The 144,179-nt window shown below is 45.7% G+C and overlaps 1 protein-coding gene across 2 annotated transcripts; it reads right to left on the reverse strand.

Moving 5' to 3' along the window:
* Positions 1 to 52,484: 52,484 nt before the first annotated feature.
* Positions 52,485 to 111,240, reverse strand: CD81 (CD81 molecule). Of its 2 annotated transcripts, none has more exons than XM_073658740.1 (8): positions 111,072 to 111,240; positions 63,618 to 63,732; positions 60,924 to 61,021; positions 59,587 to 59,661; positions 57,446 to 57,556; positions 56,591 to 56,659; positions 56,403 to 56,486; positions 52,485 to 53,147 (listed from the first exon to the last, which is right to left on the reverse strand). In XM_073658740.1, exons 1-8 carry the CDS (start codon positions 111,135 to 111,137, stop codon positions 53,085 to 53,087), a joined length of 681 nt encoding a protein of 226 aa, XP_073514841.1. In that variant the 5' UTR covers positions 111,138 to 111,240; the 3' UTR covers positions 52,485 to 53,084. The 2 variants fall into 2 exon arrangements, with proteins under 2 accessions (XP_073514841.1, XP_073514842.1); XM_073658741.1 differs by lacking the exon at positions 111,072 to 111,240 and adding an exon at positions 98,874 to 98,943.
* Between the last annotated feature and the right edge of the window lie 32,939 nt (positions 111,241 to 144,179).

The following is a 144,179-nucleotide window of genomic DNA, read 5'->3' on the forward strand; positions in this document are numbered from 1 at the left end:
GTCTAAAGTAACATTTTTGTGAAAAAAGTTAACTGTTCATTTTTTTCTTCCCCATTCCAAAAAATTCTGGGGGGAAACGTGAAGGGTTAATAAGCTTCTTGAATGTGGTTTTGAGCACCTTGAGGGGTGCAGTTTCTTAGAATGGTGTCACTTTTGGGTATTTTCTGTCATAAAGGCCCCTCAAAGTCACTTCAAATGTGATGTGGTCCTTAAAAAAATGGTTTTGTAAATTTTGTTGGAAAAATGAGAAATCGCTGATATAGAAGAAATGTTACCACTATCATGAAGTACAATATGTCACAAAAAACACTCTCAGAATCAGTGGGGTCCGTTGAAGCGTTTCAGAGTAATTACCTCATAAAGTGACAGTGGTCAGAATTGTAAAAATTGGCCTGGTCATAAACGTGCAAACCACCCTGGGGGTAAAGGGGTTAAAGAAAAATAAATAAAAATAAACCAAAAAAGAGTATTGGATGTTGTTAGAAATTTTTAATAAGTTAGAGTAGGGCTCGGCCAGAAGAGTCTCCATATCGTGGTGGCGGCTATAAAAATCTTTTGGCCAAAACAAAAGCTGCTGGCTATGTATGTGATCTTGTCTCTCAATGTTAAAATTAACCTACCCTTAAAATTATAGACTGTTCATGTCTGTCAGTGGGCAAACTTACAAAAACAGCAAGGGATCAAATACTTATTTCCCGCACTGTACATACCAGGATGAGGGATATTAGTATAGAATTGGGGTACATTTCCCCTATAACAGTGTCAGCAGCAGACCCCCCCCCCCTTCATAGCAGTACATCATAATCACATTTTGTGCATAAATTTTTATTTTCCTATTTTCCTCCTCTATAACCTAGGTGCATCTTATAGTCTGAAATATACGATAACTATCATGATTTACACATTAGAGTGAAATTGTCGTTTCAGGAGAACTTGCAGTAGAATGTTTGTCTCCGCCTCTAACTCCACCCTCCTCCCTTCATAGAACTTAATGAGCACCAACTGTCATCTTCTATCTCAGTAATGGGAAAATCTGCATTCACTGAAGATTTTACCCAAGAATTAAGGACTTTGAGAATGAATGATCAGTCCAGGAGGAGAAAAAAGCAGATCTCTTTAAAAAAATATATTATAAAGTTTCTTATTTTCACGTGTACTATTGGTTTATGAAATAAATTAATACATTTTACTTTAATACATTTTATGCTAGAGTTACATGGAGGCATGTGTCAGGTGACGTTTACATTGTGCGCCTCATTGCAAAATAGAATCTAACAATTTCTTATGCTGTCACATTGCGATTTTAACCTGCTATGATTACGACACATAAATACAAATGTCTAAAATGTGCTAAATTTTCTTGATTACAGGAAAATAAAGGAGGCAAGACAAAGTTATATTCATAATCTTCTGTATTTTATTACTTCCTTATTCTTTAAACTTATAAATTTGAGGTTCTTAGTGCACATTTTGATCAAATTGTGCAAGCCCATCTGCCAGCGACAAGGCGGCCTCATCAGATGGGGCCCTACACTAACAAACTAACCTATTTATTGTATTTATCTTATTCTTATTATTATCCTCACAATCTATTGATTATTATTACAATATTATTATACTTATTATTGCTATTATTATTCTAGTACTATGAGATCCCTAGAATTAAAGCTGTTGATCCAGAAGAAGGCAAAAACCGCTGGACACATTAAGCCAATTAGTGTCAAGGGGAAAAATTCCTTCTCGACCCCGGGAAAAAGCGATCAGTCCTAGAACCCTGGATCAAACCTGCTGATGCCTAATAATATCCTATGCTATTATTATACTATTTCTAATAATGCTATACTATTATAACTTATATTGTTATTTTATTACTACCTCTATTTTTTTTTTTTTTTATTTCTATTTTTTTACTTACTATTAATATTATAATTATTGTTACTAATATTTCTATTATTTCTCTAGTTACTATTAATTAGATCCTACTCCTAATGTTATTGATCCAGAAGAAGGCAAAAAAAACCTGGACACATTCGGCCAATTTATGTCACAGGGGAAAAATTCCTTCTTGACACCGAGAAAAGGCGATCAGTCCTAGAACTCTGGATCAAAACCCTAATATATATTAGTTATTTACTAAATATTATAATCATTACCTTAGATATTATTTTTTGTATTTCTATTCTTTGTGTTATTTTACTTTCCTGCTATTTTACTGATATTATTACTATTATATTACTAATATTCTACTCTTAATATTTTATTCTAGATATTTTTGTATTATTGCTATTTTATTCTTACCATTATTTCTAACATTTGTATTGATATTTTACTAAAACTAAAAATTGGATCCTAATTCCTAAAGATGTTGATCCAGAAGAAGGCAAAAAACCCCGGACACGTTCGGCCATTTTGTGTCATGGTGGAAAATTTCCTTCTTGACCCCGGGAAAAGGCGATCAGTCCTAGAACCCTGGATCAAATCTCCCAATACTTATTCAAATTGTAATAATTATTATTAATATTTTGTTTTTAATATTATAGTATAATTTTATTATTACTTTACTAGTGACATCATTCCTGTTTTATGGTCACTAATATTACACTTTATACTATATTATATTACTACTCCACTAGTGCTAATTCTACTATAATCTTACTAATTCCTAGGTCATTATTCCTTAAGCTGTTGATCCAGAAGAAGGCAAAAAACCCTGGACACATTCAGCCAATTGGTGTCTCGGGGGAAATTCCTTCTTGACCCCGGGAAAAGGCGATCAGTCCTAGAACCCTGGATCAAACCTGCTGATGTTATTTTTATGTCTCTACCATTATTACACAATTATTATTATATTACTGCTATTATTACTGCTCCTAATATTATTAAAGTCTTTATTATGATTTTACTACATTTTTAAGCTTTCTTAATCTAATAATAACTATTTTATGTCTATTATTTTTATTATTTTTAGATTTGAAGCTGTCGATGTTACTACAGCTGGAATGTGGATGACATAGAGTCCATCAGCGTCTCATTGATTTGAGGAGGATGGTCCAGATGATGTTCCTCCTTCCTCTGAGGTTGGTATTGACGTATTTAAGGATGGACTGCTGGCGGATCTTGTGTCTTCCTGCCGGCTGGTTCTCAACTCTTCTGGCCCAGGTATTGTTCTTTTCTTCTTTTGCTTCTGATTTTTTAGCATCTTCTTCTCTTTTCCCCTTGGTATCTTCTACTTTATCTTCTTCTTTTCTCCCCTTGGTATCTTCTGCCTTATCTTCTTCTTTTTTCCCCTTGGTATCTTCTGCCTTATCTTGTTTTTTCCCCTTGGTATCTTCTGCCTTATCTTCTTCTTTCGCCTTGGTGTCTTCGGTCTCATCTACTTCCATTTCTTCTACCTCCCAATACTTCATTGCCTCCTTCATCTCCTCTTCTTTCGGCTCTTCTGGCATCATTGATGTTGGCTCAGGTTTTTCTTCATCCAAAGGAAAAGGTAGATATTTCTTCTGGGCTTCTCTGTTGGTCGGCATGAAGCGCTAAGAAAGGAAGAGATTTTTGGACAGAACATGGATGGCATAATCTGCGGTATGATCAGAGACCTCCATGTTGAAGATTGGAGACGGCAGGAATCTGATGCAGTATAGCAGAAGTTGCTGATCTCTTTCTTCTTTTGTTCTTGGACAAGCTAGAAAGAAAAAACAAGCAGATAATGGGATAAATCATACAAAGCCCAGAGGTATCAAATCTTTAAATTACAGGTAAATTTATTTAACCCAACATCCAGTTTCGGCCCACCAGTAACCAACTGCAGGACCCCACTTTTCAACTAACGTAACATTATCCTCAATCACAAATCTATATAACAATGAACTGGGTAGATTGTTAAGTGAATAAGATGCTGCCTTTGTCTGTACATAGAGATTCAAGTATAGTGTGCCGAGCACTGCTCATATAAGAGGGTGGTGGCCCGCCGGAGGATTCTCCTCTTCATCTGTTGGCCAGTCCAAGCCTGCGAACATCAAGGTGACCTGCTGAATGCGGAATGATTCCCAGCATAGAAAGCATACAATCTACTATTGGAAACTGTCTTCTAACGGACTTTCTGCTCAATCTACATTGTGTTTCAATTCAGTATTGAACTAATAGATGGTCTGCATTATCAAATGCTGGATTAAAGGAATGGCACAATATTTTCAGATTAATGGAATTTTTTTTTATTTAAAAAAATAATCTTACATGAGAAGAGTCCAGGTCCGAAGACACATTCCTGTTGGAGGTAGACGTCCTAAGGAAAACAGAATCCAATGAGTGTCCACTTATCATTCACCAGGGATGAAGAATAGGACAAGGGGTCCGGTTATAATAAAGCTGCTGACCCCCCAAGATCTGCGGCTCGCGGCCATCCTGTAGCTATCCTCTTCTGCAGTAGTCATAGGAAAAGCTGTGAATCCAAAAAAGACTTAGTCACAGATCTGATAAAGACACAAACCATGCAGCTTTCCACACATATTCATAGTGAACATCCCCCCGGTATCGGACCCTCATTACACTCCTATATGTAGTCAATATGACCACATGGAGCATTGCCTTTACTGGGTGTAAATAAAGATATATGGCATTCATGTATTTCTATGTTCTTCGTACCCATAAGTACAGGTAACTCCCTAAAAATAACTGCCAAAGTGACTTCATTAACAGCAGATAAAGCCTAACCCCCATTATCAGTGCCAGCACACTCATCCCATTGACAATAGTGGCATAAACTCCCTCAATAAATACTACTGGCAGCAAAGTGTTCTGTGTGACCTAATGATACAATTCTGCTTTCCTGCAGCCACTAGGGGGAGCACAGTGCACCAGTAAATATATATTGTACTGATAGCTCCCCCTAGTGGCAGGTGACAGCAGCCGTTCTCTCCTATTTTGAATTTTGGTGGAATCGGTGACATCAGATGATGGGATGGGAGCAATCACCGACATCCATCTTCACCGCTCACTGTCCTGTAACAGACTGAGGATGAATGACCGTTTGCTTTTTTTCAAATTCAAATCCAGCGATCCTATTGGCTGCTGACCAGTGTTATGTAACACACTGAATTTAAAGGGACAGAACGCTCTTATTTCTCTGCAGTGTATTTCATATGTGCGTGTTGTAATTCTGCTTATACTATGAAGCTGTGGAGATAATCTGAGGGCACGGCTTTAATTTACATACAGAGGGACTGAAATTTCATTAAATATCATATCAGGACATTCATTAAAGGGAATGTGCCCTCAAAATTTTTTCAACAATTGAAAAAATCTAAACTGTTACTTTTAATTTTTTTTTTAAATTTTAACATTTGTTTTTAACCCCTTGTGATTTTCCATTTTGCACTTTTTGCTCCCCTTCTTCCTAGAGCCATAACTTTTGTATCCTTCCATCAATATGGCCGTACGAGGGCTAGTTTTTTGTGGGACGAGTAGCACTTTTGAACGACGCCATTGATTTTACCGTATTGTATACTGGAAAACGGGGAAAAAAATCCAAAGGCTGTGAAATTGCAAAAAAAAGTGCAATTCAACCAGTGGTTCTTTTTTTAATCATCTTCACTAAATGCTAAAACTGACCTGCCATTATGATTCTCCAGGTCATTACGAGTTGGCAGATGCTATGTATGTATAGGTTCTTTTTTATTTAAGTGGTGGAAAAAAATCTGAAATTGATAAGGAAAAAAAAGTACTTATGTTGCCGTTTTCAGAGACCTATAGCTTCTCTATTTCTCGGGATCTGGGGCCGGCTGAGGGCTTATTTTTGGCGCACCGAGCTGACGTTTTTATTGAGACCATTTTGAGGTAGATCCGAAGTTTTGATCGCTCGTAACTGCATTTTATTGCAATATTGCGGCGACCAAAAAACGTAATTCTTGTGTTTCGATTTTTTTCTCTTTATGCCATTTACCGATCAGATTAATTTACTTCATATTTTGATAGATCGGGCGATTCTAAAAGCAGCGATATTAATTATGTTTATTTATTTATTTTTTTAATTGTGTTATTTTCAATGGGGCAAAAGGGGGTTGATTTGAACGTTTGTGTTTTTTTTATTTTTTAAATATTTTTCTAAACTTTTTTTTTACTTGCTTCAATAGTCTTCATAGGGGACTTGAAGCTGCGATCATCTGATCGCTTGTGCTTCACATAGCAAGGCTTCAGCTCTGCTATTTGTAGCAAAACTCGCGATCTCCAATGAATGCCGGCCACGCGCCACATTCATAGGAGATTCACAGTGACAGGAGCGCCGAAGGGCGGGACATGTGATGCTCTTCCGGCTGGCGCTAGTGTAAAATGCCGCTGTCAGTGATTGACAGCAGCATTTATCTGGTTAACAACAGCGGTGTATTTCGGATCTGTTAGCCGTTAGAGGCACATAATCAGCTGTCATGTGTGGGGTAAGATGCGCGACCTTGGACGTACCTATACGTCAAAGGTCATGAAGGGGTTAATAGAGTAAAGTATGAAAAGTAATTTAAAAAGTTTCCATATTTTCCACTTGAGAGCACTGATATAAGGTGTGACCACGCTGCATCCACTTCTATGGGTGCAGTGGTGTAATGTGTGACACCGCTCCGTCCACTTAAATGAGAACAGTGGTGTAATGTGTGACACCGCTCCGTCCACTTAAATGAGAACAGTGGTGTAATGTGTGACACTGCTCCGTCCACTTAAATGAGAACAGTGGTGTAATGTGTGACACCGCTGCGTCCACTTCTATGAGAACAGTGGTGTAATGTGTGACACCGCTCCGTCCACTTAAATGAGAACAGTGGTGTAATGTGTGACACCGCTGCGTCCACTTAAATGAGAACAGTGGTGTAATGTGTGACACTGCTCTGTCCACTTAAATGAGAACAGTGGTGTAATGTGTGACACCGCTCCGTCCACTTCTATGAGAACAGTGGTGTAATGTGTGACACCGCTCCGTCCACTTCTATGAGAACAGTGGTGTAATGTGTGACACTGCTCCATCCACTTCTATGAGAACAGTGGTGTAATGTGTGACACCGCTCCGTTCACTTCTATGAGAACAGTGGTGTAATGTGTGACACCGCTCCATCCACTTCTATGAGAACAGTGGTGTAATGTGTGACACTGCTCCACCCACTTCTATGAGAACAGTGGTGTAATGTGTGACACCGCTCCGTTCACTTCTATGAGAACAGTGGTGTAATGTGTGACACCGCTCCATCCACTTCTATGAGAACAGTGGTGTAATGTGTGACACTGCTCCATCCACTTCTATGAGAACAGTGGTGTAATGTGTGACACCGCTCCGTTCACTTCTATGAGAACAGTGGTGTAATGTGTGACACCGCTCCATCCACTTCTATGAGAACAGTGGTGTAATGTGTGACACCGCTCCATCCACTTCTATGAGAACAGTGGTGTAATGTGTGACACCGCTCCGTCCACTTCAATGAGAACAGTGGTGTAATGTGTGACACCGCTCCGTCCACTTCTATGAGAACAGTGGTGTAATGTGTGACACCGCTCCGTTCACTTCTATGAGAACAGTGGTGTAATGTGTGACACCGCTCCATCCACTTCTATGAGAACAGTGGTGTAATGTGTGACACTGCTCCACCCACTTCTATGAGAACAGTGGTGTAATGTGTGACACCGCTCCGTTCACTTCTATGAGAACAGTGGTGTAATGTGTGACACCGCTCCATCCACTTCTATGAGAACAGTGGTGTAATGTGTGACACTGCTCCATCCACTTCTATGAGAACAGTGGTGTAATGTGTGACACCGCTCCGTTCACTTCTATGAGAACAGTGGTGTAATGTGTGACACCGCTCCATCCACTTCTATGAGAACAGTGGTGTAATGTGTGACACCGCTCCATCCACTTCTATGAGAACAGTGGTGTAATGTGTGACACCGCTCCGTCCACTTCAATGAGAACAGTGGTGTAATGTGTGACACCGCTCCGTCCACTTCTATGAGAACAGTGGTGTAATGTGTGACACCGCTCCGTTCACTTCTATGAGAACAGTGGTGTAATGTGTGACACCGCTCCATCCACTTCTATGAGAACAGTGGTGTAATGTGTGACACTGCTCCATCCACTTCTATGAGAACAGTGGTGTAATGTGTGACACCGCTCCGTTCACTTCTATGAGAACAGTGGTGTAATGTGTGACACCGCTCCGTCCACTTCAATGAGAACAGTGGTGTAATGTGTGACACTGCTTCGTCCACTTCTATGAGAACAGTGGTGTAATGTGTGACACCGCTCCATTCACTTCTATGAGAACAGTGGTGTAATGTGTGACACCACTCTGTCCACTTCTATGAGAACAGTGGTGTAATGTGTGACACCGCTCCGTCCACTTCTATGAGAACAGTGGTGAAGTGTGGGACACCGCTCCGTTCACTTCTCTGGGAACAGTGGTGTAATGTGTGACACCGCTCCATCCACTAATATAGGGGCAGTGGTGTAATGTGTGACACCACTCCATCCACTAATATAGGGGCAGTGGTGTAATGGGCGTTAGATACACGGCTCTAGATTGTATCAGCGTGATGATTACTTTGCTGTGCTCTGAACACTGGTGCAAAGAAATGCAAGAGCGCAATAGGGTCTTACCCACGCTGAAAGACTTGGTATTTATTAGCAGAACCCCTCACCTTGTGTGGTTGTGTGAGACACAACACTTATACAGCAGCTTCCAAAAACAGTAGATTTTAATAGCAGGATAGGAAGTATTTCTGCGCTCTCTGGAATACGACACAAATGTTGGTAATAGAATTGTAGGTTTATCGTCAACGCGTTTCAGAGTCCACTGACTCCTTCCTCAGTAAAACCATACATAAATAGCTACAGGCATATATGGTTTAAATGCAGAAGAAATTCAAAAAATGGCGGCAAGTGCAGAGGGAGGGGTACAAATGGGTACGGAAAGTATTCAGACCCACTATCACATGGTCATAAGTATTCAGGCCCTTTGATCAGTATTGAGTAGAAGCACCCTTTTGAGCTAGTACAGCCATGAGTCTTCTTGGAAATGATGCAAAAAGTTTTTCACACCTGGATTTGGGGATCTGCGACACCCCAGGGGTCTGGTTGCCGCAGTAATAGAGATATTATGTCTGAGAGCAAGTGGGAGGTTTCTCTGGTCAGGATCCCTAAGCATGCAACACGGTCCGCCCAGACCTGGGAGGGGAGGAATCTGCCCTTTTAAACTGGGTCTGGGGCGGGATTAGAGGAGATAGAGTCAGAGCCTGGAGAGGGAAAGGAAGAACTAGGAGCTCTGTAGGAGCAGTAGCAGAAGTCCAGGGGCTGGAGCTGAGCAGAGCTCGCCCTGGACAAGGACACTAAAGCCGGACACAGGAGTCCGAGGCTGTGGGGACTGATCTACACCCAGCAGCAGAAACCAGCCGGCAGGGGATTCCAGGTCCTCTGGCCATAGAAGCCCGGAGGCTCAGTCACAGAGAAGGGACCAGCGCCGCCATCCAGGAGCGGAGGCTAACAGAAGGCCCCAAGTCACCAGCCATACGGGTGAGCACCACACGGTATACTCAGGGACGTGGGCTACTTGTAACCGCTGACAGCAAGGTAGCCAGGAAGAGTGCAGATTAACGGGGAGGCTTACAACTCCACCTGGCCAGGGGAACTCCTGCTTGCTCGCAGACTGACCAGGCCCCTTATACTAGCCAGTACTCCCGGGAGGGTCTGCCTTGTACCATCAGTAAAGACCCTGAACTGCACCTCACTTCTCTGTGATTCCTTGCCGCTTCAGCACGATTAGCACTGGGACCCTCACACCATCACTCCCATCATCTTCCACATTAGCTGCCCTGAGGCAATACTTCTCCCGTGGGGAGTCATCCCATACTCAGCTGCGCAAACAACATCAGCCTCAGCGGTCTGCAGCGCAGCGGCGGTCCCCACTGACCGCAATCCACGGGTGGCGTAGTCGGACACTTATTACCATACAAATAGACTGCCACTGGTTTGACCACCCTGGGCACGGACCGGGTCACCGCCACGGAGAACTACAACCCCCAGCGATCCGGCTCCGGGTATTCCCCCTGCACAGCAGCAGCACAGGCCCAGGGGGCGCGTCAACTTTGGCGTAGTCGGCAGGATTTCGTGCCCGCAACCACCGGGTACTGCGTGCCTGAAAAAGAGACTTTTATACTTACCTGTGGTGAAGTTTCCCGCCATCCGGAGCCGATTCCCGCCATCAGACGCCATCTTGGACCGTTTCCCGCCGTCTTCTGCCTTCTTCCCGCCATCCGCAGCTGCTTCCCGCCTTCGGACTCCATCTTCGGGACGCCGCACGGGAAGAAGAGGGGCGTGGACGTCGAAAGCGCGCGAGATCCGAAGCTCCGCCCCACGCTCCGCCCCACGCTCTGACGCTGCGCAAGGTCCTGGAAGGGAGGAAGAGCGACGCTGACGTCATCGGAGCGCGACGCCAGGTCCTCAACCCCGACGATCGACTGCGGAGCCGCGGCCTACGGAAGAAGAGCATCACAAGGTAGGCCACGGTCCACTAGGGGGGAGGAGGATGCCGGATACCGAGGGGAGCTCCACTGCCACAGCCAGCGCAACCGCTGCAACAGTCATGCCATTCACCATGCCCTATATCCCGGGGGCAGCCTGGCTACCCCAGTACTCAGGGGAGTCACATACCCTAAATGACTTTAGAGAAAGACTGGATAGCCTCTTCCAGGTGTACCCCCTCACAGAAGAGCAAAAAGTGAGCATCCTGGTGGCCCAATTAATCGGGGCAGCCCAAAGGGAGGTAAAGTCCTGGCCATCTGGGAGGAAGAGGACTGTCAGAGACATACTAACCCGGCTGAAAGACACATTTGACACCCGCACCTCAGCCGAAATAAAGCTCAGATTTTACGGGTGCAAACAGCGAGCACATGAGAGTATAAGAGACTATGCTTTAAACTTACAAGAGGCCCTGAGAGCCATTAAGCAGGCAGACCCTGACAGCGTGGGAAATGAAGATAAGCTGTTGACTGAACAATTTATTGAGGGTCTACTGTGCAATGCCCACCGAACCCAGTTGCGGGCAATGGCCTTACAGGACCCTGACCTGGACTTTGCACAGTTCAAGGACAGAGCCATCCGGGTGCTCCGAGAACCAGCACCAGGTGGCGCTGTGACCCACAGGCGCCCTGCTATCACTTACCACCAGGAGACGGCGCCCTTGTCTGCAGGGCGTGTGGGAGCTGATGCGCAGGCTTTAAACAGTGACCCGGCTACAGACCTGTACCATCAGGTCCAAGAGCTGACTAAGAGTGTTGCCGCGCTAACCAGAACTGTGCAGTCTTTACAGGTCTCTTCTCCAGGAAAGATCCAGCTGGCATCCGGACCGGAGGACGTCCCGTGGCGCCGACTGAGGAGGACCCCACCGGCCAGAGGAAGACCCAGCGACAGATACAACGAGGACGGACGACCCATCTGCCGCCGCTGCAATCAACCCGGACATGTAGCAAGGTACTGTCATTTAAACGGGCACAACCTGGGGTAGAGGGCCAACCCCCAGGCATAAGACCATCAGGCCCATCAAACTGGCATGATAAATACGTAGGGGGACGTCCAATCTTGCCTGTGGTACTGGATGGCATTCCTATGAGTGCCCTACTAGACACCGGGTCACAGGTCACCACCATCCCGTACGTGCTCTTCAAGCAGTACTGGAATGACTCGGACATAACCCGCTACCCAGATGACGACCTGAGTATCATCGCCAGCAATGGTCAGCCCGTGCCGCAGGTGGGATTCAAAGAGGTGACCATTAAGATCGGTAAAGTCGAACTGGCGGCACAAGGACTGATAATAGTGGACATAGACCGTCATGAGAGTCACCCTAGAATAACCTTGGGAACTAATGTGATTGAAAATTGTCTTGCAGAGGTGATTCTCATTTTACAGCAGGTTGCCAAGAACGCCAGTTCCGGCCAGCAGCGTGTGCTCCAAAAAGAGATCCGGGCACTGATGAAGCGGCAACAGGTGGAACTATCTGGTGGTGAGATAGGTAGCGTGAGAATGTGTGACCCGTTCCCTATTGCCATGCCCCCAAAAAGTGAGATGATGATTTGGTGCCGGGCAGCTATTGGTCTAAGAGGTAGAGACTACTAAGCAATGGTAGAACCCGTCTACTCAGACAGTAGGCCCACCATTTTGACAGCACGGGGGGTGGTCGATGTACGCCATGGAAGGGTGCCCGTTCGCATCATAAATATCGGGGAGAGAGAAGTACACCTGCCCCGGTATGCCACGCTAGCCAAATTGTTCACCATAAACCAGAATTCTGTACAGGCCGTGGAACCCTTGCCTCCATCTCAACCAGAGGAAGGTAACGGCTCTAAGAAACCAATGGAGGACTGGTGTCAGCAACTGCATTTGGGTACTGACTCCACTCCCTCACACCAGAAACAGGGAGTCTATCGGGTGGTTCGAGAGTACGAGAGAGTGTTTAGTAAACACCCGCTAGACTTCGGGCGAGTAAAGGGGGTAGAACACCACATCCCCACGGGAGACCATCCTCCCATAAAGGAGAGATACCGACCCGTACCCCCGGCACACTACCAACACGCCAAGGGGATGCTTAGAGACATGAAGGAGGCTGGGGTAATCAGGGACAGCTGTAGCCCCTGGGCAGCTCCACTAGTCTTAGTGAAAAAGAAAGACAACACCATGAGAATGTGTGTAGACTACAGGAAGGTCAACCGTATCACACACAAAGATGCGTACCCGTTACCAAGGATAGAAGAGTCCTTAGCTGCATTAAAATCTGCTAACTTCTTCTCTACTTTGGATCTCACTAGCGGGTACTGGCAGGTTCCTGTAGCAGAGGCGGACCGGGAGAAGACCGCATTCACCACCCCGATGGGTCTCAGTGAATTTAACTGCATGCCGTTCGGGCTCTGCAACGCACCAGGAACCTTCCAACGGTTGATGGAATGCTGTCTGGGACACCGGAACTTCGAGACGGTCCTGTTATACCTGGACGATGTCATCGTCTATTCCAAGACCTATGAGGACCACCTGAAACACCTGGCAGAAGTGTTTGAAGCTCTGGCAAACTACGGCCTAAAGGTGAAACCCTCCAAGTGTCACCTCCTGAAACCAAAGGTGCAGTACCTGGGACACGTGGTGAGTGCTGACGGAGTGGCTCCCGACCCTGATAAGATCACCGTAATTAAGGACTGGCCAAGACCCTCCAGCATAAAGGAAGTGCGGCAGTTCCTCGGGTTGGTAGGCTACTACTGAAGATTCATTCCCGGTTTCACCAAAATGGCAGCCCCTATGCAGGACCTCCTGATAGGTCAATCTCGGAAAGCCAAAAACCAGAAGCCGCCCTTCAGGTGGGAAAAGCTGGAAGAGGAGTCCTTTTGCCAGCTGAAGATGGCCCTCACGGGGGATGAAATCCTGGCATATCCAGACTACAGCCAGCCCTTTATCCTCCACACGGACGCAAGCAACATCGGGCTAGGAGCCGTACTGTCCCAGATCCAGCAAGGGAAAGAACGGGTAATCGCTTACGCCAGCCGAAAGCTACGGCCCACGGAGAGGAACCCTGAGAATTATAGCTCATTCAAGCTGGAGTTCCTGGCAGTAGTGTGGGCAGTGACCGAACGTTTCAAGCATTACCTTGCCTCCTCCAAATTCACCGTGTACACGGATAACAACCCGTTGACACACCTGGACACTGCAAGGCTCGGTGCCCTGGAACAGAGATGGATGGCCCGCCTGTCCAACTTTGAATTCACCATCAAATACCGGGCAGGACGCTCAAATGCCAACGCGGATGCCCTGTCTAGAATGCCGAACTTACCAGACGTAGGGGAAGATCCAGAAGGTCTGGAAGAAGTTGAGCTCCCTGCGTTCCACCGTCATGGGATTACCCTGTATTCCCACCGTGTGAAGGACAGGCGCTCCGTGACGTTCAATCCCTTACCCCACTACAACTGGGCGGAGACGCAAGACAGTGATCCCGCAGTCCATTTGGTGAAGGAAATGCTGACCCAGGCCGATGCCCGTCTTGACCCAGATGCTCCGGAGGAGACCAAGCAACTGTGGAAGGAGAAAAGTAAGCTGTTCCTCTACAGGGAGAAGCTGTGCCGGAGAATGGTTAACTCTCGAACACATGAGTTGACCTGGCAGGTAGTGGTCCCAAGACGAGACGCGGCTATGGTTCTGGAGGCATACCACAACGGAGCAGGACACTTCGGATGGAAGAAGCTGGAGTTCTTGTTGCGTGAACGGTTCTACTGGGTAGGCATGAGAGGAGCCATCGAGAGGTGGTGCAGAGACTGTGGCCTGTGCCGCCTGAGAAGAAAAGACCGTGCCAGCCAGAAGACTCCCCTGCAGCCCATCATCACCAGACAGCCACTGGAACTGGTAGCCCTGGACCATGTGAAACTGGCTCCAAGCAGATCTGGGTATGTCTACGCCCTCACAATCGTAGATCATTACTCCCGGTTCCTGGTGGTGGTCCCGGTCAAGGACTTAACGGCTCAAACAGCAGCTAGAGCCTTCCAGCAGCACTTCTGCCGTCCACACGGGTACCCGGACCAAGTGCTGACAGACCAAGGACCAGCCTTCGAAGCGGAGGTCTTCCAGGAGTTCTGCAACCTGTATGGCTGCAAGAAGATAAGAACAACGCCCTATCACCCTCAAACCAATGGACTCTGCGAGAAGATGAACCAGGTGGTGATAGATCTGCTAAAAACATTGCCCCTGGAAGAACGCAGTCTGTGGCCTGAGAAACTGCCCGATCTGGTGGACCTGTATAACCACATCCCCGTTGGTTCCACCAACTGTACCCCGGCTTACCTAATGAGAGCAAGACCTGGTAAGCTGCCTATTGACCTGGATATGGGAGTCCTGACGCCTGAGGACACCTCGCCAGAGGCAGACTGGGATACAGAACGGCAGCAGCAGTATCGGAAAGTACAGGAGAGCGTCGAGCGAAGTCTGTCTCAAGCTAGAGAAAGGCAAGAGAAGGCTTATAACCAGTATGCTCCCGCTGTTCCCCTGGTACCTGGAGAGCAGGTCTTGAAGAGGAAGAGGCGGCTCCACAAGTTGGACGACCAGTGGGAGAAGGACCCGTACACCGTACTGCCATCAAGCCATGAGAACCCAAAAATCTGCGTAATCAGTAAGGATGGAGTAGAAACCACAGCCATTGTCTCCAGAGACCACCTGAAGAAGTGTCCCGAGCAGCTGCAAAGCCCTGAAGAAGATCAAGAAAACCCTCAACCCGCAGAGGAAAGGGAAGAAATGATCAGTACCATACTCGGAGACTTCCCCCGGTCTTGGACACAAGTAAACGGCGCTGTCGTGGTACCCGTCCTCACCTTTCTCCAGCCAGCCCCGCAAGTGCCTACAGAGGAACCGGTAGAGCTGGAAGAGCAGCCGGCCCAAGAGGCAGAAGAGTCCACACCAGCAGTACAGGAGGATCAACCCTCTGCTAGTAGTGAGCCTGCTGTGCCCCTAGTGAGCCAAAGAGTGCGCAGAAAGCTGCCCAGCTTGCCCATAACACCTCCTACACCCTGTAGTGCAGAACCAGTTAGTGAGCTCCCTAGGTCCACTAGAGTCACTAGAGGTCAGATGCCCGCTCGCTGGAGAATCTAAACCAATGCACTGTAAAGTTGACTGTTTATTGAAAAATGTTTATGGTTTATGTTTGTTGCCTGTTACTAATTATGTTTTTCAGTTACCCTGCAGATTTATTTGGACTAACAGGTTATGGACACTGGATAACCGGAACAGTTTTGTAGATAGTTGCACCTTGGTGCCTCTTGCGAAGACGGCCGCGGAAGATAAAACCTGTCTGGCGTGGCCTACTTGCGGCCCAAAGTAGCTAGCTCTAGCCTTGCAGCCACGCCCAAGGACAACGCAAGGCGTTTGCTTTGGACAGGTCCCCTATTCTGTGCCAAGACTTCGCCTTGTCGGGTGACATGGACACCCTCTTTGTTTCATAAACTTCACCTTGGGTGATATGGACACCCGGTCACGGAAACGCCGTGACCTCTCCAGACTAAAGCTTCTTGTAAATATGTTGTCTTGTTATTGTTATACCTTGTATTTATGTTTCTTTAAAAATGTGTTTAGTCCCAGAGTACTAAAATTTACTAGGGGGGAATGCGACACCCCAGGGGTCTGGTTGCCGCAGTAATAGAGATATTATGTCTGAGAGCAAGTGGGAGGTTTCTCTGGTCAGGATCCCTAAGCATGCAACACGGTCCGCCCAGACCTGGGAGGGGAGGAATCTGCCCTTTTAAACTGGGTCTGGGGCGGGATTAGAGGAGACAGAGTCAGAGCCTGGAGAGGGAAAGGAAGAACTAGGAGCTCTGTAGGAGCAGTAGCAGAAGTCCAGGGGCTGGAGTTGAGCAGAGCTCGCCCTGGACAAGGACACTAAAACCGGACACAGGAGTCCGAGGCTGTGGGGACTGATCTACACCCAGCAGCAGAAACCAGCCGGCAGGGGATTCCAGGTCCTCTGGCCATAGAAGCCCGGAGGCTCAGTCACAGAGAAGGGACCAGCGCCGCCATCCAGGAGCGGAGGCTAACAGAAGGCCCCAAGTCACCAGCCATACGGGTGAGCACCACACGGTATACTCAGGGACGTGGGCTACTTGTAACCGCTGACAGCAAGGTAGCCAGGAAGAGTGCAGATTAACGGGGAGGCCTACAACTCCACCTGGCCAGGGGAACTCCTGCTTGCTCGCAGACTGACCAGGCCCCTTATACTAGCCAGTACTCCCGGGAGGGTCTGCCTTGTACCATCAGTAAAGACCCTGAACTGCACCTCACGTCTCTGTGATTCCTTGCCGCTCCAGCACGGTTAGCACTGGGACCCTCACACCATCACTCCCATCATCTTCCACATTAGCTGCCCTGAGGCAATACTTCTCCTGTGGGGAGTCATCCCATACTCAGCTGCGCAAACAACATCAGCCTCAGCGGTCTGCAGCGCAGCGGCGGTCCCCACTGACCGCAATCCACGGGTGGCGTAGTCGGACACTTATTACCATACAAATAGACTGCCACTGGTTTGACCACCCTGGGCACGGACCGGGTCACCGCCACGGAGAACTACAACCCCCAGCGATCCGGCTCCGGGTATTCCCCCTGCACAGCAGCAGCAGCACAGGCCCAGGGGGCGCGTCAGATCCTCTGCCATTCTTCCTTGCAGATCCTCTCCAGTTCCGTCAGGTTGGATGGTGAACGTTGGTGGACAGCCATTTTTAGGTCTCTCCAGAGATGCTCAATTGGGTTTAGGTCAGGGCTCTAGCTGGGCCAGTCAAGAATGGTCACAGAGTTGTTCTGAAGCCACTCCTTTGTTATTTTAGCTGTGTGCTTAGGGTAATTGTCTTGTTGGAAGGTGAACCTTCGGCCAAGTCTGAGGTCCAGAGCACTCTGGAAGAGGTTTTCATCCAGGATATCTCTGTACTTGGCCGCATTCATGTTTCCTTCAATTGCAACCAGTCGTCCTGTCCCTGCAGCTGAAAAACACCCCCATAGCATGATGCTGCCACCACCATGTTTCACTGATGGGATTGTATTGGGCAGGTGATGAGCAGTACCTGGGTTTTCTCCACACATATCGCTTAGAATTATCACCAAAAAGTTCTATCTTCATCTCATCAGACCAGGAGTCTGGGAGTCCTTCATGTGTTTTTGAGCAAACTCTGAGGGTTTTCATATGTCTTGCACTGAGGAGAGGCTTCCGTTGGGCCACTCTGCCATAAAGGCCCGACTGGTGGAGGGCTGCAGTAATAGTTGACTTTGTGGAACTTTCTCCCATCTCCCTACTGCATCTCTGGAGCTCAGCCACAGTGATCTTGGGGTTCTTCTTTACCTCTCTCACCAAGGCTCTTCTCCCACGATTGCTCAGTTTGGCTGGACAGCCAGGTCTAGGAAGACTTCTGGTGGTCCCAAACTTCGTCCATTTAAGGATTATGGAGGCCAATGTGCTCTTCGGAACCTTGAGTAATGCAGAAATTCTTTTGTAACCTTGGCCAGATCTTTGCCTTGCCACAATTCTGATTCTGTCTCTGAGCTCCTTGGGCAGTTCCTTTGAGCTCCTGATTCTCATTTGGTCTGACATGCACTGTGAGCTGTGAGGTCTTATATAGACAGGTGTGTGCCTTTCCAAATCAAGTCCTATCAGTTTAATTAAACACAGCTCGACTCCAATGAAGGAGTAGAACCATCTCAAGGAGGATCACAAGGATATGGACAGCATGTGACTTAAATATGAGTGTCTGAACAAAGGGTCTGAATACTTATGACCATGTGATATTTCAGTTTTTCTTTTGTAATAAATTTGCAAAAATTTCTACATTTCTTTTTTTCAGTCAAGATGGGGTGCAGAGTGTACTTTAATGAGAAAAAAATGAACTATTTAGAATTTACCAAATGGCTGCAATGAAACAAAGAGTGAAAAATGTAAAGGGGTCTGAATACTTTCCGTACCCACTGTACCCCTCCCTCTGCACTTGGCACCATTTTTTGAATTTCTTCTCCATTTAACCTATTATATGCCTGTAACTGTTTATGTATGAACCAAATGTACCAAACCTTTCACGTGGGTAAGACCCTATTGCACTGTTGCATTTCTTTACCCCAGTGTTCAGAGCACAGCAGAGTAATCATCACACTGACTCAGCCGTGTATCTAATGCCCATCATGTGATACAACCTAGAGCCGTGTATCTAACGCCAATCATGTGATACAACCCAGAGCCGTGTATCTAACGCCCATTACACCACTGCTCCCATAGAAGTGGATGGAGAGGGGGGTCACACATTACACCACTGTTCTCATAGAAGTGGATGGATATGAGTGACTGAGCAAGGTGTCTGAATACTTATGACCATGCGATATTTCAGTGTTTGTTTGTTTTTTTATAAATTTGCAAAAATTTCTACATTTCTGTTTCTTTTCAGTCGAGATGGGGTGCAGAGTGAACTTTAATGAGAAAAAAATGAACTATTTAGAATTTACCAAATGGCTGCAATGAAACAAAGAGTGAACAATTTAAAGGGGTCTGAATACTTTCCGTACTCACTGTATGTACAGTCACATGTCTAAATACCGTGTATAAAGTTATATGATTGAATTTTTTTTCTAGAAAATAACAAGAAGAAATACTTATATTTAATTCTAATTCAAAATAAAGTGATTAAAAAATTGTAAATACTCTAGGAGATATGATGCTAGTAATGGCGGAAAAGAGAAAAATGGTAGAATAGCTTTCTACACGGTATTTAGACATGTGACTGTACTTACCCCTCCCTCTGCACTTGGCGCCATTTTTTTTATTTTTTCTGCATTTAAACCATGTATGCCTGTAACTGGTTATGTATGGTTGTCATGAGGAAGGAGTCAGTGAACTCTGAAACGCGTTGACAATAAACCTACAATTCTATTACCAACATTTGTGTCGTATTCCGGAGAGCGCAGAAATACTTCCTATCCTGCTATATGTCTACTGAACACTGCGGTGACAGTGGCTGAGAGCGGTGATCAGCAGTATTGTTCTGCTAATGTCAGGCTGCAGAACACTGCTCACCACCGCCGATACTCATCTCATCCTGGACCTCCGCTCAGCGTTCACCGCATCCCTGTGCCTCCTGTCACTGCTCGCACTGAGCAGTGCGAATGGTGACAGGGGGAAAGTGTAGATCACTGTACAGCTGTGGGCTTCAAAAAACATAGTGCTGATCTCCTCCCACAGTTGTGACCTGGACAGCCCAGGAGGCGTGCCTAGGTCACAGCAGGAGGCAGCCACAATGCAGGAGGTGCAGTAGGACACAGTACGCAGTCTCCTATGTACAGGGGCTGCCATATTTGAAGTGTGTAAGTGTCGTGCTCAGACATTTACACACCAGCAAACTAATATGGCTGACCACTGTGGCTGTAGATAAAGTTAATAAATTAAAAAATATTAAACCAGTGCATTTAATTTTGTATTAAAAATAATTGATTATATAATTAATAATTATATTAATACCTAAATAAAATCATGGCACCTTCCATTTAAGATGGACATTGTACACTCCAGTCTTAATGAAGGAGTATTTTATAGTTAGATGCATCAAATTTATTAATGAATTAATCACATCTTCTCAGTGGTGTCGCCTCTGTGTATTCTGCTGGAAATGTTACTCCAGTTTCTAATCTTTCTGGTGTGAGTGACGCAACTAAAGTGATGTAACTTTTCATGAATAGGACAGGCGGTCGCGTCCACACCCTGTCTTGCCCATGCTCTGCTCACTTTTTCGGAATTGGCTGGGTCTGTAGTGAAAAGTGTTCTATACATTATTAGACTATCAAAGTGCCATTGAAGAGTGAATTAAATTACATTACTTTCAATAACCTCTTCTAGGACATTATATTTTGTGTCTCTTACATGCTGGTGGTTTGGAGGGTATGGGGGACCTGTCAGGTTCCCATAATGACACTTATTGTTGCCAATTATTTAATTTTTCAGTCTGCCTTTAAATTACTGAATATAGGTTGTTTTTTTTCTCTTGTAATGTAATATATGTTATACTTTGTTGTGTTGCTTGCAATGTATTACTGTGACCTCTAAATGGCTTTCGTGCAGCAATGATATATAGCACATTATTGACAAAGAGTATTGAGCGGTGTGTGTTGTGAGCCACATGGAGTGTCGGGGAAACCTGTTACCTGCTACCACAAAGCTGAAGGACCTGGAATATATAATTGTGATCAGTAAGAGAAGAGGCCAGCAACAGAGTAAACTGAGAAAAAGAAGCTGCAAGTCCTGCAGTAATCATCGGCAATGCCGCCATCAGGGCATTACTGCCCTTACTACAGTATGGGGCCCGGTGAACAGAAGCAAAAAGGTGACCCCCCTCTCTTTGCTTCTAGTCACCGGCTTCAGGGAGTCAGGATCAACAGTTCAGAGCATAATGCACCCGGCGGCCGGAAATGAGCACTATACCTTTAATCCGCGGCCGGGTGCATCATGGTCCTGACGCCGGTCACGTGATACGCTGCGCGCTCATTTTTATTCCGGAGCAGAGCAGTAGCGTGCCACACGTCTATTGGGACCCGAGACAGGCAGGCTTAGGCGGAGGCAGGCAGTGTGTGTTACAGTGAGGAGGAGGAGGCGGCAGTAGCGGGCAGTGTATGAGGACTGGGGGAGGCTGCTGAGGGGTTTCTGGCGAGGGGAGGAGAGGCTGCTGAGGAGATTCGGGTGGTGAAGGGAGGCTGCTGAGGACATTTTGGCGGTGAGGGGAGGCAGCTGAGGACATTTTGGCGGTGAGGGGAGGCAGCTGAGGAGATTTTGGCAGTGAGGGGAGGCTGCTGAAGAGATTTTGACAATGAGGGGAGCCTGCTGAGGAGATTTTGTCAGTGAGGGGAGGCTGCTGAGGAGATTCTGGTGAGGAGGTGGTAAGGATGACAAAGGCTAGTCGACGAGGATTTCGTTCAAGAGAGTGCCAACCAGAAGGTAGGAACAAGAGTAGTTGACAAATAGGGTGATCCCACCCTTTTTATTCTTGGCTACTTGATAATTTTTTTATATCATAATTTTTTTGAGTTGTTTTGAGGTGTATTTGTATTTATATTCTAGAATTTATAGGTTTTTAGTGAATACTTTGTGAAAGAGTCACTGGTGTGATATATGAGGGGAGGTATGTGTTACTCAGGTTGCTATCCTGTGTGATCTGAGACCTAATGAATTTCCCCTAGCATGTTATATGCTGGGGGTTAACTCTTTTATGTGAATGACATAGAGACGGGAGGGACGTCATTCACCATACCTCCCCTCAGGGTATGGCTGAGCATGGTTTTAATGTTCAGTCCTGTTTTTTTTCATTGTTGTTAGTTAGTCTTGGGAGACAAGTCTCCAAGCTGTGTAACTTCAGCTCAGAGAGGAGTTGAAGGTGCTGCAAACTGGTGCAGGGCAACCCGCACAAATATGGACTGTGTTTCCATTTGTCTTTTGTTTCACCTTTATGCCAGGAAGGCTGAGTTTATTTTTGCTGAAGTCTTCAGTGCTTTATCCTGACATAATAAACCTGCAGATGTAACCGTACCTGTGTCTACTTCCGAATGAGTCATCTTGCCACAACATATAAAGATATTTTTAGTAGTGTATATTCGGCGAATATATATGCAATAAAATACACTGGTTACATTTATTAATTCGATGATCACAGGCTGAGGCGACGGCGGTGGGCAGGCTGAGGTGGTTGCGTAGGCTGAGGCGGTAGGCAGGCTGAGGTGGTGGGTAGGCTGAGGAGGTTGACAGGTGGTAGCGGGGGGCAGTCTGAGGTGGCCATTAGATTCTGCTTGACTGGGCAGTGGGCGCGGTGGCGACACAGGCTATGTGACTAGCTAACTTAAGTCCATGTATTCATTTGTCCATCATCTCAGTACGTGATTGTAGGATGCAATCATTCTCTCCCCTCCCCCTTTCATCCCTGAACCAAAATGTATAAGCTATTGGATGATCCTGACGCTGCTGCAAAACCCAATGCCCAATTACAACATCAGTGAGCAGCGCTCAGGATTCTCCAGTAGCTTATAAATTTTGGTTGGAGGTTTGAAGGGGGGAGGGAGTGATTGATGTAGGTGGGTATAAATGATTGGAAAACATCTTTATTAGATGCGCTCGGCCTTCAGGGTGTGGACTGGGCACCAGTCTCATGACCCGCATCCTCATACATGCTGTGAGGCTGCTGAGCTCAGGTCAGGAGACCTGTGGCCTGACCAAATGCAGACTGATATTCACCGACGGCTGAATGAGCCTTAAAGGTGCTGTCCAGTTTAAATCCTCAAGTCTGCAGTTTCTCTGCATCACTCTGACTGCAGACTTGTGAATCATCACATTGTTTGCACTGTGAGGATTTGCCAGTATCAGAGCCGGTAATGGTGATCACATGGCTGCAGACTCACTCAATACACTTGCATTAAGTGAGGCTGCGCTCCTCAAGTTGGATTCTGGCCGGGAGTCTGCATTTCACATCCTTGATCACGTGACCGCCATTCCCGGCTCTGATACTGGCAAATTCTCACAGTGCATAAAAAGTGAAGATTCATAAGTCTGCAGTCAGTGACTCAGAGGAAGGTTGAGGGGTGGAGATTTGGCTGGGGTGGAGCCTGGGTGGAGTCTCAAGGGGATCCGAAAATGTTGCCAGTATGGGGCTCTGAAATTCCTGGTGGCAGCCCTGATCATCGGCATACCTGTAGTAGAAGGCAATGAACCATCAGGAGAACTCTTGCAGGATGTGCCAGAGATGAGGAGAGATTGCCATCTGCTGGCCAGATGAAATCAAGCGGAACCAAGTTGTGCTAGAAGAGTTGAAGGGGAAGCAAATTCAGATGTCAGACCCGATCAGGTGACCACCAGGAAGGACTTCCTGGATATAAAAGTCCAGTGCACCAAGCCACAAGCAGATTTGGCGCCAGGTTGCAGAGTGGAGCAGACGTGCTCCAGAGGTACCTCAGAGCCCAGCGTGACAGGCCTCAGCCGGAGGCCTGCGTTGCACAAGAGCCGGACACCGCCTGATAAGCTCCGGACTCCTCACAGAAGTGCTCCGTGTTCTGTGCAGGTTGATTAGAGTCAGGACCTGCACCCCACACTAAGTTCCCGGAACCCGACGTCACCTGTCAAGAGCCGAGGTCTGGATCCCCTTACCCGAAGCCTGAGAGACTACCGTCGACGGTCAAGCCGAGAAGAGTTGAGAAAGGACTGCGACAGCAGAGACATGAAGTTACTGGCATTAAAAAGTAACTTCAAATCCCAGAGAGACAGAAAAATTTGAGAATACAAACTCATGACAACCTTTGACACACTCAGAAATGAATGTGTCACATGGATTTTTGTCATTGTACATCAGCTAAGGAATGTGCTTCTCAGACCTGTGGGATCATCATAACCATGGACCAGACTTCTGTTATGATCTGCAACATAAACTAAGGAAAGAATGGGGAAGGCTGTCCCTACCGTAAGACTAAGCTGAATCCCTACGATGTAGCGGGCAGCCTGTTCCTTGTGAACAGACCCGCCTTCGTCCTCGGCTAGTCTGAACGGAGACCTATAGAATGAAGGGAGGGGTCCCTAAAAGAACTAAGGACTGGGACAAAAATGGGACACCTCCTAACAGAAGTTGTTGCAGAGCAAAAAACTAACAGACAAAAAGTACTAGAGGTCCCAGAGGACCAAGCGAACTAGACAGAGATAGGCACCGAAGCACCTGGCTAGATTGACAGGCAAAAAACACTGAAGTCCAGCAAAGCCGGAAGGGCGGAGCTGGAATATATAGGCAGCTGGTCACGTGACCGCAAAACACAAGATAGCAAAAACTAACAGGAGGGTTCTAACAGTACCCCCTCTTCTATGAGGATCCTCCGGATCCTCCAGGCCCAGGCCTATCAGGAAACCTCCTGTGGAAAGCTTTAACAAGCCTAGGAGCAGAGACATCATTCGTCCTTACCCAGGAGTTGTCTTCGGGACTGAAACCCTTCCAGGAGACAAGATACTGTAATTTCCCTCTATGCCATCTTGAATTCAAAATACGAGCAATTTCATATTCACCGTCTTCCACCACAGGAGGAACTGTGACAGTGGCGTCCCTATTAGAAACGTCAGCCTTTTTCAACAAGGAAACATGAAACACAGGATTAATCTTCCAGGAAGTAGGGACATCCAACCTGACAGCAGATGGGTTAACAACCTGAAGCACTTTAAATGGACCCACAAACTTAGGACCCAGTTTTTTAGAGGGAATCCTCAACCGCAGGTTCTTCGAGGACAACCAAGCCATGTCACCCACAGTAAACAAAACCTCTTTACGTTTCCTGTCAAAATACTTCTTGGACTTCTTGTTAGCCTCTTGCAGGTTACAAAGTACATTAGTCCAAACTCTCTCCAAATCACCGGAAAAATTCTCCTCCTCCGGCACCGATTACCCCAATTTGGAGAACGAACCAAAAGACGGATGTCTCCCAGTACAACAAAAAAAAGGAGAACACCCAGCAGAGGAGGATGTATGATTGTTAAGAGCAAATTCTGCGAGAGGCAGAAACTCAGACCTCACCTCTAGATTGTCTGCCACAAAGCAACGCAAAAACTGTTCAACATCCTGTTCTTTCCTTCAGTTTGTCCATTAGACTCAGGATGATAACCAGATGAAAATGACAAATGGACTCCCAACCTGTCACAAAAAGCACGCCAAAAGCGAGCCACAAACTGAGGTCCTCTATCAGAAACAATATCCGTGGGGACACCATGGAGCTTGACAACCGCCTTAACAAACGCCTTAGCGAGTGTCTTGGTGCAGGGCAACTTAATGAATGGAACCAAATGACACATCTTACTAAAATGGTCCACGACCACCCAGATGACAGTAAAACCCTCAGACACAGGAAGATCAGTAATAAAATCCATAGTGAGATGCGTCCAAGGCGCACTAGGAACCTCCAGAGGGCAAAGCAACCCCGTAGCAGGAGTATGTGAAGCCTTTGACCTAGCACACACAGTACACTGACGCACCCACTTGATGACTTCCTTCTGCCAACCAGGCCACCAAAAACTGCGACTGATAAGTCTCTTAGTCTCCGAAACTCCTGGATGACTTGCCAACCGAGACTTCTGACACCCCACAAACAAATCTCTCCTAAAGGCACGAACAACCTCCCATGGGAGTGTTAGATGGAGCATCATCTTGAGCATTCAGAATCCCATTCTCCAAATCAGAGTCCAATGCAGCCACCACAACTCCTTTCTGCAAAATGCTCTCCTCCTCCTCGGCACCGACTGTAGGAGAGAAGCTGCGAGATAAAGTATCGGCTTTAACATTCTTAGTACCAGGAATATAGGTAACAGAAAAATGAAACCGAGAAAAAAAAAGTGCCCGCCTAGCTTGACGGGCATTTAAGCGCTTGGCAGCATCCAGATAGATCAAATTCTTATGATCTGTGAAAACCTGAATAGGAAATCTAGCACCTTCCAAAAAATGACGCCAGTGTTCAAACGCGAGTTTAATAGCCAACAACTCCCGATTTCCAACATCATAATTCAGTTCGGTTTCCGAAAAATTTTTTGAAAAGAAGGCACAAGGATGTACTCCACCCTCGTTCTCTTGAAACAAAACTGCTCCGACCCCCACCGATGAAGCATCGACCTCGACCAAAAAAGGCTTGGTCTCATCAGGCTGCATAAGGATAGGGGCAGAACTGAACCTCTCTTTGAGATACTCAAACGCTTCAATGGCCTCAGTAGTCCACTGGGCCGTATTCGCACCTTTCCTGGTGAGATCGGTTAGAGGTTTAACAATTACAGAAAAATTCTTAATGAATTTCCTGTAATAATTGGCAAAACCCAAAAATCTCTGTATAGATTTCAAACCAACAGGCCTAGGCCATTCCTGCACAGCCTGAACCTTCACAGGGTCCATCTGAAAGCCCTCGCTGGAGACAATGTAGCCCAAAAAACTAATTTTCTGCACAGCGAACTCACATTTCTCCAGCTTAGCAAAGAGTGAATTATCACTCAATAACTGAAAAACTTCACGTACACTCTGCCAATGGGACTCTAGATCTGGTGAATAAATCAAAATGTCATCCAAATACACAACCACATTCTTACCAATCAAAGATCTCAGGATGTCATTAATAAGGTTCTGAAAAAATGCAGGTGCATTGGTAAGACCGAAAGGCATCACCAGATTCTCAAAATGACCTACCAGAGTGTTAAAAGCAGTTTTCCATTCATCACCCTCCTTCACACGTAACAAATTGTATGCCCCTCGGAGATCAATTTTTGAGAACCACTTGGATCCCACTAACTGGTTAAACAAGTCAGGAATTAACGGCAATGGGTAGGAATTGCGTACAGTAATCTTATTAATTTCACGAAAATCCAGACATGGACGTAAACCGCCGTCCTTTTTTTTAACAAAGAAGAATTAGACTGCCACAGGCGACTTAGAAGGTCTAATGTGACCAGCAGCCAGGCTACTCTCTATGTACTCCTCCAAGGCCTTTCTTTCAGGGATCGTCAGATTAAACAAGTGACTTTTGGGAAGAGTAGCACCCGGAACAAACTCAATGGCGCAATCATAATCCCTATGAGGAAGTAAAACGTGCGACTCCTCCTCCGAAAAAACCCCCCAAAAATCTTGAATAGGTACTGGTAATTCCCTTTTTTCCACAGCCGCAATGCGACCATTGCAACATTTATCATAGCACTTCGGACTCCGAGACTTAATCATATTAGTAGACCAGTCCAGCAAAGGATTGTGTAGTTTTAACCAAGGCAAGCCTAGAACAACTGGAGAGGGCAATTATCCAAAACAACCAAGTCCAAAATTTCTTGGTGAACACCATTGATAGTGAGAGGAAATGCAGCAGTCTTGTGAGTAACACATTTCAAAGGAGTGTTATCAATTGCAACCACAGAAATAGGAGTTGACAAAGGTTTGGATTTCAATTTAAGTGTTTCCAAAAACCCTTTATCAATCACATTAAGTGTTGAAGCACAATCCACAAATACCTGAAATTCAATCAAATCTCCCTGCAGAGCAGTACTCCCAGAAAGGAACACTCCTTCAGAGCGTAAACAAGCTATATGGGCGTAACTGACCTTTTTTTTTTCTTTACTTAAATGACGCTCACAATACTTAATCAAATGATCACCTTTACCACAATAATGACACAAACCTTAGGCGAATCTCCGATCTCTTTCTTGGTTCTCCGCTGTCAGAGCAGATTTTCTGGAAACTAGGACCTGAAGTTACAGAAGTTTTTACATCATTGACCCTGGACCTTATTCTCCTGTTCACATGAACAGCTAACTGCATAGCTTCCTGCAGAGTCTCAGGTGCAGGGAATGCAATTAGCAAATCCTTAACCCTTTCACTCAGACCAGCAAGAAATAAACATTTCAACGCTGAATCATTCCATTTAACTTCCATCTCCTGAAGTGTGTGCAATAAATTTCAACATCATCTGACCCCTGATTCAAACGTCTAAGTTCTGATTCAGCAGATGAGATTCGATCAGGATCGTCATATAATAGCCCCATAGCAGAAAAAAATTCTTCAACAGAACTTAAACACGGATCATTAGGTTGGAGAGAAAGGCCCACCCCTGTGGTTCATTGCGCAAAAGTGACATAATAAAACCAATGCGCTGTGATTCATTCCCAGAGGACCTTGGTCTCAAACGAAAATATAACTAACAAGCATTTTTAAAGGAAAAAAAATCTTGCTGTTCACCATAAAAAACATCAGGCAGTCCTACCTTTGGTTCAACAAAATGCGCTCCAGGACAGCTACTCACGCATTGCTGAAGCTCGGCCACCTCCAAAGACAATCCCTGCAGGCGTTGAGTCAAATCCTGGACGGAAACCATACTGATCCCCGAATTTCTTTCCTTTTAGTTTTTTTTTGGGCTGGACTTACTGTTATGATCTGCAACATAAGCTAAGGAAAGAAAGGGGAAGGCTGTCCCTACCGTAAGACTAAGCTGAATCCCTACAATGTAGCGGGCAGCCTGCTCCTTGTGAACAGACCCGCCTTCGTCCTCGGCTAGTCTGAACGGAGACCTATAGAATAAAGGGAGGGGTCCCTAAAAGAACTAAGGACTGAGACAAAAATGGGACACCTCCTAACAGAAGTTGTTGCAGAGCAAAAGACAAATAGACAAAAAGTACTAGAGGTCCCAGAGGACCAAGCGAACTAGACAGAGATAGGCACCGAAGCACCTGGCTAGAGAGACAGGCAAAACACACTGAAGTCCAGCAAAGCCAGAAGAGCGGAGCTGGAATATATAGGCAGCTGGTCACGTGAACGCAAAACACAAGATAGCAAAAACTAACAGGAGGGTTCTAACAACTTCAATCACAGGACAATTTAACTATCACACTCCTTATCTATGAACTGCTCCAATATTTAAGGCCACGACTCTTTCTCGCCCCTCCCATACTCATAGTTCTGCTGTACGTCACTTGTCTCATCTATTGCATATTCTTGTGCCCTGCTGTGTATAAATATGTGATTCTTCAGATTTTGTGTTATTCTATGCCTGATGAAGAGGTATAAGTAGTCTCAAAGCTTGCAATTTGTTACCATCTTTTCAGTTAGCCATTAAAAGGTATCAACCACTGAGGACTCTCAAATCTTAATATTCTTCTTTATATAGGCACATTGTACTGGTACATAGAGATACAGCTCTATATACCCATATACCTCTATGTACAAACTAGTTAAAGAGGTGGTCCACTGCAATATATAATTTGCCTATCGATGTAAACCTTGTAAAGAAGTATTTTTGAAAATACCTTCTGCTGCCATAGGTGACTATGAGCTGCGGTATCACTGACTGCTCAGTCCGCATCACTTGACCCCAGCTGCAGCCGCCGCTGACATCTGCTGATGCCACATCAACTTCCAGATTTCCTTGATTCACCCAGGTGTGATCCAGTTGCACGCATCCCTCCTGATTGACTGGGCTGTGGGCGGTGTTTCACTGAACATCACAGCCCAGTATCCAATATATTAGTTAAAATAATACATGAGCCCCCATACTGTACGAGGGCCCCACTCATTAGCTCCCACACCATATGATGACCCCCACATTAATTCCCATACTGTATGAGGGCCACCATGTTAGTTCACACACCATATGATAGCCTCCACATTAACCCCCAAACTACATGAAGGCCTCAACATTAGTTCCCACACCATATGGTGGACCCCACATAAGTGCCTATATTGTATGAGGGCCCCTACCATATAATTGTCCCCACATTAACCCCCATACTGTATGAGGGCCCCAATCATTAATTCCCACACCATATGGTGGCCACCACATTAGCCCCCAAACTTTGAGGGCCCCCACATTAGCTCACACGCTGTACAATGGCCTCCAAACTTTGTGCTCCCCCCCACATTAGCCCCAAAAATGTAAGAGCCTCCCTCCCACACCAAAAGTATGAAGTAAAATAAAAAACATCATACTCTCACCTAATCCAAGATATCAATCAGTTCACTAGGTGGACCAACGCGATGATGACCCTGCACTACCACTCACCCTGCCTGTCACAGCAGGATGATTGCAGTGGCCGAGTACCCGATGCAGGCACAGGACATCAGAGTACTGACTCGGTGATAAAACGTGACCAGGACTTTGACATCCTGTGCGTGTGCCGGCGCCACAACATAATCCTGCCGTGGCTGAGAGGCTGAGCAGTAGTGCTGGGAGACCGTGCCTCACTGCTCTGCCGCAGACCCTAATTATAAATCGTCGGCCTGCTCATGACTGTACAGTTAAGGGTATCTGTAGCTCTAGATAAGCCTCTCTGACCGTGGGGCCTGGGGCAACCGCCCGCCTCTACTACCCCGGTAGCTACACTACTGGCATAGAAATAATCACAATTCTGCTACATACACAGCACATGTGTGTATTTACGCACAGCTGTACTTATACACTCACAGCTCTGCTACATGCGCTCGCACACACACGGCAATGGTACACACACAGCTTTGCTACAAACACACACAACTCTTCTACATCAACACACACAACTCGGCTACATCATCGAAACACATATAGCTCAGCTACACTTTTCTCAGCTTAGCTACATCATCAAAACATAAACAGCTCCACTACAACATACTCAGCTCAGCTATATCATTGAAACACACATTTAAGCTACAACATACTCAGTTGAGCGACATCATCAAAACACACTCATAGCTGAACTACACCACAATCAGCTCATCTATATCCTCAAAACACACAGTTCAGCTACAACACACACACTGTATACATTACAGTATATTAAAATTCCCTCCCGGTATGGGAGCAGGGGAGTACATAGAAATTAATTTCCCTCCTGCTGAAGTCCTAGATTCCTCTTTCATTGATCCCATAAAGTATGATGCCAATAAAAGTGCCCCCCAAACAGAGTATGATAATCCCCATGGTGAATTCCTGCACATGCACAGTATATTTACCCTACTGTACCCCACCTCAACTCCCAAAGAAAAGTATGGTGACCCCAACACAGTATGAGCCCCCACACAGCCCTCCATATAGTATAATGGCCCCACATTGTATACTGGCCCGCACACCTTCCCACACTGTATAGTAACCCACACTAGCCCTCCAAACAGTATAATGGCCCCCACACAGCCCTCCACACAGTATAATGGCCCTACATTATATAATGACCCACTCTAGCCCTCCAAATAGTATAATGGCCCCAACACAGCCCTCTACACAGTATGATGGACCCCAATCAAACCTTCACACTGTATAATTGCTTGCATACAGTATAATGGCCCCACATAGCCTTCCATATAGTATAATGCGCACCTTATAATTCTCCATAAAGTATAATGCACTCCCCATGGTGCTCCATAGAATATAATGCATTCGTCATGGTCCTCCATATAGCATAATGCACACCCCATTGTCCTTCATACAATAAAATGCACCTCCCATGATCCTCCATACAGTATAATGCACTTCCCATAATCCTCTATACAGTATAATGCACTCCCCATGATCCTCTATACAGTATAATGCACCCCCATGGTTCTCTATACAGTAAAATGCACCTCCATCGTCCTCTATACAACATAATGCAACACCTATAGTCTTCTATACAATAAAATGATCTCCCGTTGGTCCTCCATACAATATAATGCACCCCCCATGGTCCTCCATACAGTATAATGCACCCTCCATACAATATAATACACCCCCCATGGTCCTCCATACAATATAATGCACTTTCCATGGTCCTCCATGCAATATAATGCACTCATATGGTCCTCCATACAGTGTAATGCACCCCATGGTCCTCCATACAATATAATGTACCTCCCATAGTCCTCCATATAATATGATGCAACCCCTATGGTCCTCCATACAATTAAATGCACCCCCCATGGTCCTCCATACAGTATAATGGCCCCACCTTGTATAATAGCCCGCACTTCGTCCCACACTGTATAATGACCCGCATTAGCCCTCCAAACAGTATAATGGCCCCCAAACAGCTCCCCACACAGTATAATGGCCTCTCATAATCCCCCATTTAGTACTATGCACTCCGCATGGTGCTCCATAGAATATAATGCACTCGCCATGGTCCTCCATATAGTATAATGCACCCTCCATGGTCCTCTGTACAATAAAATGCACCCCCCATGTCCTCCATACAGTATAATGCACTCCCCATAGTCCTCTATACAGTATAATGCACTACCCATAATCCTCTATACAGTATAATGCACCCCCATGGTTTTCTATACAGTATAATGCACCTCCATGGTCCTCCATACAATATAATGCACCCCAAGATCCTCCATACAGTATAATGTACCCCCTATGGTCCTCCATACAATATAATGCAACCCCTATGGTCCTCCATACAATATAATGCACCTCCATGGTCTTCCATACAGTATACTGCACCTCCAATGGTCTTCCATGCGATATAATGCACCCCCATGCTCTTCCATACAAGATAATGCCCCCCCTATGGTCTTCCATACAATATAATGCATCCCCCATGATCCTCCATACAATGTAATGCACTCCTCATGGTCCTCCATACAATATAATGCAACCCTTGTGGTCCTCCATACAACATAATGCACCCCCCATGGTCTTCCCTACAATATAATGTACCCCCATGGTATTCCATACAATATAATACACCCCCCTTGGTCCTCCATACTCTTTTGTCACTGATTTAAAAAAATAAATGCAGTACTCAACTCGCTTCGTTCCACATGATGCTCTGATCTGCTGAGCCTTTGGTGTGAAGCGTCGCACATCTCAGAGCAGCGGGCCCCATAATGACGTCATCGGTGCCGCTGCTCTGACACGTCAGATGCCGAGGAAGAATGAAGGGAGTGGAAGCATCTGCTGACACTCACTTCTCCATCATCATCATCATTGCTCGCTTTGACGGCTGGAGTCCCCCTCTGGTCGTCAGCACAAGCAATGATAATGAAGGAGTAGGCATCAGCAGACGCTTCCACCCCATCATTCTGTGCTGGCAGTGCGGGCGCGGATGTTATCGCGGTGTCAGTGCCGGTTCACGGGCCCATAGTAGTGGCGTGGCCTGCCACTATTGGCAGTACGCCACTGTATGTGAGTGATCACATGATCTGAAAGATCTTCAGTTAATTAGAACCTGCGGCATTTGTGCAGCTTTAATGATGAGCAGATCCCAGTAACCTTTCTCTCCTGCAGTGCACTAATCAACTAGATCAGTGTAGGGCAGGAGGAGAGAGATCAGTTTTCTCAGTGATCAGGAAGGATACTCTGTCAGTGTTCTTCTCCATTACAGAAAGCTACCATCTGGACTAAAAGACACAGACACTTTATAGCAAGATTTTTTATTAGTAAAAATGTGTCTTATAGTCCAAAAAATATGGTAATCTTCACACAGCACATAAATGCAATGCTGGAAGTTATTGCACAACTGAGATCAGTGGGTGAGGATATAAAAGATAGACGCATTGCAGCCATAATGTTATGCTGTTTACATGGAGCATATACTGTTGATTGATGCCCTAGAGACAAGACCTGAGACAGACCTGATGCTAGAATTTGTAAAGACCAAGCTACTAGTGAAGGGCACTCGAACTTGAATTTTTCTGTAATTCAGCAGCCCGCATACTAATAGGTCACCAAGTATACAGCACTCTATACATGCAAGAGCCATGAGATAAGGATTATTGGCCATGTTTCCTCTTTCTATCTAGCATTTTCATTCTTGCTATGTTAGAAAAATTGTTCCCGAAGGGCATGTTGACATCAAGTTTTTTGAGGAAAAATTGCTCAAAAAACGCTTAAAAGACTCTTCCTATCCAGTCTTTTAAGCATATTTTTAAATTTCAGGATTAAAAAAAAAACACAATGCGGGCAAATAATGAAAAAGTGTATATCACTTCTTTCAAAACTAGACACCATCCAATGAAAAGGTTGCAAAAAATCGCTCCAGGAAAAAATCTCTTCCAAAAATGAAAAAAAAATCTTCCAAAAACTTCCAAAACAAGGATGATTTCCTGCTGCGGTTTCCAGTAGAAATGTCATCACTTCCCCGCACGTTTACCACCAGGAGCTTGGCACAGCTACAACCGAGCTCCTGTGGTAACAGTCAGGGACAATGGCCGCACTGCCCCAGGCTGATTAACTGTCTTGTGTTGCAGCCAAGAATTTCACATTTTGACTCATCGGTTAAGAGCACCTGCTGCCATTTTTCTGCACCCGTCACTATGCTTTCATGCATAGTTAAGTCTCTTGACTTTGTTTCCGTGTCTAATGTATTCATTTTTGCCTGCAATTCGTCCATGAGAATCAGTTCTGACCAGACTTATCCGAACAGTCCATGGGGTTAGCTGAGTCCCACTGGTTGCTGCCAGTTCTGAGTTGATGGCACTGCTGAACATCTGATTTCAAGTGGAAGTAAGCATAATGTGTCTTTCATATGCTGCACTAAGTTTCCATGGCCGACCACTGCGTCTATGATCTCCAACGTTGCCCATTTCTTGGAGTCCTCAATGATGAGGAATATAGGTAAATACTTATCCATGAGGAAGAACAAGAAGTCCTGGAAGTGATGATATGGACCCACAGAACCCTGATCTTACATCACCCAGTCTGTCTGGGATTACATGAAGAGACAGAAGCATTTGCACAAGCGACATCCACAGAAGATCTGTGGTTACTTCTCCAAGATGTTTGGAACAACCTCCTGCCGAGTTCTGTAAAAAACTATATACCATTGTAGTTAGAAGAATTGATGCTTTGAAGCTCTTATTGAAGGCAAGAGGCAGTCAAACCAAATGTTGATGTGATTTAGATTTCTCTTTTGCTCATTAACTTTGCATTTGTTTGCTAAAAATAAATGATTTCCTCTTCTATTTTTTAAAACATTCTTACTTTGCAGCATTTTTTCAACACCTGTCAAAAATTCTACAGTAATATATATAAAGAAATCTCTGTGTGTCCCAATATCTCACCCATGTTCCCCATTCTTCTACTTACTTTTCTGTGTGTTGATGTGAGACAAGTGTCTGCAGCAGGAGCCTCCCCCCTCTGCCCTGTTTGTAGTAGGACAAAACATCATACCATCTCCTTGTCCAAGGGTCAGGGCTTCAGCAGCCAAAGATGGAACTGATTGACAAGAGATTGATCCTTGCGTTCTCTGCAGGATTTCTACAAGACAGTTTCATGATCAGGCCGGAAATGCTGCAGACTGACAAGCAGAGAGGACAACAATTTTCTTATTTAGGACTTCACCTAGAGATGTCACCGGTGAGTCAATTTATTACATGTACACTGACACTATACACTGTATACTATATATAGAGCTCCCATGTATAATGTCACTGCTGATCACTGTATTACCAGTACACTGACACTATATACAGAGCTCCTGTGTATAATGTCACTGGTGATCACTGTATTACCTGTACATTGACACTATATACCGAGCTCCTGTGTATAATGTCACCGGTGATCACTATATTACCTGTACACTTACCGTATTTTTCGGACCATAAGACGCACTTTTTTCCCCAAAATTTGGAAAGAAAGTGGGGGTGCGTCTTATAGTCCGAACGGTACTTTACCGATGGTGGTGGAGCGGGGATCGCAGGGTCCTCCGGCGGCAGCAGAGGTGAGATGCGGCTGGAGCCGGGGCCTGTACCTCTGCTGGTGTCCGGCGGTGAGGCAGAGGAGCCGAGTGGCATCCGGCGGTGAGGCAGAGGAGCCGGAGCCTCTGCCGGGCTGTGAGCGGTGTCCGGCGGTACGGCAGAGCAGCCTGTGCGGCTTCCGGTGGCCGCGGCCATCATCTCGAGGCCGTAATCCACGGGAAAATGGAGATCACAGCCTCAGGACCCCGGAAAACCGCACACGCTGCTCTGCCGCATCACCGGAAACCACTCACAGCCCGGCAGAGGCCCCGGCTCCTCTGCCTCACCGCCGGACGCCGCTCACAGCCCAGCAGAGGCCTCGGCTCCTCTGCCTCACCGCCGGACACCAGCAGAGGTACTGGCCCCAGTCCACAGGCCAGGCCCCAGTCCACAGGCCCCAGTCCACAGGCCAGGCCCCAGTCCACAGGCCACAGGCCAGGCCCCAGTCCACAGGCCACAAGCCCCAGGCCCGTCCACAAGCCCCAGTCCAGGCCAGGCCCCAGTCCACAGGCCCCAACCAGACACCGGCATCTCGCCTCTTCTGCTGCCGCCGGGTTCCTGAGACAGGGAACGGAGGGACCTGCGATCCTGCTCCACCACCCCCCAGGTAAGATACCTAATCAGACTATAAGACGGACTCCATCTTCTAAAAATTATTTTTTTTCCTATTTTACACCCCAAAATTTGGGGTGCGTCTTATGGTCCAGTGCGTCTTATAGTCCGAAAAATACGGTTCATTATACACTGCATACCATGTACAGACCTCCCGTTTATAATGGCATTTAAGTAATGTTAGTATTGTGTTTTTTTTTATTAATGATCAGTATTGTAGTATTCGGTCACTATGTGGTGGTAATATTTGGTCTGGTCATGGTGTGGCGGTATTTGTCCCTTGTATGTGGTATTATTCGGTCACTATGTGGTGGTAATATGTGGTCTGGTCATCGTGAGACGTTTTTTGTCCCTTGGATGTGGTATTATTCGGTCACTATGTGGTGGTAATATGTGGTCTGGTCATGGTGTGTTGGTATTTGATCCTTGTATGTGGTATTATTGGTCATTTTAAAAAATGTATGACACATTCATTTAAAGAAAAATAAATAAAAATATACCTAAAAAGAGTGTGATGAAAGCCGGCCGGTGGGTGCAGCTCTCTGGCGCCCCCTTACCTCTCAGGTCAGTCAAGGTACTGCACCTAGAGAAAGTAGTGCCAGGTAGCTGCAACCAGCGCAGGGAACACGGTAGAGTGTTATCCCTTCAACGTCACTAAACCGTAACGTCACTACACAGCACCACTCGCTAGCGCCCTCTTAGCCTCAGGTCAGTCAAGGAACTGCACCTAGGATAAGCGGTCGCCAGAGAGACTGTCCTGTAACCTACTGGGTATCGGGGCCCTCTGTAGTGAGGGCGGTATATATATCTTCCTTGACCGCGCCAGGAATATATATATCTGAACCTCCGACCGTCACTACCAGCCTTCCCCAATCCCCAGTTGGTATGCTGCCACCAGTCCCTATTTTAGATATACGCCCAGTCCGTGAATGGGCCTATATCGGGTCAGGAACCAACCCTGGGTAGCGTTTTTGGCTTGAGCCGAGCTCACACGGACGTGCGTTTGTTATGCAGAATAAAAGGCAGGCCCACAATTACTTGAGGTAATTGATTATAATAATACACTAGATACACGATATACAACTAAATATACACAGGTATAAGGTCAGGCTAAACTATACAACAATGGAATACAACACACAGAATCACCACAGCATATCAGTTACCGGTTTCTTGATTTTCTTGTGACGCAGGGAGAGGATTCTGCGGTCGCAGGCACGGTTCTTTGTTACAGGCTGAGGCCTACCACCGCATGGTCAAACTGCTCCTCCCCTTGGTGGCCTCAGCTGGTGCTCAGATGTTCAGCACCCCACTCTTGGGTCAAGACTGAGGGATCTCTTGTCTGTCCTGCTATCTTACCTGCCCCGTCCCGCCCACTGCTGGTGAGGTCAGCTGGCTCAGTCTCCACCCTCAGGTCTAACTTCGATCAGAAGCCCAAATTCTAAGGAACCCAATAACTTCTTCTGGGATGGTCTCATGATACCCCCAGGGGTTCCCATGGATTCGGGCCGCCGTAACCGACCTTTTGATATCAATTATGATACCATACGGTCCTCCGGAATGGCTCAGCGCTATATCTTGGCTTACAGAGCACGTACAAACGTCTACCGCAGAGGCTTGTGTGCGCAATGGCTCCGGGACGGCGTGATATTTTTTATTGGCCCATCCCACGCAACATGCGTGTACTATTCATGTTTCTATATCTTATGCCGCCATGCTTGTGACAGACAAGGAAACTAGTCCTATGGGACAAATGGTCAGAGTTACAGATGGACGAAGCACCCCCCCTGCTAGCTGTGTTTCCTCTCGAAGTCTTTGAAGCTCCTAGCATTCAAGTGTTAAGTAGGCCCTGGGGGCTTCTTATCTTACAGGAGCCTGGATGGGGGGAAACTATCTAGTTGACGTTTTAACAGAAGGTCCCAAGGTTGGGGGCTGCTGAAGTGTGGCCATCCCTGGATATGATTTATCATTACCAAGATGGCGGCTACGGGTTCATCACACCTCCCCCTATACGAGGGCGCGAGGGGGTAGCACATTCCTGTGTTCCCCCGTGCGTCCTTCTGCACCCTCCCCTTGCCGGGATAACCCGTCAGCGTTACCGTGGTCACGGCCTCTTCTGTGGCGAATGGAGAAGTGGTACTGCTGGAGAGCGAGGCTCCAGCGTAGCAACCTGCCATTCGACCCAGAGACCGTGTGTAACCAGCTGAGGGGGTTGTGGTCCGTCTCCACGGTGAAATGGCTCCCGTACAAGTAGGGCTGCAGACGCTGCAGGGCCCATACAATTGCCAGGCATTCTTTTTCCACCGTGGAGTAAGCCACCTCCCGGGGCATTAGCTTCCTGCTGAGGTACAAGACAGGATGTTCCTGGCCTGTCGTGTTGACCTGACTTAGCACAGCACCGAGGCCAAAGTCACTGGCGTCGGTCTGTACCACAAACGGCCGGTCGAAGTCGGCAGCTTGCAGTACAGGGGAGCTACTTGGAGCGGCCTTGAGTGCCCCGAAAGCTGTCTCGCAGGAGACTGTCCAGTCGACTGCGACGGGCAGCTTCTTCTTGGTGAGGTCCGTCAGGGGCTTGGCCAGGGTGCTATAGTGTGGGACGAACCTCCTATAGTACCCGGCGGTCCCCAAGAAGGACATCACCTGCTTTTTGGTCCTAGGAGTGGGCCAGGATGCGATGGCATCCCCTTTCCCAGGTTCTGGCTTCAGAACCCCCCCGCCTACCCGGTGACCCAGGTAGAGGACCTCACTCATGCCCAGCTGGCACTTTTCCGGCTTGATGGTCAAGCCTGCCCGGTGGATCCGACCGAGCACCTGCCGCAGGTGCTCTAGGTGATCCTCCCAAGTGGGACTGAAGACTGCAATATCGTCCAAGTACGCAGCCGCGTACCCTTCAAGTCCCTCAAGCAGCGTATTGACCATCCGCTGAAAAGTGGCAGGGGCATTCTTCATGCCGAATGGCATCACTGTGGACTCGTACAGTCCAAAAGGGGTGATAAAGGCAGAGCGTTCCCTTGCCGCGGGGGTCAGAGGAATCTGCCAGTACCCCCGGCTCAGATCCATGATGGTCAGGTACTTAGCCCCGGCCATCCGATCGAGCAGGTCATCGATGCGTGGTATGGGGAACACATCGGTGGCCGTTACAGCGTTGAGCCCCCGGTAGTCCACGCAGAACCGTGTAGTTCGGTCCTTTTTTGGAACGAGGACTACAGGCGAGGCCCACGCGCTGCTGGATGCCTGGATCACCCCCAGCATCAGCATCTCGTCTATCTCTTGGCGCATGTTTCCCTGCACCTCGAAAGAGACCCGATATGCTGAACGCCAGATCGGCGGGTGATCGCCAGTGTCCACGTCGTGGACAGCCATTTCAGTCCTTCCGGGCAGGCTGCTGAACAGCCCCCGGAAGGGGTGCAGGGTGGTCCCCAGCTGGGACCGTTGGTCCTCCGTGAGCTGGTGGCCAACCCCCACATCCTCGATGGACCCACCCGCCTTGGCTTGGGTGAGCAGATCCAGGAGGGTTTCTACCTCTCCTTCTTCGGGAAGGTTGCACACTGGGTGGGCAGTCGCTTCCCGCTCATGATGAGCCTTCATCATGTTCACGTGGAAGGCCTTCCTCCTTCCACGGGCGTGATCCAGGGTGACCAGATAGGTGACGGCGTTGAGTTTCTGGTGCACGAAGTAGGGACCTTCCCAGGCTGCCTGAAGCTTGTTCTGTGGTACTGGGACCAGTACCCACACCTTTTGACCCACCTGGTAGGTCCTCTCACAAGCATTCTGGTCGTACCACCGCTTCTGGTCGGCCTGGGCCTGGGCCATATTGTCCTGCACCAGCTTTGCCAAGGCCATCATCCTGTCCCGGTGGCGCACGACATACTCGATGACCGACACCTCGGGGGTGGCCAAATCCCCTTCCCATGCTTCCTTCACCAGAGCCAGGGGGCCCCGCACCCGTCGCCCGTACAGGAGCTCAAAGGGGGAGAACCCCGTTGAGGCCTGCGGAACCTCCCGGTAAGCAAATAGGAGGTGTGGGAGGTAACGCTCCCAGTCTCTCCCGTGGGAGTCGACCAACATCTTAAGCATCTGCTTTAAGGTGCCATTGAACCGCTCACACAGGCCATTAGTCTGTGGGTGATACGGGCTGGCCACCAGATGTTGCACCTGCATTTGCTTACAGAGGGACTCCATCAGCCGCGACATGAACTGGGTCCCTCGGTCGGTGAGCATTTCCTGGGGGAAACCCACTCTGGAGAAGATCTCCAGTAAGGCGGTAGCCACCTTGTCGGCCCGAATGGACGACAAAGCTACCGCTTCCGGGTACCGGGTGGCATAGTCCACTACCGTGAGTATGAAGCATTTCCCGGAGTGGCTGGGAGTGGACAGAGGTCCAATAAGATCCACAGCGACCCTCGAGAAAGGCTCTTCGATGATTGGCAGAGTTACCAGTGGGGCTTTGGGGCGCGGCCCCGCCTTCCCCACCCTCTGACAGGTGTCACACGAACGGCAGTAGGCACCCACCGCGGCTCCCATCCCAGGCCAGTAGAAATGCTGAGCTATCCTGGCCTTGGTTTTAGCGATCCCTAGGTGTCCGGCCATCGGAATCTCGTGTGCGATCCGCAACAATTCCGCCCTGAACAGATAGGGTACCACTAACTGTCGGTCCCTGGGCCACGCCTCCGGTGAACCCTGCTGGACCGTTACCCGGTACAGCCGTCCCTGGTCCCAGACCACACGCTCGCAGTCTGACTCCATGGGAGGCTGTGCCGCCTGTTCCTTGAGAGCTTTCAGGCTGTCGTCTGCTTCCAACGCAGCCTGAAATTCCTGACTTGATGTGGCCAGAATCGACGAAACTGCCACATCCTCCGTCAGCCCCTCCGGGCATGTCACCTGGCTGCTGTCTGACCCGGCAGACACTTGGTCAGAAGTGGGGAAGCCCTCGGACCTCTGCAAGGCTCCTTGGGCTCCGGCGCTCCCACTCCTGGTGACAGCGGCTATGACCGCTGTGACCGTGGGTAGTGCCCGCTTCCCCTCTGTTTCTGACCAAGCCGCCCGATTGTCGGTAGAGGGAAGCATGAAGTGCTCTAAAATTTCCTGGCAGATGACTGCGCTGACTTTGGTCTTGATAAAACACAGCAGATGACATGGCTCCCCAAACCATCACTGATTGTGGAAAGTTCACACTAGACCTCAAGCAGCTTGGATTGTAGCCTCTCCACTCTTCCTCCAGACTCTGGGACCTTGATTTCCAAATGAAAATTGTAACTCTGGGACCTTGTGGAGTGTGTCAATGACTGCCTTCAGGGCCCGGCCGCTCCCCCAGCATCTGTTCAAAACTTCCAGCACTGCTTGTTTGCCAGCACTTCACCAGACACAGCGGCGCGCAGTGCGCTGTGCAGAGATGTCTGGTAGAAATGACATGGCAGGGACAACACTGCAACTGTTATTGCGCTTGTCACCCCTGCCGCGTCAGACAAAGCCGCACAGTGCACTGTACACAAGCCATGTCTGGTGAAGTGCCAGCAATCAAGCAGCGCCAAAGATCCTGCACAGCTTCTGGGGGAGCGGTCCAGACCCCGATGATGAGTGGGCCCCCCTGATGGTCCAGGGCAATGTTTGTGACGACCATCAAAGACACGCCGGTGGCCTTGCACAGCCACATACCAGAGGAGCTGAATGGGAGACAGGCCGGGGGCAGGTGAGTGAGGTTTGTTGCCAACTTCCCCAATCCCCATCTTAAAAATAATTGTAATGTGTCTGTGTGTGTGTGTGTGCATGACTGTGTATGTATATTTATGTCTGTTTTATGTGTTTTTAAGAATTTGTGTTCAAATGAGCGTGCATGTCTGCGTACCGTGTGCATGTCTGCGTACCGCGTGCACGTGCATGACTGCGTATCGTGCGTGCGCATGTCTGCGTACCCTGTGCATGCGCATGTCTGCGTACCGTGTAGGCGCATGTCTGTGACGCGCCCCTGGGCCTGTGTCGCGCTGCGTTGCGCACGCGGGAGCTTACCCGGAGCCGGATCTCTTGAGGGTTGTAGTCTCGTGGCGGTGATCCGGTCCGTGCCCAGGGAGTCAAACTGAGCGGCGATGTAACAGCGGTAGATGTAGGACGACTACGCCACCCGTTGAATGCAGCTATGGAGCTGCCGCTGCAGGACAGTCCGCTGAGGCCGGTGGATGGATGGTGCAGCATAGATGGTATAACCCCCAACGGGAGGGGTATGGCCTCAGGGCAGCAGATGTGGATGATGGGGGTAGCAGGAACCACTCAGAGACGGTGCGGTGTAATTCAGGGTCTTTACTGGTAACAACGATAGACCCTCCCGGAGTACTTGCTAGTGAACGGGGCCTGGTCAGTCCTTGAGCAGATGGGATCTCCCCTGGCCAGGCGGAGTTGTAGGCCTCCCAAACTGACTGTACTCTTCTGGCTACCTTGCTAGAAGCGGATATAAGTAGCCCACGTCCCTGAGTGTACCGTGTGGTGCTCACCCATATGGCCGGTGACTCGGGGCCTTCTAATGGCTTCCGCTCCACGATGGCGGTGCTGGTCCCACGCGTGTGACCGTGCCTTCGGGTTTCTGGGCCTGAGGACCTGAAATCCCCTGCCGGTCGACTTCTGCTGCTGGGTAAGAGTTAGTCCCCACAGCCTCGGACGCCGGGTCCGGTAAGAAAGCTTCTCAGTCAGGGCGAGCTCTGCAGCTGCCAGCCCCTGACTCGTAGTAGTATTGCTTCTGCTGTTTCTTGTCTCTACTCTCCTTGACTGCTAACCCTGCTTCAGCCCCGGGTTTTTATAGGGGAAGTTCTTCCCCTCCCAAGACTGGGCAGGAGGTGTGGCATGCACAGGATCCCTGACCAAAGGACCTCCCACCTGCTCTCAGACATAACATTACATTACTGTGGAAACCAGACCCCTGGGGTGCCACATCTGCATACCATTTGTGTGCGTGCGCATGTCTGCGTTCCGTGTGTGTGCGTGCGCATGTCTGCTTACCGTGTGTCTGTGCTCATGTCTGCGTACTGTGTGCATGTGCGTTTGCATGTCTGCCTACTGTGCGTGCATGTGCATGTTTGCATATGTGAAGGATGAGGGGACAGGCTGGGCCTTGTGTTGTATACCTATATGTCTCCACTGTATCTGTGCATCAATGGTGGTATGTGTTAAAGGGGCCCACTGAGACTATTTCGCCAGAGGCCCACAAAAACCTGGAGCCGGCCCTGGATATAGGCTATATATAGAGGAAGGAGACTTGGCTATATATGGTATAATTGGGAGAGGGGGACTTGACTATATATGCTATATGTGGGGGAGGGGAACTTGGCAATATATGCTATATGTGGGGGAGGAGGACATGCAGGGTCAGACTGGCCCACCAGAGGCATACTGACCGCTCTGTTACTTACAAATAGTGAGCCTCAGTCTGATACGTTCACTGCTCTCCTGGGTTGTCTAACTCTGGGAGGAGCCTCAAGCAGGGCGTTCTCCCAGCATCTAGGTCACTACTCCTCGCGGCTCCTCCCAGAGTTAGACAACCCAGGAGAGCATTGCGCGCATCACTGATGGCATTGAAGACACTCTCGCCTGTTGCAGACTGCGGCTCACTATTTATAAGTAACAAAGCTCAGTTGCACCCTGATTACTTTTTATGTCACCGCTCTTCCCTGCGTTGAACAAGCAGCGCAGCCAATCAGTGTGAGCTTTCATTGTGCTTTCTCTTCTCCCCGGCTGTACAGCACAGCTCAGGTAATGAGCTGTGCTGTCATCCATAACACGTGCGCCTCTTCCCCACAATGTAAGCAGCAGAGGGAGTTATAGGACTCCCTCCTACAGCTGTAATGATTGAAGGAGGGCTCCCTCCAGCCTAACAGTGAGTAAGCCTTGACTGACTGAGCCCACTCTCCCTGCATCACCCCTGACTGACTGAGCATATTCTCCCTGTATCACCCCTGACTGACTTCACGCTTTACCTGTGTATCACCTCAGACTGTGTCCCCTCCCACTGTATCACACCTGACTGACTGTGCCCCCTCCCCCCGTATCACCCCTGACTGACTGTGCCCTCTCCCCCTGTATTACTCCTGACTGACTGTGCCCCCTCCCCCTGTATCGACCCTGACTGACTGAGCCCCCTCTCCCTGTATCACCCCTGACTGACTGTGCCCCCCTACTGTATCACCCCTGACTGACTGTGCCCCTCCTCCTTTATCACACCTGACTGACTGAGCCCCTTCCCTCTGTATCACCACTTACTGACTGAGCCCCCTCTCGCTGTATCATCCCTGACTGACTGTGCCCCCTCCCCTTGTGTCACCACTGACTGACTGACTGAGCCACCTCCCTCTGTATCACCACTGGCTGACTGCACCCCTCCCCCTATATCACCCCTCGCTGAGCCCCCTCTCCCGGTATCACCCAGTTTTCTTCTCCCACTACTAACAAAATGAGGCCCTTCATAAAAAGTTATGACCTTATAGGTGGCAGAGAGATTTCCATAAAAAGTGTACAAGGGATGTGAGGGAAAGCTATTTTGCTATCACTCCAGTGTCATACATAACTGATTTAGGACCCCCACCACTATTAGTGGCTCTATTCACATAATGTATTTGCTGCTTTTACTACGACGCAATGATGCACCTTTACCATTGACCTGTTCCTTTGTATTGCAAAGGATGAAATCAAAGGTGAATCCGCAGAATAAATTGACACGTGATGTCAAATCCGCAGCGCCGGTCAATTCACGCCGTGGATTTTCTCAGCGTATGGATGAGATGTCATAAAATCCCTTCCACTCCGCTGGTGCAATAAAACATTGGTTTAGTGGTTAATAAACACCAGGGTACATTTATCATTGAGTTTGCACCAAAAATGTGACGCCAGCTCCTTCTATAACATTAAGTGTACTATATTATATTATACACTGATATTAGCGTGTTTTACCACACAATTGGTGGTCTTGTATTTTTTTCTATGTAGCTACACAGTGGGCCCCAAGAATGATTTTCTCTGGTGGGCCCAATGTACTCCAGTCCAATGCTGCACACAATGACGAATGGTGCAGGAGTAAGAAGTGCTGACATAACTAATACTCAACAGGTTTGGATACAATGATGTAGATCAGGGGTCCTCAAACTACGGCCCGTGGGCCACATGCGGCCCGTGGAAGACTTTTATCCGGCCCGCCGAGCTGTGGGCAGAGGAGAGTGGTGTCATCGCCCGCCCTTCCCCCCCTGCTTTCTCAGAGCCCCGGCAGGTGGATACTTACCTCTCCCCGTGCCTTCGCAGAGCCGCTGTCTTCCTGGTCTGCGCTTCCTGTGACGTCTCAGGTCAGAGGGTGCGGTGACGTCTTTAGGGGAGGACATCCTGAATAGGGCATTATATGGGGGGGCGGGTGACAACCTGAATGGGGCATTAAATGGGGGGGGAGTGACATCCTGAATGGGGCATTATATGGGGGGGTGACATGCTGCATGGAGCATTATATGGGGGGTGACATCCAGCATGGGGCATTATATGGGGGGGTGACATCCAGCATGGGGCATTATATGGGGGGGTGACATCCTGAATGGGACATTATATGGGGGGGTGACATGCTGCATGGGGCATTATATGGGGGGTGACATCCAGCATGGGGCATTATATGGGGGGGTGACATCCTGAATGGGGCATTATAAAGACAGGGGAGTGATATCCTGCATGGGTCATTATATGGGGGGGTGACATGCTGCATGGGGCATTATATGGGGGGTGGCATCCAGCATGGGGCATTATATGGGGGGGGGTGACGTGCTGCATGGGGCATTATAAAGACAGGGGAGTGATATCCTGCATGTGTCATTATATGGGGGGGGTGACATCCTGAATGGGGCATTATATGGGGGGGGGGGTGACATCCTGAATGGGGCATTATAAAGACAGGGGAGTGATATCCTGCATGTGTCATTATATGGGGGGGGGGTGACATCCTGAATGTGTCATTATATGGGGGTGGGTGACATCCTGAATGGGGCATTATATGGGGGGGTGACATCCTGAATGGAGCATTATAAAGACAGGGGAGTGATATCTTGCACGGGGCATTATATGGTGGGAGAAAGAGAAATCCTGCATGGGGCATAATAAGGGGGGAACAGCCTGCATAGGGCATTATAAGGGGGAAACAGCCTGCCTATTGGGGACATTTACCTGCCTATTGGGGACATTTACCTGCCTATTGGGGACATTTACCTGCCTATTGGGGACATTTACTTGCCTATTGGGGATATTTACCTGCCTATTGGGGACCTATGCTGCCTATTTGGGACATTTACCTGCCTATTGGGGACCTATGCTGCCTATTGGGAACATTTACCTGCCTATTGGGGACCTATGCTGCCTATTGGGGATATTTACCTGCCTATTGGGGACCTATGCTGCCTATTGGGGATATTTACCTGCCTATTGAGGACCTATGCTGCCTATTGGGGTTATTTACCTGTCTATTGAGGACCTATGCTGCCTATTGGGGATATTTACCTGCCTATTGAGGACCTATGCTGCCTATTGGGGTTATTTACCTGTCTATTGAGGACCTATGCTGCCTATTGGGGTTATTTACCTGCCTATTGAGGACCTATGCTGCCTATTGGGGTTATTTACCTGCCTATTGAGGACCTATGCTGCCTATTGGGGTTATTTACCTGTCTATTGAGGATCTATGCTGCCTATTGGGGACATTTACCTGCCTATTGAGGACCTATGCTGCCTATTGGGTACAGTTACCTGCCTATTGAAATACCGGTTGATTAAACTTTACTTGTTCTTCATTTTAAATATTGTATTTGTTCCTGTATTGTTTTTTTTACTACAAAATAATAGGAATTTGTTCATAGTTTTTTTTAAAAACTATATTCCGGCCCTCCAATGGTCTGAGGGACCGTGAACTGGCCCCCTGTTTAAAAAGTTGAGGACCCTTGATGTAGATGGACAATTGACATTACGGCAAAAGCATTGTTCCAACCCGCAAAGCTTTTTTCTCTGACGTATTTACAGTTTACAAAAAAAATTTGAGTAAATATAATTCACATCTAAAACTTTGGCAGGGATGTAGGGGTCTACAGTGGCTTGTGAAAGTATTCACCCCACCCCCCTTTGACTTTTTACCTATTTTGTTACATTACAAACTGTGTTTAAATATCAGCATTACATAGTCTAAGTTGGTGAAATGAAATGAGAAAAATATAGGCATAAATTAAATGTATGGGATCAAATAACTAAAAATTGGCATGTGCATATCTATTCACCCCTTTTGCGATGAAGCCCCTAAAATGTTTTGATGAAAGCAATTACCTTCATAAGTCTCATGTTTTGTGAAAGGAAGTCCACCTGTGTGCAATCTAAGTGTCACATGGACTGTCAGTATATACGCTTTACCTTTTTTGAAACGCCACAGAGGCTGCAACACCATTAAGCAAGAGGCACCACTAACCAAACAGCACCATGAAAACCAAGGAGATCTCCAAACAAGTCAGGAACAAAGTTGTTGAGAAGTACAAGTCAGGGTTGGGTTATAAAAAAATATATCCCAATCTCTGAAGATCCCCAGGAGCACCATCAAATCTATTATCATCAAATGGAAAGAACATGGTACTACAACAAACCTGCCAAGAGAGTGCCGACCACCAAAACTCTCAGTCCGGGCAAAAATTGTAAGGCTCATTTTGAGTTGGCCAAAAAAACATGTGGGAGACTCCCCTAATGCATGGAGGAAGGTGCTGTGGTCAGATGAGACCAAAATTGAACTTTTTGGCCACCAAGGTAAACGCTATGTGTGGTGCCAAAAAAACACAGCTCATCACCCCAAGAACACCTCCCTACAGTTAACATGGCGGTGGCAGCTTCATGCTGTGGGGATGTTTTTCAGCAGCAAGGACAGGGAAAATAGAGTCAAGGGGAAGATGGATGGTGCGAAATACAGGGATTTTCTTGAGCCAAACCTGTTCAGTCATTGATTTGAGACTGGGACAAAGGTTCACCTTCCAACAAGACAATGACCCAAAGCATACTGCTAAAGCGACACTCAAGTGGTTCAAGGGGGAAATGTTTAAATGTTTTGGAGTGGCCTAGTTAGAGCCCAGACCTTTATCCAATTGAGAGTCTGTGGTCAGACTTGAAGATCGGTGTTCACCAGAGGAAACCATCTAACTTGAAGGAACTGGAGCAGTTTTGCCTTGAGGAATAGGCAAAAATCCCAGTGGCAAGATGTGGAAAGCTCATAGAGACTTATCCAAAGTGACTGAAAGAAGCTGTAATTGCCGCAAAAAGAGGCTCAACAAAGTACTGACTTTAGGGTGTGAATAATTATTAACACTGACGTTTTCAGTTATTTTGTCCTATTTGTTGTTTGCTTCACAATAAAAAGAAAATCAAATGTTTACAATTGTAGGCATGCTCTTTACATGAAGTGATGAAAACCCCTAAAAAAACAGTGAAACTGCAGGTTGTGAGGTAGCAAAACACAAAAAATGCCAAGAGGGGTGAATACTTTGGCAAGCCCCTGTGCGTATTTGTTCTCTTTTCATTGAGTAAGATGTGCAGTAAAATCAAAAAGTATTTGTCACCTTTCAAATTTCTAAAAAAAATTGCATAACAAATCAGTATATAACCCTGTGGCTAACGACAGATTTGAAAAACATTCTTTCAAGTCATGAAAGGGAGTTGTAAAAAATCCCCTAAGCTATAGGGGGTGCATATGTGACAGTCGCACCGAGCCCTGGTGTGCAAAGTAAGAAGACACCAGTATTATGAAGGGAACATGGAAAGTTGCTGGGACTATTTGTCATAAATTGTGCTTGGAGCTTGAAGTTATGCCTGTGATTACCCCACAAAGGCTTTGTTCACACGTTACGTTTTTTTGCTGCATTTTTTAATGCAAATTAAAAACTACTTTTTACAGTAGCAGCAAAAGCTCTAAGATTTCAGAAATCTCATGCACATGCTTTCTGTTTTTCCTGACTGAATTGGAAAACTGCTGTTTTTTTTTTCGAAATCTGCAGCGTGTCAACTCTTTCAGGGTTTTTGCAGCGCTTTTGCAGTGTTTTTTCTCCATAGAAAGCAATGAGAAAGTGCAAAAGCGCTGGAAAAGAACGCACCCCTGCGTTTTTGTTGCATTTTTGGTGAATAAAACTGACTTTATTAAACATGTACTGTAGACAAATGACACATGTAATCTGCAGCAAAAACGCACCAAAATCTGCTTTTTGTAATTTTTGCCTGCAGAAAAGAATAGAGCAAAAACGCAACATGTGAACATAGCCTATGGCCTCATTCAGACGTCAGGTTTTTTGACGTACGAGAAAAACCAATTGAGTTTCATCAGTGATTTTCATCAGATTTTTTTTTTTTTTTCAGAAAAAAAGTTTCTCCACCTTCCCCTATACTGACGTATAGTACAAGAAACCAGTAACTGACCAGTATATGAAACCAAAGCATTGCTTGCTACAGCCCACAAGCACAGGGCTTCCAACATCCTTCTGGTCCATTGACAAATATGTATTACTGGCATTCCCTAACTATGCCATTAATAAAAAGTGAAGTAAGGTCTACTGGGAGCTGATTAATTGAGCTTTTCAATGATTTTCTAACAATAAAAAGTTGATTTTTTTTTAGTAATGCAAAGTGAATCATATATTAAGGATATTAAATGTTTCTTCTTATGCATTTCTCAAGAGACATTACTTTATACACATGGAGCTCATCATCGATCGGTGCAGAGTTCTGTGGTGCCACCTGCTGGTAAGAAGCTGTATAGTACACAGTATAAGGGAGGGGTCTCAAACTCGGCAGGGTAAATTTTGCCGCACATGGAAAAATGTTCACGTTGTCAGTCTCTTGTGGGACGAGATGACGTTTTCAGTGATACCATTTTTCTAGGCCACTTTTTGATCACTTTTCATTCCATTTTTTTTTTGTGTGCACTTATAATGAAAAAAAAAGCTACATTTTTGTGTTTTTTTATTTTTTTTATGGGTTGTGGCACTGTTTTAGAGTTTGGGTTGCTTCGGACCCTGCAATAGCATACGTGTACTTTTTTCATTGCTTTCCTTTTTACACAAAGTGTTTTTATTGGCAAAATATTTTTGTTATTTTTTCCTACCTTATTTTGAATTTTTTTTATTATTTTTTACTTTTTTCTTCCTTAGACCTTATATGAGAAATTAACTTATACTTTGCCTGATCTCTCATCATAATTTTGCACTGCACGATATTGAATCGGTAAGTTTTAGACCAAGGCCCACTATCAGTATTTGGTCAGTATTTTTTCTCAGGAGTGGGAGCCAAAACCAGATGAGGAACAATCAGAGAAAAGGTATAATAGAAACAAGTCACCAATTCTGCATTTATCACCCACTCCTGGTTTTGGCTCCCACTCCAGAGAAAAAATACTGACTGAATACTGACCAAATACTGATAGTGGGGCCGTGGCCTTACACTGACACAGGATCCAGGGAACTCCAGGTTGCCCGCCAAGATCTGAGGTTACTGGCTTGGGACACTGGTTGCGAGGCGCAGGGCAGGAGGGTGAGAGCCAGCGCAGGAAGACGACCGTGGAAGGTACACAAAATGGGGTCCCGTCAAGTACTCTCAAGATACCTGGGAGTTTGCTGAACCCCTGCCTCGGTGAACGCAGAACGACGTGGGTGGTGATAATTTGGCCGTTGTAACCAGGAGCAACGTGATAATCGTGAGTAAACCTTGAAGACTGCACCCCACTGTGTCCTAGAGTTATTATCTGCGCCACCACCTGCACTACACTGCACAGCAACATCTACCTCATCAAACCACTACTACACTGCCCTGGAGCTAAGCTCTACCTGTGGAGAGCTGAACCAACTCTGCTGCGTCATCACCAGCTCCGGAGGATCTTCACCGCAGCGGCGGCACTATATAGCCGCATACCACAGGTGGCGTCACGAACATTATATATAAACTTCATTCCCCTTTTACTTTATCCTGCTTTAATTGACCGCCCTGGGTCACGGACCGGGTCACTGCCACTGTGACATCCCTCAGCGTTGACCGGCCCAGCTACCGAGTATGGAAGAGCACCAGAATGGAAGTTCAAAGTTGAGCTGTGATGTTACCTGGAGAAATATGGCAAAATATGAGCTTGACCTCGTTTGGATTATTGTTAGTCTGGGGTGTAGCCTCCTTTAAAGATTATTTAAAGTTCAACCCTAACTCCCTGAATGAAGTCTTTGGTGAGATAAAATGTTCTCAGAGAAATGTCCAACAGTAGCTGAAGGACAACCTAAGAAACCAGAGAACTTATGCAGGATTGTAGTCAGACCCAGCAGATGGTATGAGCAGGCACCTTAATTACAGGTTGTATCTCTGAGAGGTGACTTAGTGGTGGTGATCTATCACAGAGGCCGGAAACAGGTCTGCTTGGTAAATGGTCAAAGGAACTTTGGTCCCAATTTATCAAGAACGTAGTGAACAATGCAGGCCTTGATGAGGGGGAGTGTTGAAGCCAGAAGCTCCTGATTCAGTAAGAGGTACACATTTCTTAAGCAATCAGGTGAGTCTGAAAGTGGCATATCTACTTTTTTTTACATATATATATATATATATATATATATATATTTTTTTTATCTAGATCAACCCATTGATACTCTTAAATAGCCTAGTGCATAAACAGGGTTATATAGGGACAGTCACTGATGAGCTAGGGTGCCATTTATCGTTGACTCATGGGATGCCAACCTCTACGACTAGGCAGATATATCAAAATAGGATAATACTACAGGGTGTAATAGGATTTTTGGTGTTACCAGGTGATTCAAGACACTTATTTACCTGTTGACGGAATATTGACTTTGGGTCAGAACAAAACAAGTACAATAGAGGTTCAATCTTTTTCAGATGGTCACGGAGCCATCAGTTGATAATTGGATTGGTGGCGTCTTTCTTCGCAACACAGCATACTCACCATAACACCTCCATCTCTGTAGTCCTTTCTTCAACTCAGTGTTCATGATTTCCAGCTATTCTTGCTCCCCTACCACTGATTGGCAGCTTTCTGCCTATGCACAGAGTATGCAGCAAGCTATCAATTAATGGTCAATGCAAGGACACTTAAACATTTTATGCACATTCATTCCGAATATGAAAAAAGAGACCAGTCATGTGGCGTTGGGAGGAAAAGCCCCCAATAAATGTTTTTAATGAGAATCTTTATACATGTTTATATATAATTATATATATTCACTTTTCCATCAGATGACAGATTGTGTGGAGGGATCGTGCAGGAAAGGGTATTGTTAGGATTGGTCCTTCCCCCGACACTACTAACACAATATGTTTTACACAGGAGCGGGCAGAGAGATGATGCAGTAAGGCACTGGCATGCCTCGAAGAGGTGTACTGATGCGTAATCATCATTCATTCAGAAGGAATGTCAACTCCAAAAGGTCCGATTTTTGTGGCAGTGACAAAGCGACATTGATTTACTCTAAAGCTAGGAGTCAGGGGTCCTAAAATCGAAGGGATTACATTCTGCAGGATCCCAGCTCCTTAGCGCCTTGTTGCTCAGGGGAGGGGCATTATAGAGGGAAGAGATCCTCATGGGCTGTCACATAGGAAACGTCTGCTTCTCATCTGGGTTGAACATCTGCACAAGCTCCACAAGAGCGGTGAACAAGTGTTAATAAAAAGACACACTCAGGGAGGGAAGAAGGAGAATAAAAGAGGTGGGTGTTATTTACACGTGAGAAGAACCGCGGCTCTCAGTACACGGAATAGATCCGAATGCCGCAGCACAGGACCATACTGAATATCATCTCGATGATCTAAGGGGGAAACAATAGAACAACATTTCTAAATTAAAAATTGTATAATTACAAAATTATAAGAGGATTTGACAGCTCTCCTGACATATCTGTTTTAGGAAATGCTTGGATTCCCCATACAACGATAATACTCTATTATGTTTTCTTAGAATCCTCTAATATCCCTCCTGAAAATGTATGAATAAATTCACCACTCTTTGTTAACATTCGCCTTGTCGGTTGTGATGCACTTTAACACTATCAGTGGCACTGATTGGTCACAGTGTGTAGGGACAGCCCCTTTATTAAGGAGAATGGTGATGACACCCAGTTGACAATTTACTTATACATTTCCAGGAGGAATACCAGATTTTACTATCCTTCTCAAACATTACATGAGTTGTACCAAGTTTGGATGTTGCCCCATATCTTAAGGATAGGGGACAACTTCCTGATCGCTGGTGGTGTGACCGCTGGGACCTCCACTGACCCCGAGAACCAGTGCCCTGAAGAGCTTTGTGTAAATGGAGCAATGGTTGATCATGTGCACTGCTGTTCCATGAATTTTATATGGAACCACCAGAGATTGCCGAGTTTAGGGTTCAGCAGGTGTTCGGCACTCCCATTAAGAATAAATGGAGTGGAGGTCTAGATGACCGACCATTACTCCATTCACGTTCTCAGGATCGGTGGAGGTCCTAGAGGTTAGACCCCCAGCGATGTCCTATGAATAAGGAAATAACTTCCAAACTTGGTACAACCCCTTTAACAATTCCTTTCCCCAAGGATTTATTAACAGATCCATAAGGGTTTTTTTTAAGGGGCTTCAATAATAGTTAAAAGTTTTCGTTTGTCTCCATTTGACAAGTTTCCAGAATGTCTTTTGTGAACACACAAGACCTACAGAGACTGTCTCATTTTTCTATCCTGCTGAACATGTTTTTATCACAGTGCAAATCGATCACTACCTATGGCTACCAGAGGTGGACCCTGACTGGCCCTGTTGTATATGTTCACTGGGAAAGGGAGGGTACCTGATTTTAAAGAAAATGTAAACTGTACTTTTATTAGATATACATTCAAATGATATTGTCATTATAGGTTTAAAATCCTTATGGGATTTATATCTCAAAAAGGTAAATAAGGCTATCGTCGGGGCTATCTAGGGCTATCAACATACCTATAATTTTACCCTTAGCTCATAGCAGAGGTAAAGCCCCTAAAGGGGACCCAAGCTAGAAACTTATCCATCATATTGTCCTTGCATTAAAGGGTATCTGTCAGCAGATTTTTGCTATGTAATCTGACAGCAGCATGATGTAGGGATCCTGATTCCAGTGATGTGTCATTTAGTTTACTGGGTGCAGCAGTTCTGATACAATCACAGTTTTCTCTGCTGTAGATCTAGCAGTTCTCTGAATGCTGAGCTCTGTATAACCCCGCCCACACCACTGATTGGCAGCTTTCTGTGTACACTGTATATTGACAGAAAGCTACTAATCAGTGCTGGGGGTGTGGTTGGACCAGGAGGCACGAGACACCTAGTCCTGTAGTGGTAATCTACTGCTGATAAAACACTGATTGTATTGAAACAGCAAGAAACATATCACTGGAATAAGGATCTCTACCCCTACAACATGTTGATCTCAGATTACATAGCAAGAACCTGATTCCCTTTAAATATTCTCTGGAATCATTGCTCTCATCAGGGTGAGAGTCAGCATATATATGCAGTCTGTGGATAGATATGGCAGCAATCTTTACTCTTTAGCAGTAATATTTTTTCTAAATGAAATGTATTAATTTAATCAGATACAAGTGACGCTTTACAATTCTTTCCTGGGTCCCCACCCCTTCCTGTGAACATTTACAATACAAGTCTTTAAAACAGGATGCTAAATGCACCATTACCTTCGGCTTCATTTGTGAGTGTGAAAAGGTCCCAGACATTGTTGCTGTGTCTATTGTGTCTTACAATAAAACTTTATCTGGAGACATCTGGAGAGTGCTGTGGATTATTTTTCCCAATAAGCACCTCTGAAATGACGCCCAGAGTGCAACCCATCATTAATAAAGTTATACTTGCAGTGTTTCGGGCACCAGGAGTTGTTTGGGAGGATCCCCAGACAAGAAAGCTGGTAATTTGTAGTTATGGAATAAAAAAGTGTGATCCATCTCCCCACGTTGACGTAGCCAGCGAATACTCAGCTCGGATGAAAACCCACTCCTGATCAGTGGTAGCAACAGGGAAAGGGAGGGATATCCAGACATTTTTTTTTTAGAAAAAAAAATGCAAAAATTGTATTTGTAGAATTGAATAAAACAGAACATTCCCAATACTATAGAAAATATAATAGCTGTGAGAGATTTTCCAACATGTTTCGAACCAAATCTCAGACCTTTGACTGAGTAAGAACAGAAATTCAGTTTGAAACATGTAGGAAAAGCTCTGACATTTATTCTTTTTTTCTATAGAACTGTGAAAGTTCTGTTTCATTCAATTTTACAAATTTGCAATTTTTATCTAAAAAATAGGATATCCCTGCTTTTCCCGACTTATAGACATAGAAAATGACTTTTGACCACCAGTTCTTTCGCTTGAGAATCTTGCCAAACAACTACCCGTATATCAATTTCTTGAACCTCTGTGAGGTATATTGGGGTCAGACTACACCATTACATCTACCTACAGCAAACAACGCAATCTGTCTACCCTTGAATTCAGTTGGTTAAAAAAATATATATATATACATATATATATGTATATGGATCTGGGGCATAACAAACGGGGGATGTGCTGGACAAATGGATGTACAGGGTTTTATAGGGTTGGCTGAAATTCAACCAGGAATATTTCTGTCGTTTGCCTTATGCACACAACTGTTTCTGGAATTCATATTATACAAATCATAAATACAGTTGTATAGATAATTTTATTATTAATGGTAATGGTAATGATTCTGTAAGAATATAGGACAACATCTGCAAGGAGTTTGTATGTTCTCCCCGTGTTTGTGTGGGTTTCCTCCGGGTTCTCCAGTTTCCTCCCCCACTCCAAAGACATACTGATAGGGAATTTATATTGAGTCCCAATGGGGGACAGTGATGATGATGTGTATAAAGGGCTGTGGAATTAATAAGGATGTAAAATTAATACATTTAGGTGGAGAGTCAGTTTAAGCAGATGTGATTTGAGGCCTTCTAAAAGTTAGGACAACAGATTTTTGAAGAATACTGAATTTCGAGTACAGTTCAGAAGAAAGTTCAGGATCTCACCATAATGACAGCCACCACTGCAGCCGCAATACCGACCAAGTGTAGTTTAGATTGGAACAACTCGTCAATTTTTTTATGGCAATCCTAAAAAGAGTCAAAGAAATGTTAAAATATTAGTAAATGAAGTACTCGAAATACCTCACTGTGACCACCAGCATGGTCGTCATCCAGTTACTACGCCTACTGACCTCAGTGAATATTCCAGATGGACAAAGGCTGTCACCTAGGTTTCTTATGTCAAGTTTACAGCACTGCAGCTATAAAGGAGGGAACATAACATACAAGCAGTAAATAAAAATAATAACAGCAAAGCCTAAAAAATGAAGTTATTTAATAAGTGATGTAATCTACCAGTAAAATAGCATCAGGCCTTAAATTCTTGTAGGTCCATAATATAATATATAAAATTGGTGAGCGAAAATGAAGCCTGTCCAATGAGACCTGCTTCATTTTTTTATGTATGTGTCCTTTTTTTTTATTTCATAAAGTCATTTAAAAGGGAACCTATCACTTGATTTATGCTGTCCAGACCACAGCCAGAATAAATCGGAGCTTGGCGACATGGTTGCTGCCAGGTTTAGTTTTCCCTGAAACGTTCTACTCCTCCTCTTCCAGGTGTGAACACAGGGAGAGACCTGTCAATCATCTAGAACGATGCAGGGAAAAGCTGTCCAGGCATGGGGGCGGCCTGGCCTGATATTTCCTGCCGGATCTTCAAACATCAGAGTTTCGGAGAACGATCTATCTGGCTGAAATGTTGCAACCAGGCTCCGATTCATGCTGCCCATGGTTTGGGCAGTATGAATGAAAGAGACATGATTATTTTTTCACTGGAAGCAGACGACCTACAGATGTCCTAGAGAATAGCTAGCACATCTTATTGAGCTTTTTGGTCTATCCATAAAAGACAAGTGGAATAACACAACCTTACGTCTCGTTCTCCTCTCATTGGTAAATCTTTGATGAGACATATAGATAGCAATGGCATTGGAGGCACCTTTCATCTCTCATATTTTGGAAGTAAATAAGTATCTTTTTCTTACCGACTCATGGAAAACTTTGATAACAGGTCTGGCCTTCTCATATTCCTCCTTCTTGGTGCTTCTTGCTTGTTCATAAGCTTCATCATAAAACTGTTTTATCTCTTTTGAGACCTGAGAAGACAGAAGGTTTTATTTTGTATCCACATCATAATATCCCAAAATAGTAAGAAGTCTGCAGCTATATTGAGATGATCAATGTACAAAATACGGTAGAATTTAATGATACAAGAAATAACCTGCATTAAAGGGAACCTGTCACTAGACTCATGCAGCCCAAATCACAGGCAGTATAAATCAGCGCCTGACTGCACAATTGCAGACAGGTATGTTATACTTGGAAATGCTGCGGCATTGCAGAGAAAGCATAGTTTGAAAAGCCGGGAGATTTATGACAAGTCCTTGGTGGCCCCCAGCTGGCTTCTCATTGCCAGTTGATTGACAGGTATCTTCAATGTTTGTAAAAAAGGAGCTACCCGTCTATCACCTGGAGCTGTGCTGGGAGAAGCCGGCTGGGGGCCATGTAGGACTAGTTCCGATTCTCCCTATGGTCCTCTGATGGATTTTCAAGCAATGTGTATAGCCACTTTGGACAATGTTTAAGAAGTAGGATTTGACATCAATAGTTGTTGGCAATACCCATGTTGCCTCCACAAGAAGACTAAATTTACACTTGGTACATACAAGACAAAACAAATATCGTCAGTGCATCAAGGGAGCTCTTCATAAAAGCATCCAGCTTAATTCAAACTATATCAAAATCCACATGCAGCCCATGTGTACGGTCTAGCCAACATATTTTGGGATGCATCAGTCCTTACTGATGACTAGAGATGATAGAACCCGAATTTAACAGTTAGGGGTACGTACCAGACAATTAAGGTCCGGTGCTAAATGACGAACACGGACTTCTCCCGAAAGTCCGTTGCAATGTTCAGAGTCTCGGGGAAGTCCAGAGAGAGAGAGAGAGAGAGAATTTTCTGGATCAGAAGTCCGGGTCCCGATTGTTTTCAATGGGGTTCGGGTTCAAGTTTGGGTACCCAAGCTGAACTTAAGAATAAAGTTCACGTCAAGTACCACAAGCCAAACTTCCACAGGTCCGCGCATCTCTACTCATGACTATTGCAGTCCAAACAGATAAAATACACGGCTACATGTGGATTTTAATATTGATTGAATAAAGTTGGATGTCTTTATGAATAGCTCCCTGGATGCTGGACTATGTGTTTTTCAGTATGCTGCTACACTGTCTTGGGGTTTCTTTGCCAAGATGGTAGGGAGCAAGTCCTATAAAGGTAGACGCTGTGGCTGCAAAGATATCCTTGGAGACATGGGGCACAACCTTGTTTGGTTCCCTCCGCTTAGCTGCAGGGGACAAGAAACTGTGCAGTTCTCCCACTAATGGTTGTTAATCAATGGATGTCAGGCACAAGAAAGACAAACAGAGGCTGGACAGATATCTGTCTGAGATGGTTTAGTGAATCCTGCATTGAGCAGGGAGTTGGACCAGATGACCCTGGAGGTCCCTTCCAACTATAAAAATCTATGATTCTATAAAGAGGCTGGACAGACATCTGTCTGAGATGGTTTAGTGAATCCTGCATTGAGCAAGGAGTTGCACCAGATGACCCTGGAGGTCCCTTCCAACTATAAAAATCTATGATTCTATAAAGAGGCTGGACAGACATCTGTCTGAGATGGTTTAGTGAATCCTGCATTGAGCAAGGAGTTGCACCAGATGACCCTGGAGGTCCCTTCCAACTATAAAATTCTATGATTCTATAAAGAGGCTGGACAGACATCTGTCTGAGATGGTTTAGTGAATCCTGCATTGAGCAGGTGGTTGGACCAGATGACCCTGGAGGTCCCTTCCAACTATAAAATTCTATGATTCTATAAAGAGGCTGGACAGACATCTGTCTGAGATGATTTAGTGAATCCTGCATTGAGCAGGAGGTGGACCAGATGACCCTGGAGGTCCCTTCCAACTCTAACATTCTATGATTCTATGAAATCCAGAATGAATCTGTCAATATTGCTGCGGTCCTGATAAGCTCAGCACAGGGGCTGGATTCTGAATTGAACCGTATTGTGAATCTCCTTGTAGGTCTTTATACAAAATAAGAATAAAATATCCCTCTTACCTGTTCTCTGTTCACAAATCCCCAAATGCCGGCAGCTACTTCACATGCAAACAGGATTACTAAACAGGCGAAGAACTGCAGAGACAATAAAGAGGAGGAACTGGAGCTCAACGATAAAGCAAAAGAAGCAAAACATAGTATAAAAACTCAAAGCGTCAGCAAAAATACATTTCCCCCCATAGAATAGAATGGAACCTGGACTGCTGGAGACATGATTACTAAGAAGAACGTGTTAATTCAAAGTGACAGGTCCACTTGTCATAGAGATATCCTCTTAGGGATATTTAGATTAACTCATGGGATTATTATGTAGGTGGAAGGTGAGAAGGAAAAGAAGCTGAGGTCAGAAAACTCATGGCCAACTCCGGTGACTCTACACAACTATTTCTTTTCTGTGTCCATGGTCATAGGTTATGATAAATTATCACATATTAATAAAATGACTGATGGGACCTTTGGTATGTCATGTCGCTAACCAAAATAAAGACTTCTTAAAACAGCGTCTATCACCCTGAAGGACTTAGTTGGTCTGACAATTACATGGACAGCTCTTTCTTTATAACATAAGCCATGAAATACTCCAGGTCTCCTCCTGGAGTATTGATGACTTGCTGCTTAGTTCCTCCAGATATTACAGCTGATTGCTGGGAGTCCAACAAATCGTCACTGGGAGTATATAATTCATGAAAGGTACATTTATTTGAGTTGTCCAAGTAGACACTCCCTTTAAATTCAGGATGTCATCAAATTTACCATAAAACCACTGCTATAGTGTTATACATAATAGTAATGGCCTCAGAGCATTAAAAAATGTTATAAAGTAATGATATGTTAAGAGTCAAGGGGGCGGTCCCGTCTCCTCTGGAGTCTTGCACTCCTGGTGTGACATAGCAGTAAGCAGCTTCATCTGGCCACTGTTCATTATCAGGATGTTGCAGCAGTTGCTTTTTTTATGCCAGGACAACATGACTCCAGATGAAACTGGGACCGCCCCCTTGACTCTTTGTAGGCAGCATGAACCGCTTTATAATTTTATTTTTGCCTTTATGCTGTAAGGTCGATTTGAAGGAGGGAAATCTTTAGAAATATATTACTAACATGCATCACGCTACTTCGGGACAGTATATTTGGTGGCCGGTTCCCTCTTCAGTTAGTCGCGATAAACTTATCATTGAGACACCCTTCAAACTAAAAGCAAACTGTCCAAAGTAGACAACCACTTTACATGAGTAAAAGTCCCATCTCACTCACTTTTCTTACTATCTATGATCTTTTGCTTTACATCAATGCAGGTTCATACTTAGGCGCATGCAACTTGGACCTAGCGCGTTTCTTACCGTTCCTAGAAGACACTGGGATTCTTGAATAGCCCCATAGCATCCTAAGAAACCCACAAACATCATGACGGCACCAACTGCAATAATTATATAGATCCCTGGAACGATATTATAAAATAAGGTTATAGTAGAGGAGATATGGGCAATTTCAGTATGGATATCAATATTTTCTAGGAGTTCAATACTGAAACATTATATTACTCTTTGATCTTTGGCATTAGACCAATAAGTCACAAGGATGAGTAAAAAAATCAAAAAGCCGGAATTACGTTTTTTCGGCCACCGCAACATTGCAATAAAAGGCAATTACGGGCGATCAGAACATCGTATCTATCCCAAAATTGTAGCAATAAAAATGTCAGCTTGGCGCGCAAAAAATAAGTCGTCACCCAGCCCCAGATCCCGAAAAATGGAGACACTATGGGTCTTGGCAAAAGGCAACTTTTATTTTTATTTTTTTTTACAAACTTTGGATTTTTTTTTCACTCCATAAATAGAAAAAAAACTATACATGTTTGGTATTGTAATGCAGCAGCTTGCTAGCATTACTGTAAATGGTCCAGGATGTGTTTACTGGACCATGTATCTTCCCCTTTAACTGACTGGTCACATGACTGTGACATCACACAGGTCCTGTATGCACAGTAAAGCTCTGTACACGTGACTGGGACAGCACACAGGACCTATACACACAGCTGACTGATCACATGGCTGTGACATCAGCAAGGTCCTGTCAGTATGTGGCTGTCTGTGCACAGCATATATAAACCCTGTTTAATTTGAGACAGGTGTGTTCGGTGTGAGGCGTGAGGCCTGTTCCCCATGTGTGTGGGATACCGTGATACTGTTTGTGAGAGGCCTAGTGAGGCCGAGAGTGAAGCCTGGCAGCCTGAAAGGCCAAGCCTGGATCCGATGCATGGATGTCAGTGGCCTTTGAGGGAAAGCCGGCTTGTGGAAGAGTCCTGAAAGGCGCAGGCTGGATGTGAGTGGAGACATACCAGTAGCCTTAGACGGAACGACGGCTGGAGACCCCTACCTGGGAAGCCGCAGAGCCACAGTGGTGGCAGAGTAACGGACTGAGACAGCTATACCCGGCAAAGGTAATACCCGGTGCTATATGGACATTGTGATATGAACATTGCTACTTTATTACCTTGCCGTAAGCTGTACCCTGGAGCAAGTGGGCCGGTGTGCCACTTGGCTCATAAATTGTTTGTGTGTAAACCTGCCGGTGGCGGACTAAGATGAACTGTGTGTGAACAGCGGTTTATGAAGTGCCATAATAAACTGCAACACTGTGTGAAAAACGTAAAGACATTGCACGTGTGCATTGATTGACGCAGCGAAGCGAGTTACCCCCAGTATGATGACGAGCGCTGCCTTACAGTATCTACGAACTTGTAATGACCTGAAGAATCCTAATGGCAGGTCAGCTTTAGCATTTAGTGAATATGGTAAAAAAAAAAAAAATTGCTTTTTTTTTGCAATTTCACCGCATTTGGAATTTTTTTCCTGTACACTATATAGTAAAACCAATGGGGTTATTCAAAAGAACAACTTGTCCAACAAAAAACAAGCCCTTACACGGCCATATTGAAGGGAAAATAAAAAAGTTATGGCTCTGGGAAGAAGGGGAGCAAAAAATGAAAAAGTGAAAATGGAAAAAGCGAAGGTGGTGAAGGGGTAGGCAATCTGTCAGCAGCATTTCATACTCCAAACTATTTATTTGTGCATGTAGCTCTTTGAAAGACAAGTTCAGCAGTACATTAACATGGCTAGTCCGTTCCTCCTTTACTAAGAAATCAATATTTGAATTGATATGCAAATGAGGCTGAACGTCTACAGTAGATCTGAAGCCTCTGTCACTCCAGCTCTAATCCAAACCCAGCACAGCCTCCTCCTTCTTCACTGACAGCCTCTAAGCTGTGTGACACCAAGCAAAGGAGTCATCAGTCAAGCAGGACGAGGTGGCACAGTGCGGTGAATAGAGCTGGAGTGACAGAGGCTTTAGATCTACTAATAGCTCTTCAGCCTCATTTGCATATCAATTTAATCACTCATTTTTCAGTAACAGAGGAACAGACCTGCCATATAAAAGGTATTGCTGGACTTGTCTTTGAAAGTGCTACATGTGCGAATAGTTTGGGGGATGAAATCTTGCTGACAAATTCCCTCTACAGATTAATTTAGAGGTTGTCAGATAACAGATCGGAGTGAGAATTGAATACTATTATTTCTGCATTGTATAAATGTTTATTGTCAATCAATACTCAATGTAAATGGACCTGCGATGAAAAGATAAGTGACAAAACAATCATTTGTTCGCATCTTTTAAGCAGTCATAACAATTAGCACTCACTACATGTAGTTTTTCAGCCTTGGTTGATGCTATTATTGGACATAAACTGCCTTAAAAAATTGTAAATAATGTGCAACAAATTTGCTTTAAAATATGAACATTTCTCTTTGAAAAGTTAAAAGAAAATGTGGTATGACCTTAATGGGGACACAATTAGGCTATTTTTTTGGAAGAAGAAGAGATGAAAATTGTGCTAAGTCTGGATTGAGATATGGCAGCCTTAATAAATGTAGGCCAAGTCGTTTAATAAGGTTTTGACTTGTCAATGAAATGTAAGAACTAAGCTATAAAATAAATTCAGTGCAGAAAGTGACAAGTCAGAGCAGCGCACTCACCGATGTAGAAGGTTGCTGGAACTTGCTTGTCCCCGATTTGCTGGATCAATAGATTGGAGGTTGTAGGTTCATGTCGTAGCCATAGAGCAACACCAAGGATCACTCCTCCTGCCAGCTAAAAAAGAAATACTGTATGTAATTAATTAATATTAACTAGGACCCATAGAAGTGATAACTCAAGTTCTTCTGAGTGCTATTCAAGGTATGGTTATTATATACGTTTCATGTATGATGACCAAAGTGAACACTATGATGAGGTTAGTTGGTGAAAATTTATTGACATGTCTTATTCCATTGGCTTCGACAATGGTTCATGGCCACGGCACGGGGAAGGTAATATCACCTCGTACCTACTGACAGCTGTGGCTCTTCTTTTAATTAACCAGTCTGACTTGACGTCATATGTGCTTCATGTCATACCATACCGGCTAATCAAAAGGAGAGCTGCAAGCGTCAGCCGGTAATGGGTGGTTCTGGAAGAAGGGTCCATGGGCTCCAGCATCAATAAGAAAATGTTAAAACATAATTACTGTGTATTTAAAAACATGGTAAGATGAAGCAAAAAAAGCTAAAAAAGATTAAGGATCCATAACTTATGAGTTTCAGGTCAACATCCCTTACTCACAGTTATGAATAGGGGTTGTATTATAAAATGTTCTCATTGGTGTTGGAGCCAAGTCCTCATGGACCCTTCTTCCATTTTTGACCTGGATACCAGCTTGGTCGGTTCCTACACTCCCTGCCCCACACCCCGACCAAACAAGGTCTACTAGGGTTCTTATGTGAATACAAGTGGTATTCACACTCAGTTTTCCTCCTTGGAAGGTGAACTGACACCATTTTTTCTCCTTCCCTACATATTAATGAGCAGTTCTCCTTGTCCCGTGCAGCAGTCACAGACCATTGCAAGTCGTTGCGAGGCGATTCGCGCCAACTCTAATGAGTAGCATTAAGAAACAAAACTTAAATCAGCTAGAACCTGTACTAAAATTTATTAAAACATTTTTGAAACCTTTTTATCACCAATACAGAAGGGTACATGTCTAGGTTGGGTGAAAAATGTCTTTTTTTCACTCAACTATTAATCCATACTCTAATTCTGCCCTTAAAATAAAGAAGAGCCAAGACTTGTGATGAGATAATTGTGATTGAAAAACACACGGCCAACACCACGGAGCTGTTAAAAACATTTTACACATTAATCTTTCTGACAACAGTGCTAAGTAATGTTGTCTGCAATGGCATGAATATTCTCAGCAGACTTACACAGCACTCAGTGCCGTAGTCAATTATCAGCTTGTCGAGTGAATGCTAAATATATTCTTATTTACCTGCCTATACATCTTTGCATCTCCTTTTGGCGGATGTCCATATACTGAGTTCATAGTTTAGTGAAAAAATGGTTTATTATAAATTAGAGTCCTCCTACTCCTTGCCTTAAAGTAAGGTAATGAAATTATCTATATTATCTAAGTGGACGGCCTTTAGGAGAGAATCAATATCCTTGGTTGGGACCTCTTCCATGGAGATGATTTTAGTGAGGCTGGAGATGAGTGGGTTAAAATCTGCACTGCCAGTGGTCCAGAGATAAGCAGGAGATGGGAAACGTGGAAATGCGGTTTATTGGTTGACGCGTTTCGAAGTGACACACTTCTTCATCAGGACAAACCACAATGATCATTGTGGATCTGCAGCAACCTTTTTTTTTTACTTATACAGGGGTTTGTGACTTCACAACTCCCCCAGGTGAGCATAACTGCCTTTTGTCTCCCTGTTCTTTCTCAAGTAAAACACTATTGTGCTTATTGTATTTCCAGTTTTTCTTGCTCATGGAGATGATTTTACCTTGTGTCCGTAACTATAGAATGAAGGGAGGTTATCTCAGATGTCCATGAGGTCTCCAACCTTGTACCAGTGATTCCAAATCACCCTTAGAAGGCACATTGAGTCATTAATTTCTGGAAAAAAGCAGATCTTCAGCTGCCTGGCCGAAAAAGTAAATTCTGATAAGAAGGGATTGAGTAGCAGTTATGTAAGTAGGTGTGAATGAGAGGTAATCCCACCTCACCTCTAGAGACTTCAGACAGAGAGTGTAGCCAATGGATTCCCTCTCCATATTAAGATCATGTGCTTGAGATGAGCAGCCTGGATTTAAGACAACCTGCTGTGATCTGGAGCATGACTGGTGATGCCATTAGAGAAGCAAAGTTCTACAATATTGTTATCTCCTGGTCCTGACATGCCCTGAGGCCCAGTTGGAGTTCAGATGTTTGTAGTTTTCCCGAAGAAGGTACTTGGGGTAGAATTTACCACTGACATCTGGAGAGATTGCAATGGTGGGAGGTAGGCTTCTTCATCAACCTAGGCCAGTTCCAATCCACCAACTCTTCCACAAAAGTATCCAGATTAGTGGTGGCATCTAGAGAGTGGTCAACATTGGAAGCCTCAATTTCTGTTCTTGCCCATTACAGTGCCGAAAAAGACTCAAAAAAGCTAAGATAATGAGCAGAGATACAGAGAAACATGTCCTGGGTGCACCAAACGAAAGTATGCCCCAAGTATTTATTTTTTGTTTTTTTTTATTCCTTGTATTGTATTGTATTTCCATTGGATACCATGGGAAAACTGGTTGAAATCTTTACACATCTCGAAAACGGCACAAAAGTTTTGGCATTTTTATGCCAATCTCAGTCAGGTTCAACATTTTTTTGAAAAATGAGTGACCTTCTTAGGGAGGGGGCATGGACTAGCATGGCAGCTATATTCATCATAATTATCTTCAGAAATGTGGGATAGATTACAACAGAAATGTACTCCAATCTCTGATTGGAGTACATTTCTTGTGGTGGTGCACAGCAGCTCAAAAAATGCCTGTTAATGAATTGGGCATATCCTTTTCCAGTGCACTGTTCATTAATTAAGAGGGTTATCGCCGGTTCATAGGAACGATGAGGATCTGACTGCTGGGACCCACACTGATCGGCAGAACGGGGCACTTTTATCCCCGTTATGGAATGCACGGCTGCTCCATTTATTGCCTATGGGGCTGCACTGGCTTTTTCCGAAAGCCCCATAGAGAATGAATGGTGATTACTTGTTATCAAAACGCCAGTCTTGATGATTGAGACCTGAGTGTTTCACTATGAAAAGTTGTTTCTGAAGGCGGTAGCAGCAGTTTTAGAGGGAAAACTAACATCTTGTACAAGGTCATCTTGGGCAGAGATATTTTTTTACTGACTCAGTTCCTCTTCCTTGGGAAGGAAGCCGTAAAGTTAGTTTGTTTTTTAAGCAAAGGCAGGATCATATCTCTCATTACAAGCCACAGTAGGTCAAAGAGTCACATAGGAGGTAGCCATGATAGTTTACAAAGCCCAGGATGCAGTACTTTAAAACCCCGGGAAAATAATTCACTAGAGTCTAAAAATATAGGAATATATCCATATACTCACCAAAATTTTTCAGGATTGTTTAACCCCATAAGGAGGCAACCAATTTTCGAAATTTAGTTTCTTTTTACCCCTCCTTCAAGTGCAGTGACTTTTTATTCTCCATCAATATAATAATTTGAGGGTTTGTCATGCCTTGGAATGACATAATTCATTTTACCATGTAATGTACTGAAAAAACTGGAGAAAAAAATTCCAAGCGAGGCAAATGGTGAAACAAAAACCCCAATTATGTCACTGTTTTTTGGCTTAATTTTTCATGGTGGTCATTGTGCAGTAAAAATCACTTGATAGCACGATTCTCCAGGATAGCATGATTACAATGATGCTAAACTTTTAACTCCTTCACCACCTTGGGATTTTACATTTTTGCGTTTTCCTTTTTTGCTCCCCTTCTTCTTAGAGTGATAACTTTTTTATTTTTTTCCGCCAATATGGCCATGTGAGGGCTTGTTTTTTGCGGCACAAGTTGTACTTTTGAACCACACCATTGATTTTGCCATATAATGTAATGGAAAATGGGAAAAAAAATTCCAAGTGCAGTGAAATTGCAAAAAAGTGCAATTCCACAATTGTTTTTTTTTTTTTTTTACCATGTTCACTAAATGCTAAAAATGACCTGCCATTATGATTCTTCAGGTCATTACGAGTTTGTAGATACCAAACAGGTATACGTTCTTTTTTATTTAAGTGGTGAAAAAAAAATCCAAAGTTTGTAAAAAAGAAAAAAAAAGGCGCCATTTTCCGAGACCTGTAACGTCTCCATTTTTTGGAATCTGGGGCTGGGTGAGGGCTTATTTTTTTGCGTGCAGAGCTGATGTTTTTCTTGATACCATTGGTGCAGATACAATGTTTTAATCGCTTGTTATTACATGAACGTAATTCAGGCGTTTTGATTTTTTTCTCGTTACATCTTTTTCTAATTCTTTTTACATTTTGATAGATCGGGCGCTTCTGAATGCGGCAATACCAAATATGTGTATTTTTGATTTTTTTATTGTTTTATTTTGAATGGGGAAAAAAGGAGGGTGATTTGAACTTTTATATTTTTTAAATATTTTTTATTTTTTTACTCGCTCCAATAGTCTCCATAGGAGACTTGAAGCTGCGATCTTCAGATCGCTTGTGCTACACACAGCAGGGCTTCAGCCCTGTAGCAGAAATGATCATCTGCTATGAATGCCAGCCACTGGGCGGCACTCATAGCATATCGGCTTTGATAACCACAGGGGTGTCCTGCATACCCATGCCAACCCATCGGTGCCCTGCGATTATGTGACAGGTTGCGCTGATGGGCGGAGCTAATGATACACATATGGTTTTTGGGTGGGTCTTATGAGGCGCTTCCGGCATGGCCATTTCAGAGTTTGACAGCGGCATTTAACATGTTAACAGCCACGGGTGGATCGCGATCCCACCCGCAGCTGTTAGGGACACATGACAGCTGATCAGGTCAGCTGTCATGTGCCTGAAACGATGTGGGCTCAGCACCGGAGCCACCATCAAAGAGGGGGAGGCGACCTATAATGTATAGATATGTCATAGGTTGTAAAAGGGTGGGGTTTTTTTTACTATTTTTAGTGGTTTAAAAAAAATGGGAAAAATTGTTTTATATTACTCACCATTTTTCAAGAATCATAACTTTTTTTATTTTTGTATTGATGGACCTATATGAGGACTTATTCTTTCGCATGCCGAGCTGCAGTTATGAATCTATTTTTATTTTATTTATTTATAATTTGAAAACTATTTTTTGTATTTTACACTTTTTTTTTTTAGTTCCCCCTAGGGGACTTGAACCTGTAGTCTGTTCTATATACTTCAATAGTGTAGTACTGCAGTATGCATGACATGATGGGTTTCAAAGGAGTATCAACATTGCATTGCAGCAATGGAAGCCTTCAGGAGGGCCCTGGTTATCATAGGAACCTGACTTTATCACAGGGTGCGATTGTGTTGCCTCCTGAGGGAAGGGTTATGGAACATGACAAGGAGTTCGGGGTGCTGATTTAACTTCTTAGTTTTCCAGATCTCAATCCAGTTGAGAATTTTTGGGATGTGCAAGATCCATGAGGCCGCAGATCACTTACAGGATTTAAGAGGGTTTTCAACCTCAAGGAAAGTTGACCCCAATCACTGTAAAATACCTAAAATAACAAACAGAGCAGGTTTTCACTCTCCTCTGGCCCAGTGCTGGCTCCTTGCAGCCGCTCATGTCTCAGAATGACTATTGAGCTTAGTGATCTGCTACAGCGGTGATGCACACTGGTGACGTGATGTGACCGCTGCAGCCAAAACACCTAGACCTGAGCAGTAGAAGTGAGCTGAATCTGGACTCTAGGAGGGTGAGAACCCATTCCGTTTGTTGTTGGAGGTACTTCACAGCATTTAAGGTCCACTTTACTAAAAATGGAAACCCCTTCTGCTGCTAACATCTTTTTGCTTGAAACCACAGCTTCAGAGGTCATACCTCAATGGGTCAGATTTGTTTTGATGGCATGAAGGGTAGCATACATATGTGTGTACACATATATAATATATGCCTTATTTACGGTATGTATATGTTCGTGGTCACCTGGCAGCTCTAAAAATGGCTAGCACAAACAGGCTTGATGCTAGCTACTCCACTTTCCAAATCCCAGGGGTTGCCTGACCTTAATAATAATAATATTTTTATTGATATAGTGCCAACATATTCTGCAGCGCTTTACAATTCAGACAATTTCCAGACATCATCATCACTGTCCCCATTGGGGCTCACAATCTACATTCCCTATCAGTATGTCTTTGGAGTGTGGGAGGAAACTGGAGAAAACCCACGCAAACACAGGGAGAACATACAAACTCCTTGCGGATGTTGTCCTTGGTGGGATTTGAACCCAGGACCCTAGTGCTGCAAGGCTGCAGTGCTAACCACTGAGTCACCGTGCTAACCTTCACCATTTAACCCCTGTACAGGGATCCGGACTTAACATGGAACCCTATGCTGGGGCCACAGAGTTAACTTCTGTTTGGTGGAATGTGCTAGCAAGAAGAATGGTCCAGTAATCAAGAGACTAGTCAAAAAACAAACTAAGATTAAAAATCAGGAATGTCAACTGGGAAGCAAAGCAGGACACAGGAGCAAGTCAAATTATAACTGGCAGTAGACAGCAGACATTTAGGAGCTTAAATAGCTTGCAGCCTCGTCCAGGTAAATCAGAAGGAAGAAAAAACTGACAAACGTTAACTCCTGATCTTCCTGCACGGACAGAACTATAAGTTCCAGGGGACACAAAACTAGAGAGTTCTCGCCTTCTACAAACGTGCCGCGCCACCTGGCGACAGAAGCAAAGTCAGGGAGGGCAGGCACCGATACAGATTTCACAATATACATGTACATGTATACTGTTTCCTTATTCATTCCTATAGAAGAATATGTGAGAACCTCTTTGACAGAGAGCGCTAGTTATGTCTTCCCTGGAATAGATGGGGCTAAAATATGGGGCAGACTACTCAACATTAAGATTACATTTCAAGTTAATTTTCTTTCAAATGATAATTATATGTATTTGAGAAGTTGATTTCAGGTGATATGTCAACTGTAGATGTAAGTGGGTAAAAAAAAAGTCACATTAATTAAACAATTAAAATAATATATATAACTGCTGCCATCAAATTATCTTGTATTGAAAAGATCTTCAAGAAAAGGAAATGCTGTAATAGCGTCTCTATAACGGACCTGACTATTGACTGTGCTTGACAAAAACCAGGAAATAACTTGGACAAACAGGAAGAGCAGAAGTGTCAGAGAGAAAGAGAAAGACTGTAACCCAGGGAATCTTATATAACTGTTCATGATATGCCTTGTATATTGTTCCTGGGAATATACTAAATTCAGGAAGGGGGTTGGTTGAAGGATGGGTGTTCCGGTTAGACTCTGTAGGAACCTCGTCCAGACAATCTCAGGGACATCTAAGCCAACGTTCATGGGCATCTAACACTACGTTACTGATAGAGGCATCTGTGGCTGTCATACGCTGGAAATATTAGGACTAAAACAATGGACAAGAAAAAAATGAGAAGCATTAAGAAAATCAAATGCTTAGCGACTCCTTGATAGAAGATGCAGCTATCGATATGACGCGCCCCCTGGGCCATGTTTGGGGAATACCCGGAGCCGGATCTGTTGGGGGTGGTAGTCCTCGTGGCGGTGACCCGGTCCGTGCCCAGGGTGTCAAACTCAGTGGCGGATTTTAGTATAAGTTGTTATATTGTTCGACTACGCCACCCGTTGAATGCGGTTATGAAACCGCCGCTGCAGGGCAGACCGCTGAGGCCGGTGGTACAGTTGTGCAGCATGGGTAGTATAACCCCCAACGGGAGGGGTATGGCCTCAGGGCAGCAGACGTGGATGATGGGGGTGGTAGAATTGCACGCAGGCACCAGGAACCACTCAGAGACGGTGCGGTGTAGTTCAGGGTCTTTACTGGTGACAAAGATAGACCCTCCCGGGAGTACTGGCTAGCGGTCGGGGTCTGGTCAGTCCGTGAGCAGACAGGATCTCCCCTGGCCAGGCGGAGTTGTAGGCCTCCCCAACTAACTGTACTCTTCCTGGCTACCTTGCTAGAAGCGGGTAAAAGTAGCCCACGTCCCTGAGTGTACCGTGTGGTGCTCACCCGTATGGCCGGTGACTCGGGGCCTTCTGGTAGCCTCCGCTCCAGGACGGCGGTGCTGGTCCCTTGCGTGTGACCGTGCCTTCGGGTTTCTTGGCCAGAGGACCTGAAATCCCCTGCCGGTCGGTTTCTGCTGCTGGGTATGGAACAGTCCCCACAGCCTCGGACTCCGTGTCCGGTGAGATCTCTTCAGCCAAGGCGAGCTATCTAGCTTCCAGCCTCTGGCACTCACTCCTGCTCCTCCAGAGCTCCTGTTGTCACTTTCCCTGCAACTGCTCCACACCAGACCAGACTGTGTCTCTGTCTCTGTCTGTGTTCTTTTCTAACCCCACCTCAGCCCCAGTTTATATAGGGGAAGTTCTTCCCCTCCCAGGACTGGGCAGGAGGTGTGGCATGCTAGAATTCCTGACCAGGAGACCTCCCACCTGCTCACAGACGTAATATTGCTATTACTGTGGTAACCAGAACCCTGGGGTGCCACATTCCCCCCTAGTAAAATTTAGTACTCCGGGACTAAACATATTTTTGAAAACATAACAGGGTATAAACAGGAACAATACAATAAGGAAAGACACGTTAAGGTGGTCACGGAGTGTCCGCAACCGGGTGCAACTTTTGAAGCGAAAAGGGTGTCCATTTCACCAAAGAACAGGGAGCCGTAACCAGGTAGGGGTCTGTCCTGCCCCGAGTCTTTAACAGTCTTTAGTCCGTTCCTGGGTTACGCTCCAAACATATATACAACACCTATAAATTAACTGGAAAAACATAATTATTTACAAGCAACAATAAACAGGTAAATGCCAATAAAACAGTTTGAACACTTTAGATCCTCCAACGTACGGGCAACTGGCCTCTAGTGGCCCTAGTAGACCTACGGAGCTGACTAACTGGTCCTGCACTACAGGGTGTAGGAGCTGTTAAAGGTAAGCTGGGCAGCTGTCTACGGACTCTTTGGCTCACTAGGGGCACGGCAGGCTCACTATAAGCAGAGGGTCGATTCTCCTGGTCTGCTTGTGTGGGGTTTTCTGCCTCCTGGACCGGCTGCTCTTCCAGCTCTACCTGTTTTTCCGTAGGCACTTGGGATGCTGGCTGGAGGAAGGTGAGGACGGGTACCACAACAGCGCCATTTACTTGTGTCCAAGACCGAGGGAAGTCTCCGAGTACAGTACTGACCATCTCTTCCCTTTCCTCTGCGGGTCGAGGGTTTTCTTGATCTTCTTCAGGGTTTCGTAGCTGCTCAGGACACTTCTTCAGGTGATCTCGGGAGACAATGGCTGTGGTTTCTCCTCCATCCTTACTGATTGTGCAGACTTTCGGGTTTTCATGGCTTGATGGCAGTACGGTGTACGGGTCCTTCTCCCACTGGTCGTCCAACTTGTGGAGCCGTCTTTTCCTCTTCAAGACCTGCTCTCCAGGTACCAGGGGAACAGCGGGAGCATGCTGGTTATAAGTCTTCTCCTGTCTTTCTCTTGCTTGACGGAGACTTCGCTCAACGCTCTCCTGTACTTTCCGGTACTGCTGCTGCCTCTCTGTGTCCCAGTCTGCTTCTGGTGAAGTGTCCTCGGGTGTCAGGACTCCCATATCCAGATCAACAGGCAGCTTACCAGGTCTTGCTCTCATTAGGTAAGCCGGGGTACAGTTGGTAGAACCTACAGGGATGTGGTTGTATAGGTCCACCAGATCAGGCAGTTTCTCAGGCCACAGACTGCGTTCTTCCAGGGGCAATGTTTTCAGAAGGTCTATCACCACCTGGTTCATCTTCTCGCAGAGTCCATTGGTTTGCGGATGATAGGGTGTTGTTCTTATCTTCCGGCAGCCATACAGGGTGCAGAACTCCTGGAAGACTTCCGCTTCAAAGGCAGGTCCTTGGTCCGTCAGCACCTGCTCTGGGTATCCGTGTGGACGGCAGAAGTGCTGCTGGAAGGCTCTAGCTGCTGTTTGAGCCGTTAAGTCCTTGACGGGGACTACAACCAAGAACCGGGAATAGTGATCCACGATGGTCAACGCATAGACGTAGCCACTTCTGCTGGGGGTCAGTTTCACATGGTCCAAGGCTACCAGTTCCAACGGCTGCCTGGTGACGATGGACTGCAGGGGAGTCTTCTGGCTGGCACGGTCCTTCCTTCTTAGGTTGCATGGGCCACAGTCTCTGCACCACCTCTCGATGGTTCCTCTCATGCCTACCCAGTGGAACCGCCCGCGCAGCAGGAACTCCAGCTTCTTCCATCCGAAGTGCCCAGCTCCGTCGTGGTATGCCTCCAGTACCATAGCTGCGTCTCTTCTTGGCACCACTTCTTGCCAGATCAGTTCATGCGTCCGGGAGTTAACCATTCTGCGGCACAACTTCCCCTTGTAAAGGAACAGTCGACTCTTCTCAGTCCACAGTTGCTTGGTCTCCTCCGGAGCGTCTGGGTCAAGGCGGGCATCTGGCTGAGTCAGCATCTCCTTCACTAGTCGGACGGCGGGGTCACTGTCTTGCGTTTCCGCCCAGTTGTAATGAGGTAAGGGGTTGAACGTAGCGGATTGCTTACCCCTTACATGGTGGGAATACTGGGTAGTCCCATGACGGTGAAACGCGGGGAGTTCAACTTCTTCCAGTTCCTCTGGATCTTCCCCTATGTCCGGTAGGTTTGGCATTCTGGACAAGGCATCCGCGTTGGTATTGGAGCGTCCTGCCCGGTATTTGATCGTGAACTTATAGTTGGACAGGCGGGCCATCCATCTCTGCTCCAGGGCACCGAGCCTTGCAGTGTCCAGGTGTGTCAACGGGTTGTTATCCGTGTACACGGTGAACCGGGAAGAGGCGAGGTAGTGCTTAAAGCGTTCGGTGACTGCCCACACTACCGCCAGGAACTCTAGCTTGAATGAGCTGTAATTCTCAGGGTTTCGTTCGGTGGGTCGCAGTTTTCGGCTGGCGTAAGCAATTACCCCTTCTCTCCCCTGCTGGATCTGGGACAGTACGGCTCCTAGCCCGATGTTACTTGCGTCGGTGTAGAGGATAAAGGGCTGGCTGTAATCAGGGTACGCCAGGATTTCATCCCCCGTGAGGGCCATCTTCAGCTGGCGGAAGGACTCTTCTTCCAGCTTCTCCCATCTGAAGGGCGGCTTCTGGTTCTTGGCCTTCCTGGACTGGCCTATCAGGAGGTCCTGCATAGGAGCTGCCTTTTTGGTGAAACCGGGAATGAATCTTCGGTAGTAGCCTACCAACCCGAGGAACTGCCGCACTTCCTTTACGCTGGAGGGTCTTGGCCATTCCTTAATCGCGGTGATCTTATCAGGGTCGGGAGCCACTCCGTCAGCACTCACCACGTGTCCCAGGTACTGCACTTTTGGTTTTAGCAGGTGACACTTCGACGGTTTCACCTTCAGATCGTAGTTTGCCAGGGCTTCAAACACTTCCGCCAGGTGTTTCAGGTGGTCCTCGTAGGTTTTGGAATAAACTATAACATTGTCCAGGTACAGCAGGACCGTCTCAAAGTTCCGGTGTCCCAGACAGCATTCCATCAATCGTTGGAAGGTTCCTGGTGCGTTGCAGAGTCCGAACGGCATGCAGGTAAACTCGCTAAGTCCCATCGGGGTAGTGAATGCGGTCTTCTCCCGGTCCGCCTCTGCGACAGGAACCTGCCAGTACCCGCTAGTGAGATCCAAAGTGGAGAAGAAGTTAGCAGATTTTAAAGCAGCCAAAGACTCCTCTATCCTTGGTAAGGGGTACGCATCTTTGTGTGTGATACGGTTGATTTTCCGGTAATCTACATACATTCTCATGGTGTTATCTTTCTTTTTAACCAAGACTAGTGGAGCTGCCTAGGGGCTACAGCTATCCCTAATTACCCCAGCCTCTTTCATGTCTCTAAGCATCCCCTTGGCGTGTTGGTAGTGTGCAGGGGGTACGGGACGATACCTTTCCTTTATGGGAGGATGATCTCCCGTGGGGATGTTATGTTCCACTCCCTTTACTCGCCCGAAGTCCAGCGGGTGTTTACTGAACACTCTCTCGTATTCCTGGATCACCCGGTAGACTCCCTGCTTTTGGTGAGCAGGAGTGGAGTCAGTACCCAAATGCAGTTGCTGACACCAGTCCTCCATTTGTTGCTTAGAGCCGTTACCTTCCTCTGGATGAGATGGAGGCAAGGGTTCCACGGACTGTACAGAATTTTGGTTGATGGTATACAATTTGGCTAGCGTAGCATACCGGGGCAGGTACACTTCCCTCTTCCCGATATTTATTATGCGAACGGGCACCCTCCCATGGCGTACATCAACCACCCCCCGTGCCGTCAAAATGGTGGGCCTACTATCTGAGTAGACTGGTTCTACCATTGCCTGGTAATCTCTACCTCTCAGACCAATAGCTGCCCGGCACCAAATCATCATTTCACTTTTCGGGGGCATGGCAATAGGGAAAGGGTCACACATTCTCACGCTACCAATCTCACCACCGGAGAGTTCCACCTGTTGCCGTCGCATCAGTGCCCGGATCTCTTTTTGGAGCACTCGCTGCTGGCCGGAGCTGGCGTTCTTGGCAACCTGCTGTAAAATGAGAATCACCTCTGCAAGACAATTTTCAATCACATTAGTTCCTAGAGTTATCTTTGGGTGACTCTCGCGCTTGTCAATGTCCACAATGATCAGTCCCTGTGCTGCCAGTTCGACTTTACCGATTTTAATGGTCATCTCTTTAAATCCGATCTGTGGCACGGGCTGACCATTGCTGGCGATGATACTCAAGTCGTCGTCAGGGTAGCGGGTTATATCCGAGTCATTCCAGTACTGCTTGAAGAGCACGTACGGGATGGTGGTGACCTGTGACCCGGTGTCAAGTAGGGCACTCATAGGAATGCCATCCAGTACCACAGGCAAGACTGGACGTCCTCCCACGTATTTGTCACGCCAGTTCGATGGGCCTGGTGATCTTATTCCTAGGGGTTGGCCCTCTACCCCAGGTTGTGCCGGTTTTAAAGGACAGTACCTTGCCATATGTCCGGGTTGATTGCAGCGGCGGCAGATGGGTTGTCCGTCCTCGTTGTATCGGTCGCTGGGTCTTCCTCTGGCCGGTGGGGTCCTCCTTGGTCGGCGCCACGGGATATCCTCCGGTCCGGATGCCAGCTGGATCTTCCCTGGAGTAGAAACCTGTAAAGACTGCACAGTTCGGGTTAGCGCGGCAACGCTCTTAGTCAGCTCTTGGACCTGATGGTGCAGGTCTGTAGCCGGGTCATTGTTTAAAGCCTGCGCATCAGCTCCCACAGGCCCTGCAGACAAGGGCGCCGTCTCCTGGTGGTAAGTGATAGCAGGGCGCCTGTGGGTCACAGCGCCACCTGGTGCCGGTTCTCGGAGCACCCGGATGGCTCTGTCCTTGAACTGTGCAAAGTCCAGGTCAGGGTCCTGTAAGGCCATTGCCCGCAACTGGGTTCGGTGGGCATTGCACAGTAGACCCTCAATAAATTGTTCAGTCAACAGCTTATCTTCATTTCCCACGCTGTCAGGGTCTGCCTGCTTAATGGCTCTCAGGGCCTCTTGTAGGTTTAAAGCATAGTCTCTTATACTCTCATGTGCCCGCTGTTTGCACCCGTAAAATCGGAGCTTTATTTCGGCTGAGGTGCGGGTGTCAAATGTGTCTTTCAGCCGGGCTAGTATCTCTCTGACAGTCCTCTTCCTCCCAGGTGGCCAGGACTTTACCTCCCTTTGGGCTGCCCCTGTTAATTGAGCCACCAGGATGCTCACTTTTTGCTCTTCTGTGAGGGGGTACACCTGGAAGAGGCTATCCAGCCTTTCTCTGTAGTCATTTAGGGTATGTGACTCCCCTGAGTACTGGGGTAGCCAGGCTGCCCCCGGGATATAGGGCATGGTGAAAGGCATGACCGCAGCAGCGGTGGTGCTGGCGGTGGCTGTGGCAGTGAAGCTCTCCTCCGTATCCGACATCCTCCTCCCCCCTAGTGGACCGTGGCCTACCTTGCGATGATCCTCTTCCGTAGGCCGCGGCTCCGCAGTGGATCGTCAGGGTTGAGGACCTTCCGTCGCGCTCCTGTGACGTCGGCGTCTGCTGGGCTCCTTCCAGGACCTTACGCAACGTCCGGACGTGAGGCGGGGCTTCAGTTCTCGCGCGCTTTCGGAGTCCACGCCCCTCTTCTTCCCGCGCGGCGTCCTCAAGATGGCGTCCAATGGATGGCGGGAAGAAGGCAGAAGATGGCGTCGGATGGCGGGAAAACTCCACGGATGGCGGGAATCTTCACCACAGGTAAGTTTATCAGTCTTTTTCAGGCGCGCAGTACCCGGTGGTTGCGGGCACGGAATCCTGCCGACTACGCCAAAAGTTGACGCGCCCCCTGGGCCATGTTTGGGGAATACCCGGAGCCGGATCTGTTGGGGGTGGTAGTCCTCGTGGCGGTGACCCGGTCCGTGCCCAGGGTGTCAAACTCAGTGGCGGATTTTAGTATAAGTTGTTATATTGTTCGACTACGCCACCCGTTGAATGCGGTTATGAAACCGCCGCTGCAGGGCAGACCGCTGAGGCCGGTGGTACAGTTGTGCAGCGTGGGTAGTATAACCCCCAACGGGAGGAGTATGGCCTCAGGGCAGCAGACGTGGATGATGGGGATGGTAGAATTGCACGCAGGCACCAGGAACCACTCAGAGACGGTGCGGTGTAGTTCAGGGTCTTTACTGGTGACAAAGATAGACCCTCCCGGGAGTACTGGCTAGCGGTCGGGGTCTGGTCAGTCCGTGAGCAGACAGGATCTCCCCTGGCCAGGCGGAGTTGTAGGCCTCCCCAACTAACTGTACTCTTCCTGGCTACCTTGCTAGAAGCGGGTAAAAGTAGCCCACGTCCCTGAGTGTACCGTGTGGTGCTCACCCGTATGGCCGGTGACTCGGGGCCTTCTGGTAGCCTCCGCTCCAGGACGGCGGTGCTGGTCCCTTGCGTGTGACCGTGCCTTCGGGTTTCTTGGCCAGAGGACCTGAAATCCCCTGCCGGTCGGTTTCTGCTGCTGGGTATGGAACAGTCCCCACAGCCTCGGACTCCGTGTCCGGTGAGATCTCTTCAGCCAAGGCGAGCTATCTAGCTTCCAGCCTCTGGCACTCACTCCTGCTCCTCCAGAGCTCCTGTTGTCACTTTCCCTGCAACTGCTCCACACCAGACCAGACTGTGTCTCTGTCTCTGTCTGTGTTCTTTTCTAACCCCACCTCAGCCCCAGTTTATATAGGGGAAGTTCTTCCCCTCCCAGGACTGGGCAGGAGGTGTGGCATGCTAGAATTCCTGACCAGGAGACCTCCCACCTGCTCACAGACGTAATATTGCTATTACTGTGGTAACCAGAACCCTGGGGTGCCACAGATACATTTCTTTTCAAGTGTTTCAGGAGAACTTGCAGCAGAATGTCTTGCTCCTCCCCTCTCCATAGACTTTTATGAACAGCAACTGTTTACTATGTCAGCAACAGGAATAACTGCATTCACTTAATACTAATTTTACAGAGCGAAAGATCAGTCCAGAAGGAGAAAGAAACAAATTTCTCGAATAAAATATATTACAAATTTGCCTATTTTCATGTGTACTCTTGTTTTATCAGATAAGAAATAAAATGTTGGTTACTTTATTCCCCTCGGCTGCTTCGCTCTTTCAGTCACAGAGGTAGCGCCGGTTCGGTTTCAGTCATCACTCAGTGTATAGAAATCAGGGGCTGTAACCACACCATGGGCATTGACTGACATCCAGTTCAGCATTAGAGCTCAGTATTTGAGCTGGCTGTCAGTCAGTGGCAGTTGTGCAGTTACAGAAGATGCTCTCTATGCACAGAGCGGTGACTGAAAACGTGCTGACGCCACCCTATTGACTGAAAGAGAGAGGCTGCCGGGAGGAATAAAGTTCATTTCCCCCAGGCAGCGGGGCTCTCAGTGTGGGCAACACATAATGTCATCAGATTATCTCCATATCTGCAGATTAATGGGATTATTTTACATGACAGATTCCCTTTGAGCTTGATGGTATTAAAACTGTGGCTTTAGAGTTGTGCAAAACTATATACACTCAACCATATACACACAGACTTACCAAGACACATGGCGTCCTTATGGCACTGTATTCCATAGGTATTCTGTATTTCTGTATTAGTGTCCATAATACTATTGAGCTAAAGGAAAGACTTGGATATGGCCCCTTGGAGTAATTTAAAGCTACATTATAGGCCCCTATCATTTTTGTTGTACCACATGGTGTTACAATAAAGTCATGTGCACAATGGCTTAAGGTGACCATACACATCAGATAGCTAATCAAATGCTAATTTGGCCAAAAGGTCTATTTCTCATCTCTCCGGACCGTCCATTACACGTGTACACTCTTGTTCATTGTGCATGCGTTCTCTATATAGAGAGAAAAGTAGGCTACTACCATACACCTCTGGCAACGGCTTATTGACATAGAGAAGAGAAGAATAAGTCACTTGGTGGAAAATGGTGGAAAATCAAGTCTAAAGCCCCACCATAAAAATTCAGTGGTCAGCCTGTCCCCCTATAATCGACAGATGCAGCCCCCGCTCTGCTGTATTGGGATTACTCATCATCACTTCTATAGCTCTTTTTCTATTAGATATTCTGGACGCAACAGCATTCATAGCAATGTTCATTCCTAATTATACTCCGATGAAAACATCCAATGATTGAACAAAACGTTCGTTTAGTGTTCGTTTCGTTAATGCTGGCAAAAAAATCATTGTTATCGGCAGCGCATCACTCTGTGTAAACAGGGGATGTGCTGCCTCTAACATGATACTGATAGAGGGCATATTGATCATATCAGTGATCATTTTGTCTCCATTATTGCTAGTCAACTTTTAATAAAAAGACCATTTAACGAGCACCAAAAAACTTGTGTATTGTTGCTCGGCACTCAATAATGGTCCATTGATGGGCATAAATCAACATGTCAAAATGCACCATAAGATTCCCCTACATTTTTACTTTCCTGACTCCTTGATCTTTGAGACCCGGAGTCATCTCTTTACTATTTTCTATTAACACCTACAAAGCCGTCCATAATCAGTCTCCTCCATATATCTCCAAACTAATCTCCCGATATCTTCCAGCACGTAATCTTTGGTCCTCCCAAGACCTCCTTTTTTCTTGCACACTTGTACGTTCCTCACCCAATCGCCTCCAAAACTTCTTACGAATTATCCCTCATCCTCTGGAATTCTGTGCCTCAACATATCTGATTATTGACCACATTCAGAACTTTCAGACAGAACTTGAGAGCCCATCTCTTGAACAAAGATTACAGCCTGCAATAACCCACTTCACCACCTCCGAAGCTGTTGCAACCGCCCAACCTACTGTCTTCTTCCCCAATACTCTGTAGATTGTAAGCCCGCGAGGGCAGGGTCCTCTCCCTTCTGTACCAGTCTGTCACTGTTAGTATGTTCATTGTAATTTATATCTGTGTTTTGTATGTAATCCCTTCTAATGTACAGTACCATGGAATCAATGATGCTCTAAAAAATAAATAATAATAATTGAATGACTCCTATAGTGTTTGGTGTCATTATTCTCTCTTCAGTCGCCTCAACAATACGGTAATAGGCTGCTGAGATTGTTTTGTGATTGGGACAGGTTTCAGACCACCATAGAACATTACATGGCATTTCCCTAGGTAAGAGATAGTATTTCAATATGAAGCTAGATCCAGAGGTATACTGTAACGACCTGACAAAACTGTATCACATCGATCCATGTCCTCGTAAGACACCTGATGAAGGTGGCTGTGTCCACCGAAACGCGTTGTGTGTGTATTAATAAATTAATAAATCAGTCCTTTTAATATTTTTGCCCTGTTATTGGCGCTCTGGTACCGCTATTCATATTCACTGATAGAACATTACATGGCATTTCCCTAGGTAAGAGATAGTATTTCAATATGAAGCTAGATCCAGAGGTATACTGTAAGACCTGACAAAACTGTATCACATCGATCCATGTCCTCATAAGATGCAATGTTCTCTACTAGGACATGGCCGTAGAATATTAAAATATACTGCAGAGATCGTATCGTGATTGGGACACGTTTCAGACCACCATAGAACATTACATGGCATTTCCCTAGGTAAGAGAAAGTATTTCAGTAGGAAGCTAGATCCAGAGGTATACTGTAACGACCTGACAAAACTGTATCACATCGATCCATGTCCTCGTAAGATGCAATGTTCTCTACTAGAACATGGCCTTAGAACATTACAATATACTGCAGAGATCGTATCGTGATTGGGACAGGTTTCAGACCACCATAGAACATTACATGGCATTTCCCTAGGTAAGAGAAAGTATTTCAGTAGGAAGCTAGATCCAGAGTTATACTATAACGACCTGACCAAACTGCATCACATCGATCCATGTCCTCATAAGATGCTATGTTCTCTACTAGGACATGGCCGTAGAATATTAAAATATACTGCAGAGATCGTATCGTGATTGGGACACGTTTCAGACCACCATAGAACATTACATGGCATTTCCCTAGGTAAGAGAAAGTATTTCAGTAGGAAGCTAGATCCAGAGGTATACTGTAACGACCTGACAAAACTGTATCACATCGATCCATGTCCTCGTAAGATGCAATGTTCTCTACTAGAACATGGCCTTAGAACATTACAATATACTGCAGAGATCGTATCGTGATTGGGACAGGTTTCAGACCACCATAGAACATTACATGGCATTTCCCTAGGTAAGAGAAAGTATTTCAGTAGGAAGCTAGATCCAGAGTTATACTATAACGACCTGACCAAACTGCATCACATCGATCCATGTCCTCATAAGATGCTATGTTCTTTAGCAGGTCGTGGCCTTATCTTCCATGTCATTTGCCTGTCTCTATCCCATGGTCATTTTCTTAAGCAAAAATGAGAATATTTACATCCAGCAAAAATTCTGAGATTGAAAACCAAATCCATTAATCTAAATCAGGTTCTTTTAGCGGGAATTAAATAGATTTTTTTTCAAACACTGTTCCAAATAATCAAACAAAAGTTCTGGAAAAAAATCATCTGCTTGTGAATTCCCCCTAGAACCTTGTTGGTTCTGCTGGCAGATCTCCAAGTCAATGGTGAGAAACGTAAAATTCCTTAGATCCCAACAGGACAATAAAGTCTTTAAAATGGCTCCACAGACATTGCCTTACTCCAAGCAAAGTTTTTACTACAATCAGTTTTCATTACAGACCTAAACTGACTTCTCATTCAGTGCGAAGGGAAATAGAAGAAGAATTCAGATTTACTAAAACTGTTGTTGGACTCCATCTGTTGAGCCAGGTCGCTGACTGCCAAGACTTTCATACCGATACTTCTGCGATTAATGCTGGTCCTACTGGCTGCAGTTGTCTAAATCTCTTTACTGCCAAGAGCGGGTTTTAGAGAGCAGGCCAACGGCAGAAACTTAATAACCATCTTAATAGGGTCTATAAAAAGACCGAGCAGCGACGTAAGGAATGTGGTGGATGGAGACCCTCACAGCTGGGAAAGGAAGGGTGTGGCCCCCAACAGACACAAAAAACTATATACAAGAATGCTGAGTAGACATTGGAAACGCATTAGGACAAAGAGGAAATGAGGGAAAGAGACGGATCCAAGATACTGCAAAATGTATTCCAAACACTGCTAGACAACTACTTCTTATTAACATAACACATTTACTGGGAAAAAAAATCAGAGGGGAGGCAGCAGGAAAGAATTATTTCCTATTTATTGAATTACTGGTCCACATGCCATCAGATGTGTTATAGGAGCTGTTTGCTGGGCTATCGAGGTTTGCTACCCAGCTGATTGAAGGACACTTAACTATGGCTATGTTTACATTAAGCATTTTTGCAGCGTATTTTTTTTTTTTGCTGCATTATTTTTTAAGTCAATTCTTTCAGTGTTTTTATAGCAATTTTTCACCAAAGAAAGCAACGAGGAAGTGCAAAAACGCAGAAAAAATACACCAAAACCTACTTTTTGTAAGTAGTTCTAAACTGCAAAAAAGCAGGTTTTGCCTGCAGAAAAAAACACCAAAAAAGCAATGTGTGAACATAGCTTTAAACTTTCTGAAACTGTGTATATTTCATCATATCTGTAGATTTATACAGTCTGTGAATTAAAGTGGGTTCTTCACAACTTGGACCAGTCTGTACTCACCTCCGGTGCCGGGACCGTTCCGGAAACGTTGGCTCCAGGTCTCCCATGGCGCTGTTATGCAGCCAATCAGCACTTCACTCTCATTTCCTTTGGACATAACTGACATTCAGAGAAAGTAAGAGATAATAAGAGAGCAGCAGCAGCTCTCACTTCTTCCGAATGTCAGTTTCATCTGATGGAAGTGAGAGTGAAGCAGCCGCCAATTGGCTGCAGGGCTCACATCGCAATACGTTATGCAAGCCGCGAGAGACCCGACGCCAACCCTGGAAGTGTTTATGGAATCATAGAATGTTAGAGTTGGAAGGGACCTCTAGGGTCATCGTGTCCAACCCCCTGCTCAATGCAGGATCCACTAAACCATCTCAGACAGATCTCTGTCCAGCCTCTGTTTGAAGACGTCCATTGAAGGAGAACTCACCACCTCTTGTGGCCACCTGTTCCACTCATTGATCACTCTCACTGTCAAAAAGTTTTTTCTTGACAGCGATAACCTGCTTTCATTTTACACAGGGGAAAATAGTAATTGATGAGGGGTTGTCTGAGCAGTGGACAACTCCTTTAATGTAATTCCCCAATAATTTACTTAAAATATCAGATAAACAAAGAAAAATTCTTTTTTCTAGCAAGAGTGATGTTTCTACCACTTTGGAAGAGTGTCTGGTGGATCTGAAAATCTTTGGGACCAATTTTTGTTCGCTGCTAATAAAAGGGTTGTTCTCATCATAAATGGTTAAATTGCAAAGTGCTTATTAAAAAAAGCAACTTTGCAATTTACTGATGTAGCATTTCTTAAAATGACAACGCTATCCCCATGCAGAAAAGTGTAAGTGGACACAGAACTATACAGTTCAATGGCTTTTGTTATACTAAATAAGTTGTGCACTACTATTGAACATGCCCCCCATCGATGTAAACGCTGGAAATAAGACTTTTAACAAATACCTTGCACTGTCAATATTGCCTGTGAGCGTCGATATCACTGACCGCTCACAGGTATCACGTGACCCCCGGTTGCAGCCTGCTCTGATATCACGTCAAGTCAGGCGTGACCCAGTGACGTGCTCCCCGCTGATTGATGGGCTGTGGGCAGGGCTTCCCTGCGGGTCACAGCCCAGCATCCACCAGGCGCTTTTCCTCTCCTGCATTCATTGGGAAAGTGCGCGGTGGATGCTGTGGGTGACGGGCGAGGAAACCCCGCCCACAGCCCATCAATCAGCGGGGAGCGCAACACTGGGTCACGCCCGACTTGACGTGACATCAGCGGATGTCAGAGCCGGCTGCAGCTGGGGGGCACGTGATGCCTGTGAGCGGTTAGTGATAGTGCCGCTCACAGGCAATATTGATAGTGCAAGGTATTGCTAAAAGTCTTATTTCCAGCATTTACATCAATGGGGGCATGTTCAATAGTAATCGACAACTTCTTTAAGTGTTAACTCACTGCATCGTGGTAAATGTGTTAGTTTAAGAAATGCTACAACTGTACTTATTATTAAAAATCCTCTTAAGGATAGAAGGATTTTCTTCATTGTTTACTGCTCGTTTCCTTTGTTAGAGGCCACCGGTGTAGTCTATCAGTGGTTACCAGTCTGCTAGGAGGAGGAGTTCAAGTCTTGACAGTTTACAAGTAGAGATGAGCGAACCCAAACTTAAAAGTTTGAGGTTCGTACCATGCAGTTAGTGTCGGGTGCTCGAACATGGACTTCTCCCGGAAGTCCGTTGCAATGTTTGGAGTTCCGGGGAAAGTCCGTTGCAGAGAGAAGAAAGAGAAAAATTTCCAGCTCAAAAGTTCAGTTCCTCATTGTTTTCAATGGGTTTCAGGTTCTTGTTCAAGTTCAGATAAAGTTCTGATACCAGAACCAAACTTTGGAATAAAGTTCAGGTAGGGCACCAGAACCCGAATTTCCACAGTTCTCTCATCCCTACTTACAAGTTCTTTGATTTAGAGCCTGTAAATCACTGCTTTGAAGCTTGCTGAGTTGCTGGATCTGGTTAGCTTCAGTGCACTGGCGTTCCTCCAAGATACAGGCAAAATTGCCTCTGCTTGCACTTTTAAAAGCACAGAGTTGGGCCAGCAGCATGATGATGCTACGGCTGGCCCGAACTGACAATCTGGCAGGAGTGCATGGTCTCCCAGGAAGCAGTAGTCCAGGAGGCAGCGGTGCAGTTCTTTTCTGAAATCTTATGCACAAGTTTCTTCTGCTGCAAATACTCAATGTGTGCACAAACCTTACCATGCTGATACATGAAACATTTCCGTGAAAGCACATATGAAAAAAGGCATAGATAATACAGTAATAGTAGTTAATACAATAAAAGGTTGCAGTTTACTAATACTAATCTATGCCTATTTTCTCACTTGTGCTTTCACTTAAAGGGAACCTGTAACTTGATTTTTTCTGCCCAGACCACGGGCATCATCAATCATAGCTTGGCTGGACGATTGCCAGTGTGCCACTTTGAAGAGCAGATCTGCCTGGCCAGCTTCTCCTCATCCCAATTAATTGTCAAAACAATCAACAAGAGCGCTGGGAGAAGTCTGTTGGGGGTGGCACCGGACTAGATCCGACTTTTTCTATGGTCCCCGGCCATCTCTTCAAACTATGTTTTTTCTGAAGCATTTCAGAGTAAGACATACATAGTTGCAATTGTGCTGCCAGGATCTGATTCATGCTGCCCAAGGTTTGGCCAGCATGAATCGAGTGACAGGTTCCCTTTAAATGTTTCATGTTATTCCGGCACTGTAGGCAGCTCCAGGGTTGGTAATAATTTCAGGGCTGTGGAGTCGGAGTCGGTGTCCTTTTTGGTGGATTCGGAGTCGGTATAAAATGGACCGACTCCAACTCCTAAAATATATAATAAATTGGGTACAGTAGTTTAATGCAGTTTGTGGGAAATATTTTTCTTCATAAGAATTTGGGAAAGTTCTGAAATGTCCTATAAATGTCTGTCCTATTCCTGATCTAAAGATCTAGACTATTTTTAAATTTATCACTTAAATATGAGCAATGTATGATGGAGTCAGAGTCGTGGAGTCGGTGACATGGAAATTGAGGAGCCGGAGTCGGTTTGGCTTACCGACTCCACAGTCCTGGTTGGTATTACTGGTTCCTTTGGCACGTATCCTATTGTTGGGGGTATTGTCTTATAAGTCTAAACCGGTTTGCTGGACACAGACTATTTGTCTGTTGTCCATCTGTTTTTCGATACTTTTAACTTTCATGGATGTTTGTCTTGTGTGCGCTGTATAATTGCATTTAAAAAGTAACCATCATTTTAATGTTTATTGAATAAATCAACAATATACGTGAAAACAACCAACTTTGTAATATATCTTATCAGAGAAATCTGCTTCTTTCTCCTCCAGGACTGATCTCTCACTCTCAATTCAGAGGTAAAATCTGTTGTCAGAGAATAAAGATTTCCCTATTACTGAGATAGGAGATGACAGTTGGTGCTTTTAAATTTCTCTGGAGAGGGGAGGACGGAGATGCTATAGACAGACACAGACAGATATTCTGCTACAAGTTCTCCTGAAACGACAGTTACATTTCTCCATAGAACTTTATAATCATCAACTGTCATCTCCTGTCTCAGTAATGGAAAAGTCTGTATTCACTGAGGACAGATTTTATCTAGGAATTGAGCATTTTGAGAATGAAGGATCAGTCCAGGAGGATAGAGAAGCTGATTTCTCTGATAAGATTTATTACAAAGGTTCTCTTTTTCAAATGTGCTATAGATATAATTGTAAAAATCAATCAAGTTCTCATACTTATCATAGTGAATCCTGAATTAAACTCTACACGACCTCCAGATGACCCAGTGGAAGTGGAACCCCTTGCTGGGAACAGGTAATTAAAGTTGGTATATGATGGATAGCGAACCAAGCAGGGTTGACAGAGGAGTTTTCGGATACGACAGATTTAAGGCAGGTAGAGATAACCTATAACTGCTAGCATCAGCTTTGATCAGGAAGGCAAGCAGATTACTTTAAAATCCTTTCTCCACCTTTTAGAGATTATGAATTAAGGTTTTTATGAACGGCATAGATATGACAGATATAAAAGTCTTATTTTCAAAGCTGTAACAAAGTGGCAAATGTAACGCATTGTCTTGCGTCACTGTGGGGTTCAGATAGCACCTTTCAAGTTAATAACGGCCAGATGGATGATGCAATCCATGCCATGTTTCCTTTCTATAGAAAGGTAAAATCTATTGAAAACATGACAGTAATATCTCCTGCCTGGGACCCCCAGGGGCGAAGATATCGTTGAATTTGGAAATACCATAATTTTTTAAAGACTAAGCCACATCCCATAATTTTCTGAAGACCAGCCCTGTTATGAGTCATATGAGTCACCGGAGGAGAGGTTTGTGGGCGTAAGTTATGTTAATAAGAGCAAATGCCAAATTATAGTCTTTGGCAGTCCTTGGAGACACAGTGCACTGTGGTTCGGTACATTACCCTTCATAAAAAAACGAAGAGCTCCCCTTCATAAAAGCCAGAGCCATACCTGCGACATTATGTTTAGTTCATTTCTTTTTATTTTATGTAATTGTGTATACTGTATTGTTTTGTTCTTTTTGTAACATCTTTGTATATTTTTACAAACACTGCTTACTTTTTGCATTATATATATAAAAAATGAATAGCTTTGTTCCTATTTCTCTTTAAATTGCATCTCTGAAGCAATGCACTATCTGTAACGAGTGTCCAACCAACCTGTAAAAAAAGATTGGCGGTGGCAGCTAGTTCCTTTTGTTATAGTGGAGTTTGGCAGTGACCATACCAACGTATATATATATATATATATATATATATATATATATATATATATATATATATATATATATATATATATATATATATATATATATATATATATATATATATATATATATTACATGCATTGGAATTAGAGGTGTATATACCATACGCTTGCTGTGAATTCCCCAATAACAGGCCTAGTAGTTGTCACGCCAGGTGTGGGAAAGACTTAGTGCAACACAAAGGGAAAAGTGAAAGGAAGCCCAGACTCTAGGGAAAGGGGGAAGAGGAGACCTCCTAGTCTGTTCTAGTGTCACCCTGTCTCAACTACCGTCCCTATATTGGCTCTTCACAAATCGCCGCATGCGTGCCTCACCCTGACTTTCCCTGGTGTATGGTTAATGCTAGGGACAGGAGGAGATGAGCACTAGCCAATCTCCACTAAACTCTATAGACGACAAGAGTAGACAAACGGGGGAATTGCTTAGATTTAGACGACTCCAGACAAATGGGCACACGGCCTCAAGCACCAGACAGGACAAAGTACTGCTCTCGCTAATGCCTCACAAGTAGTAATGAACATCACTGGTACCTCCCTCTCAGACACACCAGGTATTTATACATCCAGGCCAGGGAGCTAATTAGCCAGAGGGGGGGTAGCCGCTGGGTCCTAGAGACAGCCAGCCTCTAAGAAGATGTCTGTAATGCCAAATGTAGAGATTTCCTGCAACCATCTGCAGGGAAACTGTCTGTCACCTCTGACACACCCGTGACAGTAGTGGAAGCAGCCAGCGGCTTCATTCATCACTCATCAGTCAATTGCGTAATTGTCCTGACGATTGGAGGCAGCAGAGTGTTGTTCTGTTACACATTGGTACCAGTGGTGGCATCTGCGTGATCTCTCCAGTGTTTCCCTTGACAACATATACTATTGATTTATGTAAAAAGATACATAGACAGTTCCTCTTTAATAAAGATTTATATTTTTTTATATTACTTGGTTTTGAACTGCTCACCTTTTCTCATGATGTATGGTTACCTTCTTCATCTTCTTCAGAATTTCAACAATACATATTTATATCAATTTCTTAGCATATTCTACAAATGTCTGATAGGTGGGAACCCCCAACAAATCAGAGAAGAAAAGTGCAGCGTCCCCCATTGTGCTTTTAAGCCCCTCAGAACAAAATTGCCAAGGGGAACAGAGAAGGGCTGAGTCTGCTGCTAGTGTATGATCCTTTCCCTAATCCATTAGTGGATAATCTGATCTAATGAAATATGTTACCTCTACCCAAGTATTGCATTGGCTGTAGGGGCATCAAACTTTCAAAAAGGTAGCCTCCGCACCCCTCTGTGAGGCAGGAAAAAAAAACACTTTGCCAACCAGTTTTCTTGTCAGCCATTCATGGATCCCATTGACTTCCTACAAATGCTGGTTGCAACTTTATCCCGCAAAATAAAAAATATCAAAACCTACTGATTCATTGTAGATACAAATTGTGTTTAATGACCACCCCTGTAATAGCCAGGGGAGGGGAAGCAGAATCAGTTCAATTGTCGGACTGAGCTGAAGTGGATGATTTCATTGAATGCAAACTGTAAAAACCGAAGCGTTGACCTCAGGAGGGGCATTCATACAGATACAGTTTTGTCACAAGCTGGATACAGCTGCGTGCTTTGGACTAGTATAAATGACAACAGGCAGTACCATGCTCCAATATTGTCACGGGCTTACTCATTGCATCAATTGAAAGGACTATATACATTTTCTTCCAAATATATTTAATATGAAAGAGCTTTTAATGGAGTTTGGTTCTTGGCATCTGCAGGATGAAGCAATGATTATGCAACCGCTATGTACAGTTGCAATTAAAATTATTTCGCCCCCATTACAAATTAGGTTTAGTGGAAAAATTTATAAACTTTCTTCTGTTTACAATAAACCAATGAAACGAGAATAATTGAAATATCTCAACAGAACCATCAACAAGTGATTTCTCCAAATTCAGCACAATATGCCATTTATACTGACTACTTACCGTCTTCATGACAAACGTCTTTAGTGCTTAATAGAGCCTTTCTGGCTGTTATGACCTGCTGCATACATGATGCACAGCCAGTTACTAGTTTCTGGCAGTGTTCCTGAGGGATCTTAGCCCATTCTTCATGGCCAATGGCCTACAGTTCAGTAATATTCTCAGGTTATCCTCCAGTCCCAGCTCCCTTTCTCTGGGATCGCTGTCCTCTGCTGTGCTCCAAGTCAGGTTTTACAAGTTGCCCCACATGTTTCCCTGACATCATCTCTCTAGGTCTAGGAGACAAACCCATGTCTTAGTATTGAGACTCTAGAGTTTAGTTATGGTTTGTAGTGCTCCAACCATTGTCTAAGGGGAAATGTTTTTTCTTGAGGAGAGTGTCAAGCTGGCATAAAAAGACTTATAGGCCATGCAATGGTCCTATGGGAATCAAAATATACAAATGGCCTCCTCAGAGAGGAAGAGTACTAGAACTTTAATACCACCTATTACAGGTAGCAATCCTACAAGTCAATATCCACCCTTTATCTAATATTCTTCGGTTGTCAAGTGAGTGGTCCAAAATGTTAAAAGAGGAGATCACTGCCTTGCACAAACAAGGAAAATGACACAAAAATACAGCAAATGCATTGAATGTTCCTATAGGAACAACTAGAAAAATACTTCATAAATATACTTCATAAGTTAAGGAACCGTGACTGCACTACCTTAATGTGGCAAAAAGAGGAAGCAGTCAACGACTGTCACCAGACTAGTGAGGATGCAGGTGGTCAAAAAAACACTGGTGACTATAAAACACGTGCAATAAGATTTGATGGCAGCAAGCTCTAAGGTTTCAGTTTGCACAGTAAAGTGCATACTGTGCACTAAAGTTTGTCAATTTTGCTAAATAAACCTAATTTACAATGTAGATTAAGTATTTTTGATTGCCAATGTACTAGTCATGAATCTACATCTATATTGACTGCTAGAAGGATTGAGATATAAAAGGAATATGTGAATAAATTAGTAAAGAGCTCCTCTTTCTTGAGATTGGTTGGACTCCCACCTGTGGATAGGTGATGACTTGTTTTCGCTGGACAACCCCTTTAACAACAAATGTGAAGTTTTACTTAAATTCTATGTGTTCGGTTCCTCCTGCTTCCAAGATGGGCACTGTAGTGGCATGGGTAATGCAGTTGTAAGTCTAAGCCACTTCTTCCTTGCTTTTCCTATACCCCAGCAAAAGAAAGGCAGGGGAGGCATTGTATTCCAGTGTTCCCCATCTGCAGTCCTCAAGACGCACCAACAGATCAGGTTTTCAGGATTTCTTTAGTATTACCATCACTGAAAACATGATCTGTTGGTGGTTCTTGAGAATAGAGTTGGAGAACATTGGTTTAAAAGAAGGGTTTCTCAAACTCCAGTCTTCACGGCCCGCAACAGGTCACGTTTTCAGGATTTCCATAGTGTTGTACAGATGAGAGAATTCCTGATGCCTTGGTGGTGCTTCCATCATGTAGCGCCGGCGTCCCTGCCCTCTGCCAGGCAGGGACGCTGTTCCCCTCACCTCCCGGCTCCGTGCCCGGCGTCCTCCTCCCGCTCTGCTGGCAGCGCGCGCTCCTTCCCGGCCACTGTGCTTAGGGCGCGCGCGTGCGCTCTCCCTCCCTCTTAAAGGGGCCGCGCGCGCCGTCCTAAGGAGTCCCCGGCCAATGGCCGGAGGACTTCACCATATATAAGGCACCTCCTCCAAAATGGAGGTGCCCGAGCAATGTTGTTGCACTGTTCACTACTCTGCTTCAGCCCTTAGGTCCCGTTGCCAGTTACCTGCCAGTTACCTGCCAGATTCCTGCCTGATTATCTGCTACCTGCCTGCTAGTCTGAGGTCCGACGGTCTGCCTTACTACTCCTGTCAGTCTGTCTAAGGACCAGCCTGCCCGCTCACCTGGGAGCGCACATCAGCCACCTGCCTGCTTGCCTGAGGTCCGACGGTCTGCCTTCCAACTCCTGTCAGTCTGTCTATGGACCAGCTTGCCCGCTCACCTGGGAGCATACACCAGCTACCTGCCTGCTAGTCTACCTGGAGGCTCCGCCGTCACGTGCTGTGACCACCTGCCTGTCCTGTGACTCCTGCTCGCTCACCTGGGAGCGCTCTTCTGCTGCCTGTCTGCTAGCCTACCTGGAGGCTCTGCCGTCACGTGCTGTGACCACCCGCCTGTCCAGAGACTTCTGCCCGCTCACCTGGGAGCGCTCATCTGCCGCCTGTCTGTTGGTCTTCCTGGAGGCTCCGCCGTCACATGCTGTGACCACCCGTTCATCCAGAGACTCTCGCCTGCTCACCTGGGAGCTCACGTCTATCATCAGCCGCCACAGGTCGTACCAACCCTTTACCTAGAGACTGCCCCGGTCACTTGCCGTGACCATCTGCCCGTTCATCCAGAAACTGCCCCGGTCACTTGCCGTGACCATCTGCCCGTTCATCCAGAGACTGCCCCGGTCACTTGCCGTGACCATCTGCCCGTTCATCCAGAGACTGCCCCGGTCACTTGCCGTGACCATCAGCCCGTTCATCCAGAGACTGCCCCGGTCACTTGCCGTGACCTCCAGCCCGTTCACTCAGACTGTCCCGGTCACCTGCTCTGACCTCCTGCCCGTCTTCCCTGGTCGCCACCCGCTCCCTTACAAGGACTGCCCCCTTGTATAGTAGCTCAGAGGTTCCGCCTCCCAGACCCGTTACAGTTTGCTCGGGCCATGGAACCCGGTGGCACCCAAGCTCCCTCGCTCTCGGACCTGTGTCATGAACTGTCCCGTCAAAGGTCCCAACAGGAGTCCATCCTGGGTCACCTGCGGAATGTCAATACTCGCCTGGACACTCTGACTGCTCCACCAGCAACCTCCGCCAGTGCCATGTCTCGCAATCCGGCAGCTCCACTGCCCACTAATACCATGGTATCCTACCCCGGACCCCGGCTTTCTGCACCTCCTCGCTTCGGAGGCGACTCCGCCCAGGCTCGGGGCTTCATAAATCAGTGCACCCTGCACTTTGAACTATTGTCCCACCAGTTTAACTCCGACCAGGCCAAAATTGCATTCATCATGTCCCATCTCACCGGGGAGGCCCTGGCCTGGCTAAATCCTCTATGGGAGAGAGGAGACCCCCTGGTGTCCAACTTGCCTGCTTTTCTCACGGCTTTCCGGAAAGTCTTCGACGAACCCGGACGGAAGACCTCATCCGCATCATCACTGCTACGCCTCCGTCAGGGAAGTCTCACCGTGGGCCAATATGCCATACGGTTCCGTACCCTTGCCTCGGAGCTGGCCTGGGATAACGACGCTCTGGTATCCGTCTTCTGGGAGGGTCTGTCCGGCCGTATTAAAGATGAACTTGCCGGTCGGGACATTCCTACCACTCTCGATGACCTAGTAACTCTTGCCACCCGGATTGACCTACGGTTCCAGGAGCGTGCCAAAGAGGTCACCCGTGAGAGGAGGTTACCATGTCTAGCTCCTACTTTCAGAAACCCGTCACTCCCTCCGTCTCTACCCAGGTACACTCTCCTGAGTCTATGCAGGTCGACCAGACCAAGATGGTCAAAACCCGTCAGGACTTACGCCGTGCCGAGGGGAGCTGCTTCTACTGTGGCAGTAAGGAGCACCGGATCCGTGCCTGCCCGGAGAGGTCGGGAAACGCCTGTGTCTAGGTTCGCTCAGAGAGGTCAACCTAGACAAGAATAAATCCTCTCCATCTCTGCTGCTGTCAGTCTCAATCGTCTGCGGGGAGAACCGTTATTTCGAACTAGCCCAACTTGACTCTGGAGCAGCCGGGAATCTTATTTCACAGTCCCTGGTAGAGAAATACCGCATCCCCACCAAACCTCTGGCTGTACCCTTGTCTGTTGCTGCCGTGGATGGGGGCCTCTTACCACTCCCCATCCAACTCATCACCGAATCCATTACTCTGCAGGTGGGAATGCTGCATTCTGAGAGTATCTCCTTTCATGTTCTGCCTGGACTCTCTCACGCCCTCTTGCTAGGCCTACCTTGGCTCCAGAGACATGCACCCGTGCTTGACTGGCAGACCGGAGAAGTCCTTCGCTGGGGACAGGACTGCCATAAGACCTGTCTGGTTCCCGTCCATCCCGTCCGTCCTTCTCCTACCCCAGCTAATCTACCTGGACTTCCGATTCCTTATTGGTCTTATGCTGATGTCTTTAATAAAAAGGAAGCAGAGACACTACCTCCTCATAGACCATACGACTGCCCTATTGACCTGTTACCTGGTACTACTCCTCCCCGTGGGCGTATTTATCCTTTATCCGCTGCTGAGACCCAGTCGATGTCCGAATATATTGAGGAGAATCTGGCCAGGGGATTCATCCGGAAATCTACCTCCCCGGCGGGAGCAGGCTTCTTTTTCGTCCAAAAGAAGGACGGCTCTCTCCGTCCCTGTATAGACTATAGAGGCCTTAACCAGATCACGGTGAAGAATAAGTACCCCCTTCCGCTCATTCCGGAGTTATTTGATCGTCTGAGGGGGGCTAGAATCTTCACCAAACTGGACCTCCGTGGGGCGTACAACCTGGTTCGTATCCGTCAGGGGGATGAATGGAAGACTGCATTCAACACCCGGGACGGCCACTATGAATATCTGGTAATGCCCTTTGGTCTCTGTAACGCTCCTGCCGTCTTTCAAGAGTTGGTCAATGACATCTTCCGGGACCTTCTCTACTCCTGCGTAGTGGTGTACCTGGACGACATCTTGGTCTTCTCTCCGGATCTCCAGACTCACCGGAGGGACGTTCGTCAGGTCCTGCTCAGGCTCAGGCAGAATCACCTCTTCGCTAAATACGAGAAGTGCCTCTTTGAGCAGACCTCGCTTCCGTTTTTGGGCTACATTATTTCTCAGACCGGCCTACGAATGGATCCAGAGAAACTGTCTGCCATCGAGAAATGGCCTCGACCGGAGGGGTTGAAGGCCATTCAGCGATTCCTGGGCTTCGCCAACTACTACCGCCTCTTCATACCACACTTCTCTTCCCGGACTGCCCCAATTTCCGCGCTCACCCGTAAGGGTACTAATCCCAAAGAGTGGCCGCCCGAAGCAGAGGAGGCCTTTCTTTCCCTAAAACAGGCCTTCTCTTCCGCGCCGGTGCTGCATCGCCCGGACGGCAACAAGCAGTTCTTCCTGGAAGTTGACGCCTCCTCCTCTGGAGCCGGAGAGGTACTTACTCAAAAATCATCTTCCGGGAGAATGGTAACTTGTGGCTTCTTCTCCAAACTCTTCTCCTCTTCTGAGCGCAACTATTCCATAGGAGACCGAGAGTTATTGGCCATCAAACTGGCATTGGAGGAGTGGCGTTACCTACTCGAGGGGGCTCTTCACCCGGTAATAATTTACACTGACCACAAGAACTTGGCTTACCTCCAGCATGCCCAGAGACTTAACCCGCGCCAAGCCCGGTGGTCCTTGTTTTTTGCTCGCTTTGATTTTGTTCTTCATTTTCGCCTGGCTGACAAAAACGTCAAAGCAGATGCCTTGTCCCGATCCTTTCTGGTGTCCGATCTCGAGGAGGAACCTAAACATATCATCGATCCCGCCAGAGTAATGCAGGTGGCTCCCGTGAGCCTAAATCGTCTCCCTCCCGGTAAGACGTTCGTATCAGTACCTGATCGGGAGAAGATCCTACACTGGGGTCACTCGTCTAAACTAGCTGGCCACGCCGGTCAGAAAAAGACGCTCCAGCTTATTGCCCGGCACTACTGGTGGCCTACCCTGCACAAGGATGTAATAGACTTTGTTTCTGCCTGTGTGTCCTGCGCCCGCAACAAAATCCCGAGACACCTGCCAGCCGGTCGCCTTCTTCCGCTTCCTGTGCCTGCTGCCCCCTGGCAGCATATTGCTATGGACTTCATAACTGATCTCCCCGTCTCTGCCGGTTGTACGGTCATTTGGGTGGTCGCTGACCGCTTTTCCAAGATGGCTCACTTTATTCCCCTGCCTGGTCTCCCGTCTGCACCCGAGCTGGCTAAAGACTTTATCCGCCACATCTTCCGTCTTCATGGCCTGCCCCTCCACATCGTGTCGGATCGTGGGGTACAGTTCACCTCACGTTTCTGGAGAGCCACTTGTAAACTGCTAGACGTCACCCTGGACTTCTCTTCCGCTTACCACCCACAGTCCAATGGTCAAGTGGAGCGGATCAATCAGAACCTGACCAGTTACCTCCGGCACTTCGTTAATGCCCATCATTCTGACTGGGTGGATCTCCTACCATGGGCCGAGTTCTCCTATAACAATCACGAGAGCGAATCCTCCTCCAAATCCCCGTTTTTTGTAGTCTTCGGTCAGCATCCTCGGATTCCTTTTCCTGTCTCCACCTCTGTGGACAACCCGGCTGCGGAATCTCTCGTTAGCAAATTTTCCTCCATTTGGGAGAGTACCCGATCCGCACTCCTTCAGTCGTCCGAACGGATGAAAAGACACGCTGACAAAAAACGCCTGGATCCTCCACAATTTCGTCCTGGAGATAAAGTCTGGCTCTCATCTAAATATGTCCGACTCAAGATACCTTCTTACAAGTTAGGGCCTCGGTTCATCGGTCCTCTGGAGGTCATCAGTCAGATCAACCCGGTGGCCTATAAGTTAAAACTCCCGGCCAACTTACGGATCCCTAACTCCTTCCATGTATCTCTCCTCAAACCTGTGGTACTTAACTCTTTTTCCAAGTCTACAGGTACGCCTCCTGCTCCGGTTTCTGCTGAGGACGAGTTTGAGGTAGAGAACATTCTTGCCACCAAAAGGGTAAGAGGAAAGACCTTTTTTCTAGTAGATTGGAGGGGGTTTGGTCCTGAGGAGAGAACGTGGGAGCCCCGGGAGAACATCCATGCCCCTCTTATCCTAGCTAAATTTCTGTCTGGCCTAAAAAAGGGGGGGCCTAAAGGGGGGGTACTGTAGCGCCGGCGTCCCTGCCCTCTGCCAGGCAGGGACGCTGTTCCCCTCACCTCCCGGCTCCGTGCCCGGCGTCCTCCTCCCGCTCTGCTGGCAGCGCGCGCTCCTTCCCGGCCACTGTGCTTAGGGCGCGCGCGCGCGCGCGCTCTCCCTCCCTCTTAAAGGGGCCGCGCGCGCCGTCCTAAGGAGTCCCCGGCCAATGGCCGGAGGACTTCACCATATATAAGGCACCTCCTCCAAAATGGAGGTGCCCGAGCAATGTTGTTGCACTGTTCACTACTCTGCTTCAGCCCTCAGGTCCCGTTGCCAGTTACCTGCCAGATTCCTGCCTGATTATCTGCTACCTGCCTGCTAGTCTGAGGTCCGACGGTCTGCCTTACTACTCCTGTCAGTCTGTCTAAGGACCAGCCTGCCCGCTCACCTGGGAGCGCACATCAGCCACCTGCCTGCTTGCCTGAGGTCCGACGGTCTGCCTTCCAACTCCTGTCAGTCTGTCTATGGACCAGCTTGCCCGCTCACCTGGGAGCATACACCAGCTACCTGCCTGCTAGTCTACCTGGAGGCTCCGCCGTCACGTGCTGTGACCACCTGCCTGTCCTGTGACTCCTGCTCGCTCACCTGGGAGCGCTCTTCTGCTGCCTGTCTGCTAGCCTACCTGGAGGCTCTGCCGTCACGTGCTGTGACCACCCGCCTGTCCAGAGACTTCTGCCCGCTCACCTGGGAGCGCTCATCTGCCGCCTGTCTGTTGGTCTTCCTGGAGGCTCCGCCGTCACATGCTGTGACCACCCGTTCATCCAGAGACTCTCGCCTGCTCACCTGGGAGCTCACATCTATCATCAGCCGCCACAGGTCGTACCAACCCTTTACCTAGAGACTGCCCCGGTCACTTGCCGTGACCATCTGCCCGTTCATCCAGAGACTGCCCCGGTCACTTGCCGTGACCATCTGCCCGTTCATCCAGAGACTGCCCCGGTCACTTGCCGTGACCATCAGCCCGTTCATCCAGAGACTGCCCCGGTCACTTGCCGTGACCTCCAGCCCGTTCACTCAGAGACTGTCCCGGTCACCTGCTCTGACCTCCTGCCCGTCTTCCTTGGTCGCCACCCGCTCCCTTACAAGGACTGCCCCCTTGTATAGTAGCTCAGAGGTTCCGCCTCCCAGACCCGTTACACATCACCTGTGAAATACTAAGGAAATCCTGAAAACATGACATATTGGGGGCCATGAGGACTGGAGTTCGGGAAACACTGGTTTAGACTTACCATTTCGCTCCCTATGACACTGCAGTGGCCATCTTGGAAGCAGGTGGAACAGAACACCAATCTGAGCTGAAGAGGCTGCGGGAGGCAAATGGTGCACAAAAGTTATGGTGATTATAAGTGAAAAAATTAATTAGTCTCTTTTCAGTCTCAGGGTGAAGGGTCGCTTTTAAAAGGTAATTTCACAATCACAATGTTGAATACTATAGTTTGATAAGTTGCTGATTGCTAGGGGTCTCACTACTGGCACCCCTGTGATCAAAGAACGAGGATCCCGAAACCCCTGTGTGAATGAAGAAGCAGTCGAGCATGTGTGCTGCCGCTCCATGTAATGTCTGTGGAGCTGACAGATATGTATTATTTTAATTTAATTTAATTTTAGTACATTAGTATTATTTTCTTTAATTCAAGAAACTATGTTAACCACGCAAATGGCCTCTTCAGAGAGGAAGAGGACTACAACTCTAGTGCCACCTATAGGAAGTAGCAATCCTAAAAGTCAATATCAACCCTTTAACAAGCCTTGTCACATGGCTTAGGATAAAAGCCCAGAATCTCAGTTTGTAGACACTGTGTTTCGGGATGCTGCCCCTCATCAATGCAAAGTGTGAGATCTGGTTTGGCTGGATGAGGGGATTCTGACCAGGATTCAAAGGACAAGGTTTTTCCCTGTGGAGAGTGACATGCCAAGCCTGACATGCTTACAAGCCTCCTCACATTGGCATGCCAGGCCTGCCATGTACTGTCTTTCGGGATGCTGCCCCTCATCAATGCAAAGTGTGAGATCTGGTTTGGCTGGATGAGGGGCTTCTGAGCAGGATTCAAAGGACAATATTTTTCCCTGTGGAGAGTAACATGCCAATCCTGATATGCTTACAAGCCTCCTCATATTGGCATGCCAGGCCTGGCATGTCACTTTCCACAAGGAAAAACGTACCCCTTGGATCAAGAAAATAGGTTATAATATGTTGCCATGCAGCCCTAATAAAGGCAACCCTTGTCCTTGACCCATAAGTGATCCTCTGTCTAGCACTACATACATATTGCTAAAATCCCTCTATACACATCCTCCTTTCTCAAGATAGTCTCTGTCACAATACAATCATGAATTAAACTTTGGTGGACTATATTATACCACGGAAGTGAAAGAGGAACAAGACCGTTAGTGGTAGATAGATATGTTATCCCCTTTGATACAATTTTACTTGTAGTGAAGATCATTAGTTCATCCAACAGAATAGACACAGCTGAATATGATGACGAAACATACGGTATAATATGGAATATGGCGGCTATAAATGATGCGCTTGTTTTATAAATGTCTACAGGGATCTTATAAGCCCAAATGCTTTGGATCAATATGTCAGAATTAAATCACTGTTTTATAAAAGAGCTGGTGGAAATCATAGGAATTATTTTATGCTAAGTATTCCTACTAATGATATTCTGCCAATTATGAGTTTTAGGGGTCAATTTCTTAATGAATTTGGATAGCTTAGTTGATTGGTTCGTTGAATGGGGGGGGTCATAAATGGCTCAGAGATCTCGTTTGGCGATTTGGTTTTCTCAATTGGTATTGAATTTTTGTCTTGCTCCCTGATCAAAAACAGGAACTTGGGGCTTCTTGTAGATGTTAATGATGGAGGCCCACACGTTACTTTAAGAACTTGCCTGATGGATTGGGCTACCCATATGTCTCTTCAAAAAGGTTCTCTGAAACATCAGCATTCTGTGATGGTACAACAGTACTCTCAGGATGGGTGAGCAGAACTATCTAGGCAGTGTGCCATAACTACATGTCCTCGATCACTGCAATATTCAGTCAGTGCTCCTCTGCAGGACTCATCTATGGACAAAGAACTATTCACAGACGTCTTATTTGTGCTATTTAAGATAGTGGGTGTCTGACACCCACACACTTTCTGAGCTAAACATTTTGCCATGCCTTAGCCCACTCCTCTTGACTAACTAAGCATGGGGACTTAAGGAGCACACGAGAAAGCTGCTTCCATAACCTCAACAATCTCTGATCCATCCACAGGCATGATCTGACCAAAGCCTCATTCATATTTCTTGCATGCAAAAAAGGTCCGAATTTCATCAGAGTTTGGTCAGTGTCAGTTTTTACCATCGGAATTTGTTCGGAGTTTCAGCAGTTTTTCTCTGGTGAAAAAAGAACTGATAAAGGTTTCTCCAGCATCTCCTGTAAAACAGTCCTTGATAAATGGACAGCACACACTTGGCATCCAAGTGCTGTCAAATTTTTTTCACGGATACATAAACTTGAATTGGTGAGTTTGATCCGACACTCAGATCGATATGAGACAAGTCTCCGTGCTTTTGTGCAGACCATTTGGTCCAAGGGAACAATTGGATGTGTGAACTACCCCATAGACTATTATAGGTTCAAGTGATATATGTGAAAAACATGGATCGCAAGTGTACGAGAAAACCTGACTTCTGAATGAACCCTTAGAACCAGGGAGCTAGATTTCATTAGATGACTTTTCAGGGCTAACATAACATTAAAAAATATGATCCCTTTGGCTTTTCCCTGCCCGACTTGGCTTGATTGAGAAATGCCTTGCAATTAGGCTGATCCAGTGGACAGAACCGATGGGATGCCACGTCTCCCTTCAATTGGATTGTTTTTCTAGAAATCTTTTACCCAAAAGATTGTTTGCCATTGCTACAAAAATGCCAAATAATACTTTGATGAAATTCCCCCACAACACCACCATTCAGTGCCCACATAATATTGCCATAAGATGCCTACATACTAAAAGGTTAATAAATTACTGTATCTGATGGCAGTGGGCAAGCTTTCAAGATTCTTTCTCACTGGGAGCCCCTTATAAAAGGAGTGTCTTAAGAAATTACCCTGTTTCCACCACCTAATACAAACAGTAGTGCTTCTAATCTAAGGTCCCTGCCCCTTTTCCCGCCGAGGTCTTCACCTTCTACCACCAACGTTTTCAGTGTTTGCCGGAGCGAGCCAGAAGTCACTTTTCAATGCAGGTCTATGAGAGCCTCATTCTGGCTCTTATAGATTTACATTGAGAGCTTGTGACGTTACTTCTGACTTCCGGCCAATCAGAAGTTGCGGTCACAGGATGGCACTGCGGGACCGAAGCACCGCAGATAAAAGGTGAAGGCGGGGGCTGGTAAGTATAAGACTATGGGCAGGGACTTTAGATTAGAGCACCACTCTAGTGCTGAAAAAAATACAAACCACTGGAGTGGTGCTTTAATTTCCTTGCATTAAAGAATCTTGAATCTCTCACTTGGCTTTTAACACCTATGTGGAGAGCAGCATAATAAAGAGACAGAAATCCTGATTCCACTGATGTGTCACTTACTGGGCTACTTGGTGTAGCTTTGATAAAATCAGTGTTTTATCAGCAGGAGGTTATCACTAGAAGACTTGTAAACCTGCTGCCATGCAGTCCTCCATATTCATGAGCTCTGAATAACCCCGCCCCTACCACTGATTAGTAGATTTTTGTGTACACTGTGCATAGGCACAAATCTGCCAATCAGTTGTGTGGGCGGAGTTATACAGAGCTCAGCATTCAGAGAACTGCTAGTTCTGCAGCAGATAAAACAGCTATTGTATACAAATGAGAACAAACAGCTCAGTAACTGATGCATCAATGGATTCAGGGTCTCTGTCTCTACATTATGATGTACTCAGATGGGGTAGGAAAAACCCGGTGACAGATTCCCTTTAATTATTTTGTTACTATAATAATGTCATTGCACAAATTCTATTATGAAACAAAGATGTCTAGAATATTCTGTTATTTCCTAATTTCTTTGGGAAGTTAGTGAGCGTTCACACACTAAGCACAACATCCATCCTACTAAATAAGTACACACATCCTGAACATACACATCCTCAACTGTGTCATTGTTTAATAGTTATCATTACTACTGCAGGAGTTTAAGGCAGAGCAGGGGAGCACTGAACTGAAATAGGGGGGCACTAAATTGAAGCAGAGGTGCAATGAACTAAAGCAAGGGTGCATTAACCTGAAGCTGGGGTGTGTTAAAATGAAGTAGGAGAGCACTAAACGTAAGCAAAGGAGCACTAAATTGAAGCAGGGAAAACTAAACTAAAGCAGGTGTGCGCCAAACTAAAGCAAGGCCGCACTAAACTGAAGTAGGGGAATACTAAACTGAAGCAATGGAACACTAAACTGAAGCATGGGAACACTAAACTGAAGCAAGGGAACACTAAACTGAAGCAGGGCAATGCTAAACTGAAGCAGGGGAATGCTAAACTGAAGCAATGGAACACTAAACTGAAGCATGGGAACACTAAACTGAAGCAAGGGAACACTAAACTGAAGCAAGGGAACACTAAACTGAAGCAGGGGAATACTAAACTGAAGCAAGGGAACACTAAACTGAAGCAGGGGAATACTAAACTGAAGCAATGGAACACTAAACTGAAGCAAGGGAACACTAAACTGAAGCAATGGAACACTAAACTGAAGCAGGGGAATACTAAACTGAAGCATGGGAACACTAAACTGAAGCAGGGGACCACTAAACTGAAGCAGGGGAATGCTAAACTGAAGCAATGGAACACTGAACTGAAGCATGGGAACACTAAACTGAAGCAAGGGAACACTAAACTGAAGCAGGGGACCACTAAAATAAAGCAGGGGAACAGTAAATTGAAGCATGGGAACACTAAACTGAAGCAAGGGAACGCTAAACTGAAGCAAGGGAACACTAAACTAAAGCAAGGGAACACTAAACTGAAGCAGGGGAATGCTAAACTGAAGCAAGGGAACACTAAACTGAAGCAGGGGAACACTAAACTGAAGCAATGGAACACTAAACTGAAGCATGGGAACACTAAACTGAAGCATGGGAACACTAAAATAAAGCAGGAGAACAGTAAATTGAAGCAGGGGAACACTAAACTGAAGCAGGAGAACACTAAACTGAAGCAAGGGAACACTAAACTGAAGCAAGGGAACGCTAAACTAAAGCAAGGGAACACTAAACTGAAGCAGGGGAATACTAAACTGAAGCAAGGGAACACTAAACTGAAGCAGGGGAACACTAAACTGAAGCAATGGAACACTAAACTGAAGCAGGGGAATACTAAACTGAAGCATGGGAACACTAAAATAAAGCAGGAGAACAGTAAATTGAAACAGGGGAACACTAAACTGAAGCAGGAGAACACTAAACTGAAGCACGGGAACACTAAACTGAAGCAGGGGAACACTAAAATAAAGCAGGGTAACAGTAAATTGAAGCAGGGGAACACTAAACTGAAGCATGGGAACACTAAACTGAAGCAGGGGAACACTAAACTGAAGCAGGGGAACACTAAAATAAAGCAGGGGAAAGGTAAATTGAAGCAGGGGAACACTATACTGAAGCATGGGAACACTAAACTGAAGCAGGGGAACACTAAACTGAAGCAATGGAAGACTAAACTGAAGCATGGGAACACTAAACTGAAGCAGGGGAACACTAAACTGAAGCATGGGAACACTAAACTGAAGCATGGGAACACTAAACTGAAGCAGGGGAATACTAAACTGAACAATGGGAACACTAAACTGAAGCATGGGAACACTAAACTGAAGCAGGGGAATACTAAACTGAAGCAGGGGAACAGTAAACTGAAGCAGTGGAACACTAAAATTAAGCAGGGCAACATTGAACTAAAACAGAGGTGATAAATTTTGCAGCCAAATCTCACGTGGCAGCTCCTGTTCTGCCAGTCTACCTGCATCAAATAGTTAGCAGAGTTAAAGAGGTTATCCACTACGTTTTCATTGATGACCTATCCTTAGAGTAGGTCATAAATGTCTGATTGACCGGGATCCGACAAATTAATAGGAGGCAGATGTGTAGTACCCAGCAGTTGCCACTACCAGAAGACGGCCAGCTCCACGAATTGGCATTTCCTCTGATCGGCCAGGTGTTGGACCCTAGCCGATGAGACATTGATGACCTATTCTGAGGATAGGTCATCAATGAAAAAGTAGTGTACAATCTCTTCAATAAGATCCACATGGAGATGAGACTTGTGCATCCTTACTTCAGCCATACATATAAGGTAAAGGTGACCATGACTGATTTTCTGTTCACAAGTTCCTGTCTGGTGCCATGACACCCAGAGACCTATGCTTTCTGCAATGAATATTATACACATTAGGCGGTTAGAACTGTTGCTTTGCAGCACTGGAGTCCTGGGTTTCGATCCAACCAAGGACAACTTCCACAATTAGTTTGTTCTCCCTTTGTTTGTGTGGGTTTCCTCTGTGTACTCCAGTTTCCTCCCTCACTCCATGGTCTATGGTCTTGGTCAGTGCTCTCTGGTCGTAGAGAGGAGTTGCGTGAATTTCTTGAGCTTCCGGATGCCAAGCTCGGTTTATGATTAGATGGGCTCGCGAGGTGTCACACCACACAGATAACGTTACGCCAGGACGGAGAATCAAATACCGCACTGGGGAACCTGGAAGCTCAGTAAATTCACGGAGCTCCTGTCCATGGTCAGAGATCACTGGATCGTGCACTAGGGTTGCGCGAAGCAATCCACTCACTCTACTCATTATACGTTGATAAAATAGAGGCAAAACCAAACAATAGAATTCCTCAAAAAAACATATTCTGCAAATTGCTTCTTCTGTCTTATTGTGTTACATTCTAGAGAAAATCTCAGGTGGCTACCTCTCCATAAATTTGAAAATAATTTATCTATATTGTTTATGATGTAGTATAGCCAGAATAACCAAAGTCAGTTCTTTCATGACCTAAAGGGTAAAATCTTTGTGGTTTAGTTCAAAATTGCATTTAACATCTCTATTAAGTCTCTACAAGATCTTAAACCCTCAACACATTTCATGCATCTTTAGAGATTATTATTCCTTAGTCTATAATCTACAGGTGCTTTTAATACTCCACAACCCACAGCAGCAAATATTCACTCCTTTTTATAAAATAAACCTCATTACTTCTATTCAATGGCCTTTATTAAATGTACCAATTCCTAAGAAGTAAGTACAAAATATGATACAAACTCATAAAACTAATAAGTCTCCGGGGCTTGATGAGCTCACTAATGAGCGCTAGAAGATCTTTGGCGACCATCTCTCTCTCCCTTTCTTTGTAATTACAGGTTTATACTCTAAAGAAATGCTCCAGGCGACAATTATTAGAATTCTTAAAGAAAATCTGTCACCAGTTTTTCCATCTAATGTGAGTGTAGAATAATGTAGAGACAGAGACCCTAATTCCAGCGATGTATAATTTACTGGACTGCTTGCTGTAGTTTTTAAAAAAATCACAGTTTTATCAGTAGGAGATCATCACTAGAGGACTTGTAAACCTGTTGCCATGTAGTCCTTCATATTCGTAGGCTCTGTGTAACCCCGCCCCCATCACTGATTGGCAGATTTTTGCCTATGCACAGAGTACTCAGGAAACTGCCAATCAGGGGTGTGGGCGGGGTTATACAGAGCTCAGCATTCAGAGAACTGCTAGATCTACAGTAGATAAAGCTGGTATTTTATCAAAACTGCAGCAAGCAGCCCAGTAAGTGATACATCGCTGGAATCATGGTTTCTACCCCTACATCATGCTGAGTCAGATGTTTTAGAGAAAAACCTGGTGAGAAATTCACTTCAAGCTAGGAAAGGACCATTCCTAAGTCTTTACCCGGTTTAGGAATCATTGTCCAATATCATTCCTTAGCAGGGACTTTCACACTTTTTAACAAACTACATTTGCTGATTGAGCCAGATTAAGTATGCCTTGTTAGAACCAGACAATCGCCAGACAGCACACGGCACTTCAACAATCTGAACAAATGGGTGGAGCTAAAACAAATGCCTTTGCAAACTTTGCAAAGTTGCTCCCTTTCGGCAGGGTCTGTTGGTGGTGTGCATTCTCGGTATTGGATGCCAATATTACCGGCTATTAAAGCTCTGTATTCAGAATTCTCTGCCAGAGTTCTTGCAAATAGAATGGTATAAGGCAAGGATGGCCGGTTTTCCCTCCTAAATTTTTGCTTTGGTATTAAAACTCCTCTCTGAAAGTGACATCTCTCACATTATTAGAACCATTAGTTTTGCTTCATAAGAAATAATTAGTTTATTCGGCATTACTTCTTACTATAAAATGCATCAATCCAAATTCCACAATCTGAGTTTAAAAATGTTACCATAAATTTAGAAGAATGTGCAAGCTACTTTTCCTTTCTCTATATTTAGGCATTGTACTAACTCTCCCTTCTAAATTGATACAAGCCCAGAACTTAAAACTAGTGTTGAGCGAGTATGTTCGGTTAACCCCTTTCGGCAAGCATGCTCGGGCGAGCACCGAGTAGTTACAGCTGCTCGGTGTTATGTTTGAATCACTCCCGTGAGCATGATTTGCGACTGTTTGACACCTTTAATACATGTGAGGAATGGTTAAGAAACAAGTATTCCTCACATGCATTAAAGCTGTCAAACAGTCGCAAATCATGCACACGGGAGTGATTCAAATACATCACAGAGCAGCTGTAACTACTCGGTGCTCGCCCGAGCATGCTCGCCGAAAGGGTTAACCGAACATACTGGCTCATCACTACTTAAAACCTATTCTTTCCCAAATACAAAAAATTAGACAAAATGTAGCAATATTTCAGACTTTTTAGTATGGGAAAATCTTTACCTTTATGTTAGGGTGGTGGACCGCTGCGGTCGCGTTCCTACTCCTGATGACACAAATCGCGTCAGTGTGATGTAAAGTGTAATGTGAATAATTTCTTGTATCTTATGTAACTATTGCGTCATGTGCATTGTATGGTATTGTGGTGTTTGCCTGTCTAATGTATAGTGTGAATGCTAAAATGTATTAGTAGGTGTCTTGGTTAGGAACGTTGAAAGTTAATGTTTGGGACTAGCCCATAGTTGGAGGAGCTAGAGTTAGGGAGATTGACTTCTTCCTGCTTGGAAGACAGATAGGGTCTGGAGTGCAGAGTGAGCAGTGCCGGTTACGAGGGTGGCCCTAAATGAAAGGAGACTGGACAGGAGGGATAGCGAGATCCTGAAGATAAGTGACTAAGAGACAGAGTGGTCTTCCAAAGATGGGTCCTAGGAGAGGGGGCCTATCCACGAGACCTTGAGCTTGTAACGCTGAGAGGTAACAGGCCTAAATAGGACTGAGTACAGGAGACTAGTGAAGGGTCCCAAGAGGACGTTCCAGGGCGCCAGTAGTGAAAGAAATAGGACGTGAATCCGTTGAACAAGTAAAGGAGACTTGTTGATCAGACTGTAGCGTTAAAGCTGGGTTTTGGTGAAGTAAGGAGAAACAGTGGGCATAAATAACCCCGGAGTAAACTACTGAGGAAGGAAACTGTGCTGAAAATGATTCATGTTGCAAAGGAAAGGTTCATAAGACTTTGTACCCTGTATGCCTTGTATATAACCCTTACCAAGTTTCCATTCAGTAAAAAGTTTATTTTTGAATGTTGGTCTCCCTCATTGCGCTGTCATCTGGTCCTGGCAAACCAGCAATATTGGTTACATGCGGCCTACATGGGCATAGCACCCCCACAGCATAGGTCCATATACCCAGCCAGGACCTCCACTTTCATATAACAAGACTTAGCGCCACAGACGAGTGCCTCGCCCGCGCCACGTTATATTTATACAAAGATAATTTTACCCAAACTGTAATACTGTTTATGTACTATACCCATCCCTATCAATTGCTGAGTATTTTGCTATTCCACTCCACTGCTAACTAGACTTTCCTCCACTGGAACATTGAGAAGCGGAAGCAAGTCTAGTCGGAAAGTGTCATGCATGTGGTCACATGACCTTAGACCCGCATGGGGAATACATGGAAATCCACCCATGTACCAATTAAATTACTCTCTAACACCAGAAATGGTATTGCACCTAGAGAAAGGAACTGTAAACCGAATAGTGCTATCTTATGTGCAGCTACCACTTCTATAGCTGAATGATGGAAAACATTAGAAGGGAAGAATGAGAGATAGTCATAAGAAGAATGGGGAAATGTATTCACTTATAAAAGTAATGGAAGAACTCCGCATTTGGCTGCTTATCAGTTTGAATTTTTCTAATTTCCTATTACTCAATATGTTTATTCAACTTTTCAGAAAAATGGTTACAAGTTGTTCTTGGGAAAGACACATTTCTGAAGAAAAAAGAGATTAGAATACATTTGGTTGCTTTGGTTGAATCCACTTGTTTGGTGTCACCAATGTGGTTTTAACACAACAAGACCACATTATAAACTCTGCTTCAGAAGCTGACCACGTGATTTTTTTTGTATCCTTATTGGATTGCATATACTGTACAACGGCTCTGTTCCTGCTGCATGTATTGTACCCATGTAATACTTTACTCAATTTTAATTTTGGAACAAATCAAGCCAGACATGTCACTGGAAGCAAGGATCACCAAGCTATGACTTGCCTACGGTGGACATACTATACAAAGAGACCAATCACTGGAGAAGGACATCATGGTCAGAAGAATTGATGGAACAAGATGAAGAGGAAGACCAGCAACCCGATGGCTTTATACCATCAAGATAATAGTGGAGATAATCCTGATGGACCTACCTAGGCTTGCACAATTTCGATATTCCTACAGATCGATGAAGACAAAGGGTGTTTTCAGCACATCCATCCAGGTAGAGTAAAAATTATTCTTTATTGGAACAGTTTAAAAATAGGGTTTAAAAATTAGAGAGAAACCCTCAGTCTGACGCGTTTCTGGTGCACGAAGGCACCCTTAGTCATAGGATTCCTACGGATAGTTCATCCATCAAGTCACCATAGCTCAGGACTAAGGCCATTGCAAAAATTAAGGAAAAAAAATACTTTACTTGGAATACAAATAAAAATCTATGGAAAAATGAAAATCCGTCACCCACTGTCAAAACCCCCAAAGAAAGCATTAATCTATTTGGCTGTGGGTAATGTAAGATCCACTGTGGCAGTCAAGTTGCCTGCTGACGCATTTGGTGACATTGTTTACATGCAGCTATGAAAATCTAACAGTGGGGGGCGCCTCGTTAGTTTTTTTTTTATAACTTAGTATATAAGTTTTTATTACAATTATGAAATAGGCAGTATTATATGGTAAAATTTTGGAGCCCTGTTCATTAATTAAAAAAAAAGAAGGAATGAGTAGAAAGCAAATATATGGAAGTAAATCGTTTTAGAAATGGTCTTTCCAGCTCAGAGCCTGCAACTTGTAGATGAAAAACACGTGTAAATTCTATTGTGTATCCAAACCCTACATCGCACCATACATTCCAGAATGATGTCATTGCAGGCGAACCATCTGCAGCTGCTCATGGACATTATGGTACAATAGATCCTTAGTGTTACCACATTACCACCATGATTAACAGTTGGCATGATTTTCATTATCTGTACAATGACAAAGGCCCATAGTCTCCGATTAGGAGACATTTGCTAAACTCCCAGTCCACCCCAACCAATATTCAGCAGAATTGTAGCACCGATTACTAGTTACTATCACTGCAATGTTACTAGAAATTGCAAATTATTTAGATTTTACCTACAATGTGAACAATCATTTTTGGCGTTCATGGTGACTTCAATGTTAGACTAATGAGTAGAATTTTCCATTTTGAGTAAAATCCTGATCATTCGGATGATTATGATCATTGTGAGAACTTTGCTTATTTATTCATAAATTTGTTTCCTGTTTTTTGTTGCTACATATGTAAAATCTTTGGGGACTTTCCTACCACTTGTTAGCTGATTTGTTTGTTCTTCTGAGCGAGAATTGACTAGTGACAGGGAGGGGTACCATGGTGGGACGCTACCCCCTCCCTCCCCACAAACCCACATAGCACAGATCCCCCGCTGCACCACGTGGGATTGGGGGGTCCTCCATATATAGAGCTGTTGTTTTCCAACCAGCTGCCTCCTATCTACCAGCATTTATAGAATTTCTCCAATCAGCACCTGTCTTGATCAATCTCCTTAAGAATATGCAACATTTTCATACATTGGCAGAATATGTATACATTGTATCTGCAGAGGCACATTAGGGGGCTCTACACAACAAGCCAGGAGCCCACCTCCATGAGATGCTCACAAACAAAAATGTAGGAGGCTGTAGATAAATGCAGCACATCCTCTAGACATCCGCAGCCTGCAGCACAGAGACTCACCCAGAAGATGAAGTTGAAGACAAAGAGCATGTATTTAATACATTTGGTGCATCCTTCTACCCCCATGGCGACTGCTTCAGGGTCCGTTATCTGGGCTGCAAAGAGGATCACAAATGAGTGACTGGAGAAGAAGGAGGGAGCAGACACAGCCCAGGCCTCCTCCCCATGCTGCACTTAGTGCCACTCCTCCAGTCACCCCCTCCTCTATGTAAGGGATGGGGATTGCAAGGAGGATGTGGGGTGGGGGGATCAGTTTTCCTCAATAGAAACACATTTACTTTTTCTTCTTTTTAATTATTCTTTGTCGTTTAGAGGTATTCTTCATGTAGATCCAAATCCCAGCTAATTGATGGGGAGCTGTGAAAAGGAGACCTCAATGCTCTCTTGAGAGTCTGTGACATTAAACAGAGACAGCAGGCGGGGGAAGTTTCCAAAACTTCATTGAAAAAAGTGGTACGCCGCCTCTATCGCAATGAAAGAGAAAGAGAAAAAGCTGAGTGCAGTGAAAGACCAGTCTGAATCACGTCCATTCAAGATATAGAAATATCAATAGATGTATCTATCTATCTATCTATCTACCATTCCTGTGGCCAAAAATATTAAGACGTATTTCACCTACAGTAGCTTGTATGATATTAATATGGAGTTGGTCCATTTGCACCTAAAACAGGTTCCAATTCTTCTGAGAAGGCTTTTTTACTAATTTTTGGAGGCAATTGTGGAAATGTCTGCCCATTCATCCAGAAGAACATTTGTGAGATCAGACAGTGATATGGAACGAGGAGGCAAGGCTCACAATCTCCATTCAAGTTCATCCCAACGGTATTCATCCGATGGGGTTGAGGTCCTGGGCTCTGTGCCAGCTGACAAAATTCTTCCACACTAAACTCCCCCAACCATGTTTTTATGGACCTCACTTTGTGCACTAGGCACATTCATGGGAACAGAAAAGGTCCTTCTCCAAAATGTTCTCACAATTGTCCAAAAATTCTTAGTATGCCTCAGCAAGATTTCCATCTATTCAAAATAAAGGACCTGGGCCAAACCCTGAAAAACAAGCCCATAGGAGTATCCTCCTGCCACCAAACATCACAGCTATCTCAATGCAGTCAGGCAGGTAACATTCTCCTGGCATTTGCCAATTCCAGACTTGTTCATCAGATGCCAGTTAAAGAAGTGTGATCCGTCACTCTACAGAACCCATTTCCAGCTCTCCAGAGTCCAATGATGTTTGCTTTACACCACTCCATCCGACGCTTAGCATTTACAGTAAGCCTATTCTGGTCTTTTTATTGACCTACATAAATGACTCGCCCCTGGGCCGTGGGGCACCCGGAACCGGGCTTCTATGCGATGATGGGGGTAGTAGTGGCACCCCGATTCCGTGGCTCAGGGTGGTCAGACCAAATGCTGTGGCAGTCTATTTGTAGAGCTATGAATGTCTGACTACGCCACCCGTGGATTGCGGTCAGGGATGACCGCCGCTGCAAGGCAGACCGCTGAGGCTGATGTTGGTGTGCAGCACAGGGGTCGGATAACTCCCCACGGGAAGAGTGTAGCCTCAGGGCAGCGTATGTGAATGCTGGGGGTGATAGTGCAGGCCGCAGTAATAAGAGTTCAGAGTCCGCTTCAAACAGTCCAGGGTCTTTATTGTAGGTATTACTACTGACCCAACAGGAGTACCGGGTAGGAATGGGCCTGGGTGTCTGAGAGCACTAGGGCGAGCCCCACTGGTCAGGGTGAGTGTGAAGGCCTACCGTTCTCTCTCTGCCCTTGCTGACTATCCCCCTTTTCGTGGTGTAATAGCCCACGTCCCTGAGCTGGCCGTGTACTTTGCCTGTATGGCTTGCAACTCGGGCCTTGGATACCTTTTGCTTCTCCTTGCTGTACTGGTCCCTCTGTGTGGCGGAGCCTCCAGGCTTCTTAGGGCAAGGGACCTGAAATCCCTCGCGGGTTGGTTCTCTGCTGCTGGGCTTACAACCCTGACAGCCTCGGACCCCAATGTCCGGTAGTGTAGTTCTCTCAGCCAGGACCGGCTCTCGTCGCCTCTGTCCCTGGCTCGCAGCTTCTCCTCTGCCTCACGGACTCCTTGGCTACAGCTGAACTGTCCCTCCTTCTCTGGGACTAGTCTCAGTCCTGAGCTAGGTCATCCAGTTCTCCCTAACCCTGCCCTCAGTTCCAGCTTTTATAGGGGCAGCCAGCTCCCCCTACTGGCCTGGGACAGGAGGTGCTGTATGCTAATTGTCCCTGACCAGGGAACCTCCCTCCTGCTCTCAGACACAGCCTTTAATATTTGTGGCATCCAGGCCTGGGGTGACACATAAACTACGAGACTCCTATAGGCTTTATTAATGAAAAGGTCCCATGTTTCCCGAGCAAGTTAGCGACCAAATGTTTTACTTTTTTTCCAAAGTAGTTCACAAAAGTATGGGCTATGATTGGAAATATTGAAACTTAGCACGGATATGAAACCATTTGCTTGGTATTGGCCCACTTCCAAATAACCAGAGGCATTTAGGCTATGGTGCAAAAAAACTCTCTGTTACAAAATTAACATAGGCCCTTAATGATCAAAACTAATCAATAGCAACCAATCACAACAGCCAACATATGTCTCCTGTGTATGGCCGCTTTAGCCTGAAAGATGCTAGCAAAATGCCTTTATGAGTCAGTGTTTGCTAAAAGTAATTTATACTTTGGAATTTTTTTGAAGTGTTTTAATTTTACAGTTTATAGAGAAATCCTCATCCCGGATGTCCCTTCCTAGACAATGTGTAGAGAGAGGGAAAAAAGCAGGAAGGTGCTCGGCCAGAAAGAGAGGAAGGTCTTCAATGCAGTTGTTGTGTAGTCTTGATCCTGAATGAATAAATATAGAACAGAAACAGGAAATATCAAGGAAATGGTGGTAATTATGGAAGAAATATATGGCTCGTATAGTTTACTCCATAGATCAACTGCTTCAGCTACGAATGACAAGTCAACCGTCTTTTGTAGCGTCTAAGTTTTTTTTTCATGCACCTTCCCAGTGAGCAAATATTAAAGCGAACATTTAGGCTATGGGCCCACGATGCAGAAATGCTCAGGATTTTTTCCTGAGCGTTTCTGCATCTCCCTGGCAGAAAAAACGCATGCGGATTGTACATGCGGATTGTGCATGCGTTTTCCTGCCAGGGACATGCGGATGTGAAGCGTTCTTCACTTGCATTTCCGCATGCGGGTTGACAAGCGCTTTCTAAGCGATTTTAGCATCACTTGGAAATTATTTTCCGCATTGGGGAACATGGGAGGCCTTCTACCATGCGTTTTTTAAGCGTTTCTGCAGCGTTTTTGCACACTGCACATGCTGCGGAAATATCCGCTGCAGATTATCATTGCGGAAAAAAACACAGCACTACCAATTATTTTGCGGAAGTGCTGCGTTTTCGCCGCCATTGACTTGCATTAGAACGCGCCAATTCCGCAAGACTGCATCTGTACTTGCGTAATTGGCGCGTTCTAATGTGCGGATGGTACGTGGGTGTAGAGGAGAGTCTCATCCACACCCAGGTACCATTAAAAAAGCTGTAAAAAAAGAATAAAATAAAAAATAAATGTATACTTACCTTCTGGCAGCCCGCGGTGCGCTCCTCCTTGCTTCCCGGTACTTCGCGATGGAATGAAGGACCTGCGCTGACGTCAGAGTCATGTGACGGGTCACACGACGCTGACATCGGCAGGTCCTTCAGTGTACCGCTGCCGGCAGCCGGGACCGAGCGAAGCAAGACAGCGGGGGCCATCGAAGGGTAAGTATACATTCTCTCAGGTCACACTATATAAATCCATGCTGTTTACATGGATTTATATAGTGTGACCAAGTTGACAAGCACTTTCCAAGTGATGCTAATGTGACGCCCAGCTGCGCTTGGTATCACAGATCCTAGAAGAGTGCATTGATGGATTCCTCCACAAGAGGCCCCCATAAACATTCACACATCTCTACCTTCCACCTCAGACCAGCAGAGGGAGCCCATTAGGGATATAAATAGGGAAGGTGGAGCTAGGCAGTTCAGTCTGTTGAGAGAGTTCCTGCAGTAGAGAAGCCTGAGAAAGGTCAGCCTGCAGTGGAGCACAGTCCAGACTCAGTTGTAGCTCAGAATAGTGAGCTTTAGGTGTGCCGGCGCCATAAGATCGGTGAAGCGCGGCAAGCTGCTGTTTGTGTGTATAGCCTAGTGAGGGCCCGAGTAGGCCGAAGGCGAGTGGAGAGTTAGTATATAGGGGACAGAGGAGCTTAACTAGCTCACCCCGAAGAATTACCGGACACCGGGTCCGAGCTTACCGGGATCTCTATGACCCAGTAAGGCATAACCGAAATCCCTGGAGAACTACAAGTCCCAGGATCGCTAAAGTGCTGATACGTAACAGAGACGGGAGACACATAGGCCCCGCAAGCTGAGGAGCGTGTACTCCAAGAGAAGGCCCTACCACAAGGTCAGCCAGCGCAGGACAGAGACAAAGTTAGGCCTAGCTCCAGGCAGGTCAGAAACTTACTATGCAGAGGCAAGAAACAGGAGGCCCTACACCCGCTCATTGGGGAGGATCCTGATATGCACCCTTCACCCTACAGTGCTCCGGGATGTGCCTGAATTTCCACCAGTAAAAGGTACAAAAGTGACTATCGTGTCCGTCCCTGTTCTTGCTCTGACCCGGCTGGGTCTCGCCTGCCCTGCATCCACCTTTTCCGTACGCTGCCCTGAGGCCTAGCTCCACCTGTGGGGAGCTATACCATCGAGCTGCCTTATCATCGGCCTCAGTGGACTGCGCAGCGCTGGTGATTCTCACCAGAAGCCACAGGTGGCGTCACAAACTTTTATAAACTTAACAATTATCCACCCTTTTAAAGAGTGACCCCAGGGTACGGGCCCGGGAGCCGACCACCGCGACATCCCAAAGGCAAAGGCCCGGGTACAGAGTCATCCCCATCCCCTGGGCTAGTCACTAAAATCGCTTGGAAAGCGCTTGTCAACCCGCATGCGGAAATGCATGTGAAGAACGCTTCACATCCGCATGTCCCTGGCAGGAAAAACGCATGTACAATCCGCATGTACAATCCGCATGTACAATCCGCATGTACAATCCGCATGCGTTTTTTTCTGCCAGGGAGATGCAGAAACGCTCAGGAAAAAATCTTGAGCATTTCTGCATCGTGGGCACATAGCCTTATAAAAAATGAACTCATTTGGAAATTGATGGCAGCAACACATGCACGATAAAATAATTGAGCCCGGGCCATGTGTCTACCATTGTGTAGCATCGCAAAAAAGAAAATATGCTACAACATTGTAAAAATGGAGAGAGCTCAACATCACCTAAGGCTTCAATCAGACGTACGATTATTTTCATGTACGAAAAAATTGGACCTATTATTCTGATCAGACTCTGATCAGAGTTTGATCGAGTGTGATCTGAGTGTCATCCGATTTTCTCGTACGTGGAGAAATTGAAAAAACAATTCTCCAACTTCTCCATTCTGACACGTCATTCGGTTGCAATCCGATTTTTTCACGGACCCATTGACTTGCTGATTTTGTTCCGACCCTTGGATCAAAATCAGACATGTCTCCGATATTTTCCATGGACCACTTGACCTGAGGAAAAAATTGGACATGTGAACGGCCCCACAGACTATCACAGGTATGAGTTTGTTCCGTGAAAAACACGGATAACACTCATACGCTAAAATCAGACTTGTGACTGAGGACTAATATAGAGAATGGATAATGTGAACAGTATCCTTGGTTTTCATGTATTCAGCCCATTAGACAATCCATAGTGAAACAGCAGATATCCCTGTAAACGTCACGAGTCAAAAACCGATAAAACGGAATTTAGTGTAAACGGACTAGGCTGGATAAGCAGTGAGAAGGTATTTATTATACTCACAAAAGTGACTAAAACAGCCCTGAAAAACAAATATTTGGTGCAGTCCACTTCATGGCAGAATACGGGGGGGGACATATAGCTAGCACAGCCGATGCAGCTGCATCGGGGCCCGCCACCACCAGTGACTACTTCAGCTGGATGTGCAGGCTTCCACGTCGGCTGTAAAGGAGGACCCTGCGCGGTGTGGGAGCATGAGGGAAGGTGAGAAGCATCGTTTTTTTAATGTATTACAAAACAAAGCACATTATAGCAAGGTGAGGGACATATATATAAGGATGAAGCACATTATACCAGGATGGAGGACATATATATACCAGGATGGGACACATTATACCCAGATGGGACACATTATACCAGGATGGGGCACATTATACCAGAATGGAGGACATATATATATACCAGGATGGGATACATTATGCCAGGATGGGGCACATTATACCAGGATGGGGCACATTATACCAGGATAGGGGCCATATATCCTAGGATGGGACACATTATACCAGGATGGGGCACATTATACCAGGATGTGGCACATTATACCAGGATGGGGCACATTATACCAGGATGCGGCAAATTATACCAGGATAGGGTCCATATATACTGGGATGGGACACATTATACCAGGATGGGGCACATTATACCAGGAAGCAGCACATTATACCAGGATGGGGGCCATATATACTAGGATGGGACACATTATACCAGGATGGGGTACATATATACAAGGATGGTAGACATACATATAAGGATGGGGGACATGTATACCAAGATGGGGGACATTTTGCCAGGATAGGGGACATATATGCAATTTTTGCAATAACTTACTGTAATTTCTTTGTCTATATTGTGCAGCATCCCCTCTTCTTTTTACAACATTCTATAAACATCTGGGAAGTGAGGAGACTGATTGTTGTAGTTTTGGGAGAGGAATGTTGTCCCATTCTTGACTGATGTAGGATTCGCGATGCTCCACATTCCGGGGGTTTTTTTTTTAATGGATTTTTCATTTCATAATGTGCCAAATGTTTTCTATAGGTGAAAGGTCTGCACTGCAGGCGGCCGGTTCATCACCTAAATTCTTCTTCTGTGAAGCCATGCTGTTGTGATGGATGGAGTATGCGGTTTAGCAATGTCTTGCTGAAATATACAAGACCTTCCCTTAAGTAGACGTTGTCTGGATGGGAGCATGTGTTGTTCTAAATCCTCTATAAAATGTTTAGCAGTGATTGTGCTTTTCAAGATGCGTACACGAATTGGGTACACTTTGTCGCAGTGAGATAGTTTTTACGTTTTTTGGTTAAAAAAAAGTTAACCAAGTATACTATGTTTTTGCATGAGTTACTATTAATTTACTGTAGCGTACCTACGAATTATGTTTTTATTCTAGGTTATATATGTTTAATAATGGCTACAGGGTATATGTGCGGCTGCATAAAGGGAGTCCCTGACAAACATCCAACTGACATAAGACCCCTAGTTATGAATTTCAGAGAAGTATTAGTTAAAAAAAACAACTAATATTAACCTTTCTTGTCCTCTTCTTTCCATCGATAGGCGCACTGCAGGCCTGGCCTCTTCACTATAGGCCATGACTTATGGCTGTGTCCAGACCTTGGTGGCTACTACACATCATAATGTCACAACAATATCGTTGCGACATTATGGCGCTCAGTGACCTCCGGGGCTTGGACGGGGCCGGAAGCTTTGGAGTTAAGGCGAGTGACTTCGGCAAGAAAAGGACCAGAGAGGTATTATTTATTTATTTATTTTTACTTATACTCACTCGCCATCCTGCCCTCTTCTTCTTTCCATCATTGACAGCACTGCCAAGCGTTCAGATATTCCAGGATAGTCCGTGAAAACACGGCACATTTTTGCCCTGTTCGTAAGATTTTTTTTTAGGTGTCTGTGATTGTTTTTGAAGTTCTACAGAACTTTTTTGAATATTCTACAGAATATCATGACTATAATTATCATTTTACAGTTTACAGTGAATGTAGCTGATGTCATATCAGAATTATGGGCTGTAGACACGGATCACTAATAATCATAATTATTTATTAGGGTTTTCCAATGTGTTCGTTGGAAAACAATAACTTCTTAGATGATTTATCATAGATCACTGAAAGTCCATCTGCTGAGACCTTCATCAATTGATAGGATTGATAGCTGAGCGCTATGGCTTTTTCCACTAATCCTATAGGTTTGGATTGAAGCAGCAATGCTACCATTTCCATCAAACTCCTTCTTGACTGTTATGCACACGCTCGGACTGACTGGCGTGTGCGTGTTTAGTGATCCCACTGGACCATGAACCAGAGAGTGCCTGGAGGGGCGTAACTAAGTATCTACCCGATTCAACCAAGGTCGCACGACGGCTAACGACGCCAGTGCACCAGGGAGGAACCGAGCAGAGGGACCAGGTGCTACTCCAGGTCAGACCCCGGACACGGCTGTTGACCCACACCGGAGAATACTGGAACAGGCAGGTTAGGCGGGCACACTGACTGGTGGGTATAGGCAGGCACGGCAGATATGCAGACAGGCGGGCACTGGTAAGCACGACTGGAATGCAGGCAGGGACTACTGGCAAGCACGGCTGGAGTGCCGACAGGGAGGCACTAGCAGGTTGGAGCACAGACTGGATAAGGTCCAGTACAGACTGGGACTCAGGAACAGAACCGCAGATGCGGTAGACGAGCAGAGCAGAGCGAGGCCGCCGGAGCGGTGAACAAGAGCAGAGCAGGGCGAGGCCGCCGGAGCGGTGAGCAAGAGCAGAGCAGGCAAGAACCGCCGGAGCGGTGAGCAAGGCAGAGCAGGCAAGAACCGCCGGAGCGGTGAGCAAGGCAGAGCAGGCAAGAACCGCCGGAGAGGTGAGCAAGGCAGAGCGGGCAAGAACCGCCGGAGCAGTGAGCAAGGCAGAGCAGGCAAGAATCGCCGGACCGGTGAGCAAGGCAGGGCGGGCAAGAACCGCCCAAGCGGTGAGCAAGGCAGAGCAGGCAAGAACCGCCGGAGCGGTGAGCAAGCAAGAACCGCCAGAGTGGTGAGCAAGGCAGAGCAGGCAAGAACCGCCAGAGTGGTGAGCAAGGCAGAGCAGAGGAGACAGGGCTCTGTTCACACGGAACAAACTGGAAGGGAAAGGCAGAACCAGATACACACAAGATACTTGCAAAGAAGTAGCGAGTGGATTCAAAACTCACAAACGGAAGTACAGCGACAACAAGTAGGAGTTAGGTGCAGGTTCAGACTCTGCAGAAAAAGGGAAGGTAAGGACATAGAGAAAAACAGGAAACAGGCTAGGAGAGTGTTCAGACAGGAACTGAGTGTTCAGACAGAAACTGACACTGCAGCGAGATACAGGAGCGAGTCTGGGTATGCAGCCCCCAGGAAAGGCAGAGCAAACAGGCAAGGATACAGTTCAGACAGGAACTGCTACTGAAAGAGATACCGGAGTCAGTCTGGGAATACAGTCCCCAGAGTGGTGGAAACAGACAAGAACAGAACAGGACCTGGCACATTCAGAGTAAAGCAGCACACTGAATGATAGCGTTGCTCACGCATCAGCTTCCAGGTAGAGCTGGTTTAAATATCCAGTGACTGACAGCAATAGGCTGAGGACGCATTAGGGGTGTGCCCACGGCAGCTACAAGAAACAGGAAGTGACCGGGCCGCCGCCCTAAGCAGTCAGAACAGAGACAAACAGACAGCATGGAAAGAAGCCAGGCTAGAAGACTGGACTGATGAACAAGTTTGCGATCTTGCATAGTGGGAGATGGTGCCCTATGCAAGAACACCGCCAGGTATGCTACATTGACGTGATCGGACAGATATGGTTACCGTGGGTGGAACCTGTTTGAGGAATTGGATAAGTGAAAAATGTTTTGAGATGGATTTTTAAAAGTCATTTTAGGATGGGGAAAGACTAACTGTATTTCTATGGGACTACTGAGAGAAAGTTCAGAAAAATCTCTATCCCTTTCAGGCTTGGACTGGCACACAGGGGAACAGGGGAATTCCCCGGTGGGCCATTGTGCAGGAATAAGCCACTTACCCCTAATATGTGCAGTAGTTGCCCCAATATGTTTGATTCTCTATGTACAGACAAAGTCAGCATCTCATCATACATGTAACAAACTCTTTCCACCTAAATGACATGCTGCTATGAGAATACACCCTACTAAGTCAAATCCCCAAACTCTCTAATGTTGGAAAAATGCTGAGGTATTTCTGGAAAATGTAAAAGCTATTTTGGACATTTGAGTTTTCCTCCAGTGTAACACTACATTCATTGAGACCTAGATGCTATAAAGAAATCTTTGCATCTGACATCATCTTTGTAGGAAAAGGACGAGGAGGGGAAGTCACTTTGGAAAATATCCATACTTTATTAAATGGAATATTAAAATAGGTACTCAGCTCATACATTAACAAGGCAACCACCACAAATGTCACTGTGCAGCCCTAGCTTAGTGAACATGAGAAGAACCAAGCAGTTCTGCGCTCCATCTGCTGCCGTTTGGTGCCTCTATTACACAGCATACATGTATATCTACCTTTTTATAATGAATTTGAGGGTGAAGACATCTATGTGCTGGTGGTGTGCTATATAAAGTCACTCAATTTACAAGAACCACTTGATGTCTGAATTTTGAGACAATTTATAATGCAGCGGCAGCGCCACAAATTCCATTATTGATGTCACCACCCAAAGGTGAAGGAGAGTTATCATTTTATAAATGCAAAAGGACATTTTTTTTATGGTAATGTCAGATATGTGCATGCAGAAAATCTCTCTTTCATCTTAATTTCCTGACAGTGCGTCTTCAAGCATAAATTACAGTAATTTAACAAATCATTCTTATTCATAAATCACTGGCCGCACATAAAACTGCTGTCGAGCTGGCTCCTTGCTAGGTCAAACCCTTTAATATATGACCACAGAGAGAAACTGACTGTTTGCTCTTTTCCACTTTCGCTAAGTGATGGAAGAAGCTAGTGGTAAGAGCTTGATTACTTGGTAATACCTCATGAGCTCCCCAGACGGCCAATGCTGAGGCTTCAAACATGTCAATCCATCAGTTGTGTAATGGTGAAAATTAGTCACTGGTTACACAGAACGATATAGAGCACAGAGAAGAAGCCTAGATTACAGCAAGAATTCCATTCTAAACATCAAAATGTTCTGCTTTGGCTTCCTTTTTTCTGGAGCCTCACCAGCAACATCTGAACTTTGTTGAACCTTATATTAGATTTTGGAGTTGCATCATAGCTCCTAAGAGCATGAACCTCCTTCAAGGAACAATTCAATTATTTATGTTGGAAAAATGTCTTAGTGTGTACTCTACTGTAGAGGGTAGGAATATAAGAAGTCATCGGGGAGCATTGGCAGCAATGTAAATCATACATTTGGGGGACGATTGGTTCCACTGTTATGGTGGATGGTGATCATCAGATTCTTCCGCCCTAGTGCAAACGAAGCTGTTTAGTTCTTTATGGAAGAAGGGGAGCAGTGTTTTACTGAGGTTTACTGAGCCAATCCCCAAAAAATATTTCCTCCATGTATTAACTCTGACCAATTCTGCTGTTTGCACTTTTGCTTTTTCCTCGACCTTCTTCCAAGAGCCATAGCTTCCTTACCTTTCTGCTGCCACAGTCGTACGTGGGCTTGTTTCCCATCAGACGAGTTGTAATTTTAAATTATACCATTAATTTTAGTGGAAAACAAAATATGCAATTCTGTCAAACTTGTAAACTTTTTTCAAAATGTAAAGCAGCACTCCAGCTTTTTTTTTATTCTATATGGAGTGGTGCTACTAATCTAAGTTTCTTGCCCCTAGTCTTATACTTACCAGCCACTGTCTTCATCAGTTCCCAGCGCCGCTCCGGTCAGTCTATTCAGCAGTTTGTGACCTGCCAGATCGCTCCAGTTTTTGCGCGGCGAGCCGGTAGTCACAACTCAATATAAGTCTATGAGATCCAGAACGAGGTCAGAACAAGGCTCTTATAGACTTATATTGAGAGCTTGTGCCCGGTTCCTCTGATTTTGGCCAGTCGCAAGTTGCGGTCGCAAGATGGCAGATCAGGACCGTAGCAGCACCATGAAGAGCTGAAGACAGTGGCTGATAACTATAAGACTAGGCTCAGGGAATTTAGATTACTAACACCACTCCATCGATGAAATAAAGAAAAAACTCTGAAGTGGTGCTTAAAGTAGTAAAAAAAATGTGGAAATGAAAAAAAAATTGTGCTATTTGTCACCATTTTCGAGACTTATACCTTTTATATATTCCTGTCTATAGAGCTGAATGGAAGCTTGATTTTTGCGTGGCGAGTTGATCTTTTTCCTTACATTATTTTAGGTTATGCATGAAGTTTTGATAATTTTTTAGGAAGGTGCGTCAATTGAAAAAACACAGTTGTGGAGTTTTGACTTTGTTTTTTTTTTTTTATAACGTTTACATTATTTGTTAATATATATTTTATTTTCACAGATCGGAGTTTTGTGGACTTGCCTTTACCAAATGTGTTTATTTTTTTATTTCTTTAATTGTAAAATGGGGAAAAAGGCTTGAATTGAATTTTTATGTTTTTTTTTTATTTTTAGAAACTGTTCGCACAATCCCTGATGTCACCTTTTTTCGGCAGTGGGATGAAAACTGATATTTTCCAGTCCTTTGGCCATGTGCTAGTCCTCCAGATCTTCTGGCATAGTGCTGTCATTGAAGCTCTTGGGGCTGGTTTGATCAGCTCCACAGGCATGCCATCAATGCCAGGTGCTATGTTTATGGGCAGCTGATTGAGCACCCAATCCACTTCACAATAAGTCTGGTTCTGGTTCCTTTTGGCCCATGTGCACCTCATGATAGTCATTGCTGGCGTTATCATATAGTTCCTTCTCGTATTCCTTCTCTACTTGATGTCCTGCTGACCGTGATGGGAATGAACATTGATAACTAAAACCAGACATGGAACTTGTATTCTTACAACCTTTTAGGATAAGGGTTTCCCCACATTCTTTCTCTGTTCATTTCTCCGCTGCCCATTTACTGCCAAAACAATTGCATTTTGTTAATCCTGGTTGAACAGTAATGTCACATTTTGATTGAAAAGATATCATTAGTCCAAAAGGAAATGGTAGACAGAGGTCAGGAGCTGAGGACAGGGCCAAGAAAGAAAGAAATAGCCTGAGATCTGTATTGATTACATGAAAAAGACTTCTTAAATGGCTTATCATCAGGTCTACTATCATCGGGCAAACTACTGATGAAGAACCAGTCACATCCCTATCACCCATGGGAGGCGGTTACTTATTATAGATGCACATAGATAAGGCTTGTATAAGGTGCCAGTTACACAGATACGTGCAGTGCACCATACCCGCTAACAGCCTATTGGTGATGTCCATACTATTGTAGGGGTGGAAAGGATGGTGTGGCACCTCTCTGGAAACCCCTGTTCTTTTAAATGTACTGTATTTTATATGTTATCCTTCTGGAGTGTGCAGTTCCTGTTAGTCAGGGGTGACAGGGTTAACTGCAGGGCCAGTCCATGGTTGGGGAGGAGGATTTGTCCGTTTCCTATTTTGGTAGTGAATAAGCAAAAGACAAGAAAGGACACCCGGAGAGGAAGATGATCATCACCAGATGTGTGTGTGGGAAGAGATCAGTAAAGGGAACAAGACTCAGCAAGAATTCTACAGCGATGGCAGTGTTCTTTATTAAGTAGGCAAGTCGGGTACCTACAGCAAGAGACTTTTAAAAATGTCTTTAAGAGACTGGTGGGAGCGTCCTTAGTGTTGGTCGGACCTGGAAGCTGCCATCAGAGAGACAATGTCAGCTAGGCCTGGGTACGTTTAGTAAGTTGACAGCCAGAGAAGCTCCCTTATACTGTTCCCAGGAAGTATAGTCGGAGTGTAGTGGTCACAGCTAAACACATCGACCCGGGTGGCACTACATTGGGATTCTGGAGGCCTTCAGATTAACCTGCAGTTCTACAGTAATGTTCATTCCAAGTAGTGTGTCACTGTATATTACCACCAAGAATGTGCCTCTGAACTGTGCAGAAGAAAACAACGAGTTTATTTCCTGTTACCCTGTGGACATAAGTCTGATGATCAGTAAAAATAACTACTTTTACAAGCTTTTTTAGTTTTCTCATCATTGGGGTTAAAGGTGTCTGGCGCCGTACAAGTTGTGGTAGATCTGAAGCCAATTGTGTCAGCAGCTGCACACAACCACACACACACCCAGGCAGGACCCCATTTTTCAGTAGCGTGCCGAGGCGTAGAAGATGCGGCTACAGCCCCGTGTCACATTACACTACTACATTAGGTGGGCTGCCTAGCTCTATGCAAGAGCACCCCACAAGCACAGACACCCCAATCTCCCCTACTATCATTACAGAATCTGGCTGCATCCTGCAAAAATGAAGAAATGTTTAAGGTGTTAGTTATTTTGGCATGCTTGCAACCCAGGTCGAGATTCCTTATTGTCTTTTGAGTCCCTACTAGAGATGAGCGTTGTTCTACTCGAACTGTTCGCCAATCTCAAATTCGAGCTGTTTTGGGCGGTGTTCGAGCCGGTCGGCGAACACGAACAATTTGAGAAAAATTCGGCTGTTAGAGGTTATGTTCGATAACTGTTCGTGCACCAAAATCATAACTGGATTTTTTCTCAGTAATGATGAAAATTAATGTTAATACGCAGTTTGAGTGTACAGCGGGGCGGGGGGAGGGGCAGGGGATGGATCTCTGCAGGAACAATGAAGATCTCCATTTTTTTTTCTCTTTCCCGCATTTGCAGTGGGGAGGTGCAATCTGTCAGCCTATCAGCAGCGCACACACGGAGCGAAGTGCTTTTTTTCACACAAGCAAGGGCATGTGTGATTGGCAGTGTATGTCACATGTCCTTGCCCTATAAGACCAAGCCATTTTCCCCGTCGCCACCATTTTCTCACTGCTGCAGCTGCGTGTTAGACGGCACCGCTGTTGCTGTGTGCGCTATACCTTGTTAATTTCAAGCCAATTTTCGCACAAATATACAGATAGCTTGGGAGTAGGGAATAGTTGTGATTGCAGTCCTTTTAAGGACTAGGTTACAGCATTTCCTACGACTTTTATCAGGCAGGTCTGTGCTCTTAAATAGATAGATTGTGGGAGTAAAGACTAATTGTAATTGGAGTCCTTTTCAGGACTAGGTTACATGAGTTCCTATCAGTTTTTGCCAGGCAGGTCTGTGCCAGTGCTGTGCAAGTTTTTTTCACAGCATTTGGCTGAATCTAGCAAAGCTAATCCTTTTTGGCCTATTGCAGAGTGTGATAGTCAGTGGAGTAGCCTATCTGTGTTGCAAGATATACCACCTGTGTATAGAATACCAATTTTTTTACTGCACCTAGTGAAGTAAAATCTTTTGGGCATAGCATCATTCTATTAGTCCATCTATACTGACCTCCATCAGGTTGCAAACTGAATATAATTTTTTTCTGCATCTAGCTCTGAAAAAATATTTGGGCTTCTAGCAGTGTGTGGGACTTGGTCTATTAGTCCTTCTATACTGACCTCCAGCAGGTTGCAAATTGAATATAATTTTTTTCTGCATCTAGCTCTGAAAAAATATTTGGGCTTCTATGTGGCACCCCAGGGGTCTGGTTTTCCACAGTAATGTAATGTTATGTCTGAGAGCAGGTGGGAGGTCCTTTGGTCAGGGATCCTGTGCATGCCACACCTCCTGCCCAGTCTTGGGAGGGGAAGAACTTCCCCTGTATAAACCCGGGGCTGAGGCAGGGTGAGTCAGACAAGGAGAGTGGAGACAAGAAGCAGCATAGGAAACAGCAGAGTTCCAAGGAGTCAGGGGCTGGCAGCTGCAGCGCTCGCCCTGACTAAGAAGATTCTTTACCGGACCCGGAGTCCGAGGCTGTGGGGACTAACTCCTACCCAGCAGCAGAATCCGTCAGACAGGGGATTTCAGGTCCTCTGGCCCAGAAGCCCGAAGGCACGGTCACACGCGTGGGACCAGCACTGCCATCGTGGAGCGGAAGCCATTAGAAGGCCCCGAGTCACCGGCCATACGGGTGAGCACCACACGGTACACTCAGGGACGTGGGCTACTTACATCAGCTTCTAGCAAGGTAGCCAGAAGAGTACAGTCAGTTTGGGAGGCCTACAACTACGCCTGGCCAGGGGAGATCCCATCTGCTCAAAGACTGACCAGGCCCCGTTTGCTAGCAAGTACTCCGGGAGGGTCTGTCGTTGTTACCAGTAAAGACCCTGAACTACACCGTACCGTCTCTGAGTGGTTCCTGCTACCCCCATCATCCACGTCGGCTGCCCTGAGGCCATACCCCTCCCGTTGGGGGTTATACTATCACGCTGCACAATCCTACCACCGGCCTCAGCGGTCTGCCCTGCAGCAGCAGCTTCCTGGCTGCACTCAACGGGTGGCGTAGTCATCAACTATTTACTACTAATAGACTGCCGTCTAGTTTGACTCCCTGGGCACGGACCGGGTCACCGCCACGAGACTACGACCCTCCACTGATCCGGCTCCGGGTAGGCTCCCGCGTGCGCAACGCAGCGCGACACAGGCCCAGGGGCGCGTCATCTAGCAGTGTGTGGGACTTGGTCTATTAGTCCATCTATACTGACCTCCATCAGGTTGCAAATTAAAAATAATTTTTTTCTTCATTTATCTCTGAAAAAATATTTGGGCTTCTAGCAGCGTATGGGACTTGTTCTATTAGTCCATCTATACTAACCTCCATCAGGTTGCAAATTAAAAATAATTTTTTTCTGCATCTAGCTCTGAAAAAATATTTGGGCTTCTAGCAGTGTGTGGGACTTGGTCTATTAGTCCATCTATACTGACCTCCATCAGGTTGCAAATTGAATAAAAAAAATTTCTGCATCTAGCTCTGAAAAAATATTTGGGCTTCTAGCGGTGTGTGGGACTTGGTCTATTAGTCCATCTATACTGACCTCCATCAGGTTGCAAATTAAAAATAATTTTTTTTCTGCATCTAACCCAGCCAATAGTTTTGGCCTAATACCACAGTTTGGCCACTCAGCTCTGCTCGGTTACCATCCATTGTTTTTTTGTGCAAACAACTCCAGAGTTGTGAATTAGTTAACCACCAAAATGAGTGGAAAAAGGCCTGCTGCTGGTGGAAAGGGGAATAGGCGTGTTGGGAAGGGGAAAAAAGGTTGTGTCCGTGGGGTAGGTGCAGAAGAAAGACCATCTTCCAGCCAAACTAAAATGTCTACTTCTTTTAGCGGACAATGTGATAAGATCCCTTTCTTACGGCCACGCCAATCGCTACAAATTCCAGATGAGGCACAAAAACAGCAGGTGCTTCAACGGATATCAAGTGCTCCTTTAAGTGGGCTCTCCTCCACATCAACTTCAACATCACAAATACTCCAGTCCTCAAAGGTGTCACCCAAATCGCACTTGCTTCCTCACAGCTCCCAAATCTCCAGCTGCCCGTCTGAGTATGAGGTAGAACAGATGGTTGAGTCTGCAGAGCTGTTTACTCATACTATAGCCTGGGAATCAGAGGTCGACTCCAGCGCTTCTGTGAATCCAGACGAGGAAATGATCTGCACTGATGCCCAGAATCTTTATGAGTCGGATCCAGGACCAGACGCAGAAGGTTCTGACCATAATGTAGACCCTCATTCCCAAACTGTAACTCCTGTTGGTGGAGACAATGAGGAAGACGATGATAAGACTCAAATACCTGATTGGAGCGACAACTTTAGTTTTTTGTCAGGGCAGGAACAGGTTGGCTCTGAGGACGACGGGTGTGATAACGCACAGGGTGATGATGATGAGGTCGGAGATCCCACTTACTGTCAACCCACAGTCAGCCAAGAGATGAGGTCAGCAGAGGAGGTGGAGGAAGATGCTAGTGACGACGAGGTCAGGTTGCGCCTTCCTGGACAGAGACGTAGTACTGGAAGCACGTCAACAACTGCATCCTCAAACACAACTCTGCCTCTCACCACAAGTCGTGGTGGCTCTTCAGGTCGCATGGGTGCTAAGCCTTGCATAGCCTGGGCATTTTTTCAGATCGATAAAGATGACCCAACTCGTGTTATCTGTAACATTTGTCAGCAAAAGCTAAGTAGAGGCCAAAAAATACATAGTTTGAGTACTTCATGCATGAACCGGCACATGGACATGAAGCATAAGTTGCAGTGGGAAGCTCAGTGTGCTACAATGCGGTCTAGCCGGCCGGGCCAACCACCGTCTGCCATATCTTGTGCATCCGCGGCCTCTTCATCCTCTGTGACTGGGGGGACAGCAGTCACACCTGTTTTGGGGCGCAGACCTGCCACCTCTTTACCTGCAACAGCCAGCGTGATTGGCAGGTCATCATTTTCTTTGGAGGTGGTAACACCAGCTGGTCTTGAGCGCTGTCCGACATCGATAGCACCACCTTTGGATCAAGGCAACCTAACATGTCCGCCTGCATCTTCCTCACAGACCGGCAGTTTGCCGGGGACACCCTTATCAACCCCGTCTAAGCACAATAGCCAGCCCTCTGTCCCTCAGATGTGGACAAGTAAAAGACCATTTCCTCCTAGCCATGAGAAAGCTAAGAGGTTGAATTTCACCATCTGCAAGCTCTTGGCTACAGAAATGCTGCCTTTCCGCCTGGTGGACACAGAGGATTTTCGAGACCTTATGTCCGTCGCAGTGCCCCAGTACCAGATGCCCAGTCGGCACTACTTCTCAAAGAAAGGTGTGCCTGCGCTCCACCAGCATGTCGCACACAACATCACCGCTTCTTTGAGAAACTCTGTGTGTGACAGGGTGCATTTCACCACAGACACTTGGACGAGTAGGCATGGACAGGGGCGTTACATGTCGCTGACTGGGCACTGGGTAACTATGGTGACAGCAGGACAAGGGGCTGCTGTCCAAGTCTTGCCGTCCCCACGAGTTGTGCGTCAATCCTCTTTATGTCATTTTTCCTCCACTGCTTCTGCCTCCTCAACCTCCTCTCGGTCTTCCACCTGCACCCAAAGCCTGTCTGGTCATGCCACAAGCTTTCTAACTGCGCAGAAGGGATCCTGCACACCTCCTTACTATGCTGGCAGTAGGGCTCAACGTCATCAGGCGGTTTTTACATTGAAATGTCTGGGAAATGTGAGTCACACAGCTGAGGAGTTGTGGTCAGCTCTGGAGAACCAATTTCATGAATGGTTGTCTCCACTGGACCTGAAACCAGGGAAGGCCGTGTGCGACAATGCTGCAAACCTGGGTGCGGCCCTTCGCCGGGGCAATGTCACACACGTGCCTTGTATGGCTCACGTGTTGAACCTGGTTGTCCAGCAATTTTTAGCCCACTATCCCAGACTAGATGGCCTTCTGCAGAGGGCACGGTCGCTGTGTGCTCACTTCCGCCGTTCGCATCCCGCAGCTCAGCGACTTACATCTCTACAGAAGTCGTTGGGCCTGCCACTTCACCGGCTAAAATGCGATGTACCTACCCGGTGGAATTCAACTCTGCACATGTTGCAGCGACTGTGGCAGCACCGACAAGCCCTGGTGCAATACGTTCTGACGTATAGCCTGGGCCAACGAGATTCAGAGGTGGGGCAAATCACGCTGGAGGAGTGGTCTCAGATCAGGGACCTATGCACCCTTCTGCACAGTTTTGAAATGGCGACGAAGATGTTTAGTGCTGACGATGCCATTATCAGCATGACTATTCCGGTGATTTACATGCTGGAGCACATGTTAAACAGAATTCGGAGTCAGGTGGTGGCACAAGAGGAGGTGGAGGAAGTAGAGGAGGAGGAGTTGTATGCGGAAGGGCTAACATCTGCAAGGTCCAGACGGTCGGCAGCACCAGGGCGGCAGGCATGTGAGGGTGGGGGAGATGATTTTACCAGGGCGCATGGTAGCAGCCAAACTAGTGAGGAAGGTGCAGGAGCCCAGGAAGAAGTGGAGGACGAACTGATGGAAGACTCATCAGATGAGGGAGACCTTGATCACATTTCTGTTGTGCGAGGTTGGGGGGAGAGGACAGAGGAAGGAAGCATGATTGTTACCTCGCCACCAACACAACAGGGACTTGGTGCTCCTGGATGCGCAACACACATGAGTGCCTTCTTGCTGCACTACCTGCAACATGACCCTCGAATTGTGAGAATTAGAAATAATCCTGACTACTGGGTTGCCACACTGTTAGATCCCCGGTACAAAAGTAAATTTGCAGAAATTATTCCTGCCATAGAAAGGGATGCACGCATGCAGGAGTATCAGCAGAGACTGTTGCAGAATCTTACATGTGCTTTTCCACAAAATACCAGTGGTGCACGTAGTGAATCTCACAGTTCCAACTTGCCAACCGTGGTCTGTATGGAATTGTTCAATAAAGGGCCCAAAATTAAGATAACATAGATGGGAGAGGTCTCTATGAATAGGAATTCCTAAGTATTTGATACCCTGTGAGGGCCAGGCAAAGGGAAAGTTGGACTGGATGGAATCCTATATGGATTTAGGGAGGGAGACATCGAGGGCCTCAGACTTCGCTGCATTGATTTTAAAATTTTACCATGTAACAAAGTGATCTATTTCAGCCATAACAGCATGGATGGATATATGTGATTGAGTGATATATACTAGGACATCATCAGCAAATAGAGAGCACTTGTACTCGGTGCCTCCCACCTCAATCCACCTAATATTGGGGTTATGGCGAATTGATGAGAGCAGGTGCTCCGTCACTAGGATGTATAAGAGAGGGGACAGAGGACATCCCTGCCTTGTCCCATTGGTGATTGTGAAAGGTGATGAAAATGTTCTGACGCACCCCCTGGGCCTTGGGACACCCGGAGCCGGACCCTTTTTGGTGGATGCTGGTGGTTGTAGTCTTCGTGGCGGCGATCCGGTTCCGTGGCTCAGGGCGGTCAAACCAGTGGCGGAACTATTTATGTGGTTTTGATGTTTAAATGTCCGACTACGCCACCCGTGGATTGCGGTCAGAGTGAACCGCCGCTACAGGGCAGACCGCTAAGGCTGGTGTTGTGGGTGCAGCAGAGCGTAGCATAACTCCCCACGGGAGGAGTATAGCCTCAGGGCAGTGTATGCGGAGGATGGGGGTGATGGTGCAGGGCAGCAGCAGTAACGACACGGAGTCAGTGATGCAGTCCAGGGCCTTTACTCACAGTTCTTATTATCCAGACCACGTCTGCAGGTAACGGCTGCCCACGTCGTACTGTGCTCACCAGGTGAGGGGCTCAGACAACTCCCAGATAACTTTGGAGCGCTTCACAGGACCCCCTTTGTGTGTCCTTTGTCTGGCCTTTCTTACCAACACTTCTGTCCGGCTGCCTCGGGCCTCCTCTTGGTAAACTTGGCGCCAGTTTCCCTGACCCTATGTGGTGCCTTCCTAGCGGGTGGAGCAAGGGGCTGCGCCACATAAAATGTCAGAGCCTCCGGTTTCTAGCTGAGGGTCGTTTCCTGCCTCCACTAGTTCGGGGACCGGTCTCCCCCTTTGGCCTGACCCCTCCACGCAGGTGGATTCGGGCGTGCGGTGGCGACTCGCCCGTCCGCACCCCTGGGATCCCTTCATTCCTCGTTCCTGGAGCCTTCTCCGCTCCTCTTCCTTCCTTCTCCCTCTTGCAGGCCTGGGCCTCTGTTACTAGGCCCGCCTCCGGAGCAGAGCTCATGCAGAGCCCCTGCTCCCTGCCACTTCTGCTCAGACTTCTCTGCACTGAACTAAGATGGTGCCCACCTTTTATACTCCCTTCTCAATGCACCCAGGAACTGCTTCCTCCCTGCTCCTGCACTGCAGGGTTCCCCTTCCTCAGTGTTCCCTCCCCCCACTCCAGCCAGGGACAGGGACTGTCGTGCCCATCTCAGGGGCATAGTGGTCGCCCTGCCCCACGGCAATGTGGTGTAATGCATGCAGGTGTCGGGTCCTGATCCACACTCCATCCTTATCTGAGAGTGAGATATCACACCTCTGGGTGAGGTGCAATACGTCTGTAGCAACCGAGCCCTCGGTGCTACAGTTCCATTTATCTTCAGCCTAGGTGACGTATTGTGATACAGGGCCGTGATTTTGGCTATAAAAGGGTCCCCTAGACCCCTACCCCAAGCTTTTTAAGAGAATCATATATGGCGTGCCAGGAGACTCTATGGAATGCTTTCTCAGCATCCAACGAGAGTATCTACTTACAAATTTTTAACTGCATCTAGCCCAGGAAATACTTTGTGCCTAGTAGCAGTGTCTGCTAGTCAGCGGATTATCCCGGCTGTTAAGCAAGCTACACCACCTGTAGTTTGGACACTTAATTTTTTCAAAGGAAATGCTTCGGGACCACGGGATACTTAGTGAAGAGCATCAGGAGGCACCCCAAGGCATAGGGGCTGGGACTGGCACTAGGATGCCTTGCGGTGGACAGCCGAGCTCGATCCTTATAAAAGCTTTTTAACTGCAGCAGCTTTAGTGGACGCTACTGGAGCTGGAATTACGCGGCTGCTGGCATGAGACTTGCCCTCCAATAGATCCTTGTAAATGGATTTAAAGTGTATTCATTCAAATTAGAGGGACAATTTAAATTAAAAAGCTTAGAGCTGCCTCCACCACAGGGGGGCTCTCTCGACCCACCAGCGGACAGGCACCAGTATTGGGAGAGGGGGGCTGGCCGTCAGGGTTCACCGCGGCTCTGGCACAAACCCGGCGACACGGAGGTGGCACGGGCAGGAGCGGACTGGCCGTCTCGGCTTCTCACTTTTTGGATTTTAGAAGGGCATGACATGCCTATATCTGTGTCTCCCCCTCCTTTTACTCCTCCACCTCTTTTCTTTTCGCATGACTATATGTACTTGTCACTTTTCCATGTGTTAGTTGTGTCTTCTGAGCAGTTTGTCAGCTTTTGGACACCTTTGAAGGTGTTTTCTATGTGTTTCTATGTGTTTTTGTTTGCCTGCCATTGGTTTTAACGGTGTTCGAAGGTGTTCGACGAACAGTTCGACGAACAGTTCGGCGAACACACGGGTGTTCGACGAACCGAACCGAACTCGAACACTACGGGGGTGGCTCAACACTAGTCCCTACACTAAAATTAAAAGCAATTCACTGAAAAGAGCATCAAGTCCAAAAAACATTACAGAAAAAAAGAGGCCATACTTACCAATACTTGGTCACAATACCAGTATACTATAGGATGCATATTATTAATTTCCATCTTTTGCAGAAGGCAACCAGGCCCTGTACTGTTGGTGGGGTGAATTAGGGGTGCACTTACTCAGTGCTGGGCAGCTCTCCTGATCTAATCGAATTAGCCTCATTGATCGGTCTGTAAGATGGCACGTGGCATAAATACTGTAAATCAAGACCTCTTGTGATAAATTTGGGGGGACGTCTTTTAAAAGGATCTGTCACCTGTTTTGCAGATACTTGCGTTATCCATACAGTGTTCCTCTATTATTCTATATGTTATTGTAAAAATAATAATAATTTATTCTTAGATTTCCATGAGGAATAACACAGAAATTATACAATACAGAGAAGAAACAAGACAAGCATTTCACAAGAGAGCTGTTCCCGAAAAAAAAAAAAAATCTTGAAGTTGTGCAAAAATTGTACAAATTCTGGCAGTTTTACAACAGTCCAGGCCACCTCTGCAAAAGTGGACAGAACTAGGGAGGGGTTTGGTGAAGCCTGCCCAACAAGTTAATCATTATTTATGCCACAAAAGTAATAATAATAATCTTTTTTATTTTATATAGCGCCAACATACTCTGCAGCGCGTTACAATTCAGACAATTTACAACATTATTAAAAAGTAAAGGAGTATATTATGGCAGAAGGGTATGGAGTAACATTTCTAGGAAAGAATCACTGTAGTTGTAAGATGCACCAACTTTATTAATAAGACACATTTCTTAATGACTTTAGCCTGTAAGAATTTAAAGGGAACCAGTCACCAGTTTTTGAGTCTCTGAACAAATGCCGCCACCTTTATCTGCTCTTGTGCATTCTACAAACATGTCTATCATCTCCTGACTCCCCCTGAATACCCCCCAAAAATATCATTTTAATTTCTCCTTTGCTGTATGTAAATGAGGATGATCCGGTCCGATAGGCGTCCTCGCTGTGGTGTCTTCGCTGTGGCGTCTGTGCCTCCTCTCTGCTCCTAATTGCCATTGTCCGGCTCTGTTTGACATGCATGAAGTGGCGATTAGGAGCAGAGAGGAGGCACAGACGCTGCAAGGAGGACGCCTATCAGACCAGGACATCCTCATCTACATACAGACACCTTTATGGAATGCAATACAGGAGAAGATAAAGGTGGTGGCATTTGTTCAGAGACTCAAAAGCTGGTGACAGGTTCCCTCTAAAGTTGTGAGAGATGACAGAACACATATTGCCCTATTCTATCTTTGCCCATACAAACCCACGTAGCTGATAGATTACTATGATATTTTTTCCAAATGTTGCACACATGAGTACCATGTTAGTACAGACACAATATCTTTTACCACCGTTGTATAATACTAACGTCCGCTTCCTGACTCCTGAGCCTTGCGTGAAGAAGAAGCAAAACCACTACTGAGTATAAACCTCGCTGTTAAATAATGCACTAATGGAAAAGAAGGAGTGCAACATTTGTTCCATTGTTTATAATCAGCCACAGTTATATATTGATAGTACTGCAGCCAAAAACACTGTCCAAAACATTACTTGTATGTTCCTGCCATCACTCAAATGAAAAAGTAATAACAGGCAAGGGAAATATTAAAGAGAACCTGTCAACTAGCCATCTTAGGGTTATATAGCCTTATTCCTGCACTTTAAGGGCAATCTGTCAATAGGTTTTTGTGTTTAATCTGAGATCAGCATGACGTAGGGGCAGGGACCCTGATTCCAGTGATGTGTCACTGATTGGTCAGTGTGTTGTTGTATGACTAGGTCTCTCATGCAATGTAGTCCTCCTGCTCTGTGTTTTCCCCTTCTCCACCACTGTTTGTACACAGGAAGCTGCCAATCAGTGGTGTGGGTGGGGTTATACAGAGCTCAGCTTTCAGAGAACTGCTAGATCTGCAGTAGAAAAAAATGTGATTTTATCAAAACTGCAACAATCAGCCCAGTAAGTGACACATTGCTGGAATCAGGGTCTCTGCCCTTACATTATACTGCTCTCAGATGGGGTAGGAACAACCTGGTGACAGATTCTCTTTAAAGGAAACAGGCTGCAATCAAAGATCCGGGGAGTGATCACAGAGTACTCACTGTACAGGGTGGGCCATTTATATGGATACACCTAAATTAAATGGGAATGCTTGGTGATATCAACTTCCTGTTTGTGGCACATTAGCATATGGGAGGGGGAAAACTTTTCCAGATGGGTGGTGACCATGGCGGTCATTTTAAAGTCAGCCATTTTGGATCCAACTTTATATTTTTCAACGGGAAGTGGGTCATGTGACACATCAAACTTATTGAGAATTTCATAAGAAAAACAATGGTGTGCTTGGTTTTAACGTAACTTTATTCTTTCATGAGTTTTTTACAAGTTTATGACCACTTATAAAATGTGTTCAAAGTGCTGCCTATTGTGTTGGATTGTCAATGCAACCCTCTTCTCCCCACTCTTGACACACTGATAGCAACACCGCAGAACAAATGCTAGCACAGGCTTCCAGTATCCAGTGTTTCAGATGCTGCACATCTCGTATCTTCACAGCATAGACAATTGCCTTCAGATGACCCCAAAGATAAAAGTCTAAGGGGGTCAGATTGGGAGACCTTTGTGGCCATTCAACTGGCCCACGACGACCAATCCACTTTCTAGGAAACTGTCCATGTAGGAATGCTCGGACCTGACACCCATAATGTGGTGGTGCACCATCTTGTTGGAAAAACTTAGGGAACGTGTCATCTTCAGTGCATAAAGAGGGCAACACATCATCATGTAGAAATTTCAGATATCCAGTGGCATTGACGTCTCCACTGATGAAGAATGGCCCCACTATCTTTGTACCCCATATACCACACCATACCATCAAGATACGAGATGTGCAGCATCTGAAACAACGGATACTGGAAGCCTGTGCTAGCATTTCTTCTGCGGTGTTGCTATCAGTGTGTCAAGAGTGGGAGAAGAGGGTTGCATTGACAATCCAACACAATCGGCAGCACTTTGAACACATTTTATAAGTGGTCATAAACTTGTAAAAAACTCATGAAAGAATAAAGTTACGTTAAAACCAAGCACACCATTGTTTTTCTTATGAAATTCTCAATAAGTTTGATGTCACACGACCCTCTTCCCATTGAAAAAAATAAAGTTGGATCCAAAATGGCCAACTTCAAAATGGCCACCATGGTCACCACCCATCTGGAAAACTTTTCCCCCTCCCATATACTAATGTGCCACAAACAGGAAGTTGATATCCCAACCATTCTTATTTAATTTAGGTGTATCCATATAAATGGCCCACCCTGTATAATGAGCAGTGACTAACAGCTCCCTGCACCACCCCGATGACTGGAAGTCTGCAGCTGCAGGGAAGATATAACTTGATTTTCTTCCAGTAGCTGCAGTTACTGTAAGCTTTAAATATAAACATAAGATTAACATTAGAAAACCGTTAAATATAAACATTTAAACATAAGTTTTAAATGCTGTTAATCTCCTTCTTAACAGATTCAAGGGTAACAAACAGCAAAAGGATATCTCAGTCCTGGAAGTTGAGAACACAGAATATTTTGAGATAAGTTCTTATTTGTTATAAGAGGGTGGTAGACTCATTGTAAACCCCATTATAAGCACTACTATTTATAACAGTCCTGCAACGTCGCTGTGACTAGACACCTTCCTAAGATATACTATTATTTTGAAGGCATGGTCGTGGTTTTGAAGGTCTGTTTAGGGTGTTCAAAGATGGTTCTTACATCTGACATATCTATTTCCTGCCATTAATGCTGAAGAATTAGTGCCCCATTTCACTTCCTTAAAGTGGTATTCCCTACTTTAAATCTTATTATATATTGTATGTTGTGGGAAATGCTCTTAAAAGGTGGTTTCACACAGTCTGTGGTTATTTTTGAAAATGTCACTTTATTTTTTGATGCATTGGCTTATTTTAAAAAAAACCCTCTGTGCAGCAAAAACACTAGAATCACAATATGTTACATATAGCTACATTAAATAATTACATTTAAAAGTAAATGTCTAAAATAGAAGGAGACTGACAACAAAGGCAAAGGGACGTATTTACAACTGGATCATCTTTGTTTTCCAGTGCCATTTATACCAAAGATATCATGGATATTCTGTTGGAGGAGACATATAAATATGTATTATACACACTTCCCAACTGTGAAAGATAAGTGCAGAGTACTTAGCGAGTAGTAACAATTTTTATTTTACTCTCTAAGCCACTTCCCTAACCTCAACAGTCCTTTAGTATTAGTATCCCTACACATTATGGTACCCCTTTCATGGCCCCCACAGTGGATTTACTCCCACAAGTGTGATATCCCTACAGTACATTTCCCTACAGCCCCTACATATAGTAAAATGCCCCCACAGTTTGATGCCCCAACAGTTCCCCTCACACAGTATGATGCCCTCACCACTCTCCACATACAGAATTATGTTCCGACATTGTATGATTCCTCCATAGCTTCCCACACAGTATGATGCCCCCCCCACACAGTATGATGCCCCCCCCACACACAGTATGATGCCCCCACACACAGTATGGTGCCCCATAGCTTCATAAACAGTATGATGCTCTCAAAGTTCCCCACGCGCAGTGTGGTGCCCTCACATAGCATGGTGGTCTCACAGCTTTCCGCACACAGTATGATGCCCCTACACACAATATGATTCGCCCACACATAGTATGGTGTCCCCATAGATTCATATAGAGTTTGATGCTCTCACAGCTTCCCACACACATATGGTGTCCCCAGGCAATATGATGGTCTCACAGCTCTCCACACAGTATGATTTCCACCACACACAGTATGGGGCGCCCATAGCTTCATACACAGTATTATGCTCTCACAGCTCCCCACACACAGTATGATGCCCCCCACACACAGTATGATGCCCCCCACACAGCATTGTGGTCTGACAACTCTCCACACACAGTAATAAAAATGCCTTAAAACATTCTCTCTCTCTCTCATTATTCTGCCATTTGGCAAATATTAAAATTTATGCTAATCCTAATTGACCTAAAACGGGAAAGGTTTATTCTGATTTCATGTCAGATATTGAGAAAAACATGCAGATGTGTCTTTTTATATAGTGTATGTAAACTTCTGGTTTCAACTGTATATATTATGTTTTACTAAACATGAAGTTTTACACACTCCTGACATTTTCTAGGTCAACAGTCTTCAATTCATAATTGCTTGAGATAAAGCAGATAACTGGGGAGTACAAAGTGATTAGGCTGGTAAGAGTCCACACCCAAGAATCGATTGTTGAATGTGACACTTTTATGAGTAGTTCTAACACTACAAATATAAGGGAAGCACACAGGAGTGCGGTGACCACCTGCGGTTTATCTGATGTCACATTTCAGGGCTGCTGTAACTTAACATTCCCAGTTGTAGTGTAAGAATCCAGGTCAAGGATCATACGCTGTGACTGTATACAATGACAATTCACAATTTCCAACCTGAAATGTTTCATAGACAATTGTCATGTTTGTGTAAATATTGATCCATTTGAATTCTAAACCCGGACAATTAAAAAAGCTTGATTTACTTCCAAGCAAAAAGGAAATCCTGTGACTGTCTCACCAGTTCTGTTCCCTAGGCCCCAGTGTTCACGGTGATATTTGTATTCCAGTGGGATTTTTACTACGACTCTCAGTCTTCTGTTCCATTAGTCATACAAAGGATATAAGAAACACCGTGCTTTTTTTTTTTTTTACTTAAAGGGATTGTCCACTACTAGGAAAACCCCTTCGTGAACTAAATGTTTGGCACCGATAAAATAAAAAATCCTATACTCCCCTCCCGTGCTGGCGCCGTTCCAAAAGTGGCTCACAGAAAAGGACAAAAATTCAAAAAACATCACAGAAAAGTCTTTCCAGCGGTGACACAGGTTTTCTGGGCATGTTCCATGATGGGTGCAGAGGTCATTGTGCAGGGAGGGTGAGGAGGTGAGCTGTGACCATCACCTATTGTGGATGGAGGATAACATGGCATCTATATACAGCGTAGGTGTTATCTTTCATTGTAATCCTGCCTGTGATTATAATGAGATGAATCATGAAAAGGGGTCTCTATAGAACAGGAATTGGCAACATATTATGAGATTCAGTGACTAGAGTGAAAATAGTGCAGAAATTGCCATTAAAGTATCATGCATTGCGCAAAGGGTTTGTCTGAAACCAAAGATAAATTTCATACTAAATAGTTATTCATTTAATTACATAATCAAACCACTTTTCTAATGTGCTTCAATTAAAGTTTCCCTGCGGTTCTCTTTCTATTTTAGCTTTCTGTCTGCTGTATTTTTTTTTTTTTTTTACTTTTGATGACATTTTGTTTTAGTATTTCAGCATGCCCCAGGGATTCTCAAATGGGATGTCATTAGGTGCCTGGCTCTGCAGTCCGTGCCCCAGCTGCTGTCACCTCCATGAAACGAAGCATCAGTGACGTGAGTTTCAGGGGTTGGGCTAGTCCCTGCTCTATTGAGTATGCGTTGGTTGTCAATTTTGACGCATGCTTAGTATGCGCTCCCCGCGCTATGTTTCTTTGAATGAGTACTGACATTTCTCTCCCTCACCGGGTCTAAAGACAAGTAACGAGCCAACAAGAGAGTGCACTGTCAGTGCACATTGAAAAGGAGAGAACGCGGCAAGCAAGGAGAACAGAGACCAACCAAGCCTCTGGAATGGATGTCTCCAGTTAAAGGGTAATCTGTCACCAGGTTTTTGCTACCTCATATGAGAGCAGCATAATGTAGGAACAGAGACCCTGATTCTGGAGATGTATCATTTAATTTACTGCAGCAGAGCAGAGAAAGCTGACTCCACCCACACCAGGCTCTGTATGTACATTGTCTATTGACAGTGAGCTGCTTATCACAGGAGGGGGCGGAGTCAAACTTGCAAGCTAGTCACAATGATAAAATGTTCAGTGTAAGTAAACAACAGCACGCAGCCTGATGAGTGACACATCATTGAATTCAGTGTTTTAACCCCTACCTCATGCTGTCCTCAGACTACATAGCTAAAACCTGCTGACAGATTCCCTTTAAATAGACATTTAGTATAACATTTATCTTTAGTTTTGGACAACCCCTTTAAACAGCAACATGTATGAACAGATACATACACTGCCCAGATACAATGCATACTACATAGCACACAGTGCAGCATATTCCCAAATAGTATCATGCAGCACCCACCCAACGTCATACAGTAAAGACTAGTGATGAGCAAGCATGCTCATTACTCGAGATTTACGAGCATGCTCGGGTGTTTTCCGAGTATCTTCAGCGTGCTTGGGTGTTCTGTTTGAGTCTCGCCCGTGCGCATGATTTGCGACTGTTTGACAGCTTTAATACATGTGAGGAATGCCTGTTTCTTAGGCATTCCTCACATGTATTAAAGCTGTGAAACAGTCGCAAATCATGCGCACGGAATGACTGAAACATAATGGCAAGAGCACGCTGAAGATACTCATAGAGCCAATTAGTTCCAACATAGTGGAAAATGATAACGAGAGAGGGACATATCCTTCCTCAAATATACTCCAGGATTGTTTCCCTAAATCACACTTTTATTGGTATAGGGTTGGAGAGTCGAAGCCTAATAAAAAAAATTTTTGTTTTTAGTATTAGTTTTACAACACTGGACCGCTTTATGCTGTTGTTCTCATTGATTGATTGATTGATTGCAGCTACATATGTAAAACAGAATTGTAGTGAGTGATAAAGAACATTAGGGATTGTGTACAAATATGATCTTACGGGATCATTTGTCTTTGCAAATTGAACATGCTTCTGCAAATTACACCGATATATATCATACATTCTGCACATCTAGGTTCCCCAGGGCAATCCTGCTAACCTGTTAACCTGTCAACAAAACGCAGGTTATGGTTTATGGCAGCCTTTATGCTGTAAATGGACATGCAGGGTCTGAAAACAGGCAAATTCTGCTGATGGTCAGGTAGGAGAGCTGCTGTGCCCGATGTGATTGTGAAATATTAGGGAGTGGTGCTGGAGGGCTGGGGGTAGTCGGTGATGGGCAGTGGGGTTGGAATTTTGACAGATCCAACATTTTCTAGTAATCCCATAAATACATGCTAAATGTTAAAAATAATGAAAATGCAAAGATGTAAAACTGTAGAGAAAATCTGCATAACGTGAATAGAGGGAATGTTCTATATTTATTTTCAGCTTCATTATAATGAATAATTATTCAAGAGGTAACATTTTTCCTTGCGGAGAGTGACATGTCAAGCCTGACATGCCAAGGTGAGGAGGCTTTCAAGCCGCAATGCTTCTCTTTGCTGCTTCATTATTCAAACCCTATAGAAGAGTTAGTATGCATTTGACTTGTTCTTTTTTTTATTGTTGATACTACAGATTTCCTTCCTATACTGTCTATATTGAACGTACAGCAGGGTGTGTGTGCCTTATGGTAAATTGAAAGAGAAATGTGGACGGGAAGAGGTGGAACTATCTGCCTGCATTATCTAGCCCTCCAAAAGTACAAGCTGTATCTGCAAGGAAGGGGATCCCCAATCCAGGTTTGAAAAACTTGCATCATTCCCAAGAAGACTCATGGCTGTACTAGCTCAAAAGGGTGCTTCTACTCAATACTGAGCAAAGGGTCTGAATAATTATGACCATGTGATATTTCAGTTTTTCTTTTTGCAATAAATTTTTTAAAAATTCTACATTTCTGTTTTTTTTCAGTCGAGATGGGGTGCAGAGTGTACTTTAATGAGAAAAAAATGAACTTTTTAGAATTTACCAAATGGCTGCAATGAAACAAAGAGTGAAAAATTTAAAGGGGTTGAATACTTTCTGTACCCACTGTAAACCTGCCCACCTTCTAACAATAATGAAACGACTCTTCTCGTTCTTTCCCAAAGCACACAGCAAAGCTGACAATTGAGCTGCAGAGATCAGGTAGTGTCAGCCTGATTGGGACTGCTCAAGTAGACAGTGTAAAAAATACAAAAATTTCAATATTTTTAATCGGATAAACAAAAAAACAGCAATAAACAAAATAAGGTGTTAATAAAAAATAATGTCATTTTCTGTTAATGAATTCCTTTTAAGGCTGTGTGCCCACTATGCGTTTTTCAACCGTTTTTGCTGCGGAATTTCCGCAGTGAAAACGCTTAAAAAACGCTTGGTAATACATGCCCCATGTTCCCCAATGATAATCTGCATGTGCTATGCACATGCTGCAGAAATTTCCGCTGCGGATTATCATTGCGGAAAAATACGCAGCATGTCCATTATTTGTGCAGAAATGCTGCGTAATTGCCGCCATTGACTTGCATTGAATCGCTTAATATCAGCATGACTACATGTGCACATGCGGATATTAAGCGATTAAATGTGCGGATGGTACCCGGGTCTGGAGAAGAGGAGACTCTCCTCCAGACCCGGGTACCATAGTACCTGTAAAAAAAAAGAATTAAAATAAAAAATATACATTATAATCACCTTCTGATGGCCCCCGGTCTCCTGTACTGTGTGTCCGGCGGCTCGCGATGATGTAAAAGGACTTTCCATGACGTCATTTAGTCATGTGACAGGTCACGCAACCGCTGACGTCGGTGGTCGCGTGACCTGTCACATGACTAGATGACGCCATGGAAGCACCTTTTACACCACCGCGAGCCGCCCAAGACACCGGACGCACCGTACAGGAGACCGGGGGCCATCAGAAGGTGAGTATAATCGTTTTTTTTAATTTTTTACCATTTTGATTCTTTTTTTAACTATTAACTTGGTCACACTATATAAATCCATGCCGGTTGCATGGATTTATATAGTTTGACCAAGTTGTCAAGCACTTTTTCAAGTGATGCTAAAATTGCTTGGAAAGGTGCTCGATAACCCGCATGCGAAAATGCATGCAAAAACGCGTGAAAAACGCTTCTACCTGGCAGGAAAAACGCATTTACAATCCGCATGCTTTTTTCCTGCCAGGGAGATGCAGAAAAAATCAG

The sequence above is a fragment of the Phyllobates terribilis genome, unplaced genomic scaffold, assembly GCF_046119375.1.
Source record: "Phyllobates terribilis strain yellow unplaced genomic scaffold, ASM4611937v1 Scaffold_13__5_contigs__length_258822181, whole genome shotgun sequence".
Classification (NCBI taxonomy): domain Eukaryota; kingdom Metazoa; phylum Chordata; class Amphibia; order Anura; family Dendrobatidae; genus Phyllobates; species Phyllobates terribilis.

Bases quoted from the DNA above. Each gene is read 5' to 3' on its own strand.
- CD81 (XM_073658740.1), bottom strand. From the start codon at position 111,137: ATGGGGGTAGAAGGATGCACCAAATGTATTAAATACATGCTCTTTGTC. The intron at 57,557-59,586 runs GTAAGAGGGATA...CTGTCTTCTCAG, and splicing joins GATTTGTGAACAGAGAACAG to GTCTCAAAAGAGATAAAACA. The intron at 56,660-57,445 runs GTAAGAAAAAGA...CCTCCTTTATAG, and splicing joins TCAAAGTTTTCCATGAGTCG to CTGCAGTGCTGTAAACTTGA.